This window comes from Perna viridis, chromosome 1, assembly GCF_037379345.1.
Source record: "Perna viridis isolate PV_CMFRI_1.1 ecotype Kerala chromosome 1, ASM3737934v1, whole genome shotgun sequence".
NCBI lineage: Eukaryota > Metazoa > Mollusca > Bivalvia > Mytilida > Mytilidae > Perna > Perna viridis.
In genome coordinates this window covers 65,955,050-66,099,228 of record NC_142445.1, presented here as the reverse complement: position 1 = coordinate 66,099,228, position 144,179 = coordinate 65,955,050, and the positions used below count along the sequence as shown (strand labels likewise).

The following is a 144,179-nucleotide window of genomic DNA, read 5'->3' as shown; positions in this document are numbered from 1 at the left end:
TATTTATACCCATATGTTAGCTATTGCCGTCACTTCGAACCCATTATTATTATGTCGAATGTCGTCCGTAAACTAGACGAAATATCTTCTGTTCTGAAAATATTGGGATTTAAACAAAACTTAACATTAATGCGTCTAGTTGAAAAGTTATAATTGGGGATTTGGTTCCTCGATGGAAAACCTGGCTGTTGTCATGGCTGTTGTAACGAAAAATATTCCACATAAAATATTTACTGTTCAAGAAAAATACAATATCTTTAAAAACAAAATGATTGAAAAGAAACTTCCAACTGATCCCAATGAAAAGGTCTACTGTGGTCATCAGTGGTTCAAACTATGGTCGTGATCATGAACCCGTGGTTCGTTATGGTGTATCTATCTACACATGAGAACCAATTTGTTCACCGTGTTATAGTTTAATTTTTCTCTTTCGTATACTTTTGACGGGGCATTTTATTAGCAACTCGGTGGGCGTTTTTAGGAAAGCAGAGGGCCTAAACACTACGGGGGCACCTGGTCCATGTCCCCAGTTTTTAGTTGGGTCCGGATTACTCATTGACTTTTGTTTCTTTGCACGTGTTATTTTAGTTATTCCATGTTCTTTGTTGTCAAATTTCTAGGCAATTGAAGAAATTGATTTTTCTGATATTAGAAAATCCGTCCTCTTTTTTGTTTGATATTAAATCAATAATTGAATTATAAATACAGGATAATAATTTTTTGATATCAAAATGTCCAGTTTAGCTTGCCATATCTGTATTGTAGGTCATTTGAATCATCCTAGTTTGTTGTTTTGCCACAAGTAATTGTTCTTTAAATATACACCAATGAAACGATGTCAAGGTCGTAGTAATTTCACTTTCGGCCCAAGCGATTGTAAAAATATGGAGTTGGGATGTACAAATCCTTGTATTGATTTGTTTAGAAATATTTGACGGTGATACTTGTGTTTATTTATTAGATTCATTAATTGTCAAGTGATTGCTGAGCAGTAAATAGTAATATATTCGATTTTATTGAAAAACAAGTACTATCTTTCAATTATTTAATTGAACCAATAAGTAAGCTATTTCCAATTACCTATATAAAAAAAGGTTATTCATAATCTGGACACCAATGTCCGAGCCTTGAACTTCATAGTTGTATCACTTTTGTCCAATGAAATGCGAGGTTATAAGCTCTACCGTTGACATGGTTAAGCATCATAAGTGTCAGCGATGTAAAGCAAACTCAATACCGACCGTGTAGGAAAAAAATTATTTTATTACATGTATATGGATACATGGAGTCACAGTACACATTTGTAGTTTACTTCTAAAACTTTTAGATCTTTGCACTTCTCCACGACATTGTTCAGTCTTTTATATGTGATTCCATCAGCCCTTCCGTACAGTCATGTCCTTGAATGCGATGTCGGTGACATTTGATGCTCGTAGGTCAATTAAAACTTTTATTTTTTCTAAAAGATACTTGACATGTTTATCTGACTGCACAAACACATGCACAAACTGTAGATTTGACAAAGTAGCTAAGCGATCAATGATAGGTTTTGAAATGTCATATTTGATATCAACTTCTTCTAATTTTTCCCAGTCATATTTGACGAATTCGTCTTCTCCATAAATCGAAATGTTTAGAGTAAACAGACACATTCAACAAAGAACATAAAATAACCAAAATATTACATACGAAGTAACAAAAGTAAATGAGCAACTCGAAATTCACTAAAACTTAGGAGCATGGACCAGGTGCGTGCACCTCTGCTTTTCTAGAAACACCCGCCGAATTGCTCATAAAAAGTCCAGGATAGATTAGAGAGGAAAGGAAAATTACGACAGGTTGAACAAATCAGTTCGTATCCACGAGTTCATGATGACGATCATAAAACTTCTGTGATGACTTCATTCTTGTAGCAACATATTATCCCTGTTCCAGAAGTTTAATTGTAAGAAGTCTAGCTCGATACTAGTTACGGCAAGCCCTGGCATAACATATGAGTTATGATATGAACACTCCATACGCAGGTGCTGAAGGGATGTTGCCACAGATGAAAGGAAAGTTGACAATACGGAATGAAAAGTAATCATGGTGTCGTATAGTTTGGTCAGTAGTTTTCCTTTACCGTCGATCTCTAAGTGTTGGTCAATATATGAGGCTGACTTCACAATGTCTGTAGTATCCTTTATCTCAAGTTTTTTTGGTTGGAAGCGATGTATAAAATCCCCGAAACTAGATTGTTTAACGAAAATACGTCATTTGTATAGCGGAAACTGATATTAAAGGATGTAGCTAAACAATGTTTCTTCTTGTGGATCATGTCAGCTATTAAGACTTGACGTTACAAATCGATCTGCCCATGCGCAACTCACTGACATTTGTACGCAGTTCGTACTACACAATGCCACACAAAACAGGTAATAATGTTTTAAATAAACTTCCATGTTGATTTTTTATTTGTGTTTCAATAGCCTAGTCAACATTTCTTTAACATAAATCATGACTGCACTTTTGTAAGCGACCTTACCAATAAAAGAAGAAAACAAGTACTATTTAAAAAAAAAAGATACCGACGCATTTTCTCCCTTTATCAGTCTAAAGTACACAATCCGATTAAGATTTTACTTGGTGAATTGTGCGATCAATGTGCTATGTTACGTTTTTGTCAAGGAAGGCTGTTTATAGCCTGAACTTGACTTACAGATCGTCGGCAAGTGGGATTCAACCGGAAGTGGGATATTGCCACATGGAACCGCCTAAATATTCCGCGGTCTGTTCTCTTTACCCTCCCCCTTTTCCACCTTGCAAATTTACGTTAGTATATCGCTCCGCCCTCGATCAATATGTGATGCTTTATTTTTTGTAAGTGATGGAAGTATTATGACATCAAAGCCTATGTAATATTTGTTGAATTGCAATATTTCTATGATTATGTGCTTATTTTAAACTACTTGAATTTTGTCTTAGCGAGAAGGACTATTTTTTTCTAATTGACCTGACGCAGGTCAAACACGGTACCTCCAATAACCGAAAACAATATGGCGTCGGAAGGACAATTGACTAATTTCAAAGTACTGACGCCATATTGATTATTGCAGACTTTTGTTATGTATCTAGAAAGTGCTGGAATACTAATGAATAAACTTATTTGCAACACCGATGTTTTTGGTTATTCGAGCAGCCCGGTCAAACATTCACAAGAAGATGTCGGAAGTTTTTAATGACGGATTTTTTGGACCTGCAATGTACACTCTTTGAGTTGGTAGAATATTGTTAATGTCTACCATTACAAGATGGGTCCTGTAGATTTGAAAGTGTTATTTTTTATCAATCTTACCAAGGAGTTAAATATAGACTACTATCATGACTATAAAAATCTATTGAGAATGTCAGGAGCTTCTAATAACGGATTTTCAGAGCTGCAATGTACGCTATTTGTGATGTACAAAAACGTAAGTATAGTTCTAATGTTTATGATTACAGTGAGGGTGCGAGGGGGAGTTGGCATCTCTCCTTTTTTATGGGAAAATTATCATGTGTAAAATGACAAAAATGGCAAATAATGTCACAGCACCCCTTCTTCTGAGGAACCCAAGCTGCCACCCCTCATTTTCAAAGTGTGTGGATCCGCCTGTGCCAGATCCTGGCGGGTTGAAAGTGTTCTATGTATAGTGTTTGTAAATTACAGGTATTTTTGTGAACAATTTTGATAAAAAATACTTTTACATATGCTAAGAGTTTTCAAGTTGTTCTATATTTTATACACATTGTACTGTTAAATTCATGTAAATCCTATATCTATCATGTGTGTTTGGTTTGATCCCTGGAATTTAAAATGCAAGCAATGTGTACATGTACATGAATAAAACATACAAATGTACATGTAGCAAACAATATGAAGTATTTAAACTAGAAAATAAACATTCGAATCATGGAATTGTTAAATTAATATGAGTTCAAAGCAGAAACATAAACAATGTCTGTTTCAAAGGTGAGAACGAAAGGCAATGTAATTAATATTAGATCTGAATTGCTCCCTCTTTTTTCTATGTCACATGAAGTCATGCGACAAAGAAAAAAGGGGGAGCAATTAAAATCTAATCTGAATTAGATTGGGATGAAAGAGTAATCAAGGGAACCAAGTTAATAGCGGTAATCAAAAGAATGTAATCCAGGGACAAAGACCAGACATGGAAAACAGACATACACAACAAAGAACATAAAGTAACTAAAATCATACATACAAAGTAACAAAAGTAAATAAGCAACTCGGACTCCACTAAAAACTGGGAGCATGGACCAGGTGCACCGGTAGGGTAAGCGTCCTCTGCTTTTCTAGAAACATCCGCCGAGTTGCTCATAAAAAGTCAAGTCCGGGTAGACAAACGAGGAAAGGAAAACTATGACCCGTTGAATAAATCAGTTTTCATGGTGCTGATGGATACACCATAACGATCCACGAGTTCATGATGACGACCATAAAACTTCTGTAGTGATGACTTCAATCTTGTAGCAACATAACCCTGTTCCAGAAGCCTATTTGTTAGAGTTCTAGCGCGATACCAAAAGTCTGCGTAGTTTCGGCAAGCTCTGACATAACGTATGAGTTGTGATATGAACACTCCATACACAGGAGCCGAAGGGATGTTGCCACAGAAATGAGGCCATGTGGCATATTTTTCACATTCAGTAGTTGATCTTGATCTATCAAAAAGAGGGATATCTAGTAAAAATTGGGTATTTATATGTAGCCAAACAAACTTTTAGAGCATACACTACTGTCAATCAAAATTTTAATTTCTCCACTCTTCACAGTGGAGTCACTCCATCAAAGTAAAAACCGGGATAAAATTGCTCCATTTCAATACTTTTCAATATTTATTTCTGTCAATTACTTAGATGTTATTAAACTGCTAGAACCATTAAATATACTTTGGTATAAAGACAGGAGAAGTTAATTACAATTTCTGAAATGGTGACTACTGTGGAGAGTGGAGAAATTAAAATTTGTGTTAACAGTAGTGTAAAGAGTCCCTGTTTATTACATTCCTGTTGAAAATTTTCCTAAATATGTTAAAAATGATTAGATTACATTTTGGTTGTATTAGAAATTGCTCCATTCTCAAATTTTCAATCATTATAATTGTGGCTGACCTGTGATTTAAATACCCTATATCACACCCCTAGGCCTAGACCTATATCGCATACTGTATATCACACCCCTAGACCTATATCGCATACCCTAAATCACAAGCCTAGCACTATTTTACCTACCCCTAGACCTATATTGCATACTGTACAAATGTATATCACACCACTAGACCTATATGGCATACTGCATATCACACCCTTAGACCTATATGTATATCGCATACCCTATTTCACACTGCCGCACCGTTAGTCATACTTAATGATATCCACATCATATACTGCATATAACTCCCCTAGACCAACATATATATATGGCATTTCCTATATCACACCCCTAGGCCTATATGGCATACCATGTATCACATCCTTAGACCTACCAGGTATATGGCATACCATATATCACACCCCTAGACCTGTATTACATACCCTATATCACATCTCTGGACATACATTGCATATCCTATTTCACACCCCTAGACCTATATTGCATACTTTATATCACACCCTACACAGAACACCCTTGAAGTATAATTAAAATATATCTTTTGATGAACATGACATGCCAAATCTGTATCTGATGCGGTACCAATCCTTGACCTATATCACCCCGCGACCAATAGCCCTAAGTTGGTTGACATAAGAGTCTTGTGTTGATACCGCATGTGATACAGATTTTGGCATGTAATAGTCAGTATGGAATGTACATGTGTATTATATCCATATACAATTAAGTCATAATTGATTATCAATATGGTTCTTTTTTAGTGCATTGTCAAGATGTACATTTAGAATGCAGATACAGGATTTTCATGACACATGAAAGACGCAGTCAATTAGGTTAGAAATTCTATGTCCATGAAAGTGGATTGAAAATATGATAGATATAAAGGCACCCAAAAGTAGACATTTCCTAAGAGCTGATTTTCAGGGACATTTATGCATGTACAATGTATTAGGTAAGTTTTTTCATGTACTTCCAATGTACACAATCATTTAAAATTTTCAGAACTGATGATAGGTCTACTGTAAACATTGCTAGTGTAGACTAGTTGTCGTATGTCTTAGCAACATTTGCAGTTTACATTTGTATGTCAATGAACAGGAATTTTATACTGAAAACTACAAAAATATATGTGCATGTACTCTAACTATGGTCACTGGCATATGCAGTACAGTATTAATTAAAGATTTCATACAGGAAATTATGATATTTGTAATATAAAAATACATGTATCAAATTTGTTATATACTTTACAGTGTGACATTAATTGCTCATAAATAAATCAACATACAGGGATGGATCCAGATATTTTGAAATGGGGAAGGGGGTCCAGACCATGGATCCGGAAACGGTCAAAAATGCCGATGACAATTTTCCAATATCGGACATAAAAAAAATTGTCAATCCTTATAAATTAGACTGCATGGTTTTATTAGTGTATAAACATCCTGTCTACCAGTTTCCTAATTGCTTATTGGAAATTAATTGACAGGCATGTGTCAATTTTTGCCGATGTGCAGCCACCTGTGACTGTGATTTACCTGTCACTGATTAGTTGATTGCATAATTGAATTAACCGTACACGTGCAGCCCATTGCATATACGAATTAATTTTAGTAACTCGGAGAATATTCATACATTTATTAATTAAGAAAAAAGATTGATAAGTCCACCATTTTCCTGCCGATCTTTCAGACGTAACGAAAGCACATGGAACTGAAACTACGAGTCAGTCGTATATGTAGTTTGTAATTATTAATTCGTGGATTGAATCGTTTCAACACAGAAGTCAACAGACCATTTAAATCAATATACAAAATGTGTTCGCGATTTTCTTTTATAAATAATCAACATTTTTTTTCATCACACGGAAGTTTTCGGCTGTTTGCCTATGTGATGAAAAAGTCCGAGAGATACGAAGTTTTGTTTACATGGTGGAACGTCCACGTGTGGTCGGAACTCAAACTCGTTCACTCGCTCTATTTTGTAAAAGACAGAGTATGTGATGGAATAACTCACCATCCAATATTTATCTTAAAATAACTACATACAAGCGTTTTTTTTAAAGTTTATTTTCGATATGAGCATGTAAAAGACTGACAAAAACTTCAGCTGAAGTTTGATAAAATGTCCGGCATGGGCAGTCAAAATTTCCGGTCCCTTGGTCCAGACATCATTATAAATCAGGTAACAAGAAATCATACAAGCCCTAAAGCAATATCATTAGTAAACTTTCCAGTTTCTATATTTAGAAGTTTTGTCTAGTACATGAAATGACTTTAATTTATTGTTTTAAACTCACCACTTCAAACCACTTTAATTATCTTCAGTTCCTGAGTATGAGGGGATGTTGTTTTAACAGTGACCACCTGTCAGTCAGGTGAAAAGTAACCTATTCTACTCTTACTTATGTTACCTATTATTAACAGTTATTGAAACAAAGATGTGCTCATGAAGCACACTGTACTACATTTTGTAAAGTTTGTTATGTTTTATTTAAGATAAATTTGAATTATTTTAGAGAAAGAAGTGTATATTTTTTCTTAATTAAGACAGCTGATAGAGATATTTTAAGAATAACATTTCAGAACACTAAAATATAATATATATTTATTGTATTAACTTTTTATAATGTTCGACAGAAATTATAATGTTACAGAAATACTGTTTGCAAAATTTCAATCAAACAATACTGACTAGGTGGCTTAAAAACCAGTAAAAACCTGGGACAATGATAACCACCCAAGTTGCAACCTCTATTTTTGCCTGATTTTGCACACAACTATATGTACATGTAAGAATATTTCTCATCAAGAGGAGGTTTCTGTACTTCCATATGATGTGGCTAAAATACATGTATATTTTCATGCATTTACATATTGTAACATAATGCAATTATCAAAAGCACTGTTATCATTTTTTCCTTGATTTCTTTTCAGTGGTAATCCCTTTTAAAGTTTCACTAGATGTAGCCAGAAGAAAGCAAAAGCAAATGGATTATTTTTGTGCTGGGACACTATTTAGGCATGAAACAAAGTTCATGATTCTCAAGTGCTGGTACATGTCAATATCTCTTAATAAAAACTACAAATATGAAGTCTAATTTCGTAGCACTTATTTGTTGGCAAAACATAAGAGTTACTTGTATTTTAATATAATACATATTGGTGAAACAATCATGCAAAAAATGAAAGAAATGCACATACATTATTGAAGGCAGACAGGTAAAAAACACTGCTTAAGCGCTATAATGATTCATCATAATAAGTGGTACTCATGGGGTATACATGTAGGTTTACTAGTAACCTTTTTGTTTTGGAAAGTAGAAAAGATGGATTTATATTTAAAGCGCATTTGTTATAAAGAAAGACATAATAATATTCCTGTATTAACTACATCTCTTTATCCTTGACTTTCCATCTTGATTGGAATCTTAAATTGCTAAAATATATGAGGTACAAACGAAGCTTTATAGTTCAAAGATCTTTAAACTGCATAGTAGTTTTGATAACAAGAGTTTGTATCCTTGTTTAAATTGAAAAATTCCTAGAGAAAGGTAATTATTTATTGTGGAAAAGTGTATAGTTTAGACATTTTCAACTCATGGCCCAATCTAGACAACAATGACAAGGACAAGCTTTAGTAAATTATGTTTGAAAATTAACAATATTGACATATTTGTTCATTTAATCTATTACAAATCACTGTCAAAGAGAGCACCAACAAGGAGAAGTTTTTTGCTCATTTCTCCTTTTAGATTAAGTCCTTGCTCAACCTAGCTCCTCTAATCCACAGGATTCATTTCTACTTCATGCATCTCCAAACCGAAATTTCAAAGTGTGGATTTTTTCTTACTTTGAAAATCCATCTAATATTGATAGCCAATGATTCACAGTGGAGATAATATTTTTGAAGAAATGCTGGTTTAGGTGTAAAATGTCAAGAAATTTGAGTACATAAACTACACAGCCAGAAATACCAAAAGCAATAAAAGAAAAGAAGATCCATAAATGCATTTATAAACAAGCAGTATTGATATGCATTTCATTAAAACAGAGGTTCTCTTTGAAATGACCAAGTCTTTGATCGATTTATTTAGCCTGCGATTTGGTTTCATGGATATTTATGAGGTCTTCCTTGACTCAGTGTCTCAGCACTTTGATTTTATAAAATATCCAAATGTTCAACAAGTATGTCAATATATAAACACTGTTTGTATGTTTGTTTGTTTGTTTGTTTGTTTGTTTGTTTGTTTGTATGTTTGTTTGTTTGTTTGTTTGTTTGTTTGTTTGTATGTTTGTATGTTTGTATGTTTGTTTTGTTTTGTTTTGTTTTTTTTTATTGAAAATCCTCGAATTTCACTGTTTTCATCACTTTTGACCAATTCATACGATGTCATAGTTGAGTATCATGGGTGTCACAAGATGACAAAGCGAACTCAATATCAACTGAAAATATGAAAGAAATGCCAATACCCCTTCGGTATCCTTTCTGTATGTCAATAGGAAGAGCTGCATGCAAGTAAAGGGAGGTATAAATGTGGGTTATAAGCTCTATATCATAGTTTTTTATTTGGGTTTACATACCTTATTTGACATTGTTTTAATCCCGGGTAATTTGTCTATTAAATCAGTGGGAGAGTTGTATTGTTATGTATCTATGCAACATATGAACCTTTATCTACATTTATTTTTTCTATCAAATGAAAGGTACGTACCCCGCGGTACCACCGTCATTAAAACTGTTCGCAAGTTTACACTCAGTGTAAAGTTGAGTGGGTGTAGTAACAAGAACTGCTGAGTAGTTCCGAGGCGAGTGTAACTATATATTCTTGGATTAATTGCCTTATTAATGCTTACAGTATCTTGAATTTGATTGAATACTACAATGGCGGATCCAGACCTTGGTCAGCTGGAGTTGCTGTATGAGTTTTTTATGAACTTGTTAATTATACACAAAAAGATACAACGAATGAGACTTAGAGTGAGACTCTACAGAATGTCCAATCCTTTTTGGAAATCCCCCCTTTCAGTTTATTATTTTAAATTATAATTTCCCCCATCATCCTTTCTCAAGCAAATGTTATTACTTTCCAGACCATCCGAGAAAGTTCCCTTAACGGCCAAAGGTCATATTTGTTTCCTATTCTGAAAAAGCATGCAAACATTTACCAGAATATTTCATTTATGAGAAACTGAAGCTATATTTGATATTAATATTTACAAATAGATTTAACTTATCTCAAATTATTTAACAGAATAAACAGCTTCAGCAGATTTAAGTTGCAAGTTTGGAGACCAGCTCTGTCTGCTAAAAAAAGATTTCTTCAGAAAATAAAGAAAACTTTATCCTTTTTGTCTCTTTTGTGTTAAAATATAATCAAAACCAAAAGTAGTTCAAAAAATAAAGTGCCAAGGTTATGCCGAAAATACCCTAAACTGGAAAACAAAATTCAACTAGTTAGGCTGAGTGCAGAATTAGAACTGATTCTAGAGGGTGAACAAAACGGATGCCGTAAAATCTGGGGGAGCTTTTGTTGGAATGGGATGGGCAGGGTTTACTACATGATTTTTTTATGATAAATCCTACAGCAACGTAAACAAGAGGCTCCCAGAAGCCTGAATCGCTCACCTGGTTGAATTTTGCCTTTCAAGGGCAATAAATTAAACAAGAAGTTGTCCAACAATTTTGACTCAAGAAAACTTTGATAGGACTTATCATAAAGATCATTTCAGTAAATGAAAGTCTAAATCTATCATAGTTTTCAAGACATTGGCTGAAAACTAAAAAAGAAAAACCCTGTCATTTTCCCCTGTCAAGGGCAATAACTCTTATAAGAAGGCGTCTGGCAAATTTTATGCCTGAATACTTTTGTAGTCCTAAAAATAAGGATCATTTCAGCTATTGAAAGAATTTGGCTAAATCTAACGGTCTTGGAGATATATGCGAAAAACTACTGTCTGACCCCTGAGATCTATCTGCGGTCAAATTTTCATTTTAATCTATTAAGCCATGTTGGAGTTATTTTTCAAAGTTTTTTGGCTATTTTTAATGTTATTTCTTTCAAGAATCTTCGGGTAAAAAAAGAAATTTAAGAATGGGCATTGATAATTAATCTCTTGATGTATTAGAAGTTTTGCTAATTAATATCCGAGTGAAGAGTGAAAAAAGATGTATGGCCTTCATTTGCAGTCATTATTCTCATTGTTCCTGTACTTTTCTATCCCCAGTAAAATGCGCCCAGGCCGCCAATGGAACCCTGTCGCCTTGAACGACATGCTTTATTCGACCTTTTTTTTTCTTGCGTTGGTTTAGCTTCCAATAAAGATATTCGTAGTTGTATGTTTGTCTAACTAAAAGGGGGACAATTTCAAGAAATTTAGCGAGCACGCTCACAATACCCAACACGCAAACATTTACACATTTTATAAAACTCAATCCTGTACATGTATGTACCCAAATAAAATATTGCCTAATGACCGACGTATGTGAAAAACGTCATAGATATCATTGCTATTAATCATTCACTTGAGTTTGAAGTAAATCGGTAAAAAAAAGTGAGGCGTTACCTAGGCCACAAGACGTTATGACGGACGCACGAACAACGGACGGACACGGGTACGGACGTACGGACAGATACTTGAACGGAGCAAAACATCAAAGATCCGTAACTTTTCGTTGGATATAAAAAAAAAAACAAGTGTCGTCGTTTGTAATACTTAGAAGTTAATCTTTTCCCGCGGTTAAAAAAGGGCGTATCAAGCACGATCCTAGGTTACAAAAATAGAGAAATATGTTCTTGTGACGAAAACATAAGTTTTTTTTATGTTTATAAGGCAAGAAAAAATGCCGTCGTTTAACATGGAAACCCTCAAAAATTAAGATTTTTACAAAATTATGCGCTATTTCTTAAATTCTAAAGAACTCCTAGAAGGTAAATTTGAAAATGAATAAAGCTAAGATTTAAATTAAAAAACACTTTTGATATAATTTTAAAATATGTTTTTAGACGTTTTTAATTAAATGTTATTTGATTTTGAAATTCTAAGTTTTTGCCGTTTTTGCAGGGTTAAAAAAGTGTGATCACTTCCCATTTTTACGACTAAGCAATTCTGAAAGTATGATTCCAAAGATATACAATGAAGCCGTGTGTTAGGTAGGTGCATTAAAAATCTCGAAATCCCTTGTTGGGTACTCGCTTAATTCCTTTATGACGTTGTTTTCCAAATACATAAAGTCCATAGGCTGGGAGGGCCCACCTTTCACCCTACCCCCACCCATTAACTTCATGGGGATTTGTAGGTACCTTTATACCTCCCATTATCGAATTAATTTGTCGCCGAAGAATATTTTCGGAGTTTTTCTCAATATAAGCCAATATTTGTACCCCACTGGGTAAAAAAGCCTAGATTTTTGTGACTCGATTGTTTGAGAGTCTAAGCCTTCCTGGGATAGCATGTGGAAAATCTAAACACATTTAGGGGTTTCATCATGTAGCCTAATGTCTCAGCTTTACAATGATACATAGAAAAGTGCGGTAACTTTTAGGGTTCTGAGTTAAAATGACAAAAAATATACCCCTACCCTGCCGAAAAATCGCCTAAATTGACATATTTTTCAATGTCAAAACCCCTAGAATATTAATGTTTCAGTAAAAAATGACTTATTTGGTATTTTCTGTTTAGTATTACCACAATTTATACTCCTGGAGTTCTTTTGATGAATTTTGTCAATTTTCGTAGTCAGAATTTATCAAAAATGCGAAAAATAGGATTTTCGATTTTTCGGTCAAAAGTCACATGAATTCGACTCTACAAGTTATTACTTAACTAAAACGTCTCAAATTTGGTATCATTCGATAGATATTTTAATTGTTTCTACATAAATAAGCCTCGAAAACCTAATTTTCAAGAAAGGATTAAAAAAAAAGTCAACAATATTACCCCGACCCCTAGAAAACTTGTCTCAGTATCAAACAGAATTCTCATTCACAGCATACTGACATTGTCGAACTCATATTTTTGGCATTCATAATTAAGATAATGATGTCCCTAACATATCTGATCACTTAAGGCGCTTAGATTTTCTTTTTGGGGTAACAATTACTATAAAATCGTAAAAATGGGAATTTTCAGAATTTCAGATCTTCTTCTATATCACCCGTTATTTCCCTTTTTTCTTGAATATCGTACATTTAAGTTCATGTAGAGGTATTTTTTTCAAGGGGAGGGGTAGCAAGTTTTCACCTAATTTAACTTAAAAAAGTTCAAATATTTATTACTTTTGCTCATTTTGAAGCTAAGATACTGTATCATTGAACTGTATCACACAAAAGCTGATTAAAGTACGATATTAAAGAAAAAAAGGAAATAACGGGTGATATAGAAGAAATTCTGAAATTCTGAAAATTCCCATTTTTACGATTTTATAGTAATTAATAAAAAAGAATATCTAAGCGCCTTAATTGATGAGATATATTGGTGACATCATTATCTTAATAATGAATGCCTAAAATATATGTTTTATGGTATTGGTATGCTGTGAATGAGAATTCTGTTTGATACTGAGACAAGTTTTCTAGGGGTAGGGGTAATATTTTTAACATTTTTTGAAAATCCTTCCTTGTAAATTAGGTTTTCGTGCTTTAATTATGTAGAAAATTAAATTATCTATTGAGTGATACCAAATTTGAGACGTTGTAGTTGCGCAATAACTTGTAGAGTCGTATTTATGTGACTTTTGACCGAAAAATTGAAAATCCCATTCTCCGCATTTTTTTGATAAATTCTGACTACGAAAATCCCCAAAAAGGAACCCCAGAAGTATAAATTGTGATAATACTAAACAGAAAATACCAAATAAGCCATTTTTCACTGAAGCATTAAAACTCTAGTGGTTTTGACTTTGAAAAATATGTCAATTTAAACGGCGGGGTAGGGTACATTTTTTTTATTTTACCGCAAAACTCCAAGCGTTACCGCACTTTTCTAGGTATCATTGTAAAGCTGAGACATTGGGCTACATGATGAAGTATACATATGTCCGTTTACTTTATTCTGTAGAAAGAAGAAGTTCGTAGAATAAAAAGAAAACTTAAAAAAAAAAAGATTTTTGCCTCAACGAGGTATAAAAAGTAGCCAAAAAATACAAAAATGCTTCAATTTATTTTTGGCAATAAAAAAATCGTAAATGGGAGGTATAAGGGTACCTAGAAATCATATTTTGGTTGATGAGGTGGGGTGCACGGGGGTTATCTCAGCTCACGTACTAATATACTTCTCTGCGCCGCTCACCATCGTGTCCTTCAGGAATGATAAATTGAGTAAAAATATACAATACTGCGTGTAGTGTTTGTTTATAGTAATAAAATTTGAAGAGTTACCAAACCTTTCACCGGTATAAGTAGTATTCTATTAGGTAACAAATTAGCTATCAATAAACGCAAAAATATGACAAGCCTTTCTTAGTGACAAATTTGGACGGTATCAGCTTTGTTACTTAGGGATAAATAATTGATAAGCTAAACACTCCTTACGGAAGTTCCATCTGTATACATAATCCTCCAGGGTATTTCATATATTAGTGTGACACAATGGCAATATGTTGATTTCTTTCAAGAAAATCAAATCAAGTACAACAAATGTATTTATTAATTTGATTTTAATATACATTCAAAATCACAGTCAAAAGTTTTCAAATATCTGCATTTCTCAATCATATAGCTTAAACCTTCGTCTGTAATGCCATAATTGTGGCCATACATGTAAATTTTAATCTCAGTTAAATTTACAGCATGATTTGCAATGGAATACAGACTTAAATCGCTGACGTTAGATAATGAAAGAGTTAATTTGTGCAATGATGGAATGTTGGGTAGATCTACAAATGCATCGTCGGTCAAATAGGACGCTCGAAGATCTATGGAAACATGAACATTTCGGAGAAGGTATTTCACTGTGTCGTTACTCTGTGCAGTTACGTGTAATGTTCGTAAATTTGGTAAAGTAGCTATGCGGTCAATAATTGGAACCGAAATGTCAAATTTAATGTCCAATTCTATTAATCTAAGCCATTCATGTTCCGCAAATTCGTCTTTTCCAAATAGAGAAATGTTCAAAAATCTCAACCTTTGGAGATTAGGACATTTCTTGTTGATTTTAGCGAACATGTCGCTTTTTGTAATATAGCCGTAGCAACATAAAGATCGAAGCTCAGTAAATTCTGCGTTTTCCATCAAATGTAATAATCCAGGCACATATTTTGAGGAAATCTCTAGTTTTCCAAGTTCATTTGTTTTTGAAAGTACCTCCGTAGCATGAAAGCCTGGATTTGAATACTCACCTTTCCAATTAAGAAAGAATGGCATTACACAACAACGCCTTGGAAATTCATAACTCACCAGTTTAGAAAGTTTTCCCTGAAGTTTACCATGTCTAGCAATTTCGTTCCAATGTTTACAAACAAGAGTAACAGCCTCAATGTCGATTGTGTTAGTTATGTAGGAAAATATATTAACCAAAATTTCGGGTGGTAAATCATTTATTTTAAAACGGTCCATTTCGTTCGTTCAGTATTCAACCTTCAACCTTCCATAGCCTCTTCTGTTTTGTTTGTATTCTGAATAGTACTATCGTCCAATTTTAGTATGGATCGATCCCATTCTACTTTTCCTCCTTCTGTAATCTAAGAAAAGATATATATAAACTAAGTATAAACTGTAAGTATTAATGTAGAACTTGTTAAGTATTAATGTAGAACTTGTTGTTAAAAATTAATGTAGAACTTGTTGTTAAGAATTAATGTAGAACTTGTTGTTAAGTAAACATCAAATTAAATGACAAACATCATTCAACTTGTTTTATTATTCGCATTAACAACTGCAAACTAAAGCTAACAATTTGAAGACTAATACTGGCCGTTTATTATGCGCAAGTCTAAGAAAATTAAGCCGTATGTCTTTGTATCTCAACATTAGACGACAAAGTACTGATTACAAAACTATGAATCGCTGAGAGCCTTATTTTAGCTCGGTAACGAATAAAGTTTTGCTCGATAATATTGAAACGGACCCTTTTGAACAGGAGGCAGCTCTGAAACAGGGATGCGTTCTTTTTCCAACGTTGTTCTCTGTACTTATGAATGATCTTTTCTAAAATGCTACAAGCACAAGACTTTGGTGTTGAAATAGCGGGTGATTTTATAAAAAAAAAGTATGTTATTTGCTGACGATGTAGTTTTAATTTCAAAATCTGATGAACTTCAAGCTATACTTGATATTGCCGATCAATTTGCTAAAATGTGGAATTTGTGTTTTAATCATAAAAAATCTAAGGTATTAGTCGTTGGTAATAGGATTGACAGGAATACATTATGGCGTCTGGGATCAAATGGGTTAGAAGAAACTAATGAGTATAAATATCTCGGTGTATATATTTCGCGCACACTTGAATTCAGATTTCATATCAATGATTACCTAAGAGAATAAGTTTAATTACAGTGTTAGGCTGTTAGGCGAACACGCCCATTTTAATCGAATACGGTTTGAGGTGCGATATGGAACTCTATTTTACGCCCGTCGCTAACGTATGGATGCTCAATATGGTTTACGAACTCAAAATCGCTTCTTGAGACTTTAGAATCGTTTCAGTATAAAACAGCCAAAATGATTTTCAATGTTAAAATGAACATTCCTAAGTCGGCCTTACTCCAAGAGCTTGGATAGGAATCGATCAATGATTTTATGAATAGACAGAGAGTGTCATTCTTTCAAAGACTGTATGAGTGGACCAAATTATAAAAATCAAAAGTAACCTTTTTACAAGAAACCCATTTTAATAAGAAACTAGTAGAAAATGTATTTAAAGAAACAAAAGAGGATTTTTTCGTAAGTAACAGATCGGGCGCTAGTCGAGGAGTTGTAATACTAACAATAGAATAGACTACAAATTAATTGATCAGTTCGGAGACGAAGAAGGAAGAATTATTTTAGTCAATGTCGAAATCGAAAATATGATCTACAAATTAGTAAATATTTATGCACCAAATAAAGAGGGGGAACGTAATACTTTTTTAGGAAAGCAAACAATTTTATTAGCGAAACGCAAAAGGAAATTTGATACTGGCGGGAGATATGAACGATGCACTTGACCCAAACTTAGATCCTAAAGTATCAATTCATAAAAATAGGAAAACAAAACCAGTTAATAGTCTTAAAACCCTGATAAAATCAAATAATTTATTTGACATATGGCGTTATCTAAATTAAAAAAAGTTACAATTCATCTGGAGACGGAAAACCCCACCGCAAACTAGTTGAATTGACATAATTTTGTTAAAAAAAGATTTTCTACAAACCGTTGAATCTTGCGACATTAGACCAAAATGATCAAGTAAATAGATCATCAAGCAGTGTCTCTAAAAATACAATCTTTAAAAGAAAAATATAAGGGGCCAGGTTATTGGAAAATGAATAACTCAATATTGGACAATGATAACTACGTCAGAGGACGTTTCCCCTATTGGTGCACCTGGCCGATGCTCCCAGTTTTTAGTGGAGTCCCAGTTGCTCATTCATGCTTTTGTTACTTTGTATGTATGATCTTAGTGTTTTTTGTATGTCTGTTTTCCATGTCTGGTCTTTGTACCCTGGATTACATTCTTTTGATTACCGCTATAACCTTGGTTCCCTTGATTATTCTTTCAGTTAAAAAACATTTTAATTACAAACCTTGAAACGGATTTACAGTCAAGCAGATTTGATCCACGCTTGTTATGGGCCATGTTTAAAATAAAAGTTAAAAACTTAAGCATAGATTATTGTAAGGTTAAAGTGAAGAAAAGAAATAACGAAATCATTTTTTTTGGGGGGGGGTGGAAGGGGGGGCTTAAATAACTTATCACTAATAAAAGATGAAAGTGTGGCTGAACAAACTGCCAAATCAGACAATAAACTAGAAAAAACATTACGAATGTAAAGCTAGCTAAGGGTGTACAATTAAGATCAAGAACAGATTAGCTAGAAAAATCTTAAAATTGAAAACACCAAAAAGAACAAACAACTGATCATCAAGAAATTCTAAATTTAGAACGTGAATTTTATAAAAAAAATCTTTATACTTCTAATCAAATAGATGATCAAGTTTGCACATATATCAATGCAACTAAATCGACATGTAAGATAGACAAGAAAAAAAGTAAAACATGTGATGGTTATATTACAAAGGCAGAATCAAACGAAGCCATTGAGAATTTAAAATCGGACAAAAGCCCAGGGTTAGACGGAGTAAGTATCAAATTTTATTTAAGAATTCGCTATGATAAAAAATTTGTCTATTGAAAAATAACATAAATATTCCATGTGCATATTGCGCGAAATGCAATAAACAAAATATGCACATGGAAAATTTGTTATTTTTCAATAGACAAAATTTTTATTATAGCCACTTCTTATAAATTAATTTTAAAACATATTTTTATCTTTAAACAAGAGAAAAGTAGCTCTGAATTTAACTGAATAAGGGTGTGTCAATAGTTTTATCCATTGAGATATAACAAAATTATTTTAACCAATCAGATTACAGTATTTATCTCAAATTAATTTATAGGAAATTTTTGTTGGTGAGAAATGTCAATTATTCTTACAATGAAAGACAACTCGCCTTTTCACAAAGACAAAGCCTACTAAATCTAATCTTTAAGAAAAATGACCCAACTGACTTATTTCACTTTTAAATGCTGATTACAAAATATTATCATATATACTAGCCTCAAGAATCAAGCCACTACTAAACAAAATTATAAACTCAGATCAAACAGGTAATGTTCAAGAGTAATCGAGGGAAGCAAGGTTTTTAGGATTTAATTTATGACAAATACAAGATCTGATAGATTACGCCGATAATTTGCAGAGGGGGCTGTATTGTTCATAGACTTTTCAAAAGCGTTCGACATGCTAGAATGGAGTTTTATATACCGTACCCAGACTCACTTTGGTTTCAATGAAGGATATATCAATTGGACACGAACCTTATATTCAAATATTAAAAATACTGTATTTAAAAATGGGTGGCTATTCAGACCTCTAACTAGAGGGATCCGCCATGGATGTCCAAGTTCATCCCTTATACTTGTAATGGCGGTAGAAATCAGATAAACCTTAAATGAACAATGCTATACGTAGGAAGATGAGACAGAGGAATAGAATTCACTGCAAAGCTAAATCCTCTGAATTGGAAAAAAATATTGGGAATTGAGAAAGGTTGTTCTTGATGGTTTTGCCTCTAGTACACAAGGTATCTCGGCAGGTGTACCACAAGGTTCAGCACTTGGGCCCTTCTTATTCTTAATATACATAAACAGTATTGTTGATGGTATAAGCAATCACATTCGACTTTTCGCTGATGATACCTCACTATTTGCAATAATTGATAATAATGTTAATTATGTTACTGAATCTTTGACAAATGATCTTGGGCATATGAATACATGGGCAAATAACTGGGCTGTGAATTTTAACCCGTCTAAAACTGATAGCATGACTTTTTCACGAAGAAATATAAATTACCCTGTTATTTACTTTGGTCAAGGTGGAGAAGAAATTGGGCAAGTTGACCATCTTTGTCATCTTGGCTTAAATTTCCAAAACCATGCAAATTGGAAGTTGCATATTAATACTATTTATAAAAAGGCCTGCTCTAGACTTAGTTTATTGTGACAGCTGAAACACTCACTTGATAGAAAACCCCTTATTACTATTCTTTAGCATCTATACGACCAGTTGTAGAATACGCAGATTCTGTCTGGGACAATTGTACTCAACAGGAGTCAAATTTATTAGAGAGTGTTCAAACTGAAGCTGCTCGGATTATAACTGGTTTAAGGAGAACATCATCTCTTAAGTTATATGCTGAACTTGACCTTGAGAAACTTTGCAACAGGCGAGAAAAAAAACATAAACTTATAACATTTTACAAGATAATAAATGGTCTTACACCTGACTACATGTAATAAATGGTCTTACACCTGACTACATGCAATAAATGGTCTTACACCTGTCTACATGCGAGAAATGGTCGCTCCATATTATCCAAGGCAACATAATTATGCCTTGCGACAGAAAGGTCAAAACTTTATCTTATTATAATAGGTTTTTACCTGCTACTATTAGATTATGGAATTAACTTGATCATGAAACTAAGAATTCACTAACTATAACCTCATTCAAAGTGAAACTTGATAAAAAATATAAACCAAATACTCCGCCAAAGCAGTTTGACTAAGGAATAAGGAAATTCAATATCATGCTTTGTCAGTTGAGAAATGAAGCCAGTGATTTAAAATTGCACTTGTTTCATTATTTCTTAGTAGATTGTCCCTGTTGTCCATGCTGCTCTAGTCCATTTGAGGATAATTTTCATTACTTCTTTGACTGCCAAGCATATATTGATATTAGAAACATTCTTTTTTGAAAATCTGTCACATATGTGTGTGATTATTGATCTTGATCTCCTGTTATTTGGTGACCCAAACTTGAATTATGAGAACATGTTTATTATTAAACAAGTTCATCAGTATATTAGAGATTCAAATAGATTTGTTTGACACTCTTTTATCTAGTTAAATGATATTGTGACTTTGTAAACCTTTTTCTCAAAACATCAACTATGCCTACTATTTGTATATACTTTGCATCTTTGTTCTTTTTATTTTCATTTACAACTTACATCAAAATGAAAATTTCCTGCTATAAATAGTTTATTATTTACATTTCTAGTGTCAGTAATATCTGTATTTTTTTTGCTTTCTTGTATTTGATTCTTTTCATTTCATTTGAAAATTCCTTTCTTCTTTCCTTTGTTTTGTTCTCGCTCTCACAATATTTACACTATTAATATACTGATGAAGATAACTGTTGTTGGACTATGTAGCCATCCTATGTACTTTAATTCAGAAATTAAAATTTACAGTTTCTATGTAATAAGAAGCAGTGGCAATAGGTCATTTCATATAGTGACAAATCAGTAATAAATCAAATCATTTATATTCTATTGCACTACTTGTGTTTACACATGTTACTCTAAAATCCATTGTCCAAAATGGCCATGGCCTGCTGCCACATGTCTATTGATTAATAATTCATATATCAAATATTGTGTTATATTAATAATTGTAATTTTGTACCTTGTACCATGGAGAGTGCTTATATAGGCTTAGCCTGTGGCCCAATCCATTTCAGCTTTATACTGAATAAAATACTGTTTAAACTAGAAATCATGGCGCGTGAACTTCGGCAAAATAATGATATTACGGGAATAGAAATAAACTTAAATAATAGCACTCGTTGTATAAAAATGACTCAAGTAGCAGACGATACAACTCTATTTTTAAGCTCTAAACCTAATAGAAGTTTTCGGTAACTTTTCTGGTCGCAAGATTAATAAAGAAAAAACTGAAGGAATATGGATTGGTAAGCTAAAACACAGCAAAGACAAGATTGATGAAATTAAATTCATCAAACAACCCATGAAGGTTCTAGTTATCAATTTCGGAAATGGTAAATATGAATGCGATAGACTTAATTGAAAAAACAAATATGAAAAAGCCAACCATTCTCAAATCATGGAAAAAAGAAATATGTCAATAATAGGTAAAATAATGATAGTCAAAACGTTCGTTTTATCACAATTTTCCTATTTAGCAAACATAAGTATAATTGTCAGATAATTTACTAAACAATTTAGGAAGGGAAATTGTCAAATTCATTTGGAATAGTAAAATTGAACCAATTAAAAGACGAACTATTATATCCAGTTATAGTGAAGGAGGGTTAAACATGACGGACATCAAAAATTACTTTGCTGCGTTGAAACTAAAATGGATTTCAAGAATCATAGAATCAAAGGAAGACAACTGGGCCGTATTACCCAGAATGTATTTGAATCAATTCGGATATAACAAAAAAGAAAATTCCAGATTTCTACACTGATATAATTAAAAACTGATTGACAATAACAGAATGCAACCAAATTTTAGGGAAGTGGAAAAACAAGTAATTTGGGGTAACAAACATACGAAATTTATAAATAAAATACTTATTTTTCAAAATTGGATTGACTGTAGTATTTTTTTATGTAAATGATATTATAGACGAAAACGGAGAAATTTGCGACAATAAAATATTAGGTAAATTGAAAGATAAACGAAACCAGATCTCTGAAATTTCAACTGTTAACGAATGTATACCAATTGCGACAATAAAATATTAGGTCAATTGAAATATAAACGAAACTGGATCTGAAATTTCAACTGTTAAAGAATGTCTACCAAAGTCATGGTTACGGTCTTTAAAGACCGAAGAGTCAAGCAATTAATAATAGCGTCAGAACGGAATGGAAGAAAATATTGAAAAGATTCGAGCACCCTAGCATTTTATAAATACCGTACAAAAACAACATAGCTAAAAATATAGGTATCGAAAATTTGAACAAGATAAAAGTCTTACTTTTATATACAGACTAAAGTGCAATAAGCTTAGAATGTTTAGGGGGAAATTAATCAGCTATATATTACCAACAACGGAAAATCTGCATAAATGACGAATAAAACCCTCAACGAACTGTATAATTTGTAAAACTGTTGATAATTACCAACACTTTTTTATGAATTGCTTAGCAGTAAAAGAATTTTGGACCAAAGTAAGAGAACTTTTAATCAAAATTAATTATGATAAAAAAATCATGTTGAAACATCTAGTCACAGGATATAAAATACATGATCAAAATTATTAGGCCATCAATATTATATTCACCGTTATTGATTTCACTATTTATAAGTATTATTACATGTCAAAGCTAAGAACAAAGCAAATTGATATTCTTAGTCTTTTTAAGAATGAAATTATTCAGTTTGTCACCATCAACAAACTGAATACATTATATCCCAGTTTGGGATACTCACTGAAATATATACTGAAATATATATCTGGCCGAGTGGTCTAGAAGTGGATTCGAAGAGTCCATCGCAGAAAGATCAGTCGCCAAATTTTAGCTATAAAGTGAATCTCACCTAATTTTTCTCTAAGATGACCTTGAATGAACATACTTCAGAATTTTAATGTATAAACATATGTCACTGAACTTGATTTCGAGATAATTGAGCCCTAATATTATGTGAATTCTGTAGGAATTTTTTTCACAATTTCGCGTAGTATTAAAAATTAATAAATAAGAATTCTTGTAAATTTATCGAAAGAACAATTATTGACATTCTTGAGGTCAAAGGGTAAAAAGCGAAACTATACAGTTTGCGTCAGAAAAAACCAAAACTCCCATTACATTTTTATCAAACATTTTCCCGCCAGTTATTTCCCTTTGAAAAGGGCTTTTACAGTTCATGTTTGTAATTTAACCAAACACATTTTTATGTAAAACAATTCTTTTGAAATGTTTTGATCAAATAATTTTTACCTCATTTAAACACTAGAAGTTAATTGAAAATATATATTATATTCGTATTAATTTGCAAAGAGTAATCAAGGGAACCAAGGTTATAGCGATAATCAAAAGAATGTAACCCAGGGACAAAGACCAGACATGGAAAACAGACATACACAACAAAGAACATAAAGTAACTAAAATCATACATACAAAGTAACAAAAAACAAATGAGCAACTCGGACTCCACTGAAAACTGGGAGCATGGATCAGGTGCACCGGTAGGGTAAGCGTCCTCTGCTTTTCTAGAAACACCCGCCGAGTTGCTCTTAAAAAGTCAAGGCCGTGGTAGACAAACGAGGAAAGGAAAACTATGACCCGTTGAATAAATCAGTTTCATGGTGCAGATGGATACACCATAACGATCCACGAGTTCATGATGACGACCATAAAACTTCTGTTGTAATGACTTCAATCTTGTAGCAACATAACCCTGTTCCAGAAGCCTATTTGTTAGAGTTCCGGTGCGATAAAAAAATCTGCGTAGTTTCGGTAAGCTCTGGCATAACGTATGAGTTGTGATATAAACACTCACAAAGATATAGGAGCCATATTGGACAAAGTACACTACAAACATATGGTATACACTAAATTGTCAGATACTAAAGTTCATAGTTCTACATAGATTGACAAAGCCTAAGGTAAAAACACTGGTCCAAAAATTGACATTAACCTCACTAAAATGAAATAATAGATTTCTTAACTGATATGAGGTAAAATCAAGTAATTTATAATATGAATTTCCAAAAATCCACAAATCCAAAGAATTTCAACAAGCGGTAAAAGTTCATCAATTACTATTCCCTACTTCCGGAGCTCGGGATACAGCCATATTTTATCCTGTTTTTGCAGAGTTACGTCCCGTAAGAGCAGGTATAATTTCGAAGTTCCTCTAAGCGATGTTCGGATTAGGGTGCAGAAAAAAGAGGTAACTCGAATGAAAACGGAATCCCCAGCAGACAAACACAACGGTGTTTCTAAAATTCACAGGGTGTTTCATTTTGTTGGTAGGTTACATAAGGATGATTTTCATTTGTATCCCGGGTAAAGAAAATTTATGGCAGGGTCAGTAGAACGAGAAATTACCCTTTGCCTTTCAAGATTTTCTAAAATATCGTCGATATCGGATGGAAAACCTTACGTGTTCCGAATAGATACCTGCTACAAAGGGAGATAAATGTTGACAAAATGTTGGTTCCCAAGTCAGGAATATGTTGAGATAACAAGACGAACCGATTTACAGTTATGACCTATAATAGCATGTCCGTTCAGTAATACTCAAAGGTTAAGTAATAAACTTGACATTTTATTAAAACTTCTCAGCCAGATGATACCAAGCTTTATAAGTAACGATTTTAATTTCTTGAAGTACATACCAGAACAAGTAAGTAGAGAAACAGTTCATGTAATCTTTGATGTAACTACTCTCTACACTAGTTAACATTCTGTACATACTAGGTTTAACGAATTTTAGATTGATGAATTTCAAAAACCAAAACGTTCCACGATTTTCCAAACAGTTTATATTAGTAGGACTGAAACTTGCACCTGAAACTATCTTTCATGGATAACCAATTTTATCTAGAAGTAAAGGCAACAGCCATTGGTACAAAAGTCATACCCACGTATGCCACATAAGTGATGTGATATCTGGATAATTTTTCAGATAAATGCTAACATGAATTGCAAAACACATAATCTGATATACTTGGCATTATGTCCAACTTGTGGAAAACAATACATTGGCAAAACTGGGGATGTCAAATTTTCAGAGAATTTCAGCTAGTCACGCATATAATATATGATTGTAGATACATGTTGTATGTATTGTAAAAGTGTAAAATGGTGATAAATTCTAATATTGAGTCAACGAATTCTTGTAAACGATTTTCCATCACAAAAATGAAAAATTGAATTTCTGGCAATAAATTCATTAAAATGAAGTCATTAAATGTCACGAATCTCCTTGGCAACGACTTAACTTTTACCCCACTTTTACGTTCACACAACTAACCCGGGTTCACCTCAAATTAACTACACCCAAATAAGAGGGGTGATTTCAACTCGGGTTCGCTTCAAATTAATCATAAGGCGTTCAAATTACCTAAAAAATATTTTTACATTATATTTAGGTAGCTGTCTTTATATAAATCAGACAGGTGATTCATGCATGTCAAAAACCACCAAATTCATTTTCATTTCTTATTCAGTATCAGTTACAGACCACTTAACCAGTGATAGTTTTTCATTTGGGTGTTGCGCTTTTGAGATAAAATTTATATAGATTGTACATGAAATTAGCACTTTGTAAGAGTTATCGTTCTTGACGTTGTTCGATTTGGTTGATTTTAGTTGGAGATAAATGTACGATTTTCTCAAAAAAGTAGAGATCTGAATATAGAAAGGACAACTGTTACATCAAAATATAGCTTATGTAGTCGAAGAGCTTTATTTGTTCGGTGGGTTTTTCTTCGCCATGAATCACTTCAATTTGGGTAATGCTTGAAGTTTATTTGGACTGTTACTTAAATACATAATATTACGTGCATAGTATACACGTGATATTTGGGAATTTACTTCGATTAATATAGTTAACTTCAGGGAAAAGATTTGGTCTTCTCTATATTTAGATGAACTTCCCTGGGTATTTAACAGGACAACTGACGAGGTAATTTCAATTTTCCAACTAATCAAATTAAAATACCTTTGTAAAGATTAAAAGTATTTGAAAATATCTCGTTAATGGTCCATTGAACTTCTTTAGACATTTGTTTTATTAAGCGTACATTTTATAACATGTTAGCATTTATTATTTAATATTTTAAATCCAAGGTTACCTGGGTGGTTTAGAATTAAAACATTGAACAGTAAATATTGTTTAATGAAATAAGTACAATTCATAATTATCTCCTCGATTTTGGGGGATCCGGCTAGCGCCGACTCTAAAATTGTTTACACCATTGAGTTTTTGACTATAATCCCCACTTCCTTTATAATAATGCCAGTTGCCCATTAATATTTCAGCTTTTGAGAGAACATTCTAAACACAAGGCTTCTTTTGTAAGGATATCTATGCGTTTTTTTTTAAATCGAACAGCTTCTTTGGTAATATACCTATACGTTAGTCTAATTATATTCCGGACAAAAATCAGGAAAAAAAATAGTGAAGACAACTTTATCATTTGGAACTGATTTAAAATAAGCGTAAATGTAGAAGAAAGTCGACGTAATTGACTTTTTGAAAGATAAAAAGTAACAAATGCAGACACACTAGTCTTTGTTGTTTTTGCATAAATTGAATTTTTTTAAAAATCACGTGAGCAACAGAACAGGAAAGAATATCACTGATGTGCTTTTTATAATTGAGGTTTGTTATTATCATATCTCTCGGTTAATATTATAGTGTCGCCAGAGGTCCGAATTTGATAAGTGCTTTTTGGGGACTCCTATCTGAGGTTGTAGACAAGTTGCTTCTGGAAGCGTGTTGAGAATGTTGTCATTAATATTCATAACTGTTTAAAAATATCCACTGTCGGTAATCAGGAAGTTGAATGATTTGATAAGCGCTAAGACATTTACAGATGAAAACCCCAAAAATGCAGTTGCCGAGCAAAACGCGAAAATTTATGTTTTGGACTGAAGAACGCATGAACAGACACAGGTAAAAGAATGAATTAAAAAAATACGAGAAAAACCATTCTATCGTTGGTACAAAATTGCATTTACAGAGTTAATGTAAAATATTATTATATCAAAATTACCGAACTCATGATCACAAATAGCAGGGACATACTAAATACTACATAAACGAGTAAGATTAAAACAAAAATGAAACTTGATAGTAGACGAGAAAACAGATAAGTGTACCGACATTTCATAGTTGTTGTAAACTACATGTACTGACCTTCTGATAAAACCTGATACTTCACTGGACGGAACGTACGTATAACAGACGAATGCTCTATTGTTACTATGTATTATATTTAGAAATTTTATCATGCTTAGTCATTCTTTTCATTTTAAATGTATAGTAAATATTTTAAATGTAGTAAAAATTCAGGTCTATGCATACTCTTTACTTAATGAAAGATCCAACACAAGTATACAATATATGGCATAAACGGCTGCAGAAAGCGGAAAGACGAAATCTGGCAAGATGGTACAAACCGCCGAGAATAGAATTGGCTAAGGTAGGCGTTCCGCTGCTAACAGCGGTAACGAAAGTTCCTCCGTGCATTACTGAGTGAACAGGAAGTCCGATCCTTACATACGCTAAACCATATTTAAATCACGCATCCCGGTAAACGAGGTTTGAAAGATTCCGACTGGTACCATTCGTGATCCGGCCGCACTGGTAACAGACAAAGCCGAAATTTGAACCTACCTTCCCGTGGTACCACTAGAAGGAAATATATAATATGGTCTATCGTAGAATTTTATGACCCTGACCCCTCTCAACTTGCCAGTTTCTGCTCGACATCAACTGCAACAATTCTTAATATTTATTATAAATGAAATAATGATATAAACAAACAAGATAAAAATGGAAAAATGACTACTTCAAATTTCAAAAATAATTATATCAATTTTAAATGCTCAAACAATTATTATAACACTGTAAAACAGGCTCTTGTCTATTTAAAACTTTCAAATTTATGTGTTGAGTAAAAGTCTATAATATATACAGACATTTTAACAACAAGAAAATTGTACAAAGGCTATGTACAATGCTAATCGATATCAGTCAGCAGATACAAACACTTTTCCAACGCTTCACTTTCTTACGTTACGTGTGCGAAAATATTGTGAAGACTTCTTTCTTTCAAGCTAACGGCCATGCTACAGGTTTTTGCTGTGACTGTATCTGGATTCACCATTAAAGAATAATGTCCTTTCAAGGAACCATCCCAAGGCAATGCAGCTGAAAAAATACATTACAAAACAGCAGCAAAAGTATATATGATTTAAGGGTGGTGAAGTGTTTTGAAAAGTTACTCTCCGAATACGAACGCTTAATATGACGTACCTATATTCGTGATGTATGAACATTGAAAGAAGTTACCAAAACCCGGAGGCAATTTCGAGACTACTACTTTGAATTGATTGGACTTTCATTAAATTTGCTTTATCATTTAACCGATAACCAATAATTATTTTTTATTTCGTCCAGCATTTACCTTTTTTGTTTCTAAAATTCAATTTTTATACAGTTTTTTAACCTGTAAATTAGTAAATAACTTAATTGCATTTTTATCCTGCTCGCACTAAGTATTAAAGCAAACTATTGGTCTCAGTATCGTATTAATTTTCCCATAGACTTCTATAGTGAAGTGCATATTTTTAGGATTTTTTAAAAAATATGTAAATTGATTCAATAAAACTTTCACTTATGTAGCATTTCTAAGGACATGTGAAAAAATAATTTCCTGCAAAGAAAATAGGGTGAGTCCACGAAGATTGGACAGAAAAGTAGTCTTGAACTATAAATAGCCATTTTCCCTACTTTCACTTTCGTTTTGCACTCACCTAACCAACCTTTTCAGTGGAACATTTTTGTGTGATGTTTGCTCTATTTTTTAAGTCATTGTTCATGTCTTTTGACAAAACATTAGTTTGTAGAGAGGCAAAAAGAAAATGCACTATATTTTTATGGCATCCATGTTTTGACGTACACCCGCTCAGGGATATGCAATACGATACTGGTACCTATTAAGTTTACGAAACAATATATCTGAGAGTTAATGCTAATACCATCGCTTCTGTTACCTGGGCTAGGTGTCATGAAAAAATCTCAAACTGAGGTTTTCCTCAATTTTCAAATTAAAAGATATTTAATTTGTCAAAGTTTGAGTGGCGAAAGGATTTGAGGAAAATCTAAATTTGATTACATTTATGAAACCGGGTCCTTATGACTTAAAGAATGAGTAAACAGTACTTTCAGTTGCATACCAAATATCAAATGACTGCATATATAATTTAAATACCATGAACAAGGAATAAATAGATACACATGTATTTATAAAAATTAGAACTGGAATTATTACTGATGTTGTTAATGCAGACCAAAGCGGTGTATATTGTAGTTTCTGAGACAAGTGTGACGAAAAATGTTGCCGTTTAAAAGAATTCACCTTGTCATTAAACATAAAGTGGAAGAGATAGGATCTTTATTTGATGTTGCATATTAATGCCCGAACACATCCAGACACCCAAGTCATTTATAGTTATCTTTCTTTGTAGGTAATTTTGACATACATTTCAGAATACATTCATTATGGTTTGTATTTGTGATTACTGTTTTGCCTCTAACTTTAAATTACATTTCAGATTACGTTCATTTTGTGTTTTGAAGATTGATTTGTCAATTTGCTAATTGTTCTCTGATATGTAATTTAATTTGAAGGTGACCATCTAGAATTATTACTTTTTACGGGTAATTGTTATATGTGTATGGCATGTCACTGACTTTGCTATACAAAAAAAACAATGTATTTAGTTATTCCTATTATTCATTTGCACATCTTTGGGTTATTCTTAGGTATTCTGTCTCATTTCTCCTTTATTTATTTGGAAGTGGCCAGTTTTTGGTTATTTTTAAGTTCTTACAACACTAGTTGTTATGGTTTATAAAGGGTAGTATGTTTGGTAACGTGTTATATTGTAGAAGTGCCCCGTGCGTGTCCGGGTGTCAAAAGAATTGGTCCGCAGCAGCGCTAAGCTTGTCGTAAAAGACGACTAAATAATGCTCAGAACCCTAGCCGGGGGTCTAGGGCCCTCTGCTCACAGAGCAACTGGGTTGTGTGCCCCAGGTGGTGGAAGGGGTAACCCTGGCATGTTACATACTGGGGTCGTCGTTCATTAATACGGAAAACCTTACCGCAATCCATAGTGGTGCACCGTGTTGGGAAAGATGCCACGTTCCTCGCATGTTAAAGAACCCTGCTGTGGTATTCGACAGGAGTAGGAACCTTTGCGCTCCACCACAGGAGGCTAAATTGTCCGACCCTACCCATCCTCGCTATTTCTAGTGACAATCAAAATTTGTTGACCCTATTGTCCTTGTGTCACATCCCATTTTTCATTTCATCATCATCATTCCATGTTCATTATATCATCCATTTCATGTTCATCGCCTGAATATAGCTGAAATATTGCTGTTCGGGCGTTAAACCCCAACAATCAATCATATTGTAGAAGTAGAGTTATATTTATCTAGACATTTATATTTCCTTTTACTGTACTTACTATTTTTTTCTTTTGTTACTTTCTGATAAATCTTTTGATTTTTTAAAATTTATTTTAAATATTTTCTTGTAGATTTTCTATTTCATTTATTCCCAGAGATTCAATACAATCTTATACTGTAGCGGAGACAAAACGTCGAAATGGTCTTAAACCTAGTCTTGTCATACTTATGGTGTTTTATACTGTTTTCATTAGTATTTTAACTCATATGCGTGAAAAGTGGATTTGATATCAAGTTATCTAACATTTAATAGAAATAATGTGAGAGTTAATTTCGTATAATACATCTATACACATATACGAGTATATGCGTAAAATCTGAAGCCAGTTTTGGGATTTAGATCTTCCTATATGATAGATTCTTATGTTACTCTACGAAACATGTGTACAGCATATCGAAATTTGAAATATATATGATTGGTATTTTTGTATTGAATTTATTAGTCATAGTAGGACGTTTTGCCTATTGATGTGATGACAGTTTGGCTTAAAGCTGTTAATCGCTATTCCATGGACAGTTTAATTTAGTAAAGAATATATTACACCAGCTAGATTTACATGTACAGCTATATCACGAACCCAAATTCATGAGAAACAAATCTAATGCCATAAGTTTTATTACAGTTGTATTTTATTCGGTTCTCTACATTATGTATGTAGATCGTCTCTGTTTCATATCTTCACGTTTAGGCCAAGTGTTTTGGGCTTTTGACATATTTGAATCATCCCATTAATGACGCTTCGGTATTTTTATGCCGATTTTTTAGAAAAAAAAATGCTGATCTAAATGAGTCAAGAAATCTTTCATTAATTTCAGACTTGAACAATATTCTGTTCTGAAAACCATTTAGTTTATAATGACTTGTTTTAGAAGTTGTCTGCCATCAGGTGAAAGAACAAACTACATATGCTTATATATATAGATACATGTAAAAATCCAAAACGGTTTTGATGAAACTAATCTCATTTAGTGTTAATAAAATTGTATTGAACTTGATAATAGGCAGTTGTTGTCATTGTTATAATGATTGTCTCCTATGAAAAATAAAGAGTTGAGAGAATAAAGAGAAAATAAAGAATACAAAATTTAAAAAATGAATTAAATTGTTGTTAATCTCAAGAACACAAAATACGAACACTTAATAGAGTTCGAATCGAGCTAATAATCATGGACAAAAGGATCATAGAATAATTAAAAAAACAAAACAATATGCTTGCATCGTTTATCAACAGTTTGTCAAAAATGTCAAAGCGGCACAAGATTTTCGGATACAAAATGTGAAACACCATTAGAGATGTCATTATTCTAATGGAGTTTTCATATCACAACTCATACGTTATACCAGAGTTTGCCGTAACTACACAAACTTTTTGTATCACACTAGACTTCTTACAATTAGACTTCTAGAACAGGGTAATGTTGCTATAAGATTGAAATCATCACTACAGAAGTTTTGTCGCCATGGATCGTTGCAGTATCCATCTGCATTAAGAAAACTGAATTGTTCATAGCGTCATGGTCTTCCTTTCCTCTTTCGTCCCCCATCCCGTGCAGGTCCGGGTGTCAAAAGAATAGACCCGCAACAGCGATAAGCTTGTCGTAAAAGGCGACTAAATAGTGCTCAGAACCCTGGCCAGGGGCTAGGACGCTTTGCCCACAGAGTAACTGGGTTGTGTGCCCCAAGTGGTGGAATGGGGTACCCTTGGCGTGTTACATGCTGGGGTTGTCAGGCTATAATACGGAAAACCTGACCGCAAACCATAGTGGTGCACCGTGTTGGGAAAGATGCCACGTTCTTCGCACGTTAAAGAACCCTTATGTTGTATTCTCCCGGAGTAGGTACCATAGGGCTCCGCCATATAAGGCTAAATTGCCCGATCCTACCAACTTCTCCCTATTTCCAGTGGCAATAAAAATTTGTCGACCCCATTTTCCTTGTGTCCCACCCCATTTTTCATTTCATCATCATTTCATGTTCATTTAATCATTCATTTCATGTTCATCGCCTGAATATAGCTGAAATATTGCTGCTTTGGCGTTTGCGGTCAGGTTTTCCGTATTATAGCCTGACAACACCAGCATGTAACACGCCAAGGGTACCCCATTCCACCACTTGGGGCACACAACCCAGTTGCTCTGTGGGCAAAGCGTCCTAGCCCCTGGCGTTGAATCCCAGCAATCAATCAATCAATCAATCTTTCGTCACCCGGGACTTGCCATTTTTAGCAACTCAGCGGGTGTTTCTAGAAAAGCAAAGGACGCTTACCGTACCGGTGCACCTGGTCCATGCTTCCAGCTTTTAGTTGAGTCAGCATTGCTGGTTTGCTTTTGTTACTTTGTATGTATTATTTCAGTTACTTAATGTTCTTTGTTGTGTGTGTCTGTTTTCGGGGTAGACAAACGAGGAAAGGAAAACTATGACTCGTTGAATAAATAAGTTTTCATGGTGAACCAAGATTCTAGCGGAAAACAAAATAATGTAGTCCAGGAACAAAGAGACATAGAAAATAGACACACGCAACAAAACATTAAATAACCAAAATAATACATACAAAGTAACAAATGTAAATGAGCAACTCGGACTCCACTAAAACTGGGAACATGGACCAGGTGCACCGGTAGGGTAAGTGTCTCTAGCTAAATTCCCTTTCATCGAGTTATCTTCTGCTGTTTTGCTGATATTTTGTAAAATACCATCATCAAGTTTTGTTTCTGTACTATTAGATCCCATTTTGTCTGTTCTGTTGTATATTTTCTGAAGAAAGAAAAGAACAAAACAGAAGTTATAATTGTGTACACTTACTTATTTAATCCTTCAATTTAAAAAAAAAAACCAAAAAATAACATATGAAAACGATGATATTTTAATTGTTCAGTTTAAAAAAAATAAATGACCCGAAAAAAATTACAATAAGGATACAATGTCTACTTACACTGCTGTCGTTGGTAAACAAATTATTGAAAATGTGCTACTATTTTGAAAAAAAAATCTAATGATAAACTTTAATCTTCAGACGTCAACAGTTTTTTTTTTATCAAGGACATTCCACTTAGAAACAGAATGTAAATTACATTTTTTGCTTCCTCATGCGCTGAGCGTACATAAAATAAAATCGATTAAAATCATTGAGCAAAGCCAGTAATTGTTATGTTATTTTAGATATATATACCTAACTTTTATCCATTCCTAAACGTTGGAAAAAGTTAACTGTTAATTTTCGTTATTCTTCGTGATTCTGTATTAATTTCTATTCACGTAAAATTATTTTGATAATGATGTTATAACTTTAAAAATCCATATGGGTTATTTAATTGAATACAAATAAAGTTTTTGTTTTAAGCTTTTACAGGAAACCATGAAAGAATACGTACGTTACTTTCATTGTTTATTATCCATTTATCGAATTCTTCTCGGAAGACTTATTCGCCATATGTTTGCATCGTGTTTGGTGGCAATAGAAAGACATGTTATATCTTTTGCATGTATTCATATCTTAAACGACCAAGTTCTCCACTTTTCTCATATGCAGACACAAATACATACAAAGGGAGAAAGACAAAGCAAACTATGCAGACCTTTTACTGTAGAAAATTAGCCATATAAAAGATAGGAAAACGTTTGTAGGAAATTATAGAAAAACCAAAGACAGACAGAAAGTGTAAAATAGTGTTAGTCGTTTGTGTTTGATGATACGAACATAGTTTTATGGAGGTAAATATATATATATAGATACAAAACACTGTATATTTCTAAGTACTTACCGCATATTTCATTTACTTAAATAACCATTACCTCAAATACGCTTCCTAACAGGATGCATTTTTTAGTTTGTTTAGGTGTACGCTTCCTTTCCTTAACGACATCAAAATTGTACTTGTTAAACAAGCTTCAGTGATTTGTGCTACCAAAGCAGTCCAAGATTTGGAGTTATAATTGTGATCGCCTTTTCTGTTTTACTTAAACTGTCGGGATTGATACAATAAATGTGTACATTTTACACATAGTACGTTAAATCTGTTTGGCTTAACACATATAAGAAAATTAAAAACTATAAAAGGAACTCACAAACAGAACGATATTTAAAAATTTCAGAAAATTGACAGATTCAAGAATGGTATGTTATATACGAACAATACGTCCATCAAGCTGAATATTTCTATCTAAGACAATGTCCTTGAAAAGTTTTTCCTTATGACATTTTCAAAAAATAATTGATGATAAGTTTTTCATATAAGGTAAATATTTAAGGATTTTTTTTAATTTCGGGTTTTAAGAGTATGTAAAACGCGAAATGACATATCCTACCAAGTTTCTGTAGGGTGTAAGCCGGCTAAAGGTTTCAAAAGATTGACAAAGTAGACAAAAGGTGAAGCAATCGTCCTCATGTGGAGAAGCTCAAAATATGAGGATACATAATTTGGGAACTGACAGTCGTATTGTTGTCTGTACATGTAAGACGACAGAGGTAATACAATCTGAAACAGCAATATCGCTTCAAAGCCAAATTCAGGGGTACAACAGACAGGGCACAATTTATGTAAATACAAGGAAAATTCTATGTTATACTTACCTGAGATATTTAAAGGATAAAATCTAGGACTTGACCGAGGCCATCTCAAAGCCACATTCAGACATATTTAATAAACTGTAAAACGTCATCGTTTTTGTTCTTGAAAAGACACTTAAATTGAACAATTCAATATTTCTAGTTTCTTACAACGAACATACCCATTATGCATGTCTTTCAATATATATAACTTGAAGAGCATAAAATTAATAATATTTGTCTCTATACAATTAAGCTTTTGTCAATAAAGAAGCAGGAGTAATACTTGATGTCTGGATATCTGATTGTGAAAGAAGAGTCCTGACCATCTACGAATTTTGGTAAGGTTGTTGTCTTTATGACGTATTCCCCGTTTTTCACTTTCCCTCTATTAAGTATGCATATTAATGGAGTCATGTGTCTGTATAGTTACAATCACGCTATTTTGAGCTGCATAAAAAAAACGCCGATAATGTAAAACGACATAAATTAGAAAAATAAAATTATTTATCTTAACAGGATGCAACGACCCATATATGTATAAATCGAGATTTAAAAACAAATTTTTACACATTTTGTGTTTTCTCTTAAACATGGCCTTGACATCCAAGCAATTAATCTGCCAAAACGTGAGCCTGTGATGTAATTTGAACGAACACATACTACATTATATACGCATGTCATGTAATAAATTCAGCATAAAAATACAAGAAGTGTTAATGTTACACTTTAAACAATTTCATTAATTCATTAGCTGTACATCTATGAAAAGTGTGATTAAAGGATCGACATATTGTCATTTTTTATGCGTTTTTGGAACGCTTCAGAGTATGAAATAAAAGGTTTGTTTCAAACTTTTTTGTTGCAAAGAAAAAAATCAATAGAATGCAAAGAGAGAAAATCTACCAACACATTTTTCATACTTTACACCTTAAATTTCTTAACCTGAAGACTTTATATGAAAAGTCATCACCAATTTAATAAAAAAAAAATTCCTTAACTACATTACATTAAAATGAAAATATATTTTATAGAGTGAATCACGTCACTCCAATTTTGCCTAATTTTTAGAATTCTTAACATTAGATATAGCAAACCTTATTTTATTCTTCAAAAGGTGGGAGTTTTTGTAAATAAAAACACCCAACTCTCTTTACAGAACATGTCTTGACAATCCAGTTTTCTGAACTTACCTCATTATACTTGTGTATTCATTTTTGGATATTAGTTTCCGCAGACACTTTAAATCAGTTTGTGTAAAAGGTCGAGATAAGGGAAATCGTCATTTCTTCCGCTATGGACCTTCTTGTAAGCGAAGGTCCTCCATAATAAAACCGGCATTAACAAAATCCCGCCGTGTTTCATAGACGAATTTATACTGATCATTTCACACTCTTAAACTTCACCTATTGCATCCAAAATTGTCAACTATTAAAGGGTTTTGCAAGACCTCGAAATTAATTACTTCTAGGCTATCTGACTGTTATAGCAAAAAAACTCTCAATTTAAATGGTATCTTAATACGGTGTATTTAAATATCATAGAAAACGAAACTCTCCGTAAGGTCATTGCAAAATGTCACAAATCTCGTGAACCACGCTCCATAAATTATAATTACATTTAACAAGAAGACATTGATTCGCTGCCAGAGTGAGTGAAAGCTGTGAGGTCTTTAATTTTGAAACGCATATTGGTAGGTAAATGAGTGTCAATGCTACATCAGTTTTCAAAAATCTTGATGTAGCCCAAAACAACATTTTTTGGCACACTCTTAACATCCCATGCTTATCATTGGAAGTAGGCCTAGAAAGTAATCGCACTCTAGAAAATATACTGCTACCACATTCCAATGAAACAAATTGTGCTCCACTACACCCTGACATATTCCTTCACTCTTAGGTGGCTACCTTTATAGCTGACCTGATCTAATCTAAAAGAATGAGCATTGTTTAACCAGATACTTTGATCTCAGTTTTTGCTATATAGATTACATATTATCCTAAAATAATCCTAGTTGTTTAAAAGTGAGCTTCTACATAAAAATACATGTTTATTGTATCGAAATTGGCAAAAGGGGACGACGCACTCTACACGTGAAAGTATGAACTCATGAACGATAAAAATAACAAAAGTGTTTTTTTATGTCGATATACTTTGTATGTATGATTTTAGTTACTTTATGTTCTTTGTTGTGTATGCCTGTTTTCCATGTCTGGTCTTTGTCCCTGGGTTACATACTTTTGATTACCGATATAGCCTTGGTTCCCTTGATTACTCTTTCAAACGAATAACAAAGAATAAGAACGACAGCAAAAGGTATGTTAGACAACCCCGAACAAACTTGAGGCTTCTTTTTGCATGACGTTTCCTTCAAGCGTTTAGAACAATGCACTTTGTTCCTAGTTCGTTTGTCAATTTGATATTGAGCCCTTTTAGACAATAAATAGTTTTTATTTTTTTTTATGTACTTTCATTTTTTATTTTATGGAAAACAAAATTGTGTATTGATTACCACCATTTTGATATACATACAATTTAAGTGTAATCAAGGGAACCATGATTCTAGCGGAAATCAAAATGCTATACAGGGACGAAGACCAGACATGAAAAACAGACTTACACAACATAAGAACATAAAATAACTGAAATAATGCACTCTGACTCCACTAAAACTGGGAGCATGGACCAGGTGCACTGGTAGGGTAAGCGTCCTTTGCTTTTATATAAACACCCGCCGAGTCTCTCGTAAAAGTCAAGTCCGAAGTGTAAACGAACTATGACACGCAGAACAAATCAGTGTTTATGGTGCAGATGGATACACTGTAACGATCCACGAGTTAATGATGACGACCATAAAATTTCTGTAGTGATGACTTCACTTAATCTATGTCCATTAAAGTTGTTTATTCACGAGGTTTTTTTTTAATTTCTTTGATGCTGAAAACCGAAAGAGTCTATGTCTTCTTCACTTTGATTTAATGTCGTTTAGAATGTATTGCCTTATATAAAAAATGTATCGTAAGGGTAATTTTTCACAAAAGTTTCCAATTAGATTCTATCAACGTTTAAAAGCATAGAGAAGTTGAAAATATCTGTATTTTAAGTTTTAAACCTGCACCACCTTTATATTTATGTGTGTTTTTAAATTCATGCACATTATTACGTGAACATCAGGAAAGAAAACAGATTTTACTGCACATATTATACTTATTATCTTATAGTTATTTTTAATGGTTTTCTCAATTTCAATCTTTCGGTCATTTCACGTGCTATCCCAAAGGTTAACAAAGCTTAAATGATCTGTTTTCTATAAGCACTGTTAATAAAATATTGTATCGTACGTTCTGATTACAATAATGCATCAAAAATGTAGAGTGGTTATAAACATTAGCTAGTTATTACGTGGAAATTGGAGCCAGAATGCCAGCAAGTTTATGTTTATTCCTATGAACCAGGATCTACTAAATTACAGATATTTAAATGTGATTAAGATGTTTATTTGTTTTCAATTCAAGCAAAGCCCATTTAGTTAAGTTAGTTCATTGATTTTGAAACGTTGTACTTTTCCAATTCACAAATCTCAGAAACATTTTTTATCTCGCATTTTATCTAGACGCGATATCCACAGTTTTTTTTTTTACATTTGTCCACTAATTTTGCAAAGGTTTCCAATATTATATAACCTACTGTAGACTCCTTTACAAAATTATAGCTGAACTGGTTGAATTTTCACTCTTTGCACCTAAATTCTTGGAAGATTACTATTCTTTATTTCAAGTAATATCTTTCTAAACGTTTTAGCACCACCTGGTGGATGGAACTACTTTGATCCGCGTATTACTTTAATTCCGGAAATGATCAAAGACAATTTTGCTTTCTGCATCTGAAGTTATTTTTGAGTCTATCGGAAATGACCGAGTAGTTCTGATTGATTTATTTGACTCACCATGCTTTTACAACTTATCATTAGGTTTGATGGAATGCATTTCAGCAGTAAAAACTTCATGCCTCAATTTGTGTTTCCCCCTACCAGATTCTTACTTGGTAGATACCTAGAGATACAAATATTGGACGTTTCTGTGCTAAAAAGTCTTAACTAAGTATGAATAAAGGTATTGTAATAAGGCGAGAATAAACTTTTCGAAAACATGTTATTTTAATATTTTAATTCTAAATTAAAAAGCGGTATATTAAGGCCAAAAGGAAACTTTCTATCTAAATAGGAAATTTTCCATTCAATGATGGCTGCTGCAACAATCTGGAATTTTCCCAATACATTTAAATAACCAAGTGTACCTAGCTCACAATTTATTGTTATACCCGGTTAGGCATGAAATGAAATTGTAAAGTGTTATAAAGCATTGGTAATATCTCAGTTCATATTCGGTGAATGAATGGTTTTCTATTGCTTAATTACAGAAACTGCACCTGATAAGACTTTTAAATGTCCTTAACGGACTATAAAATGATGCTTTAAAATAGTCTTAATTTTGGATTTAAAGTAATCCTGTTATTGGTGGATATTCAACGAGTAAGTTCACTTTCTATGTATTGGAGATATAAATACTAATGTTACTAATGTAGTAACTTTAACATATCAGAAAGATTAAAGTTTTGATATTAATACATTTTTATGTATATAATTTGATAATTGTAGTAATTATGCAAAACTTAAAGATATGAAGTAACTTTTTGCAACTTCGAGGTGAATTAGTTCGTCAATACAAACTCAAATTAACTCACAAGACTATATTTTTTATATATATATTTCTAAAACAGTTCAATACAAGATCGTTACGTTACAGTTCTTGTCGTACTCATAAGAGTTTGAAGTTTTCCATTAACCTCAACCTCAGATTTTTTTTTTATCATACATCAAAATATTAATGCTCCCAGCTTACAAAGGGATTTTTTAACTTAAACATTTATACAAGAGAAATGACAACATATGTTTTATATGTATGAAATCGTATGAAAATGGATATTTTGAATCTCAAGAAGAGATTTTATATAAAATTTAAATGTACATTAAACTTACCACATTAACAATAAAATAAATACAGAATATGTTTGCGTTATTAGTGTCTCCATCGCAATCTTTGAGATGATCTAATTTAAACATCACGTGATCTCAATGATACGTACTAGAATCATGTGACCATACTGCCTGTAATACGTAATCAATAAACCTGTAGCAAACTCGCGCCAGTCTAAAAGTTTGGCACAAGGAATTACGATTCCTTCATTCTCAGCAATAGGAATTTAGGAAGGGGTGGTGACGGCCTGTGGTAAGTATAATGTACATTTAAATTAATATAAAATCCCTTTTTGAGAATCAAAAATATCCATTTTATATTAATTTTGTACATTATACTTACCACATTAACAATAAAATAAATATAGAATACCTACTGATTTGTATTATCCAGGAGGGTGGATAAATTTCTTTCTCCAAGAAAACAAAAACATCCACTATCTTTAAAATACTGTACAATTAAAAAAGTTCCACCATGTTAAAAACAATTACGCCTTACACTGAAAAATATGTTAATGATCATTTATTTAACATATTTATGAGAATCCAAATCTCTTAAATAAAATTTAACAAACGTGGATTCAGATGCCCAATCAGCTGCTTCAATAATTGTTTTTATTGAAGCCCTTTTGTATAAAGCCCAACTTTGTGCTATTACCCTAGTTGAATATGCAATGACTTTCATAATCTCATCTGAATAGGCAGTCTGAACAGTTTTCACTAACCAACTAGAAATTGTTGTTGATGCAACTGGTTTATGGGGTTCCAAAAATAATTTTCCCTTGTTCAGAGAACCTAATTTTTGTCTATAATCTTGAGTTCTCTCAAGATACATGTTTAAAGCACGCTTAGGATCTAACAAAAACTTCTCAGTAAAACATGGAACTCCAAAATGACTCTGACGATTTTGTTTAGACAAACCATGTCTATAAAAGTAAGACATTTTTTTCTGAATTTTCATTGATTCTTGACCATATCTCAAACTAAAAAAAGGTCAAACGGCTCTTTTTTTGTAATTCTTCTAAAACCACTTGTAAGTCCCATTCAGGAAGAAGTTTGGTTCTGGAAATGTAGGGATGTTGACCTACAGGACAGTTCAGAATAGGTGGTAAAATAGCAGAAAGCATTGATCTATACCCGGATACAGTTCTGTATTGTACATCTGACTGAAACAGATACGCCAAAAAATCAGCTACAAAAGTTGCTGAATATGGATCAGTTTTCCTACCACAACACCAGCTACTAAATTTCTCGAATTTCTTAACATAGTCTCTTTGAGTAACCTTTCGCCATGATGATGTGAGCAACTTTCGAGCTGACTCAGAAAACCCTTTTGTTTCAAAGTTTCTGTCGAGAGGAGCATACTGTCAGATTTAACATTTAAGGATTGGGATGATATATCCTAATCCTCGGCTGATTCAGTAGATTTTCTTGAATTGGTAACTGAATTGGAGGATCTATCAGTAACTCCAGTAACTGTGGATACTAATGTCTCCTCGGCCATAGCTATCAGTATGATCCGGCAATTGAACTCCTGCATATATTTTAATACTTTCGGAATCAGACAAATTGGAGGAAATGCATAAGCAAACATGTTCTTCCATGAAATTGTCAATGCATCCAGAGCTAATGCATTGTTATATGGAATCCATGAACAAAATACTTCTGTCTGTCTGTTCTCCGATGAAGCAAAGAGATCTATCATTGGAACCCCCACCCCACCCCACCCCATAAATGAAAAATATGACTGACAATTGACCTGTTCAATGTCCATTCTGTTGGACGAATCTTCACTCGACTCAGCTGGTCGGCTAACAAATTTTTCTTTCCTACTATATGTCCTGCCTTTAAAACTATTCCATTTTAAATGGCCAACTGCCAAAGTTCTCATGTCAAATAACACAGACTTGGTGACTTTGTCCCCCCCTTGATGTTTGATGTATTGTACAACACTGGTGTTGTCGCTTCGTATCAATACACACCTGTCTTTTACTAGACTCAGAAAATGTTTCAATGTCAAAAACACTGCCTTCATTTCTAAACAGTTTATGTGCCATTTTTTCTGAACTGAATTCCATTCCTCTTGGAAAATCTGAGTCCCAATATAACCCCCAAAACCTTTTTTTGGAAGGATCTGTTGTGCCTGTAACATTGTTGCTGGGAGATACTAAAGATCGGCCTTTCTGCGTGTTGGCTGAACTTAACCACCACATCAGGTGCCAAGTAAATGGAACAAATTGTGTCATATCCCTGGATATGGGTTTCCAAAAACTCAACAGATGAAGTTGAATAGGTCATATGTGAAGACGAGCATTGGGAATCAGATCTAAGCAAGATGCCGTTATCCCTAGAATTCTAAAAAAATCTATAGCTTTGGGACGAATAACACTCAAATTCTGAAGTAATGCCTCCAGTTTTTTAACCCTTTCCAGTGTCGGAAGCACTAAACCCTTGTCTAGCAGAAATAACCCCCCTAGATAAGTTACTCACTGATATGGCACTAGAAAAGATTTTTCTTCGTTTATGACAAAACCTAGTGAAACAATTAGATTCACACATTTCTGTCGATCTTGAATTAAATGCTTCTTGTTTTGATTTACAATCAGCCAATCGTCCAGATACACTACCAAACTTCCATTTTATGTTCTGAGATAAGCTGCCACTACTGTAACCAACTTTGTAAACACTCGGGGATAAAAGGTTCCCCCGAAACACATTACTTTTCACTGATAACAATGATTGTTCATACATGAAGGTAAGCATCTGATAGATCGAGAGAAATTTCCCAATCTGCTGATTGTACTAGATTTATCACTTCTGCATTGTGTCCGTTTTGAAATGATTTTTTTAACTGAGTGTTCAGAGGTCTTAAATTTGTCACCATTCTCAACTTGCCATTTTTTTTTGGAATTAGGAATAGGGTACTGTAAAAACCTGTTATTGCTTGAGGAAATCTAACTTTCTCTATTACATCCTTTTCTAATAAAATATTTATTTCCCCCATGAAAATATCTAAATTTTCTTTGGCAACATACGTTGGTTTGATTCCTGTCCAAAAAGTCTTTTTTCAGAAACTCCAATTTGTATCCCTCTTTCAAAATTGACAGTACCCATTTGTCCTCTGTTATTTTCTCCCAACTCTGAAGAAAATTTGACAAGCGACCCCCTACTGATAATTGTGAACACATCATTATACTCACTTCTGACTCAGCTACTGTGCTTCTTGGGAATCCGAAAAGATCCCCATTAGCCTTTGCCAACTGATTTGTTGTCATTCTTCTTGAAATCATTTCTTCCACCTGAAGAATTGTTACCAGCTTTAAAATCATTCTGGCCGTTCTGAAACCTACATGTACTGTTGTTATCTTTCTCAAACTGTCTAAATTAGAACCAAATACACCATCTCCTGTGAGAGACAAGTTCTGCCACTTAAATCTGATATCCTTTAAAGACGATAAACCAGAATCTTCAGCAGCTGCTTTTCGGCGAATTATATGCATAAAAAGCACCATTTCGACCAGCCAAATCCAAAGATTTGGTTGACATGGCAAAAATATCTCTAATAGTCTGACATGCCTCGTCTTTACCAACTTCATCCTCTTCCAAACCTTTTAGCAAAGATGCCAAAGCTTGCTGTATATATAGAACAGAAATGATGTTCATTCTAGCCGATACCTGACCTTGATAGCCAAGTTTCTCTATTTGTTTCAACGGTTGAAAATACAAAGTCCTATGACTCTCCCAATTCTTAACAGCCTTGTCCCCATGAGTTCTTGATAACATAGTTTCCAACAAGTCATCTAGCAAAGGAACATTTAAATATTCCACAGAACTATCATTTATAGATTTATAGTCTTCCTTGAAAGCAGTTAACCTATCTGGATTAGCAGAACGCCATGAGTTGACCAAAATATCAACCTGCGTTTGATCTAAAACTAAGCCAACGCTAGCTTTTGGTTTCTTAACTTCATCCTTAAAAACTTTTTATAGCATGTCACACCTTCTAATCTGCCCCTCTGCAGATTTGCCCTTGTCTACATGTATGTTTTCCTGATTCTCCATATGAGAATCCTTATTATCAGTTACTACATGTTTGATAAATCTTGAACCTTTGTTCTTATCAATATTCACCGTGTGACTGACCATTGAACCAACTCCAGCATTACTTACTGAGTCATTCTCAGACACCTCAAAATCATTCCTCTCAGCAGAGAAAACATGAATAGACATTTCAGACCTTACGTCAAAGTCCGTATTTTTACTAATTTTTAGAGAACCTAAGTCTTCGTCCAGATTAGGCTCAAGATGTATCAACGGCTTACGCTCCCTAGATAGGACGTTACCCGATGTATCGGAAAAAAGGCTTGAACACCCTCTTCTTCTTACCAATCTTGACACCCTTTGTACGAGCACTAGACGCCTTTATATCTGCCGCCCTAACATTATCAGCTGTTTCGTTGGTCAAAATGGCTGACGATAATACCGAAGACGCGTATTCCTTGTCAGATTCAAATAAATTATCCATAGTGGTAAACTAAGTTTTGTAGATGAAAAAAGGATCGACTTCAGGAGACACCTTTTCAGTTCAACGCAAAATTTTAGACGGGCGCGAGTTTACTACAGGTATATTGATTACGTATTACAGGTTATATAGTCACATGATTGTAGTACGTATCATTGAGATGATGACATCACGTGATGTTTAAATTTAGATCATCTCAAAGATTGCGATGGAGACACTAATAACGCGAACATATTCTATATTTATTTCATTGTTAATGTGGTAAGTATAATGTACAAAATCAATATAAAACATATGTTTAGAATCAATATGGAAATATTCGTCTCTTTTAATATTAACTCTGATAATTCCATGATTTTTTTTAAATCAAACGAAAACCATACTTATATATGGAGAGTATAAAATTACAATATGATTTTTATTTACTTTTATTCATGAATTAATTTCTAAGTCCTATACATTTGTTTAAGTGACAATGTGAATAGTTCTGAACTAATTACTTAAACGTTCTGCAATGGAAATGAAAAAAAAACAACTAAAATCTGGTGTGAACTTTAACGTTTTGGAATGATAAACAGTTCCTTGACATCAATGTGTCCCTCACTGATGGTCATGTCGTTGAAGAGGATCAGTATATTATTCATTTATTTCCCCAAGTTTTTCTTTCCAGACACAAAATATTACATACTTGCGTTTACTTACGATTACCTACGCAGGAGCTGCTGCTGCTCCTCTATAACCATTCATCTCTGATGTCTCTTTTGTGAAATAGCTTTGTCACTTCCAGTTAAGAGTCCGTACTCTGTGCAATTGCATTTCAGTGGATGGTTCTTCCAGCAACTGTCGAGTCTATTTTTTTAGGTTTAGATTTGATGGTTGAAATTTCATGATCAGGTAGGTTATTCCATGTGTCGGACATCAGGTTTGCATCTCTGTTTTACAATGTTCATACTGTGGCCTCTGGTGGTATTCTTATTCTGTGTAAATTCTGGTTAGTATTTTCAGTCACGTCTCCTAGTAAGCGTTTGAATTTTAGTGTTGGCAGTTCCAGTTTTCTTGATAACTTATGGTCATTTCTTTCATGTGATAGCATCTTGGTTGCTCTTCGTTGTACGGTTTTAATTGAGTCAATGTCTTTTTTCCTTTTTAAAGGTTCCAAAAACTGTTTGCGTACTCTAAATAGGTCTTATTAATAACTTGATTGATAAGCTTAACGATTTGTAATTTAACAATCAGAATGTCCGACTAATAATACCTACTTTTTTTATATGTCTTGTGGACTTGGATTTGATTATGCTTGTCGAATAATAAATTGCTATCGATGTTCACCTCAATGTCTTTTTCCATGACTAGAGTTATTCTGGTGCCATCATAATTCTTCATTACATATGTACATTCATCACATTCTTGCTACTTGTTAAGCACTTTGCACATGCCTTTGTTGACACGTAATATCTAATCAACGCTCCGGACTAAAAGGTTGTTTAAGTCATGTTGTGTAAGTTCAACGTCATCTTCAGTTTTGATGTCTAAATACAATTTGGTGTCATCATCAAACAGAAATACGACTGGTAATACGCAATTCTTGTAAATCCTTGATAAAGATGACAAAAAGTATAGACCCAAGAACAAATCCTTGAGGAATGCCGCTTGTTACTTCATGCCGTTTTTAGACACATTGCTTTCTATCACATCACTCAGGAAATCATGGCTCCAATGACAGGTTCTGTCTTAAATACCATACTGCTTTAGCTTAAATTGAAAGCGCTTGTTGAGGGCATTATCAAGCGCCCTCATTAAGTCCATGCAGATGAAGTGTACTAACCTCCAATAAATACAGTGAAGTAGATCTACCACCGATAAATCCAAACTGTTCGATACTGAACAAAGCTGACATCTGACCAATTTTCCGTTGTTGTGGCACGACGCCGCTGTTGAAACTTGCGTTAAATATCATGCAAAGTGGAGTATCGATCATATCTGCCAACTAGAGTTAAACATTTGGGTGTATTTGGTCTGGTCCTATTTGTTCGATTGTGATTTCCTTCAATATCTTGGTAATTTAATAGATAATGAATCGGAAGATGGTTCGACACAATAATTCCTTTATCAACGAGGTTTTCAGTCTCTGATGTAATACGTTACTAAAGAATTCAGCCAGAACTTCTATTTCGTCAGAGTCTGTTGCAGCAACAAATGGAGTTCCTTGAACATCAGTGTCTGATTCTAATATACCAGAAAGGAATTGCTTTTTGAGTTATCATATTTTCAAAAATTCATTCTTGCAATTGTTTTTTGCAGATTCAGCTATCGCTTACTCACTCCCTTTTCTTTCATTTCTTGTTACTGACTTTGCTTTATTTCTTGCTTTGCAACAATCAATCTTGGTAATGTTCACTATCTCTTGCTTGGATATAGCGGGCCCATAATTTATATATCCGATAAATGCACTTGACTGCGTCTTTCTACAGTGGTAATTAAAGTTCAGAACACAGTGATCACTTGATTCAAGTAGGTTTCATACAAGATTTTCGGAACGCGGTTATTGTAATTTACTAGTATATATCAAGATATATACTTATATACAAGATATATAGGTTTATACTATATCTCGTAAGTTTATCAACCAGCTGGTCAAAATAGCTGGTCAATGTATCAGGGATACATTCATTAAATTTCAAGTTCATGTCATCCTTTTCACTTCATTCTGACCAATCAATTTTAAGAAAAATTAAGTCTCCAGTTATAAGGATGTGGCATTAAGTCTCCAGTTATAAGGATGTGGCATTAAGTCTCCAGTTATAAGGATGAATTTATGTTCAAGTTTACTAATTTTATGATATATTACATATGTCTTATAAATATCTTTAATTCTCCAAAAACCGATATCTTTTGTACAGGGGTACACAACAAATAAAGAACAATATTAATGATGATAAAACACAAGAAGTAAAACATATCTTGCTATTATTAGGATGTGCAATTTAAACTTTCAATTAACGTTATCACCCCGGGGATTTTTTTGTTAATGATACAGATAAATTTTCACAAATTATCGATATCAGAAAGGTGATTAATGCTTATTAAATTACAAAATTTTATGATATGTGGTCTTTTTTCACTTGGTACCGAAGAACAAATTCTTTCATCTACAAAAACATATAAATAAATGGTAATATTCATTCGCTAAATTGTTATCTACATATAAAAGACACTTTCTATCTTCCTTGGGCATGTTTTGCCATCTTCCAGTCTCTACGGGCAGTTCATGATTCATGGTTAGAAATCTGAAGAAAGTGTTTTTTTTTTTTTCATATTTCTATCATCTAACACATTGAAATAATGTTTTACTTCACTTTATAGATACTGTTATTTAGAGATCTTTGAAAAGCTTGTACATTAGAATGCCAATTATGTTGAGATTGGTCAATGAGTTTCTCTTTGAATTGATTGTATATCCAATCAATACTATTAGTATTCTGAGTAAGATAACATAATCACATCCATAAAGAATGTTTTGACCGCTGATTTACCGATTATGATAATATCATGCAAATGTTTTTAATCACCACTGGTATAGTCAGCACGTTTATCCACGTAGTGTTACCATTGTGTTTTATTAAAGCTAAAGCAAGGTTGTACAAAACTGCACGTCTGACTTTTGAATCAAATCTATGAAATAAAATATGATAATTTTGTTTACACTTTTAATGAAAAAAAAAACAAAAAAAAAACTACTCAAATAATCATAACAGGTCACTCGAATGTCATTACTACTTTATTACACTCATATTTTGACTTGGATAAAAATACTACTACTTGAAATGAAATGAACATTTCCGGTATTATGGACAATACGTAACAAAGAGTAATCAAGGGAACCAAGGTTATAGCGGTAATCAAAAGAATGTAATCCAGGGACAAAGTCCAGACGTGGAAAACAGACATACACAACAAAGAACATAAAGTAACTAAAATCCTACATACAAAGTAACAAAAGTAAATGAGCAACTCGTACTCCACTAAAAACTGGGAGCATGGACCAGGTGCACCGGTAGGGTAAGCGTCCTCTGTTTTTATAGAAACACCTCATTTAACGAATAATAATAAAACATATGTTGTATTAAAGTGCAGCGACATGTTTTACTATTTTATTATTGCTTTCAGAAAATGTAGAATCCCTTTGAAATTCGAATTATTTAGAATTTGTTTGTAGAAATGTGTTATCTTTATCCTGTTCAAAACCTACATACAATATTACTGACTAAGCAGATTTAAACACGAAAAATCGATACGATACAAAAATGAAAGTTCATTATTTAAAACAAGGTTTAAAACAAACAATTTCTAAATATATAGACTGGTTTACTGAAATATTGTCATTGCAAGTGATAAGTCTTTTTTTCTCTGTATTTAATATATGCTGACTAATAATATATTTATCTTTATTCGTGTTTGTCAACATTAAAATGCAAAACGTCTTATATTTTGAAATAAGTAAAGTAAGGTTCTATATTTCGTCCTAATTCTTATAAGTAATTAAATATTAAAGAGTTTTGCTATAAATACGACGTTGTTTCTTACTATTCCTTATTCCTTATTCCGAAATAATAGTATAATTCTTTAATTAGCTTATTTATACTCTCTTACAGGACTGTGGTAAAGTTTATCTAAATAACTAAGAACCAATATGACCGAATATTTCCCTGTAAGTACAGGTAAGTAATAATTAAAGATATTATATTTTTCATTGATTTCATCATCGATATTTTATTCGCCTGTTAATAATATAATACACCGTACACTTTCAATTCAAATGTTAAATATGCACGTAAAGTCGTCAAATCGAAAAAAATACCCTCTTTAAACAATTGTTTTATGTATTTGTTATAACCTTGGTTCCCTTGACTACTCTTATGTAACTGGTGCAGTTATATTACAAAATGTCATTTTCTACATGAAAGTATTTCACACATTGAAATATGCTTAAATATTTTCACCTCACAGGCCCCAAATTAAAACTTCAATATAAGGATGTATACGAGTACAATCAAATATCGTCACTTTTTACTATTTGTAATTTATGCTCCTCTGTTCAGACGTTGTATATTATATTTCACGATTATTAAGATTTGCTACAAATGTCTATAATATATAAGTTATGTTAAATTGAAGTATTCATTCTCTATCCACCCGTAGTACAGCTGATGAGTAGTGAAGATATATATAAATTTTGTAAATTAGTGTGCAGTTGATAAACATGAAAGAGCTTCTCAATTTTCAATGAGTAGTGATTATGATCTGTGAAAGTACTCATAAGAATATAGCAGAGCAGAGCATAATGCAGGAAGTGGTTATTCATTTGAGGAAGACATGTACCATTTATCTCCGTTATGTTTGCGGAAAAGTTGGCATACTTTTTTGCAATATATTTGAAATAGATACTGTACATACTTAATATGCAGAATAACAATTGGATCCATGATAACATATTATTATGATCAAAGAGAGACAACTAGAATTTTACTTTGCAAATAGGTTAAACGGCTTATTTAGGTCTCAGTATCGTATTAATTTTCCCATAGACTTCTATAGTGAAGTGCATATTTTTTAGGATTTTTTAAAAAATATGTAAATTGATTCAATAAAACTTTCACTTATGTAGCATTTCTAAGGACATGTGAAAAAATAATTTCCCGCAAAGAAAATAGAGTCCACGACGATTGGACAGAACAGTAGTCTTGAACTATAAATAGCCATTTTCCCTACTTTCACTTTCGTTTTGCACTCACCAAACCAATCTTTTCAGTGGAACATTTTTATGATATTATGTTAGATTTTCTTTTAAAAAAGTTCTTCATCTTACAGTGTGATGTTTGCTCTATTTTTTAAGTCATTGTTCATGTCTTTTGACAAAGCATTAGTTTGTAGAGAGGCAAAAAGAAAATGCACTATATTTTTATAGCATCCATGTTTTGACGTACACCCGCTCAGGGATATGCAATACGATACTGGTACCTTTACATCATTTCTTGACAGCTGAAATTCTAATTATTTATGTAAACGATATCATTAGAATTCCAAAGTTGCACTTTATTTCAAAGATAGCCAATCATTTAAATCAATGGTTCCCTCAATCTCCTGTTGTTGAATCATATCAATGTTATGAAGCCGTATTGGCCCTTGTTTGATCCATATTGACCCCGTATAGATGCCCGGTTTGAATTCATATCAATTGGTCAGTTTTTGACATATTGTGACGTATTTTGGGTAGTTGGTTAATAAGTATCTGATATAAACATACCTTGGTCTGAATGCAGAGATGGAAAGGCACAAAAATGCAGTTTGTTACAATTAGTTATTGTTTTAGTTGTTTATATGTGTATTATTTATGTCCTTTTTTTGCAATAGAAATTGAAGTGTGCCATATGATGGCAAGTTGAATTCAGGATTTCTATCAAATTTGTTTTCCTTATATAGTATAATTCGACCTAAGAATTATTTTGGTTTCAAGAAAATAAGTAAAAAAATATCCTAAAATTAATTCCCTTAATTTGTCATTTGTGTCTGATTCATTCAACAAATGATATCCTACTGCGGACGCTTCGGTATTTTTTGCTCATATTTCCTTATTCCAAGGCAGTCGGTATAGCTTCGCTTTTTACCCTTTGACCTTAAAGACACTCTTCTTTGGAAACACAAGCGACATGATTGCAGTTCCTTTTCCCGATTGGCCAAATGCTGATAACTTAGTGGCGTTCGAAAAATCTGTATCGAAAATTGGAATTGCGTTCGAAAAAAAAAACTTTATCGGAACCTTGAAAATTGCGTGCCATGTGTTATTTTCTTGAAACTTAGAAGTAAAAAAGAACAAATTTTTTCTCCGTCGGCTATTTTTTTTAAGATAGTACTTGTTTTTATCTTTATATCTATGTGTATTTTATTCGGTTGGCAGGTTTGTGTATGTAGATCGTCTATGTCTCTGTTTTCACATTAAGGCCATGCACTCAAATCTTAAGTTGCCTGAATTGTCTAGTTTTAGACGCTTCGTCATTTTCTTCGATATTATGTCATCGCCAATAAGATAATTAGCCTTTGTTTTTCAATTTCAGTCTCCGTTTTCGTAATATAGATGATGTATTTTCTCAGAATAATCCTAATTTCAAGAATTACTTACATGTAATCTACCGAAATGAACTTGAAATTAAAGAGACGACTGATTCATCTTCGTCTGCCGCGTAACTTAATTCATACAAAGATAAAACAGGACGTTTCAAAATCGGAAGTTTCAGACGAATGTGATGATTTTGACTACCCAATACTTAACTTCCCCTTTCTAAGAAGTAATATACCAACATCTCCAGCCTATGGAGTATACATTTCACACTTGATCCATTACTGTCGAGTCTGTGATCTGTACAAGATTTGACGTCACAATTTGATCGACAGACATCTAGTTTCATTCTTCCAGATGAGACAAAATATCTTCAATTACCAGATTGACTACCCTCCGAACTTGACACCTGCTAGCTGAAACAAACTAGCCCCTTTGACACAAGTCAAAGTGGCTAATTCATAGAAATAATTGCAGTTCGCTATTACAATTAATTATCACACTGCTAACCTGACAGTGCATTGAAATTACATGAGTTTTTATTTAAGTTTACATGTCCATGATTTATTTTATCGGAAGCGTTTTTTTTTTCTAATTATAGCACAATACAATATGTTGATAAATTTGCTCTTGTATCAATGTCATGGCTTCGTATTTTCGTACTTTCATTTTGAGTTTTAGTTATGTATCTAATTAGAAAATCTAACATTCGGCTTATTTTTAATTAAAGATAAATTCGAGGAACAATAATATTCATATCTTTGTCCGGCTAAAATGTATGTTAATATTTTCGATTAAAGTCATTTTATCTATTTTTTGGAAACGTCGTCGCTTCAAGTCACTTTTTTTCGGCCATAAGTTTTTAATAATATCCATCGTATGTTTCATTGATTTATAATATAAAGTTCAAAATCAAATTCTTTAACTTAAAAAATGATTGACACTATCGCATGTTTTGTAGTTATTTTTTCTTTACCTTAATTTTGTAAATTTTGAATATTTGTCCAATATTTTATCTACTTTGAATACAACATGATACTTAGTTAAAAATTAATGATTTCGCTTTAATGCCAAAAGTGTTTGACACGTGTCGCAGAACTGCATAATTGTTGCTAGATTATTATATGATTACTTGATTACACTCACTTGCAATATGAGGATTGCCGTTCGTTGGGGTAGCAGGATATGCTTATCTTTTCTGACAACTAATGTCAGTCCCAGTTTTTTTGTTTTTTTTTTGTTTGTTTGATTGTTTGTTTGTTTTTTTTTTGTTTTTTTGGGGTTTTTTTGTTGTTTTTTTTGTTTTTTGTTTTTTGTTTTTGTTTTTTTTACGTCTTCTTTCCCTTAGTGTCATATTTTATATTCAGTTCGCTATATTGTTTATATTTAAACGTCTCTGTTTCATGTATTCACATTAAGGCACCTCTGTATTTTTTTAATTTTTTTTATTGCAGTTTTGTTTTGTTTTGCCGATATTAAATTGCCTTGATTGAGCCATTAGCGATACTGGCATGACTTTTGTTTACAGTCTAAACTCCTTAATAATGTCATATCCTAATAATAGCTTCTTTCAAAATAAAAAAAAATGCATCATAGAATAAAGAATTTAATTTTAGGTCAGAACTTCGTGCAAAAAATTCACAATGGATTAAAGATGCAGGTACTAAGGGGTTTTAAATCTATCAATTTAGCCACGTAATCAATTATGCTAATTTGACATATCATAAATTGATACTATCATGATAGATATTTACTGCTAGCCCGTTAAATATCATAACCCATGAGGTAAAGGTTCGTCTAGGCTTCACAATAGAAATAATTATCAATAAATCTATATATGTAAATATTTAATGGAATGCATTTGTTTTGATTAAAATACTGCATCAGTTCACTGCTCAGTTCAGTAACAAGTCGTTATGCATGCCGATATCATTTGATGTATGAGGGAAATGTCAAGGTGATATCAACTCTGTTTGGGTCCTCAGTAGAATGAATAACCAAAACATGATAGCAAGTTCAAAAGATTTAATGAGTGTGTTATAATATTTATCATATTTATTGTATAGAATTTCTCCATAATTTCTATTTTCAACATTAATTCTTAAATTTTTGATCGGCGGATTTATATTCAAATTATGACGTTTAGGCGGGAGAAAACTTATTTCACCGTATGAATTGTGCCCGGGGAATTATCGAAGAACATTCGATAAAGCACTGTTATTTAAAAAATAAGTTCACTATAAGTACTTATAAAAATTGAATTGTAATAAAAAAAATAGTGTCGAGTGTTACTTACCAGAACGCATGATACAGACTTGGTATATTTCAAAACCACGACTTAAAATATTATACATCGTTGTTACTAAAAAGGAGGTACACCTAGATACAGATATGTAGAACGTGGTAGAGATTCCTCATACTTTATAAAAAGAAACTATTCAAAATACCGAAGACGATGTTTTCAAAATGCCGGACTTTTTTCTCGACAACATATTTGCCCAGTGTGGAGTACGCATTTTTCAACAAACGGTCGGCATTCCGATGGGAGCAAATTGTGCTTCTCTACCCGCTGACCTTTTCCTTCACTCTTATAGACAGACTTTATAGCTTATCTAATCCAAAGGAAGGAGCATCGTTTAGCTAGATCATTTGATCTCAGTTTCCGCTATATCGATGACGTATTATCGTTAAACAATCCTAGTTCCGGGGATTTTATAAGAACTCGTGGATCGTTGCGGTGCATCCATTTGCACCATTAAAACTGATTTGTGTCATAGTTTTCCTTTCCTCTTTCGTCTACCCCGGACTTAACTTTTTTTATGGGAAGCACGGCGGATGTTTTTAGAAAAAGCAGATGGCGCTTACTCTACCAGTGCACTTGGTCCATACTCCCAGTTTTTAGTGGAGTCCGAATTGCTCATTTTCTTTTGCTGGTTTGTGCGTATTTTTTGTGGTTATTTAACGTTCTTTGTTGAATGTCTCTATCTTCCATGTCTAGTCTTAGTCACTTGATTACATTCTTTTTTTTTTTATTTCAGCTAGAATCTTGCTTCCCTTGATTACTCTTTTAAATGATAAAATTTATGACAAATCAGTGGATAAGTTTCAGTACTGTACCCACTAACAAATGATAGTTTTTTTAATTGCGTTCGTATTAAGGTTACTTTGTTAATTTAACCCCCAAAAATAGACGATCTTAACCATTCAGTTGGTTGAATTACTACATTTTCAAATCAGGTCTTACCAGACCTTCCTTTAAACTTTTTAATAAAATGCTGAATAGTGTTTCAGGGTTTTCCAATGATCTATTTAGCTAATTTTTTATAAAAGTATGAGATCTTGTAACGTGTTTAATCATCTTTTTCAATTACAAGGAAATAAGATGAATAAGTTATAATTATTGAAGATTAATTTATCAGGAAGATAGTCGCTATTCAGTGTCAATATTTTGATCATGTAATAATACACTATTACACTTCCTTCACGTTTAACAGGTCATGTGATTTTTGGTACCAATATATATATATATATATATCAATCATCTAGAAAATATAATAACTTATATTTTAACACCGTGAGTGTGATTAATTTAGAAGCAATGGATTTTATTTCGAACTTCAAAATTGAATGTTGTCAAAAGATCTGGTTTTCTCCTGTGGAAACAGGTTTGTTTTTAACCTTTTTTTTAACAACAAAAAATGTCTTTTGGGAAAGATATTCGTGCTCGACAAGAATGTTTGAAATAATAGAAAATAGGAAAAATAAAGAAAATAGAAATATTGCACTAAATCCAAAAATGTTTTGTATACTCAAGAAGTACTCAAAACGAAAAACTATCGAAATAAAAAGCCGAATCCGTCATACCATGCGCAATACAAGGAATAATTCCCCCGTGGTTTAATAGGTATATTAAAATTTGTTATACTGCAAATTTTGATAAATACGATTACCAACATATGATATAATTCTAGATCAGAAAAGTATGTCAACTGGATTAGTGAATACCCTCGGGATTCACCGACATTTATATATTGAAAATTTCAATATGTGGTTCACGGATTTCAAGGAGTAACTTTTCATCAGCAGCATTAGAATCAAATGTATAGGAAGACCTATACCCAAACATGAATTTGTACCGTGAACCCAAGTACCGTGAACCACGCTCCATAAATTGGAATTATAACTTAAAAGTTCTTATGGTTGCCGTCGAGGACTATGCAAGAAAATGGATAAAACAAGAAGACATTGATTCTCTGTCAGAGTGGTTAAAGGCCGTGAGGTCTTTAATTTTGAAACGAATGAAAGTTTTAAGCAGGTCAATGAGTGCCAAGGCTACATCAGTTTTTAAAGACCCCGATGTAGCAAAAACAATGTCTACTCTACATGACAAATATGTTGTCGTACCAGCAGACAAAGCCCAAAACAACATTGTGTTTGTCTGCAAAACGTTTTACATCCAATGTTTAATATCATAGGTAGACGTAGAAAATAATAGCAGTGATAAGACCTATACTGCTACTACACTCTCCAAAGAAGAGATTGTGGAAAACCATAAATCTGTGCTATGCTCTTTTGGTCTCTCTTCGATGATTGTGATTTACCATCTATGTACTGGATTCCCAAACTCCACAAGAATCCATACAAACAACGTTTCATAGCTAGATCTGCAAAATGTACCACCAAACCTCTTTCAAAACTTTTAACTTCTATACTCACAACTGTCAAAGAGGGTCTGCAGTCCTACCACAACACTTGTTACTCCCGTAGTGGTATAAATTCAATGTGGATCCTGAAAAATTCGAAAGATCTTTTGGAAACAATTAGTTCAAGACTATTATCTGAATATAATAGCATTAAAACCTATGATTTTTCAACACTGTATACTTCTATTCCCCATACTCAGTTAAAATCCCGACTTAAAACATTATACATCGTTGTTTTTCCAAAAAAGATGATACACCTAGATACAAATATATAGTTCTTGGTAGAGATTCCTCATATTTTGTAAGAAATAATTCAAAATCATCTTCCAAATATACAGAGGAAGATGTTTACAAAATGCTGGAATTTTTTATCGACAACATATTTGTCCATATTTGTGGACGTGTTTTTCAACAAACGGTCGGCATGGGAACAAATTGTGCTCCTTTACCTGCTGACCTATTCCTTCACTCTTATGAGGCTGACTTTATAGCTGATCTGATCAGAAAGAAAGAATATCGTTTGGCTAGATCCTTCTATCTCAGTTTCCGCTATATAGATGTCGTATTATCTTTAAACAATCCTAATTTCGCATCTACCCCAAAGAACTTGAGATAAAGGATACTACAGACACTGTGAAGTCAGCCTCATATCTTGACCTACACTTAGAAATCGATGGTAAAGGAAAACTATTGACCAAACTTTACGACAAACGTGATGACTTTTCATTCAGAATTGTCAACTTTCCTTTCATCTGTGGCAACATCCCTTCAGCATCTGCGTATGGAGTGTTCATATCACAACTCATACGTTATGCCAGAGCTTGCGGAAACTACGCAGACTTTTTGTATCGCACTAGAACTCTAACAAATATGCTTCTGGAATAGGGTTATGTTGCTACAAGATTAAAGTCATCACTACAGAAGTTTTATGGTTGTCATCATGAACTCGTGGATCGTTATGGTGTATCCATCTGCACCATGAAAACTGATTTATTCAACGGGTCATAGTTTTCCTTTTCTCGTTTGTCTGCCCCAGACTTGACTTTTTATGAGCAACTCGGCGGGTGTTTCTAGAAAAGCAGATGACGCTTACCCTACCGGTGCACCTGGTCCATGCTCCCAGTTTTTAGTGGAGTCCGAGTTGGTCATTTGCTTTTGTTACTTTGTATGTATGATTTTAGTTACTTTATGTTCTTTGTTCTATGTGTATGTCTCTTTTCCGTGTCTGGTCTTTGTCCCTGGATTACATTCTTTTGATTACCGCTATAACCTTGGTTTCCTTGATTACTCTTTGTACAAGAAGTAACTATCGGAATAATGGCCAGATCTAAGTGGTGAATAAAAAGAACTTCATAGATGGGTGGATCTAAGTTGTCGGTTAGTCTGCATGGTGTATTAAATACGAAACCATTAAAGGGTTTTGTCTCAATTTAACAAGCAACTGTAGCGAATCTGTTTAATATTGAGGTAGTTGACAACTGTAAGTGTAGAAATTTAATAAATAAGCCAGTCATTGTCAATATATGATAAATTATAATAAACAGAGTAACTTAATTTGTAATTTCAATAATGACAATAAAAATTAATAAGTTTCAAAAATCGTGTTTATCCCGTATCGGGCGCTGTTGAATATTAATGGAAAAAGAAACATAGGGGACGGGTCAGTGAGGTATAGGGGCAATTGGCAGTGGGCAATAAGGTATGGGGACAATGAGGAATGGGCAATGAGGATGAGCAAATGGAGAATACGGCATTGTGGTATTGGGGAATGGGGCTATGGGGTATTGGGGAAGGAGCAATAAGGAATGGAGAGTGTAGGACATTTATCCTTTAGAAGAGTTGTACCAGACTTCTTTATATACATCATCATATATAGAAACGTGTGTATTTTGCTGCTTTTAAAACTTAACTCTTCACAAAGTTTTAGCAATTGGATTAGACAAAAAAGATACACGTGTTGTCAACGATTAATTGTTTCGTGTAACATGTGCTCCTTCAGTAACTATACCAAAGAGAAATCAGTAATCCATATTCCTTTAGGAATAAAAATTATATTTATAACTTTAAAAACAAATATTATATCATAAAAACTATTTCATTAGGAGAATCTGTACTTTATTGATAAAGGTACTTCATTGTTCTGCATTTAAGGAATAAATGTTTCGTTTTTGATGAATGGAAGATTTCTAATATTGATATTGAATATAGAACGTGGGTGTATAAATATGTTAATTTTGAATTAAGAACGTTCGTGATTACAATTACTTGCACGAATACATTTTAATTTTTTTTATTTTCAAACTGCTGTTTCTTCAGAACAAAAGCAATATTTTTTTTCAAAATATGCAAGTTTATATGATATATACATGGCAAAATCTGTATCACATGCTGAATTTCATCCCCAGATATCTATATTAGTAGGAGAGCCTATGGTCCGAGGGGTTATATTGATTAGCAATGATTAGTCTGTGAAACATTGCAATATATGTTTTTCATATGTTTTGAAAATACCTGAAAACATGTTTTTGTATGTTTAGGACCACCACAAAAACATATGTTTCTGAATAATAAATATATTCATGAAAAACAAGTTAAAACAATCATATAGTAACTTCGTGTTTTCAATAGGATTTTGTATATGAAAAAAATATGGTTTTCATATGATTTTCGAAAACAAATTATTTTAACTATTTTCAAATGCATGAAAACATAGATTTACCATACTGTTTTAAAACATATGAAAACATTTGTTGTAATTTTACCTGTGAAATATACACTTTCTCATTCATTCTATACTATGCTGAGTAGGTTGTGACAAATGGTGGGCATGTTACAGGGATATGATAAAGGATGTGACGTCAAAATGTACGATACTGCAGGTTCAAATATTTTAGACATCGTCCGATTTTCAAAACTGCTGTATTCACTACTTAATACATAAAAAAATATTCAACTTCGATTCACCAACAATTTACGACATCGTAGATAGACGGTTTCATTATGGTCTGTCTGTTTTCATTTCCAGAAGCCTCTTTTAGTCTATTGAATGTTGTATCCAAGACATTAAAGAAAGATTGTAAATTGTCAAATTGGTGAAACACTTGAAGTCGACATTGGATTGCAAAACTTGTCCTTGTCAAGCTATGTTTAAATCATTAAATAGGGAGAATTGGTAATGTTTGTTCAGTAAGAAGTGACAACCGAATGTTAGGTAAACGACTTAAGTTGGTGGACACGTTTTGATCATTCAGATGTAAATTTTAAAGGCCTTTACGGGTGACCTACCAGTCAAATTTTGAACACCGGCTACTTTTTGTATGTGCTTCTTATTTGGATAAGGTTTTGTTTTAAAAAAAATTGGTAAGTCAAAGAAAGTTTTCAACGAAAATGTCGAATGCATAACAATCTATAAATTAGTATTTTACTTCATTTTCATTTCAATTGTTGTATACTGCTACGTTTTATACTGAATACCAGATTATTTAAATAGCTTTTAAAACCATAACAGTGTAAGTTTATTGTGTATTACTGATATATTTTTATTTTAGACGATAGTTTATTCATTTAAAAAAACAGTACTTTATTAAAATTAATGACATTAAAATTAATACTTGATCAGTTAATAAAAACAAACTTACTGGAAGAGAAATCCGAATGTGATTTTAATTAAAAAAAGTGTCTTCTCAGACTCAGAAAATTAATCAATTGAAATACATCGGCTTTACCTGTATAACCTTTTTTGCGATTTTTTTTTTTTTTTTTTTTTTTGATTGTTTTTGTTTTTGTTTTATTTTGTTTTGTTTTTGTTCTTTTTGTTTTTGTTTTTGTTTTTGTTTGTTTTTGTTTTTGTTTTCTATTTACTTGTTTCCATACATTTTAAAATAAAATAATTTTTACTACTGTAATATGATATTGCCTTAGGGTTTGCCGCTTTTTATTACATTTGTTAACAAATATTTATAGTTTATATGTATATATATTTACATTAATTTTTACTAGAGCTTTAATTGACATCGATGTAAAATAGATCATAATATAAATCTTTGAAATAATTTTATAAGTTTATATGACCATTTGTGTAATCTCATAATCGTTAAATCCTTTTAATCACATAATCAGACCTTCTTATGAAACATTTACGACTATTTGTACAACGATATGTAAATTGTGGTTTTGATATAAAGTAACTATTCATATCCGCATACGGCAATGTAAACAAATGACTAGCGGTACTTTTACCTTTCCCTCAATGAAAAAGATAATGTCACTCTTCAGGTGCGGAGGGTATTTCGAAAGTAATTCATAAAAACGGATAAGGACTGTTGTATATAGATAGTACATTATATATGATATAAATATAATCTATCTATGGTCATTCTGTAACTAGAAATAGTGAATAAATACGTACTAGAAATCGAGGTATGTACATTTGTTATTTGTTAGATTTATTACTTTTGATATGACATCTTTTAGACGATATGCATTTTCCTTTCTTTCAACTACATTGTACTTTCGTACAGTCTGTTTTACTAGTACATTCGTCAGTTGTAATTACCTTTGAATCATTTCTATTCTGTCATTGATTATTTATTACTTACAAAAACGTAGCCCAATGTCTCCAGAGGTTATTTTTAGAGAGAAGCTTATATAGCCTTTTAACTGTTGTATGTATGAACATACTGAATTAGTATGTACAATCATCCATTGTTTTTGTACATTGACAATTCTAAATAAAGACTGATGGACAGGTTATTGGTTGCAAGGAGATGGGAAGTGGTGGGGTCGGGAAGATTACATTGGGAACCAGGAGTGAATACAAGTATCAATATTTTGTTTTGCTTTACTTTTCATTTATTATTAGTATTAAATTGTTATGACCAACAAAGGGACAGAAGAAGGAATCGTTACATTAGTTTACCTTTAGTACATTGCATATTAGTTGATTTTCAAATTTTATCATTGTACACGAAATTAAAGTCAAAAACAAAAGAGATAGAATATCAAAACAATGCATACTTGCATTTATAAAAAAAAATACTATTATACAATCGATCTGAAATGAATTCCGTAGTCGTCACGAAGGGACTTAATTTTGGTCTTATGAAGTAGTCGATTATGGCACAACAGGTCGTACATAACTTTTACTCTTTTGTGAAGAAATATAAAGTAAACAAGATGGTCAGTGTGGTTCTGTTTTAATGAACTTTTGACCTGCTCGATTCATTTTTCTTTGTTGTGTCAAAAGATGGTAATCTTTATATCATTAAACATTTTAGTGACTGTAAATGCCAATATTTATCACTGTATTTGGTTCGTAGACGTCCTTTTAAATTGTATCAAGGTTTCATTTAAATAATTGACCGTTTTCTTTACTTTAGAACCCATATCAATGGTACAAATGTATGTGGGGTCATGATTTGTTTAATGTGTTTAAACTTCTGTTATTTTCTAAGTTATTTTCTTATAAATTTTCAAATGCTTCACTGGGTTTGCTTACCATGGTAGTTTTAGGGCGTCACAAACCAGCATTGTTTTACTTCTCGTATCTTAGTTCTGTAAAAGGAAAACTGTGATTTTTATACCCATGCAAACAATGTTAAGGATAGGTAGTAATCACTCTGTCTGTCCGTCTGCCCACGTTCCTTGTAAGCGTAACTCTTCCTTAACCGCTCTAGGGATTATGATGAAATCTGATAGGAAAGTTGGGTCTTATATGTAGATGTGCATGAATGAATAAAATTATTGTCGGAGGACTCCTTAGGGATATCATCCAAATTTGGTTTTACATGTTAAACCATGTAAATGCAACTCCTCAGAAACCGCTCAGGGAATTCTAATGTAATTTAATAAGAAGGTTGTGTATCATATGTAGATGTGCATGAAGGAATATAATAATTGTCGGAGGATTCCAAAGGTAGATAATCCAACAAGTGTTTTACATTTAAGTACATTTGAAGCGGGTGTATTCTCTTTGTTAGCTTGCTCGCAGTATTTCTGTTTTTTTTTCTTAAACTACTTGACTAGTTTGTGCTGTCCCGGGTACATTTACAAAAATGAACAAAATGGGCCACCATTTTCTGATGTTTGAATATATATACGATCTACAAAAGCATTAAAACATTTTAGTTTAAATGTACACGTAGATGATGTTCCTATTAATAATCGTGGTAGAGGTTGCCTGAGTTATTGAAATGTTTTGTTATTTTTTTTGTCACAGTTCTAAAGAACGATCATTTTCCGCAGCGTATAAAAATATCAAATAATTGTTCATTCGGTACATACCATCAGCTAAGCAATTTCTTCCGCATGTGCCCACTCTAGCATTTAAAAATCAATGTTTTCTTGGGGTGCATTTGCGTGACATCTCATACTCAATCAACTTTTGCCTCTACATTATTTCGTTTATCTTTGTCCGTTTGTCTACCCCGGACTTGACTTTTTATGAGCAACTCGGTGGGTGTTTTTAGAAAAGCAGATGACGCTTACCCTACCGGTACACCTGGTCCATGCTCCCAGTTTTTAGTGGAGTCCGAGTTGCTCATTTACTTTTGTTATTTTGTATGTATGATTTTAGTTACTTTGTGTTCTTTGTTGTGTATGTCCGTTTTCCTAGTCTGGTCTTTGTCCCTGGATTACATTCTTTTGATTACCGCTATAACCTTGGTTCCCTTGATTACTCTTATATTACTCTTTGTAATTCCTCTATTTTGTGTACTAAATAACACTTAAATCGTACAATTTAAAGCGAAGTTAATAAGAAATTCGAGGCACGTATACGCTTTCTTACATTTTACTGTTAGTTATTCCTCTATTTTGTGTCCATTACTATATATAACTGTTATCCACTGACACAACACACATTCGCTTTGCAATGCAATCCCAAACTTTTATTGGAGGTCGTGTAATACTTTAAAAATTATCTCTATTTCTCGCATCGATATGTATTTGACGTTGACGTCAGTGAACGATTTATTATTCGTCCATATATTTTATATTTTTTAACGAGATATTTTTGTCATTGCACTAACCAGTGATATTGCGTTATGTTCATCGCAAAACAATACTTTGTAACATTAAAATCGTGTTGAGAAGAATTTTTGTACCGTTAAAACAATCTCTCGTATGCCCGACAGATTCTTCAAACGACAAAATATTGGACTTAAGCGTATGAGACATTGTTTTCTTTAATTTGAAATACTGTTGTTCTATTATAAAATACAGCCATGATATTAGCTTTTTATGAGCAACTCGGTGGGTGTTTCTAGAAAAAAAACAGAGGACGCTTACCCTACTGGTGCACCTGGTCCATGCTCCCAGTTTTTAGTGGAGTCCGAGTTGCTCATTTGCTTTTGTTACTTTGTATGTATGATTTAGTTAATTTATGTTCTTTGTTGTGTATGTCTGTTTTCCATGTCTGGTCTTACATTCTTTTGATTACCGCTATAACCTTGGTTCACTTGATTACTCCTAGCAAAATGCTACTTTGTATATCATGCTATTATGCAGTTAATTATTCTGAGGTTTGAAATTAACATAGATGTGTTTACTACAACTATCTAATTGATGAATAACCTTTTCTCATATCAACCTACCAATTTACGTTATCCAATTCTAAAAGCAAAATATTCATGAACGTTCCGAGTCCAATGAGGGTAAAATCACCAGTTTCCCAGCATTTCTCGTGTGTCCTATTGGGATATAGAATGTCATACAGAGAACCGCTTAATTTATGCGAAGTCTTAAATTTACAATAAAAATGAATTTTACAGTGTAAACGTTGTATCTCGTGTTTAAGGTTTAACAATAAAACGAACTCTGGTAGATAATGTTTGAAATATTACTTACTAGGACCTTAAGTAGCACAATATAAGCATTTAAATATAAACTAATGGTTTTCTAATTGTTATGTACCAGTCGGTCAGTCGTCCTTTTGAGTACAGGTGAATAAAGAGTTTCTTTAATTTCGCTACCCACGCCTGTATATCTTAATATTTATTCCTCAGTGTCATCGTTCAGACAGAATGTTTTTTTTAAGGTTTTCTATTTCTATGGTAACATTTTACACTGTAATGTATAACAGAAGAATACTTTAACTAAAACAGTCCTTGTTTCATATCATTTACTAAATATGACTGGCAAACTTAAGTACCAGGCCATCTAAAATTCAGACACTGCCTATTGTAGAGGTGATTCATGGTGTAGAAAAACCCACCAAACAAACAAGCGCAACAATAAAATTAAAATCTAACAATGATTATGTGATTAGTAACTGTTTCTGAACGAGAAATTGTGAAATCGGTGGGTTTTTTTTTTGCACGTTCTATACTGAAAGAGAGTATGGGTTTTTTTTTCTTTGAATAAAATTAATCCAAATTGAGGGAAAAAAATTACTCAGCAATGGACAGAAAAATACATGATTCAATATTTCCCCCATAACTAACAATGTGGATTTCAAATAATTTTGTGTAACTCCACCTGCTACTGAAAAAAAAAGAAATTTTTTTCTACATCCAAACTCAACAGAAAATCCCAGCCCCACCTGCAACCACCACCCCCACCCCTTGCAAAGAAAATGGTTTGTGCCTAAAGACTAGAAATTAGAAATATCCTGAAATCAATTTAGTTATCTCTCTTTGTTCATACTTAGTCTGATTTATAAATGATACTGGACAGTACGTTAAATGTAACACTTTTTGTTGATGTTCTAAATTTTTTCAGATCTGATTATGGATGCTGAGGAAACACAACAAAAGAGGAGGTCTCGGAAGGACCGGATGCGGGAGATTTTACTGGAAAATCTTTTAATTATCTTGATGATAATAGCTGTAATAGTTGGAATATGTCTTGGTATAGGAATGAGATCAATCTGGACACCATATGATAAAAGAAAGCTGCATTATCTCCGATTTCCCGGAGATTTGTTGATGAACATGTTAAAGATGCTTATTCTACCTCTTATCATATCAAGTTTGATATCATCACTTGCTTTTTTAGACGCTAAGGCGTCTGGTAGAATGGGTCTCAGGGCTGTTGTGTACTATATGCTAACTACGTTCTTTGCTGTCATTCTTGGAATTATTATGGTCCTAGCAATTTCTCCAGGAACAAAAGGATCGTCCATTTCTAAGTCTGGAAGTGCAAAGGAAAGTGAACCTCTTGATGCCCTGTTCGACTTGATAAGGTATCGACAATACAAACTCATTTCCCGAAAAATAGATTTATACCTCTTGAGGCCAATTTCGTGGTCTTTGTTTTTGTTATGTTTTTTTTTCGGGGGTGGGGTGTTGTTTTTATCAAAGAATGCTTCGAAGTTAATTCAAGGTTGTCTTCAACTGGATATACTAAATGGACCTTGTTTCGAGAAACAATACAAATAAACGAATTTCACGTTTTCAACGTCCACGTGTTTATTCTATATCTCTTGAAAACATTTAAGCCGTTGTCAAGAAATTGGAAACTGTAGAAAAACATTACCTGTAAAACCTCAGATGTAAGTGCCGCATGTCGGCATTTTTCGTTATTGTACATGTATATAAAAGTCTTTACTTTTCTCAGTCTACATAAAGACCGATTTTACACGAGTACGTTCCACCTTGACCTTATTATGAACATACTTTGTTGATAAAGTATTGAGTACTTTTTTTCATTTATTTCATCTTTCTCTTGTTTTTATCTATCTTCCCACGTCACAAATAGTTGTCTGATAATAGCTTTGAATGACTGATAAAAATTCATTTTGACAACTTGTTTTTATTTGTTTTAGGAATTGCTTTCCTGACAACCTTATCGAGGCTTGTTTCAAAAGAGTAAGTTTAATATTTATGTCGGTCTAGATAACTTCACATTTCTTCAATGAATTAAGTACCATTCTGTGTAAGAATCAGGCAATGGGTGCCACATCATATTTCTCAATTTGGTCTTTTTTGCCTCAAATACATTCAACACATCTAGAAAACAACTGAACAGCTATTTAAATTTATCCTGAAGCATCGGTGATGTAGAAAGTTTTTGACTGCTTATATAAGGAAAAGGTTCGGGAAAATTTTCCCGCCATTTTTTCACAGTGCATTTCAACTAAATTTGACCTATCAATATCTTAAAAAGGCAAACTTTTCAAACACTTTGACAGTAATTTCTTGAGGTTATGAGGTATGAATACTTGTATTATGCAATGAAATGTCTGTATTTTTTCTTCATGCGCCACACCTTATACACATTTTGCCTGATTCTTAAGACGGAGAAGTACTTAAAGTGTAAATTCATAGTGATTTGTTGACAATTTATTTGCATTACCCTCTGTTATGACCAACATTTATTAAAGCTTCATTTAAAAAACAGAATACGCAAAAAAGATCGGTGCACTAAGTGACTTCAAATAACATCAGTAGTTTATGTGATGAGTGTGAGATTGACGTACCGAAATATTTAGTTTTTGAACAATGCAAGGGGCTTGTAATGATATGTTTTAGTTCGAAGAAAGACGTCAAGTCAAAAATATGAACTAAAAATATGACATAACAGACGTAGCTTTGTATAAACTAAAGGTGTAAAACCACTACTGAAAGTCCCATTACTTTCTATGTTGAATTAAGCAATTTTCAAGGCCCCAATCTTTTTTGTTTGTTAAAATGAACTTTAACAGGTTTTATAATAGAGGGGACCCTTTAAAGACTCTCTCATAAAATTTGCAGCATACCTTTAATGGCTTCTAAGAAAGAACGGTGAAGTGAAAGTAGACAGGTACTAAAAATACTACTTTCCTTTTGGAAATGGGACAAATCAATGGGCTTAAGATCTAGACTCTGACAAATTATTCTCTACATCAGAGTTCAAAACTGTTGTATTCAGTGTGTACCTGACATGATAAGCTTTCAGATGATACCAAGTTTGCATATACTGGCTTAATCACAAAAATATATACAATGCATCCTAAGAACTACTTTGTTTTTTACGGACTATTTTCTGGTATGTGCATGCGACTGGTTTCCCTTAATAGTGGTATTATACCTAAAGATAAGTGATTGACTTTCCTTTGCTACTTAAAAATTACTTAACTTGAAACCGCCAATGAGATCGGATTTATTGAACGAAACTGAAGTCTGAGGTTAATTCCGTTCAAGAGGGCTTTTAACACTCTCTTTTTATTTACTGGCACGAAAACACTGTCATGAAAAAAATCCTGTCGACAACATTTTTCATTTTAATTTTGCAGAAGATTATTGTATATTAAATGACATTGAGGTTTTATCTTGGTAGTGAAAAGAAAATGTATAATTTTGTCTTAACAGAACGGAACATTCATGACTTAGCACTCCATTTAGACTTTTAAGTATCATATGCAAATAGCTATCATATTTTGACAATATTTATTTTTTTATTATAGTTTTTATTAAAATGTTTTGTTTTTGTTTTTGTTTTTTTTGTGTGTGTTTTTTTTTTTTTTTTTTTTTTTTTTTTTTTTCAAAATGATATTACCCGACTAAACTTAAGTAACTAAAGCTAAGTATTTTTCTTACAGCAACAAACGAATGTGGAGACGTTGAAAGTTAATGAAACTCATGTTAACAGAACATCTATCAACGGTAAGTTGATATCACTACTCGGCGAGTTGCACTCGAAATGTTAACTAAAACTGAAACATAAATTAGGAATATTTTAAGTACATTGTTCGAGTCCACATAAAATTCACACTAACAATTGTAAAGTGATCCATGAAACCCATCAAACAAACAATGTTTTTTCAGTCTACATATGCTATACATTCACATAACAATAATCGTTTTCAGATATGCACTTTTTAGAAAATCATACATTTATCTCCCCCTAAAATCAACCAAATGAAACCAAATCAAGAGCAATAACTCTCGCAAAGTGCTCATTTTATATGCATTTTATATAAATTTTATCTCAAAAGCGCACCCCCAAATGGAAAAGTAAGAGTGATCACGTGATCTGTAACATTTTCTGAACAAGAAATAAAACTGAACTCGGTGGGGTTTTGACATGACATCACCTCCTGTCTGACTACTACTTATGAGGACGCTTACCGGTGTATCTGTTCTTAGACTACGCTCCCAGGTTTTAATGGAGTCCAATTTGCTTTTTGCGTATTATTTTGGTCATTTTACGTTCTTTGTTGAGTGTATCTTTTTGCTGTCTTTTTTATTTTGTCCCTGGATTACATTCTTTTCATTCAGCTAGAATCTTGGTTACCTTGATTACTATTTCTAGAGAATAAATGTATATCTGCAAGTTCTTTTTAGAGAGATAGATTAAGGTGGTAGTCGATCGTGTTACTTGTCGTTGACTTGAATATAACTCAGATTTAATGTTGCATCTTATCTTCAGTGCTAGTTTCAGCGAGACTTCACATTAATGCATTATTGTATTTGGTTTTAGAAACCGAGTATTATGTGATTAGAGATGTTCCGAATCCCAAGGTACAAAAAGCTGATGGGATGAACATCTTAGGCCTAGTAGTGTTCTCTATCTTCTTTGGCTGCACTTTGTCAAAGATGGGCAAGTCAGGGAAGCCGTTAGCTGATTTCTTCGAGTGCATGCACCTTGCTACTATGAGACTCGTAACTCTTGTTATTTGGTAAGACTTAATATCGATGTAGTTTGTCTGTTTCATAGAAAATCATAGACCACTATAGACTCGTTGAGTAGAACCGGTAGTTTATAACTTTTTACCTTGATATTGTTTGTTATACGGACTTTTCTTTTTGGCTATTCCTTTTGAATGTTGCGTTTATCAGTACATTAATTTTGTTATTACTGTTTTTTCACAATAAAAACAAAAAAAAAGACTTAAAATTGTACCCAAAGGGCATTCCAAGTTACTACAATTCCACATAAATCACGAAGTGTTGTAACTTTTTTTTACTCTACACTTAAACACAAACACGATTTTACACTTATACTTCCAAATAATGAGCACTAAATATTGTATCAAGATTACCGCCTTTTTATGTCTGTGAGTTAGGCTGTTTTCAATTTAATGTTTTAAGGTATTCACCTGTTGGTATAGTTTTCCTGATTGCCGTGAAGCTGATAGAAATGGAAAATATCGGGACTGTCTTCACACAGCTGGGATATTACATGGCCACAGTTCTTGCCGGATTAGCGATCCACGCAATCGTCTCTTTACCATTGATATATTTTGTTGGAGTGAGAAAAAACCCGTTCACTTACATGTTTAATATGCTGAAAGCTTTATTGACAGCTTGGGGTACTGCGTCGAGGTAAGCGTATCATAGCTACAGAACAATTTTACATTCACTGTTTACCAAAAATAAGCGATTTTGAGACCACAAAAAATACGTGGAAAGACTTCTCCGGACATGAACGACATCTCAAGTTATTTTTAATCACTTTGACCCCTTTGCAATTTCTTAAATCTTCAATGTATGAGAAACAAAATTTTCCGGAAAGGGCGTAAATGGAAAACAATAACGAAAAATCTTATATTATACCTATCTAGAGGAAGCTTTCGACCGTGTAGCAATGTTTTGTATACCTATCTAAAGGAAGCGTTCGACCGTGTAGCAATGTTTGTACACCTATCTAGAGGAAGCTTTCGACCGTGTAGCAATGTTTGTATAGTATACCTATCTAGAGGAAGCTTTCGACCGTGTAGCAATGTTTGTACACCTATCTAGAGAAAGCTTTCAACCGTGTAGCAATGTTTGTATAGTATACCTATCTATAGGAAGCTTTCGACCGTGTAGCAATGTTTTGTATACCTATCTAAAGGAAGCGTTCGACCGTGTAGCAATGTTTTGTATACCTATCTAAAGGAAGCGTTCGACCGTGTAGCAATGTTTGTACACCTATCTAGAGAAAGCTTTCGACCGTGTAGCAATGTTTGTACACCTATCTAGAGAAAGCTTTCAACCGTGTAGCAATGTTTGTATAGTATACCTATCTATAGGAAGCTTTCGACCGTGTAGCAATGTTTTGTATACCTATCTAAAGGAAGCGTTCGACCGTGTAGCAATGTTTTGTATACCTATCTAAAGGAAGCGTTCGACCGTGTAGCAATGTTTGTACACCTATCTAGAGAAAGCTTTCGACCGTGTAGCAATGTTTGTACACCTATCTAGAGGAAGCTTTCGACCGTGTAGCAATGTTTGTATAGTATACCTATCTATAGGAAGCTTTCGACCGTGTAGCAATGTTTTGTATACCTATCTAAAGGAAGCGTTCGACCGTGTAGCAATGTTTTGTATACCTATCTAAAGGAAGCGTTCGACCGTGTAGCAATGTTTGTACACCTATCTAGAGAAAGCTTTCGACCGTGTAGCAATGTTTGTATAGTATACCTATCTAGAGGAAGCTTTCGACCGTGTAGCAATGTTTGTATAGTATACCTATCTAGAGGAAGCTTTCGACCGTGTAGCAATGTTTGTACACCTATCTAGAGAAAGCTTTCAACCGTGTAGCAATGTTTGTATAGTATACCTATCTATAGGAAGCTTTCGACCGTGTAGCAATGTTTGTTCACCTATCTAGAGAAAGCTTTCAACCGTGTAGCAATGTTTGTATACCTATCTAGAGGAAGCTTTCGACCGTGTAGCAATGTTTGTATAGTATACCTATCTAGAGGAAGCTTTCGACCGTGTAGCAATGTTTGTATAGTATACCTGTTTAGAGGAAGCTTTCGACCAATTAGCAATACTTGTATACCTATCTAGAGGAAGCTTGACTTTCGACCGTGTAGCAATGTTTGTAGGATAGGCTTAAGTTTTGTTTTCCTATTAATGTTTTGACCTACCCCACTGTGAAACCTCGGCTGTCCTGGCCAAAAGCTAAATGTATCTTAAGTTGTCATCATGAACCAATGTTGAGATGTACAGATTGTGTACATGTACACGTCAGAGTACGATAAACTATTGGTTTAGGTGATAAGATATTGAACGACGTATAATTAAAAGAGTCTGCTTTTGATCCGTAATCGAAGTTTTTGTGGACTCACAATGTCTGAAGCCACAAATCAAACAATTTACTCCTTCTTTTTTTCAGTTCCGCGACTTTGCCAGTAACAATGGAATGTTTAGAGGTTAACAATAACATTGATGAACGTGTAATAAAATTTGTCACACCAATAGGAGCAACCATTAACATGGACGGGACAGCTTTGTATGAAGCCGTGGCAGCTATTTTTATTGCTCAACATTTAGGAATTTCTTTAAGTATAGGGGAAGTTATCGTTGTGAGGTAAGTTAATGGATACTTCAGTAATTAAATGATGGGAGTGTTAACATTAGACGAAAACGTTAACAATAAAATAATTATATAAAACATTCAAGGCGTGATAATTTATTCTCGTATAACAATCAAGCAACATGTTGGTTAACACTGCTTAACTCGAACTCAAACCACCAAACAATCAAGCTTATACATGTTGGTTAACACTGCTTAACTCAAACTGAAAACACCAAACTGTTGTCAATGAAGTATATAATTATATACCTATACGAAAAAAACTATAAAACATGCAAGCCATTTGTATGCTGGTAAAAATCAGGCAACTAGACCAAAAAGATTCCTTCTTATTTGCAAGAATTCTCATAATATTTAAACAAAGACAAAGGAAATCCTTATAAACAATAGAACAAACAATATTAAACGCTGTACATTATAAACGATAATATTGTTAGAATTTTCTGATCTTTTTCAGTTTAACAGCAACAGCTGCTGCCATTGGAGCTGCAGGTATACCTCAAGCTGGATTGGTTACCATGGCTATAGTTTTGACTGCAGTAGGACTTCCGGTTGACGAAATCACATTGATTCTTCCAATCGATTGGTTTTTGTAAGTTTTGTCATGATAATTTGGAAATATATCGAGTATACACGAGGTCAAGTTACAGACGATGGAAAAATGTAAGCGTAAGAAAATGAAAAAATGTCCCCCTTCTCCCGAAAAAAAAACAACCCAACAAACAAATACACCACAATTTCACGAAGAATAAACAATGTTTCAACGTATTAAGTTACCTGAAACTTTATGAAATAATTTTTTTGAACGATATTTAGATCGTTTTTTACTGATGGATTAATTTTGTATACCAATAACTATTTTCTTCTACAGGGACAGATTTAGAACTGCCATTAACGTACTGGGGGATGCCTATGGTGCTGGTCTCGTTGCTCATATGTCAAAAGCAGATTTGGAAGAAATGGACAAAAAAGAGGGAAAAGTTAACGGCGTTGTTCCAAATGGTGAACTGGTTGATCATGATGATTCGCAAGTATTAACGAAACTCTGAAAGACATTTGGAAATAATAAAGTTGCTGTATTACATAATATTTTGAGACATTTTTGACTGACTGAAAAAAGTACTATAAAGTCCATATCATAATGGCAGCGGAAAACAGTCGAAAGAGTTTGGGACTTTTTTTCGCATAGTTCTCTACCTTTATTCGGATATTGAATTATCGCATTGCAAGCATAAAGGAAGCTTTCAACAGGCATTATGTTTATTTAACATCGGTTACTGTCAGCGTATATTTTTCAAGATAATAATATGTAACGAGAGTCTTCAGTATGTGCAAGTTTCTCAGTGAAAATGACCAGTTAACACTTTAAAATCTAAGATTACAACAATACCAATCTAACTGTTTAAGTAGTGTGATCTTCTATCAATAAATTATGGTGTTTGAATGTTCGCTGAATAATTTGCTTTTCTAGATTTACATGTCAATAACTACTACCTATGACCAAACCTCATACAGTACACCCCGCGTGGATTGTTGGTGCACTGGGCTCTGTCATTAAACACTGTGAATAAGAACTACATGTGGAAACACACAGTTTATTTAACAAAGTATAAAGTCATGTAAAACAATGGTGCATAACGCTTATAAATGCGTAACGCCTATGAGTAAATTAACCGGTTTAGCTAGTTAACTGGAGGTGACTGGCTTAAACTTGAATACCTAAACATCGTTCACGGGAAAGCGCGGGATTTAAAATCCTACCTGTTGACCAATTAAATTAGTTATTATAATATTAGTTAATTACTAATTTACATTTCAACACGGGCTTACAAGTATTCTCCGGAATGTTACATTCCTTTGAGAAAAACGGTAAAACCGTAAATAGGCCAGAAACAAAGAACGTACCGGTGTGAAACATATCTGAACTGGCTATCTAGAAGAAGTGATAAATCGCACCGCGCACTCGCTTAAATACTCAGTTAAAATGAATCAACCAATCAGAGCAAGGATATGAACTCAGATGTGATGAACTCGATTTGGGTAAACTCGTTTTGAAATAAACTGAACTTATGTAAAATACTGAGACTCGAACATTTAACGTAAAACACCGAGGTAAGCTCAAAATGAAAGTAACGACTATCTACAACGGTAACAATGTCACATGACCAAAGCCAAATCACGTAAACAGTTTGATAAGTAAACAATAATATAAAAATATCAACAAGCTACAGTCACCTCCGTTACAAATATATCTTTACCAACAATTTCGAGCAACTCCCACAAGTATCTACGTCAGTCCGTTTAATATTGAATTATTGAGGCAACTCTCCATTCAAGCAACATCCTATACCAGTATAATGTAGCAGGCATGTTATCATACACAAAGTTCAATCTTGTTTCTTTTAGTTAGTACATATTTTTAATTGTTACTTATGGAAAGAACTAAACTTCATCTACTAAAGAGATTAACATGTTGGGAAAAATATTGTAAGAAATATTCAATTGTTACATAATGGTAGTTTTATATATTTATTTACATGTATTGTTATTTCATTCCGCACACTATTGGTGTTATGTGCTCATGATCTACAATCAGAGATTATTTATGTATCATTTTAATAGAATGAAGAAAATATGTTTTCTTCTTCATTAAGAATTTTATGCACATCTAACACTTAACGTGTTATCCAAAGGTTGATTCAGAAATGTATAAAAATAATGGATCGATCCAGAAACTTATCAAAATAGGTTTCGGATCCAAAAAATTATTAAAGTGGAGATTTCAGGCTACAACGTGCTCTGTTATGCCAAGTTTAACAATCTTTTCCAACAAAATGGGGCTCAATACCCGGAACCCACCACAAGGTTTCGCCGCTAGATTTGCAGTGTTGGTAATGATTTGCGCATTGATCTACCATGCTTAGTGACTGGCTTTAATTTGTAACAAGGAGATAAGGAAAAATAATTATACAATACCTTCCATCGGAAAGAAATAAAAATATGACACGTTTTGTTTTGTTTTGTTTTTGGTTTTTTATTGATCATTGACAACGTAATAAATATATGACACATTGTTTTATCCTTAATTGAATTTTTTATATAGGAACAAAATAAAGCTGGTAAAGACACCATAAGTTTGTACACATTACATTGACAGCGTTACCAAAGCCTTTGCTAAGACATAGAGAGCATGTTCTTTTGTATCTGTTTTTAAATTCGTGACTTGTTTCCTTTCTTTTAAAAAAAATATATGTAATCTAAGTGTATCCTTGTAAATATCTAAAAGGTCAAGATGATAATAAAAATGTACATGGTAACACACAGATGACATATGTATATATGTTCCTATTTTGTGTTCAACTTATAATGGACGTTAAGTACAAGTAATAACATTCAGTTCAAATTACGATGGATTCAAATTTGCATCGTCGGCACAAGATACCATACCGCAGTGACGATAGTTTGTGTGTGTGTGTGTGTGTGTGTGTGTGTGTGTTTGGAGGTTATGCGCAAGCGCGGATTCATAGGGACGGACCAGGCCTGCACCCGCCCCTCTAAAATTGGTAAAAAAATTTCATGGCATCCTGATCTTTTACAAATTCTACCACCAAAAATGTTTTCAACTCGCTTCAATCGATTTTTCATTATATTTACTACTCCTGATATCTGGGACCTGCCCTTGATCTGTTTTATTTTAGATACTCTCACAGCACAGATGTATTTTTTCTGAAGTTTGACGATACAAACAAACAAATAATGGGGTCAAATTAATTGATTTTACTGATTATGTATTTTACAATGACTAAATTTTGCTAATGCCCGAACGAATTCATACCTATCTAATCAATATTTTACGTATGGAAACACACCTTTAGAAACGATCTTTTAAAACCTTGACTGTATTTTTTGATCACCAAAACAAAAAAAATCTTTCCTCCATCAAACCTAAGTACGTCTTACTTCACATTCGATTTAATCCATTCGCATAGTTTGTTTTTCTTTGAATATTCAAAACGTAAGTCCGTGTTATTGCATTACAAAATCATTATTGTTTTTAAAGTAAGGAAAACTTCAGATTTACAAAACAAAAATTGGCTGAGGGAAATGAATCAAAAGAAATCATAAAATAAAAGTAAACAGTCATATTTAGGAGTAAATGGTGTGGTTATTTATACTGGTTGAAAATCAACAGTAACAAATTAAGCGTTGATGTTAGGAATTGGGGACATATTGCCACAAACTACTAATATAACAAGCAACCCCATCATTGATCCCGGACTACCTCCACCATCACATTCCCAGACAGAGAACTACAACAATATTTAAACTCTAATCTAAATTTAGTTCAGACGAACAGACTGAAAATATCCCGCATGCAGCATTACCATTGGTTCCTAGGCCACATGAGCTTTGAAAAATCGAATACGACATTTCTGTTTATTTGAATACCTTAAGATACTAGTAGGAGTACCGTTATCTACAAACAGTTTGATTGGATATGTAATATTTGTTTTCCCTAGATGATAGTGAACCCAGGAAGTTCATTATTTTGAACGTTGCACAGATAAAGAAAACATCAAATAAACGGTAAGCGTCAGCCTTTAGATGCACTATAGCCTTTTGGAGAATGAAGTCAATTGCATATGGGTTGAGAAAAATTTTAAAAATGAAATAGAAATTAAAACAATGTTAATCATCAGTGCTGCATTCAGAACTTTGGTGGTTAGATTTTTTTAAAATTTACTGTGACATATCATTTTAGCCGTGCTTTGTCGCTGATAACGAAAATACAAAACAAAAAACAGTTAATTTCTTTATTTTATGCAGTTGGCATGATCAAAGATAACTTATATATTGTAAACATAAGTAACAAACAAAAATAATCGAATATCGAAAATTGCATTCCATATTGTTAAACATCTTTGAAATTACTAGTATGTTTAAAAATGACAATCTTTATAAAACAGTAAATAATAATTAGTCTTTTCTCAGCGACATAGTAAAGAATGGATAATGAAGATAACCCTATAAAGAAGGACAAGTCCAAAATTAAGAAAGTTTTAATTGACAATTTGCTCATAATTTTAATGATTGTGGCTGTTATTGCTGGTCTCGGTCTTGGAATCGGTCTGAGAGATGTTTGGAGTCCGAATGAGAAGAGGAAACTACACTATCTTCGATTCCCGGGAGATCTATTGATGAATATGTTGAGGATGATGATTATTCCTTTGATAGTATCGAGTTTGATATCATCGTTGGCTTTCCTCGACGCTAAGTCGTCGGGTAAGATGGGCGGAAGGGCTATTGTTTACTACGTTACGACAACACTTTGTGCTGTTATCATTGGTATCGTATTAACGGTGACGATCAGACCGGGCGATAGAGGTGTACAACATATAGATAAAAGCGGTAGCTCGAAAAATGCTGAACCTCTAGATGCTCTGTTTGACCTCATTAGGTATTTATATATTGCTTATGAACAGTTATGCTGAAATCGAAATATTAAGATCATTTAAGTATAACTCGGTATATTTACTCATTAAAATGTAATGTCTGAAGCTTTCCAAATTAAAATATATTAAAAAGAAAGCGTAGTTTAAAACCAAATTATGTTATTTTATATTCCTTTTATGAAGTTTTTTAACTGTGCACAAATTATCAATCCTTCGATTGTTTTTTTTTTTTTTTTTTTTTTTGTAGAAACTGTTTTCCAGACAATCTAATAGATGCTTGCTTTCGGAAGGTGATTATATAATATAGAAATAATAGGACAGTTCCTTTAGTGGTATAACGTTAAAAGGTATGGTGAATATGCCGGAAAAGTGTATTATAGAAGGTTATTGTTCAATTATTGCACCAAACATTAACAAAAAATAAAACAAAACGGGTCCTGCCGGAGCCCTCCCCCTTTTGGATTGTCGACCAAGTAAGTAAAATCAATACTGAATGGAACAAATTTACTGTTTTTGACAACAGAAAGCGATTTATATTGTGTAATTCAAGGTTACAGACCACCAATTCAACCAATGAGCATTTGGAACGTACGCAAAAATAGTCCTACGCAGAAATTACCCCTGTTCCTCATAGTGCTGTGAAAAAAGTTCTCATCTTATTTTAAAAATTTAAACAGTTTCTGAAAGGAAAAACATTTCTGTACATTTTATAGGTGCAGTTTGCTTCTTGTGATGTGAAGCCTAATCTCCATAATGATTTTTAAATATACCCCTATCTTGTGAAAACACTGGGATTTCCCATGCTATTTATAGACCCTACACTTCCGGTGACCAGTACTGCACTGCAAGTCTGCTAACCCCACATGCCATTCTGAGGATTGTGAGCTGACATATGTAGAATCATGCTGATATATAGTCATCTGCAGGTTAAAGTTAAGGTAAAGTCCAGAGAAGCCATTGAATATTGTGAAATTAGCATAGAAGCCTATGGGAAGTGGAATTAGTGGTTTTTAGCCTTAAGCTGAAGCCATGGCAAAATGAAAAGTTTCTTCAAATAGCTTTAAACTACTTGAAGATCTTGTTAACTTTGCCATGAGAGGAATACACTACAAAAATCCTTCAAAATATGCATTTTTTTAAGTTATAGGTCCAAATTATGGAAAATTGGTCTTTTTGGCTGATTTTTATGTCCTATCTTGTAAAAAGTGTAGAAAATTTAGTAAAAATATCAAATATTAAACTTTGAGGGCTATATTTACCTAAATATGGTAGTAATAAGCACTTGAAATCAAGTTTTGTGTAGATTTGAGCAAAAATTAGGTTAGAAATGAGGAAAAACTCACTTTCATTACTGCGGTTAAGGCCATATAAGCATTCCCCTATGGCAACATGGAAAATCCATTATTGAGCACTTTTTTTGCTTTAGGTGCCCTTTACTGGTCATGTTTTAATGTGAAAACACTGTATTTACAAATTTAAAGCCAAATATATCACCTTTTGTGAAAATTTAAAGATTTAGGATTTTTGACATGTGATCAAGAAAAAGGGGGAGGCATGTCAGAAATAAATTTTTAAAAATAGACCAATTTCTCAGAAAATGAATACTTTTAAAACTATTTCTTCATTAATATTGTTAAAAAACAAGTTGTGATTGATATTTTTTATTTGAAAAGTCAGAAAAAGTTCTTTGCAAATATTTAATGCATTTCAGTATGGTAGAATATTTTCACTTTTTTGCTCGCACAACTTGGTTACCCTATATTTAAAAATCAAATATTTAAAAAAGTGCTTGTCACATTTCACTGAAACTTTGCAAATGCATTCAGTATGTGTGTAGGAAGATACCTGTATAGTTATTTATTTTTTCTAAGACAAAAAGTGACTGTTTAGGTTACAGACCACCAATTCAACCAATGAGCATTTGGAACGTACGCAAAAATAGTCCTACGCAGAAATTACCCCTGTTCCTCATAGTGCTGTGAAAAAAGTTCTCATCTTATTTTAAAAATTTAAACAGTTTCTGAAAGGAAAAACATTTCTGTACATTTTATAGGTGCAGTTTGCTTCTTGTGATGTGAAGCCTAATCTCCATAATGATTTTTAAATATACCCCTATCTTGTGAAAACACTGGGATTTCCCATGCTATTTATAGACCCTACACTTCCGGTGACCAGTACTGCACTGCAAGTCTGCTAACCCCACATGCCATTCTGAGGATTGTGAGCTGACATATGTAGAATCATGCTGATATATAGTCATCTGCAGGTTAAAGTTAAGGTAAAGTCCAGAGAAGCCATTGAATATTGTGAAATTAGCATAGAAGCCTATGGGAAGTGGAATTAGTGGTTTTTAGCCTTAAGCTGAAGCCATGGCAAAATGAAAAGTTTCTTCAAATAGCTTTAAACTACTTGAAGATCTTGTTAACTTTGCCATGAGAGGAATACACTACAAAAATCCTTCAAAATATGCATTTTTTTAAGTTATAGGTCCAAATTATGGAAAATTGGTCTTTTTGGCTGATTTTTATGTCCTATCTTGTAAAAAGTGTAGAAAATTTAGTAAAAATATCAAATATTAAACTTTGAGGGCTATATTTACCTAAATATGGTAGTAATAAGCACTTGAAATCAAGTTTTGTGTAGATTTGAGCAAAAATTAGGTTAGAAATGAGGAAAAACTCACTTTCATTACTGCGGTTAAGGCCATATAAGCATTCCCCTATGGCAACATGGAAAATCCATTATTGAGCACTTTTTTTGCTTTAGGTGCCCTTTACTGGTCATGTTTTAATGTGAAAACACTGTATTTACAAATTTAAAGCCAAATATATCACCTTTTGTGAAAATTTAAAGATTTAGGATTTTTGACATGTGATCAAGAAAAAGGGGGAGGCATGTCAGAAATAAATTTTTAAAAATAGACCAATTTCTCAGAAAATGAATACTTTTAAAACTATTTCTTCATTAATATTGTTAAAAAACAAGTTGTGATTGATATTTTTTATTTGAAAAGTCAGAAAAAGTTCTTTGCAAATATTTAATGCATTTCAGTATGGTAGAATATTTTCACTTTTTTGCTCGCACAACTTGGTTACCCTATATTTAAAAATCAAATATTTAAAAAAGTGCTTGTCACATTTCACTGAAACTTTGCAAATGCATTCAGTATGTGTGTAGGAAGATACCTGTATAGTTATTTATTTTTTCTAAGACAAAAAGTGACTGTTTAGGTTACAGACCACCAATTCAACCAATGAGCATTTGGAACGTACGCAAAAATAGTCCTACGCAGAAATTACCCCTGTTCCTCATAGTGCTGTGAAAAAAGTTCTCATCTTATTTTAAAAATTTAAACAGTTTCTGAAAGGAAAAACATTTCTGTACATTTTATAGGTGCAGTTTGCTTCTTGTGATGTGAAGCCTAATCTCCATAATGATTTTTAAATATACCCCTATCTTGTGAAAACACTGGGATTTCCCATGCTATTTATAGACCCTACACTTCCGGTGACCAGTACTGCACTGCAAGTCTGCTAACCCCACATGCCATTCTGAGGATTGTGAGCTGACATATGTAGAATCATGCTGATATATAGTCATCTGCAGGTTAAAGTTAAGGTAAAGTCCAGAGAAGCCATTGAATATTGTGAAATTAGCATAGAAGCCTATGGGAAGTGGAATTAGTGGTTTTTAGCCTTAAGCTGAAGCCATGGCAAAATGAAAAGTTTCTTCAAATAGCTTTAAACTACTTGAAGATCTTGTTAACTTTGCCATGAGAGGAATACACTACAAAAATCCTTCAAAATATGCATTTTTTTAAGTTATAGGTCCAAATTATGGAAAATTGGTCTTTTTGGCTGATTTTTATGTCCTATCTTGTAAAAAGTGTAGAAAATTTAGTAAAAATATCAAATATTAAACTTTGAGGGCTATATTTACCTAAATATGGTAGTAATAAGCACTTGAAATCAAGTTTTGTGTAGATTTGAGCAAAAATTAGGTTAGAAATGAGGAAAAACTCACTTTCATTACTGCGGTTAAGGCCATATAAGCATTCCCCTATGGCAACATGGAAAATCCATTATTGAGCACTTTTTTTGCTTTAGGTGCCCTTTACTGGTCATGTTTTAATGTGAAAACACTGTATTTACAAATTTAAAGCCAAATATATCACCTTTTGTGAAAATTTAAAGATTTAGGATTTTTGACATGTGATCAAGAAAAAGGGGGAGGCATGTCAGAAATAAATTTTTAAAAATAGACCAATTTCTCAGAAAATGAATACTTTTAAAACTATTTCTTCATTAATATTGTTAAAAAACAAGTTGTGATTGATATTTTTTATTTGAAAAGTCAGAAAAAGTTCTTTGCAAATATTTAATGCATTTCAGTATGGTAGAATATTTTCACTTTTTTGCTCGCACAACTTGGTTACCCTATATTTAAAAATCAAATATTTAAAAAAGTGCTTGTCACATTTCACTGAAACTTTGCAAATGCATTCAGTATGTGTGTAGGAAGATACCTGTATAGTTATTTATTTTTTCTAAGACAAAAAGTGACTGTTTAGGTTACAGACCACCAATTCAACCAATGAGCATTTGGAACGTACGCAAAAATAGTCCTACGCAGAAATTACCCCTGTTCCTCATAGTGCTGTGAAAAAAGTTCTCATCTTATTTTAAAAATTTAAACAGTTTCTGAAAGGAAAAACATTTCTGTACATTTTATAGGTGCAGTTTGCTTCTTGTGATGTGAAGCCTAATCTCCATAATGATTTTTAAATATACCCCTATCTTGTGAAAACACTGGGATTTCCCATGCTATTTATAGACCCTACACTTCCGGTGACCAGTACTGCACTGCAAGTCTGCTAACCCCACATGCCATTCTGAGGATTGTGAGCTGACATATGTAGAATCATGCTGATATATAGTCATCTGCAGGTTAAAGTTAAGGTAAAGTCCAGAGAAGCCATTGAATATTGTGAAATTAGCATAGAAGCCTATGGGAAGTGGAATTAGTGGTTTTTAGCCTTAAGCTGAAGCCATGGCAAAATGAAAAGTTTCTTCAAATAGCTTTAAACTACTTGAAGATCTTGTTAACTTTGCCATGAGAGGAATACACTACAAAAATCCTTCAAAATATGCATTTTTTTAAGTTATAGGTCCAAATTATGGAAAATTGGTCTTTTTGGCTGATTTTTATGTCCTATCTTGTAAAAAGTGTAGAAAATTTAGTAAAAATATCAAATATTAAACTTTGAGGGCTATATTTACCTAAATATGGTAGTAATAAGCACTTGAAATCAAGTTTTGTGTAGATTTGAGCAAAAATTAGGTTAGAAATGAGGAAAAACTCACTTTCATTACTGCGGTTAAGGCCATATAAGCATTCCCCTATGGCAACATGGAAAATCCATTATTGAGCACTTTTTTTGCTTTAGGTGCCCTTTACTGGTCATGTTTTAATGTGAAAACACTGTATTTACAAATTTAAAGCCAAATATATCACCTTTTGTGAAAATTTAAAGATTTAGGATTTTTGACATGTGATCAAGAAAAAGGGGGAGGCATGTCAGAAATAAATTTTTAAAAATAGACCAATTTCTCAGAAAATGAATACTTTTAAAACTATTTCTTCATTAATATTGTTAAAAAACAAGTTGTGATTGATATTTTTTATTTGAAAAGTCAGAAAAAGTTCTTTGCAAATATTTAATGCATTTCAGTATGGTAGAATATTTTCACTTTTTTGCTCGCACAACTTGGTTACCCTATATTTAAAAATCAAATATTTAAAAAAGTGCTTGTCACATTTCACTGAAACTTTGCAAATGCATTCAGTATGTGTGTAGGAAGATACCTGTATAGTTATTTATTTTTTCTAAGACAAAAAGTGACTGTTTAGGTTACAGACCACCAATTCAACCAATGAGCATTTGGAACGTACGCAAAAATAGTCCTACGCAGAAATTACCCCTGTTCCTCATAGTGCTGTGAAAAAAGTTCTCATCTTATTTTAAAAATTTAAACAGTTTCTGAAAGGAAAAACATTTCTGTACATTTTATAGGTGCAGTTTGCTTCTTGTGATGTGAAGCCTAATCTCCATAATGATTTTTAAATATACCCCTATCTTGTGAAAACACTGGGATTTCCCATGCTATTTATAGACCCTACACTTCCGGTGACCAGTACTGCACTGCAAGTCTGCTAACCCCACATGCCATTCTGAGGATTGTGAGCTGACATATGTAGAATCATGCTGATATATAGTCATCTGCAGGTTAAAGTTAAGGTAAAGTCCAGAGAAGCCATTGAATATTGTGAAATTAGCATAGAAGCCTATGGGAAGTGGAATTAGTGGTTTTTAGCCTTAAGCTGAAGCCATGGCAAAATGAAAAGTTTCTTCAAATAGCTTTAAACTACTTGAAGATCTTGTTAACTTTGCCATGAGAGGAATACACTACAAAAATCCTTCAAAATATGCATTTTTTTAAGTTATAGGTCCAAATTATGGAAAATTGGTCTTTTTGGCTGATTTTTATGTCCTATCTTGTAAAAAGTGTAGAAAATTTAGTAAAAATATCAAATATTAAACTTTGAGGGCTATATTTACCTAAATATGGTAGTAATAAGCACTTGAAATCAAGTTTTGTGTAGATTTGAGCAAAAATTAGGTTAGAAATGAGGAAAAACTCACTTTCATTACTGCGGTTAAGGCCATATAAGCATTCCCCTATGGCAACATGGAAAATCCATTATTGAGCACTTTTTTTGCTTTAGGTGCCCTTTACTGGTCATGTTTTAATGTGAAAACACTGTATTTACAAATTTAAAGCCAAATATATCACCTTTTGTGAAAATTTAAAGATTTAGGATTTTTGACATGTGATCAAGAAAAAGGGGGAGGCATGTCAGAAATAAATTTTTAAAAATAGACCAATTTCTCAGAAAATGAATACTTTTAAAACTATTTCTTCATTAATATTGTTAAAAAACAAGTTGTGATTGATATTTTTTATTTGAAAAGTCAGAAAAAGTTCTTTGCAAATATTTAATGCATTTCAGTATGGTAGAATATTTTCACTTTTTTGCTCGCACAACTTGGTTACCCTATATTTAAAAATCAAATATTTAAAAAAGTGCTTGTCACATTTCACTGAAACTTTGCAAATGCATTCAGTATGTGTGTAGGAAGATACCTGTATAGTTATTTATTTTTTCTAAGACAAAAAGTGACTGTTTAGGTTACAGACCACCAATTCAACCAATGAGCATTTGGAACGTACGCAAAAATAGTCCTACGCAGAAATTACCCCTGTTCCTCATAGTGCTGTGAAAAAAGTTCTCATCTTATTTTAAAAATTTAAACAGTTTCTGAAAGGAAAAACATTTCTGTACATTTTATAGGTGCAGTTTGCTTCTTGTGATGTGAAGCCTAATCTCCATAATGATTTTTAAATATACCCCTATCTTGTGAAAACACTGGGATTTCCCATGCTATTTATAGACCCTACACTTCCGGTGACCAGTACTGCACTGCAAGTCTGCTAACCCCACATGCCATTCTGAGGATTGTGAGCTGACATATGTAGAATCATGCTGATATATAGTCATCTGCAGGTTAAAGTTAAGGTAAAGTCCAGAGAAGCCATTGAATATTGTGAAATTAGCATAGAAGCCTATGGGAAGTGGAATTAGTGGTTTTTAGCCTTAAGCTGAAGCCATGGCAAAATGAAAAGTTTCTTCAAATAGCTTTAAACTACTTGAAGATCTTGTTAACTTTGCCATGAGAGGAATACACTACAAAAATCCTTCAAAATATGCATTTTTTTAAGTTATAGGTCCAAATTATGGAAAATTGGTCTTTTTGGCTGATTTTTATGTCCTATCTTGTAAAAAGTGTAGAAAATTTAGTAAAAATATCAAATATTAAACTTTGAGGGCTATATTTACCTAAATATGGTAGTAATAAGCACTTGAAATCAAGTTTTGTGTAGATTTGAGCAAAAATTAGGTTAGAAATGAGGAAAAACTCACTTTCATTACTGCGGTTAAGGCCATATAAGCATTCCCCTATGGCAACATGGAAAATCCATTATTGAGCACTTTTTTTGCTTTAGGTGCCCTTTACTGGTCATGTTTTAATGTGAAAACACTGTATTTACAAATTTAAAGCCAAATATATCACCTTTTGTGAAAATTTAAAGATTTAGGATTTTTGACATGTGATCAAGAAAAAGGGGGAGGCATGTCAGAAATAAATTTTTAAAAATAGACCAATTTCTCAGAAAATGAATACTTTTAAAACTATTTCTTCATTAATATTGTTAAAAAACAAGTTGTGATTGATATTTTTTATTTGAAAAGTCAGAAAAAGTTCTTTGCAAATATTTAATGCATTTCAGTATGGTAGAATATTTTCACTTTTTTGCTCGCACAACTTGGTTACCCTATATTTAAAAATCAAATATTTAAAAAAGTGCTTGTCACATTTCACTGAAACTTTGCAAATGCATTCAGTATGTGTGTAGGAAGATACCTGTATAGTTATTTATTTTTTCTAAGACAAAAAGTGACTGTTTAGGTTACAGACCACCAATTCAACCAATGAGCATTTGGAACGTACGCAAAAATAGTCCTACGCAGAAATTACCCCTGTTCCTCATAGTGCTGTGAAAAAAGTTCTCATCTTATTTTAAAAATTTAAACAGTTTCTGAAAGGAAAAACATTTCTGTACATTTTATAGGTGCAGTTTGCTTCTTGTGATGTGAAGCCTAATCTCCATAATGATTTTTAAATATACCCCTATCTTGTGAAAACACTGGGATTTCCCATGCTATTTATAGACCCTACACTTCCGGTGACCAGTACTGCACTGCAAGTCTGCTAACCCCACATGCCATTCTGAGGATTGTGAGCTGACATATGTAGAATCATGCTGATATATAGTCATCTGCAGGTTAAAGTTAAGGTAAAGTCCAGAGAAGCCATTGAATATTGTGAAATTAGCATAGAAGCCTATGGGAAGTGGAATTAGTGGTTTTTAGCCTTAAGCTGAAGCCATGGCAAAATGAAAAGTTTCTTCAAATAGCTTTAAACTACTTGAAGATCTTGTTAACTTTGCCATGAGAGGAATACACTACAAAAATCCTTCAAAATATGCATTTTTTTAAGTTATAGGTCCAAATTATGGAAAATTGGTCTTTTTGGCTGATTTTTATGTCCTATCTTGTAAAAAGTGTAGAAAATTTAGTAAAAATATCAAATATTAAACTTTGAGGGCTATATTTACCTAAATATGGTAGTAATAAGCACTTGAAATCAAGTTTTGTGTAGATTTGAGCAAAAATTAGGTTAGAAATGAGGAAAAACTCACTTTCATTACTGCGGTTAAGGCCATATAAGCATTCCCCTATGGCAACATGGAAAATCCATTATTGAGCACTTTTTTTGCTTTAGGTGCCCTTTACTGGTCATGTTTTAATGTGAAAACACTGTATTTACAAATTTAAAGCCAAATATATCACCTTTTGTGAAAATTTAAAGATTTAGGATTTTTGACATGTGATCAAGAAAAAGGGGGAGGCATGTCAGAAATAAATTTTTAAAAATAGACCAATTTCTCAGAAAATGAATACTTTTAAAACTATTTCTTCATTAATATTGTTAAAAAACAAGTTGTGATTGATATTTTTTATTTGAAAAGTCAGAAAAAGTTCTTTGCAAATATTTAATGCATTTCAGTATGGTAGAATATTTTCACTTTTTTGCTCGCACAACTTGGTTACCCTATATTTAAAAATCAAATATTTAAAAAAGTGCTTGTCACATTTCACTGAAACTTTGCAAATGCATTCAGTATGTGTGTAGGAAGATACCTGTATAGTTATTTATTTTTTCTAAGACAAAAAGTGACTGTTTAGGTTACAGACCACCAATTCAACCAATGAGCATTTGGAACGTACGCAAAAATAGTCCTACGCAGAAATTACCCCTGTTCCTCATAGTGCTGTGAAAAAAGTTCTCATCTTATTTTAAAAATTTAAACAGTTTCTGAAAGGAAAAACATTTCTGTACATTTTATAGGTGCAGTTTGCTTCTTGTGATGTGAAGCCTAATCTCCATAATGATTTTTAAATATACCCCTATCTTGTGAAAACACTGGGATTTCCCATGCTATTTATAGACCCTACACTTCCGGTGACCAGTACTGCACTGCAAGTCTGCTAACCCCACATGCCATTCTGAGGATTGTGAGCTGACATATGTAGAATCATGCTGATATATAGTCATCTGCAGGTTAAAGTTAAGGTAAAGTCCAGAGAAGCCATTGAATATTGTGAAATTAGCATAGAAGCCTATGGGAAGTGGAATTAGTGGTTTTTAGCCTTAAGCTGAAGCCATGGCAAAATGAAAAGTTTCTTCAAATAGCTTTAAACTACTTGAAGATCTTGTTAACTTTGCCATGAGAGGAATACACTACAAAAATCCTTCAAAATATGCATTTTTTTAAGTTATAGGTCCAAATTATGGAAAATTGGTCTTTTTGGCTGATTTTTATGTCCTATCTTGTAAAAAGTGTAGAAAATTTAGTAAAAATATCAAATATTAAACTTTGAGGGCTATATTTACCTAAATATGGTAGTAATAAGCACTTGAAATCAAGTTTTGTGTAGATTTGAGCAAAAATTAGGTTAGAAATGAGGAAAAACTCACTTTCATTACTGCGGTTAAGGCCATATAAGCATTCCCCTATGGCAACATGGAAAATCCATTATTGAGCACTTTTTTTGCTTTAGGTGCCCTTTACTGGTCATGTTTTAATGTGAAAACACTGTATTTACAAATTTAAAGCCAAATATATCACCTTTTGTGAAAATTTAAAGATTTAGGATTTTTGACATGTGATCAAGAAAAAGGGGGAGGCATGTCAGAAATAAATTTTTAAAAATAGACCAATTTCTCAGAAAATGAATACTTTTAAAACTATTTCTTCATTAATATTGTTAAAAAACAAGTTGTGATTGATATTTTTTATTTGAAAAGTCAGAAAAAGTTCTTTGCAAATATTTAATGCATTTCAGTATGGTAGAATATTTTCACTTTTTTGCTCGCACAACTTGGTTACCCTATATTTAAAAATCAAATATTTAAAAAAGTGCTTGTCACATTTCACTGAAACTTTGCAAATGCATTCAGTATGTGTGTAGGAAGATACCTGTATAGTTATTTATTTTTTCTAAGACAAAAAGTGACTGTTTAGGTTACAGACCACCAATTCAACCAATGAGCATTTGGAACGTACGCAAAAATAGTCCTACGCAGAAATTACCCCTGTTCCTCATAGTGCTGTGAAAAAAGTTCTCATCTTATTTTAAAAATTTAAACAGTTTCTGAAAGGAAAAACATTTCTGTACATTTTATAGGTGCAGTTTGCTTCTTGTGATGTGAAGCCTAATCTCCATAATGATTTTTAAATATACCCCTATCTTGTGAAAACACTGGGATTTCCCATGCTATTTATAGACCCTACACTTCCGGTGACCAGTACTGCACTGCAAGTCTGCTAACCCCACATGCCATTCTGAGGATTGTGAGCTGACATATGTAGAATCATGCTGATATATAGTCATCTGCAGGTTAAAGTTAAGGTAAAGTCCAGAGAAGCCATTGAATATTGTGAAATTAGCATAGAAGCCTATGGGAAGTGGAATTAGTGGTTTTTAGCCTTAAGCTGAAGCCATGGCAAAATGAAAAGTTTCTTCAAATAGCTTTAAACTACTTGAAGATCTTGTTAACTTTGCCATGAGAGGAATACACTACAAAAATCCTTCAAAATATGCATTTTTTTAAGTTATAGGTCCAAATTATGGAAAATTGGTCTTTTTGGCTGATTTTTATGTCCTATCTTGTAAAAAGTGTAGAAAATTTAGTAAAAATATCAAATATTAAACTTTGAGGGCTATATTTACCTAAATATGGTAGTAATAAGCACTTGAAATCAAGTTTTGTGTAGATTTGAGCAAAAATTAGGTTAGAAATGAGGAAAAACTCACTTTCATTACTGCGGTTAAGGCCATATAAGCATTCCCCTATGGCAACATGGAAAATCCATTATTGAGCACTTTTTTTGCTTTAGGTGCCCTTTACTGGTCATGTTTTAATGTGAAAACACTGTATTTACAAATTTAAAGCCAAATATATCACCTTTTGTGAAAATTTAAAGATTTAGGATTTTTGACATGTGATCAAGAAAAAGGGGGAGGCATGTCAGAAATAAATTTTTAAAAATAGACCAATTTCTCAGAAAATGAATACTTTTAAAACTATTTCTTCATTAATATTGTTAAAAAACAAGTTGTGATTGATATTTTTTATTTGAAAAGTCAGAAAAAGTTCTTTGCAAATATTTAATGCATTTCAGTATGGTAGAATATTTTCACTTTTTTGCTCGCACAACTTGGTTACCCTATATTTAAAAATCAAATATTTAAAAAAGTGCTTGTCACATTTCACTGAAACTTTGCAAATGCATTCAGTATGTGTGTAGGAAGATACCTGTATAGTTATTTATTTTTTCTAAGACAAAAAGTGACTGTTTAGGTTACAGACCACCAATTCAACCAATGAGCATTTGGAACGTACGCAAAAATAGTCCTACGCAGAAATTACCCCTGTTCCTCATAGTGCTGTGAAAAAAGTTCTCATCTTATTTTAAAAATTTAAACAGTTTCTGAAAGGAAAAACATTTCTGTACATTTTATAGGTGCAGTTTGCTTCTTGTGATGTGAAGCCTAATCTCCATAATGATTTTTAAATATACCCCTATCTTGTGAAAACACTGGGATTTCCCATGCTATTTATAGACCCTACACTTCCGGTGACCAGTACTGCACTGCAAGTCTGCTAACCCCACATGCCATTCTGAGGATTGTGAGCTGACATATGTAGAATCATGCTGATATATAGTCATCTGCAGGTTAAAGTTAAGGTAAAGTCCAGAGAAGCCATTGAATATTGTGAAATTAGCATAGAAGCCTATGGGAAGTGGAATTAGTGGTTTTTAGCCTTAAGCTGAAGCCATGGCAAAATGAAAAGTTTCTTCAAATAGCTTTAAACTACTTGAAGATCTTGTTAACTTTGCCATGAGAGGAATACACTACAAAAATCCTTCAAAATATGCATTTTTTTAAGTTATAGGTCCAAATTATGGAAAATTGGTCTTTTTGGCTGATTTTTATGTCCTATCTTGTAAAAAGTGTAGAAAATTTAGTAAAAATATCAAATATTAAACTTTGAGGGCTATATTTACCTAAATATGGTAGTAATAAGCACTTGAAATCAAGTTTTGTGTAGATTTGAGCAAAAATTAGGTTAGAAATGAGGAAAAACTCACTTTCATTACTGCGGTTAAGGCCATATAAGCATTCCCCTATGGCAACATGGAAAATCCATTATTGAGCACTTTTTTTGCTTTAGGTGCCCTTTACTGGTCATGTTTTAATGTGAAAACACTGTATTTACAAATTTAAAGCCAAATATATCACCTTTTGTGAAAATTTAAAGATTTAGGATTTTTGACATGTGATCAAGAAAAAGGGGGAGGCATGTCAGAAATAAATTTTTAAAAATAGACCAATTTCTCAGAAAATGAATACTTTTAAAACTATTTCTTCATTAATATTGTTAAAAAACAAGTTGTGATTGATATTTTTTATTTGAAAAGTCAGAAAAAGTTCTTTGCAAATATTTAATGCATTTCAGTATGGTAGAATATTTTCACTTTTTTGCTCGCACAACTTGGTTACCCTATATTTAAAAATCAAATATTTAAAAAAGTGCTTGTCACATTTCACTGAAACTTTGCAAATGCATTCAGTATGTGTGTAGGAAGATACCTGTATAGTTATTTATTTTTTCTAAGACAAAAAGTGACTGTTTAGGTTACAGACCACCAATTCAACCAATGAGCATTTGGAACGTACGCAAAAATAGTCCTACGCAGAAATTACCCCTGTTCCTCATAGTGCTGTGAAAAAAGTTCTCATCTTATTTTAAAAATTTAAACAGTTTCTGAAAGGAAAAACATTTCTGTACATTTTATAGGTGCAGTTTGCTTCTTGTGATGTGAAGCCTAATCTCCATAATGATTTTTAAATATACCCCTATCTTGTGAAAACACTGGGATTTCCCATGCTATTTATAGACCCTACACTTCCGGTGACCAGTACTGCACTGCAAGTCTGCTAACCCCACATGCCATTCTGAGGATTGTGAGCTGACATATGTAGAATCATGCTGATATATAGTCATCTGCAGGTTAAAGTTAAGGTAAAGTCCAGAGAAGCCATTGAATATTGTGAAATTAGCATAGAAGCCTATGGGAAGTGGAATTAGTGGTTTTTAGCCTTAAGCTGAAGCCATGGCAAAATGAAAAGTTTCTTCAAATAGCTTTAAACTACTTGAAGATCTTGTTAACTTTGCCATGAGAGGAATACACTACAAAAATCCTTCAAAATATGCATTTTTTTAAGTTATAGGTCCAAATTATGGAAAATTGGTCTTTTTGGCTGATTTTTATGTCCTATCTTGTAAAAAGTGTAGAAAATTTAGTAAAAATATCAAATATTAAACTTTGAGGGCTATATTTACCTAAATATGGTAGTAATAAGCACTTGAAATCAAGTTTTGTGTAGATTTGAGCAAAAATTAGGTTAGAAATGAGGAAAAACTCACTTTCATTACTGCGGTTAAGGCCATATAAGCATTCCCCTATGGCAACATGGAAAATCCATTATTGAGCACTTTTTTTGCTTTAGGTGCCCTTTACTGGTCATGTTTTAATGTGAAAACACTGTATTTACAAATTTAAAGCCAAATATATCACCTTTTGTGAAAATTTAAAGATTTAGGATTTTTGACATGTGATCAAGAAAAAGGGGGAGGCATGTCAGAAATAAATTTTTAAAAATAGACCAATTTCTCAGAAAATGAATACTTTTAAAACTATTTCTTCATTAATATTGTTAAAAAACAAGTTGTGATTGATATTTTTTATTTGAAAAGTCAGAAAAAGTTCTTTGCAAATATTTAATGCATTTCAGTATGGTAGAATATTTTCACTTTTTTGCTCGCACAACTTGGTTACCCTATATTTAAAAATCAAATATTTAAAAAAGTGCTTGTCACATTTCACTGAAACTTTGCAAATGCATTCAGTATGTGTGTAGGAAGATACCTGTATAGTTATTTATTTTTTCTAAGACAAAAAGTGACTGTTTAGGTTACAGACCACCAATTCAACCAATGAGCATTTGGAACGTACGCAAAAATAGTCCTACGCAGAAATTACCCCTGTTCCTCATAGTGCTGTGAAAAAAGTTCTCATCTTATTTTAAAAATTTAAACAGTTTCTGAAAGGAAAAACATTTCTGTACATTTTATAGGTGCAGTTTGCTTCTTGTGATGTGAAGCCTAATCTCCATAATGATTTTTAAATATACCCCTATCTTGTGAAAACACTGGGATTTCCCATGCTATTTATAGACCCTACACTTCCGGTGACCAGTACTGCACTGCAAGTCTGCTAACCCCACATGCCATTCTGAGGATTGTGAGCTGACATATGTAGAATCATGCTGATATATAGTCATCTGCAGGTTAAAGTTAAGGTAAAGTCCAGAGAAGCCATTGAATATTGTGAAATTAGCATAGAAGCCTATGGGAAGTGGAATTAGTGGTTTTTAGCCTTAAGCTGAAGCCATGGCAAAATGAAAAGTTTCTTCAAATAGCTTTAAACTACTTGAAGATCTTGTTAACTTTGCCATGAGAGGAATACACTACAAAAATCCTTCAAAATATGCATTTTTTTAAGTTATAGGTCCAAATTATGGAAAATTGGTCTTTTTGGCTGATTTTTATGTCCTATCTTGTAAAAAGTGTAGAAAATTTAGTAAAAATATCAAATATTAAACTTTGAGGGCTATATTTACCTAAATATGGTAGTAATAAGCACTTGAAATCAAGTTTTGTGTAGATTTGAGCAAAAATTAGGTTAGAAATGAGGAAAAACTCACTTTCATTACTGCGGTTAAGGCCATATAAGCATTCCCCTATGGCAACATGGAAAATCCATTATTGAGCACTTTTTTTGCTTTAGGTGCCCTTTACTGGTCATGTTTTAATGTGAAAACACTGTATTTACAAATTTAAAGCCAAATATATCACCTTTTGTGAAAATTTAAAGATTTAGGATTTTTGACATGTGATCAAGAAAAAGGGGGAGGCATGTCAGAAATAAATTTTTAAAAATAGACCAATTTCTCAGAAAATGAATACTTTTAAAACTATTTCTTCATTAATATTGTTAAAAAACAAGTTGTGATTGATATTTTTTATTTGAAAAGTCAGAAAAAGTTCTTTGCAAATATTTAATGCATTTCAGTATGGTAGAATATTTTCACTTTTTTGCTCGCACAACTTGGTTACCCTATATTTAAAAATCAAATATTTAAAAAAGTGCTTGTCACATTTCACTGAAACTTTGCAAATGCATTCAGTATGTGTGTAGGAAGATACCTGTATAGTTATTTATTTTTTCTAAGACAAAAAGTGACTGTTTAGCTGAAGCCATGGCAAAATGAAAAGTTTCTTCAAATAGCTTTAAACTACTTGAAGATCTTGTTAACTTTGCCATGAGAGGAATACACTACAAAAATCCTTCAAAATATGCATTTTTTTAAGTTATAGGTCCAAATTATGGAAAATTGGTCTTTTTGGCTGATTTTTATGTCCTATCTTGTAAAAAGTGTAGAAAATTTAGTAAAAATATCAAATATTAAACTTTGAGGGCTATATTTACCTAAATATGGTAGTAATAAGCACTTGAAATCAAGTTTTGTGTAGATTTGAGCAAAAATTAGGTTAGAAATGAGGAAAAACTCACTTTCATTACTGCGGTTAAGGCCATATAAGCATTCCCCTATGGCAACATGGAAAATCCATTATTGAGCACTTTTTTTGCTTTAGGTGCCCTTTACTGGTCATGTTTTAATGTGAAAACACTGTATTTACAAATTTAAAGCCAAATATATCACCTTTTGTGAAAATTTAAAGATTTAGGATTTTTGACATGTGATCAAGAAAAAGGGGGAGGCATGTCAGAAATAAATTTTTAAAAATAGACCAATTTCTCAGAAAATGAATACTTTTAAAACTATTTCTTCATTAATATTGTTAAAAAACAAGTTGTGATTGATATTTTTTATTTGAAAAGTCAGAAAAAGTTCTTTGCAAATATTTAATGCATTTCAGTATGGTAGAATATTTTCACTTTTTTGCTCGCACAACTTGGTTACCCTATATTTAAAAATCAAATATTTAAAAAAGTGCTTGTCACATTTCACTGAAACTTTGCAAATGCATTCAGTATGTGTGTAGGAAGATACCTGTATAGTTATTTATTTTTTCTAAGACAAAAAGTGACTGTTTAGGTTACAGACCACCAATTCAACCAATGAGCATTTGGAACGTACGCAAAAATAGTCCTACGCAGAAATTACCCCTGTTCCTCATAGTGCTGTGAAAAAAGTTCTCATCTTATTTTAAAAATTTAAACAGTTTCTGAAAGGAAAAACATTTCTGTACATTTTATAGGTGCAGTTTGCTTCTTGTGATGTGAAGCCTAATCTCCATAATGATTTTTAAATATACCCCTATCTTGTGAAAACACTGGGATTTCCCATGCTATTTATAGACCCTACACTTCCGGTGACCAGTACTGCACTGCAAGTCTGCTAACCCCACATGCCATTCTGAGGATTGTGAGCTGACATATGTAGAATCATGCTGATATATAGTCATCTGCAGGTTAAAGTTAAGGTAAAGTCCAGAGAAGCCATTGAATATTGTGAAATTAGCATAGAAGCCTATGGGAAGTGGAATTAGTGGTTTTTAGCCTTAAGCTGAAGCCATGGCAAAATGAAAAGTTTCTTCAAATAGCTTTAAACTACTTGAAGATCTTGTTAACTTTGCCATGAGAGGAATACACTACAAAAATCCTTCAAAATATGCATTTTTTTAAGTTATAGGTCCAAATTATGGAAAATTGGTCTTTTTGGCTGATTTTTATGTCCTATCTTGTAAAAAGTGTAGAAAATTTAGTAAAAATATCAAATATTAAACTTTGAGGGCTATATTTACCTAAATATGGTAGTAATAAGCACTTGAAATCAAGTTTTGTGTAGATTTGAGCAAAAATTAGGTTAGAAATGAGGAAAAACTCACTTTCATTACTGCGGTTAAGGCCATATAAGCATTCCCCTATGGCAACATGGAAAATCCATTATTGAGCACTTTTTTTGCTTTAGGTGCCCTTTACTGGTCATGTTTTAATGTGAAAACACTGTATTTACAAATTTAAAGCCAAATATATCACCTTTTGTGAAAATTTAAAGATTTAGGATTTTTGACATGTGATCAAGAAAAAGGGGGAGGCATGTCAGAAATAAATTTTTAAAAATAGACCAATTTCTCAGAAAATGAATACTTTTAAAACTATTTCTTCATTAATATTGTTAAAAAACAAGTTGTGATTGATATTTTTTATTTGAAAAGTCAGAAAAAGTTCTTTGCAAATATTTAATGCATTTCAGTATGGTAGAATATTTTCACTTTTTTGCTCGCACAACTTGGTTACCCTATATTTAAAAATCAAATATTTAAAAAAGTGCTTGTCACATTTCACTGAAACTTTGCAAATGCATTCAGTATGTGTGTAGGAAGATACCTGTATAGTTATTTATTTTTTCTAAGACAAAAAGTGACTGTTTAGGTTACAGACCACCAATTCAACCAATGAGCATTTGGAACGTACGCAAAAATAGTCCTACGCAGAAATTACCCCTGTTCCTCATAGTGCTGTGAAAAAAGTTCTCATCTTATTTTAAAAATTTAAACAGTTTCTGAAAGGAAAAACATTTCTGTACATTTTATAGGTGCAGTTTGCTTCTTGTTATGTGAAGCCTAATCTCCATAATGATTTTTAAATATACCCCTATCTTGTGAAAACACTGGGATTTCCCATGCTATTTATAGACCCTACACTTCCGGTGACCAGTACTGCACTGCAAGTCTGCTAACCCCACATGCCATTCTGAGGATTGTGAGCTGACATATGTAGAATCATGCTGATATATAGTCATCTGCAGGTTAAAGTTAAGGTAAAGTCCAGAGAAGCCATTGAATATTGTGAAATTAGCATAGAAGCCTATGGGAAGTGGAATTAGTGGTTTTTAGCCTTAATCAAGCAACTAGGAAAGGTAATTTATTCCTGAAATATGTGGAGGTTTTTTTTTTCAGCAAACCACAGAAATTGGTGAACATAGAATAGAAACAAAACACACTTACACCTATAATGTATCTGGAACAAACATGACTACACAGTCTCCAGACACATATATTGGTATGTTTTCCTTAAATCCCACTTATCTGAAAAGTTTCGAAAACTATATAAATATGATACAAATTTCAAATACACTACAGGATTTTAAGAGGAGAGTAAACAAAAAGCGGCTAAGATAGATCATAAATTCGAAACTTAACATTGAAATAATTAAATTCAATTTCAGGGGGAAAAAATAAATTTAATAAAATGATAAAGAAATGAAATTGTAGACGTTTACATTTTCCCGATTGATAATTTTCGAGAATTCTGTCAATTATTTTAAAGGGTTTCATAGTATTTAAACCATATTTGGTGGTACTATTTTTTTGCACTGATTTGTCCGTAGCAAAAATATCGAAGAAAAATAAACCGTAAAAATTAATACGTTTCAAGTATACAAAAATCTAGATTAACTCCAATAATTTGAAGTATAGGAGAGATGTGAATTAATCAGTGTTTACAAAAGAATAATATCAATAACCATTATCTTTTATTTTAGTAAATCTGGTGAACTACACAACAGTAGAAGTTGTTGGCGATCCAAAAGTGAAAAAGGCTGAAGGAATGAATATACTTGGCCTTGTTGTCTTTTCAATCTTTTTTGGTTGTACCTTGTCTAGAATGGGACCACAAGGCAAACCTCTGTCTGACTTCTTTGAATGTCTACATCTGGCAACCATGAAATTGGTTACATTGATAATATGGTAGGTTTTTGTCAATTTTAACATGCATGGTTTGAAGTACCAGGGGTCTGTTGTTCAACTTGTCATTAAAATTATCGAGTAATTAATTTTAATGAGTCATTAAAACTTAATTGCGTGATTAGTAAATCAAATGATTAAATTTTGTTGTTCAACTTAATTTAATCATTGCATTTGTTAATCATTGTATTAAATTTTAATTGCATGATTAAAATACAAATGCATCCCATAATGCACTTTAAATATCAACTTCTGGCACTTCCTGTATAACCAAGTATTGATAATGTAGCATATCCTTCTTAAATATTACATTTCTATGTAACAAAAATAAGTTATAAAGTAAAATGATGTACCAAGACTCATTTCTGAATGAGTTTGTACAAACTTACACTTTTTTTCACAGTTCTGCATTCAAGACAATAGCATTTCATATTGTGGTGGCTAAGTACATGTAATTGAGATTACATTCACTTTAACTTACTAAAAGTAAAACTTATAACTTTTCAACTTTGTTTACATTGTTTCAAGGTCAATAGGAGATATATCTTTACCAGGTCCTACTAAAAACATGATTCATTATCGCAAACTGTGTAAATGGTGTTTTAATTATGTGATTAAAGTTCTAATTCAGGTCCAATGGGTGAATTAAATTTAATGACACGATCAGCATTTTTAATGATTCATTAAATTTAATGACAAGTTGAACAACAAGTTAATTACATAATTAATTTTAATCAATTGATTAAGGTATTTTAATTACTAATTAAGATATATGACAAGTTGAACAACAGACCCCTGGTCTCTAGAAAGGCTTTGATCAATATATATTATTCATTTATTAGGCCAGTACTAGAATATGGGGACATTGTTTGGTATAACTGTAGAGTATATGAATCGAATTTTTTTGAGCGTGTGCAAGTGGAGACCGGTAGAATTATAACTGGTCTACGAATAAATTCCTCAAAAACGAAGATGTGTGAGGAACTCGGATGACAACCTTTAAACAAGCGCAGTGAGAAGCACTGGCTAATTCTGATGTATAAGACGGTTAATGGCATTAGTCCAGAATATTTATCGAATATTATAAACCTTATGCTATGAACATAAACGACTATAATCTTAGGCAGACAGTCAATAGTTACAACATGCGTTTGACTGTCTGTAACACTATGGCTTATTCTCAGAGCTTCATACCTTCAACAATTCGACTTTGGAACCTCCTGCATCAACAAAATAAGTCTCACTGTTAATGTTTTCAAAAAGAGGCTAAATTCAGTCAGCCCTAAAGCACCAGAATGCTTCAACATAGGCAACAGAAAGGAATATATATATGGCTCTTTCAACTGAGGCGTGAAGCTAGAAACCTGAACTTTCACCTGCAACTTCACCAATTAACTGATAATCCAAACTGTCCTCGCTGTGGAGACACCATCGAAGATAAATATCATTATTTCATGGTTTGTTCATAAACTATCAACTTTAAAAGTGGTCACTGCAGGATGTCTGCATGAAACTACAGATTGACTTTAATTTACAAAACATACTGAACTCCTGAAATATGATAGTAACTAGAAGATGCCCGCGAAATCGCGGTCAATTGAGCAAAGTGTGGACACAGTACTAATTTGACGAAACAAAATTAGAAATCGTTGTAAAGGATCTACGATCAGCTACAATACATCAATGGTGTACAGTTTTGTTCAAATTGCTTTAGTGGCTTAAGAGGGGTTGACCATTAACCTTTCAGGGAGGGGGGACTTGGTTTTCTTTTGACTCCGAATTTTTTTTTGCGCACACAGCGCATGTAAGCGATTTTTTCTTTCTTATTCACATTACTTATTTTGTAACTATTCCTTTCCAAATTATCATTTCTCCAAAGTCAGGATCGAAATATTTTTAACAACCAAAGAAAAAAACCAAGCCCACCCCCGGATATTAAATGGTGCGTCCCTAAGCAAAGTTTTATATCCTCATGCCAATGCACTTTCCTAGATAAATTGCTTTTATCTGGGACTAAGAAGCTGTTTTATTGGTCCCAGGTTTAATTTGACCCAGACGCAGAATAGGTATTAAAGCCCTGTTCCTTGATATCGGTTATTTTATCGTGTGAGTTTTTCAGACACATTCACTCCGTAGCCACCTTTTATATGTATATACAAATATGTGATCACCCCCTCCCCCAAACTGGGACGGTTGATTTGGCAAGAAAAGTCGAAAGGGGACTGTCTAGCATTTTGTTCTATTATTCTCCGAAATGTCATGTTAGTTATCAAAGAATTACGCCCAATAATGCTTTAAAGTAGGTTATCGAAGTGGTCTCTTGTTAACTCGAAAAAAAACTTTGTTTTATCTAGAAAAAAACTTGCATGTATTTTTGTGATAACAAATGTACAAAGTTTTGTTTATCAAATGTAAAACGCCGGGAGACGAACGACCAGACAGACGGACACTCTTCTGAATTTTTATGCATAATAAAATTTAAAGTTTAGGCTTCATTCACACTTTATCCGAACTGTGCATTTTGCTCGAACAGAACTTTTTACCTTACAATATTATGAAAGAAAGACAACTACAAGTACACTTTAAACTTTTCAGACTTCGTACTACATTTTTTAAAGTCATTCTAAATGTGTGATAATGTCATTTCCTGTTTGTCTGTGATTGATGATCCAGTATTTTCTTAGGGGGGTGGAGTGGGAGGAAGGGAAGGGGAGCTGGGTTGAACACCCTTTAAATTTCTTAAAGTTGTGCTCCAACCACTTAAAAGGTGCATAATAAATTCTTAAATTTTAAATAATTCAATATTTTACTCAAAACAATGGGTAGGGCGTTTACCAGTCATGCCAGTTTACATATTAAAACGGGGAGGGGTGCAGGCTTCGGGCGCAGATGTTTACACATAGAAGAGGGAAGATTTATTTCGACACGTTCTACACCTTTCCATGTCCAGACAGTTTTGTACCTCAGGAAAATGGTGGGTGTTGTTTAATTAAACAAAATAATGAACGTACAATACTTGTGTAACACACACGTGCACGTACACTTGGTCCGGACAGTGCGTCGATTGGGCATGCATGAAAGCTTATTATAACGCACGGACCAATGACGGTCTCCGAATTGGAATAATTTCCCAAAAATTCGCGTTTTCCATAGAAAAAAAGATTGTTTCAAAGACAAATTTAGGAAGTACACAACACTACATTTATACCTCATATCACAAACATATTCGACCTTGTATGGTTTCAGAGGAGTTGCGGCTCAAAGAAATCGGTCTCTTCCTTTAGTAGTATAGATGTTAGATGATGTTGGCTGTGTAAACTTATATCAAGAACACTAACTGATTTTGGTAGAAAATAATTATATGGTGCAGATGGTAGTTTTGTTGACAGACTAATGTATATGTATTTACTTTCTACTTTGTTAAATAAAAAAAATTATAAATAAATAAATAAATAAATAAATAAATAAATAAATAAATTTTAAATCGAGAAGAAATCTGGATGCACAAAAATTGTGGTTTAATTTGATGAATGAACATCAAAATTTACTAATTCTTTCTTTCAAATTTTTGATAAGGGATTAAGTGTAAATATAAAAAAAATGATGATAAATCATTTTGGCTAACATATTTTTACTAAATGTTTACACATTTCATTTTCGAATATACAATTTTACTTTATTTTTCAAAGATAAGCATTGGAATACAAAAAGAAAAACAAAAATAAGTCGGCTAGGAGAGAATCACAATTAATGCCCATTGTAATGGCAACTTGTTGATGTAAAAAGCTCCTCCAAATGTGACAAATATGTTATCAATGAGGTAATCAAGCATGCTACAAACCTCCATTTCTGTATTCCACTCTTTAATGTCACAACGAGAGTATGTGGCATTGCAACTAACTTGCTGTCCATCTTTCACTGCGAGTAATATCTTTGTAAGATGAATTGACATCTCCTTCGTAGAGCAAGATGGAGATCCAGCTATATATTCCTTCCTTTGTATGGATTCCTGTGAAGTTAAAATTGTAAAAGCGTTTAAATAACGTTTTTTATCATCATTTTAGAAGTGACTTAATATCACTATAACAACAGGCACTTTATTTGTTTTCTGACAGAAGAGTTAAATGTAATAACATTGTGTGTTGTGTATATTTCTTCACCTTATGTTTATATCTTTTCTTTTTTTCATTAGTAAATGATATTCCAAGTGACATCAGGTTATTTTTTCTTCAAGGTACTCACCAATAGGTATCATATTCCTGATAGCAGTCAAACTTATAGAGATCGAACATTTAAGTACAATATTCACTCAACTTGGATACTACATCTTGACAGTTTTACTTGGTTTGTCTATACATGGATTTATAGTTCTACCGTTGGTGTATTTTGTTACTACCAGAAAAAACCCGTACATTTTCCTTTACAACATGATTAGGGCATTATTAACAGCATGGGGTACATCATCAAGGTTTGTATTTACCTAAACAATGAAAATATAATAAGGTTCTGACAAGAGCTTAAAATGTAGGCAAGGAAATCTTAGAGACGTGTTTTCAATGTTCACGTCTTTTCTAAAATGATTGCGACATAACGAGTTTGTAGGTGTCACATTTAAAATAAAACAGCGAGGAATTTTCCAGCTTATTGATTTTTATAACTGCAAGGGCGAGGATACTTCACATCTCACTTGTTCTAAATGTATCTATAAAAAAGAACGAACAGACTTACCAATGATTCGGGCGTTAGTTTATTTACGTTCCAATTAAATGTTGTGTTTGTATGTTAAATTTATTTCGATAATTCATCACTTTCTTTTTTACCATTTTTGACACTGGACATGCTTGACATACATCCACTGTTCTTCAATTGAACAAATGAAATTGAATGATATAATTATAGCTCCGCCACGCTACCTGTGACGATGGAATGTCTAGCAGAGAAAAACAAAATAGATATTCGGGTGGCCAAGTTTGTAACTCCTATCGGCGCCACAATCAATATGGACGGTACAGCTCTTTATGAGGCGGTTGCTTCAATATTTATTGCTCAACACTTAGGGATAGGACTGAGTGTTGGCGAGGTCATAGTTGTTAGGTAACTAATACTTCCTATTATAATTCCTGTAAGTGCTAAAGAAAAAAACAAGTTGTTTTGTACTTCTGTGTTTGTTATTATCTATGTTTGCAATAGTAAAAGTGTTTGTCTGAGTTTCTTACTAAGACTACATGATCTTGTACAAACGTCTCAGAATGTGACGACTCTATTCGCTACACTGCTCCATCGGATTAAATTGATACAGGAAAGATATGTAAACGTATAGAAAGGTCTGAAAAATTCCCAACGATGTTAGAACTGTCAAATTTGCGATGTAATGTTTTGGTTGTTCCCTTCGCGGAACTCGAACTCGTACCGCTGTGACATCTATGGCAACACCGCCTGCACAAAGTCCAGCGTCCTAGACCACTCGGCCAGCTAGCCGTACCGCTGTGACATCTATGGCAACACCGCCTGTACAAAGTCCAGCGCCCTAGACCACTCGACCAGATAGGCTATATAAAAATATAGCTTTCGCTGGCTGGGTCATTACTCCTCGTAGGATTAGTCTAGGGCTGTAAATCTGTAACTTAGTACATGATGTATGGTAGTATGGGACAGTTCATCTAGGTGTTATTATGTTGACAGTTCTAGCATCGTTGGGAATTTTTCAGACCCTTCTGTAGGATTAATCTCGGGCAATAACTTAGTACACGGTGTATGGTAGTACGGGGCAGCTCATCTAGGTGTTGTTATGTAAGATGGAGGTTCAAATTAACGATAAATGTCACAACAATGTATCGATATTGCTGGAAGCTATTGTCTCCATTATTATATGTTTCATTTACATATAAAACATATTAAGCAGCAGCGATCTTTCTGACTCAATATATGGTAAAAAAAAGACCAAGTGATAACTTCAATACTTTACTTATTGACTTCATTTTAAACTTCTTGTGCACCAATTATTGTAACGAGAATATATATAGTGAATATGTCAAAGAGACAAATGAAAGTGGAAACTAAACAACACATACATAGGCCAAATATGACTTGGTATAGACGCAAAAAAATGCAGCAGGTTAATATACTTTGGTGTGATCACAACCCTCCCTCTTTTTAATCTAGACATTGTGGGAAAGTGTTACACGATTAAACACATCTAAAACCAATTCAAAACTGTCTGATTCCCTTGATTAAACAGAAATAAAGAAACTTAGTATACGTTACTCAAATATACACACAAATGACTACTAGCAGTTAACCGACATGCAGGCTGGCTCTTGGCAACTTAAAACCTACAAAACGTTATGTCATATCAATCCCAATTCTTCCTTTGCGGGGTTGAAAACCATGGTACATCATAAGTAATACAATGAGGACACAACTCGGGTCATGCCGAAAACTGCTTTTAAATATAGAGAGCATTCCGGTTATTCTCCATAATATACAAATTCTAATTTAAAACAACAATAAACGAACAGCACATTTATTTGATAATGTTTTGTCTAGCTTGACCTCTACCGCTGCAGCCATTGGTGCCGCCGGTATTCCTTCTGCAGGTCTGGTAACCATGGCAATCGTTCTAACGGCAGTCGGACTTCCAATAGAGGAAGTGACGCTCATAATACCAATCGATTGGTTCTTGTAAGTCTGTTTAGAACAGTGCATTATTTTGTTTTTCAACTACATTTGTTATCGTGTTTAATTGTATCTATTTTTACAAATAAGATATTTGATATCATAATATTAGATTAGATAAAGTAACTAATTTAAGATTCTTCAATCAGTTCATCTTCAACTTTACAATTTAATTTAGCATGCATGCACGTCGATACATCGATTCATTGTTTTGGTGTGCGAACAACTACTTCAAAACATTTGTTTTCGTTTTATAGGGATCGATGCCGAACTGCAATTAATGTACTCGGTGACGCATATGGAGCTGGTCTCGTTGATCACTTATCAAGAGAAGATCTTGTGTCCTTAGACAAGACGGATATCAAGAAACAAAACAGCATAGAACTTAATGAAGGTTTTGTCAATGGCAGCTTACCAGAACTTGTCGGTTCGGAAAACAAATCATTCACTCAGTTATGAGAATATTAAGTCTAACGATTTTTCTAAACTTAACCATGATACAAGGGTTTACATAGAAATTAGTTGTTAGTTAGTAGTATATTTACGTCATAATTATCCAAGTACAAAAGTAGGTCTTTTTTTATTCAGATTCATGTGATTTATATTTCGGTGAGTCAAAGACCTGATCAATACAGAAAACTGATATTCGTGAGGTACTTATTTCAGATTTTTTAGCAGTTGAGTGTGATTTCTAATCTAAAAGGAAAATATACATTTCCTTTTTAAAGCTTTGATGCAAATGTGTGCAATCTTTGGTTACGGTAAATACTTGATAGTTATGATACGAAAAAAAAATTCCATACGCAGGTGCTAAAGGGATATTGCCAAAGATGAAATAAATAAATAAAAAAAACGTTACCAAACGTGAATTCATTAAATTTGTCAAAATTTAAGTGATGGGTTTTCCCGTATATACGATCACTAAGAATAGGACAAGACATGAAAGTATTTGTGGTGTCCTTTATAACCAGTTCCTTGGAGTAGATGATCTAGCTGAATGATGTGCCTTCTTTTGGATAGGATCAGCTATAAAGTCAACCCCATCAGAATCAGCGTGTAGCATTTGCCTTAAATGTTGAATAAAATATAATTACATTATACACATTCATAGCATGTATACATTTTTTAAATATAGACTGAAATTAAAACTGTCAAGAAAGTTTTCAAGGTAGTTATTATAGCACAGTATTCCTATCCAGTTTCAGTCTTAAGTCTACTCGGCCGTACTTGTAATTTACTGCGAAAATGGTAATTTGTCTTTTTACAAGTCTACCAACTTGAGCTCGAGTGATATATCCACCAATTATTGAGTACGTTTTTCCTATCTCTTTCAGTTTATTATTTGTCTCAGGGATTTCGTCTGACAATTGAGTTTCATTTTGATTGTTCCATTTGTGATCACAAGCATACGTCTCGTTAGTCTGAGAGCACTGTTCCTGTAGTTGCATTTTCCGCTGTAATCGCCTGATTCTCCGCCTCATCTTGACTCGAATTTTGTCAAAGGACGGCAGGTCAGATAATGTTTTAACGAGTTTAGAAGCTTCTTTCATTACTTTCTTATTTCGTGTTATTTTGAATACTTTCATCTTTTTCAAACCTTGATAAACAGTGTTTGTAATGTTCTGGTGATCAATTGGTTTTTTAGCAGCAAATCTTTCATTAATTTCCTTATCAACAATTTTACCGAAATCTGTTAAATAACACCACTCATAAGATATTAGATGTATGATGTTATAAAATTGACGTGGGCGATTGGTTTGTATGTATTGTCCCCCAGTTATGTAAGCCAATGCAGAGAAAAAATCCTTGTATGGTTTCACTGATTTTCCTATCCCAATCGTATATAAAGAAATGCCACAATGTGCCATAAATCGGACTCTTTCGACTGGGTCGTAACCTTTTGGACATCCATTAGGTAAGGACAAGTCACTATCGGGATCTAATCCATGGGGAGGGTTGCCAGTAATTAAAATTGCAATTTTGGTAGATTCTTTGCCCCAAGTCAAATTTTTTACTTCCTCCAAAGCATCAGACAAAGCATTTGGTGCATTTTTTCGATCAGTGATTATGACCTGAGCATTGTCTATCCATGACCGAAGTTCTTTGGTTGACTCTGTAAAATCATGAAATTTTGTAACAAAGGTATCATTTTCGTCCTGATGATCCATGTATTCTATGTAGGCCAACCGCAACAATAGGTGATGATTTTGAATGGACCACTCAGAAAAAACCTCACGAAACTTATCCATGGCACCATCGATATAACGCTTGTATTCTTCAGTTCCAGACATTCCCATAATAACAGCTATATCGAGAGGCCGTACCGGGATTATGTATGCATGACCAATTCTTAATGACAAAATGATAAAAAGTAAAGTCCATACATTAAGTGTCAACATTTTTTTAAAATAGTCCATTTGTTTTATAGTTAAGGTTCATGGAGAAACAATCTACGCTCTACATGAACTGAAGATGTAATGGAAGAAAAAGTCCTTTAAAGACAGCTACTACTTAAGTTTAAAGTTTATACTATTCCTATTTCATTAACGTTTATCTGAAAGTTCAAAAGTGAAGTTCAAAGTGGTGTTAAGTATGGTTTATTTTTACAAATGAAAACTAATGAGAATACCATATTTTCGAGCATTTCAAAGCCTTTTAATATTCCACTTGAAAACGTTGGAATATTAATGTTGCTAGTCCTGGTTTTAATTATTAATCAAATTTTTTGTCGATTCAGAAGCATATTTTTCAAAACAGCGAAAGTCTTTTTTTAATAAAAATGGTTATGTAGAGTACACTTGATAAGTCTGTACTTATATACCTCATAATAATATGACGTTAACACAAATATTGTTGAGGTTCTCATTAGAACGATGTCATTCAAATAATTATCTTGTAAATGTCTACTATTACGGATGTGATACAATAAAGTCATTATCTGTTAAAACTTGATCATTGTTTTTAAACTGCAAATATTATGGTAATTTTGTAATCAAATGTATTGAAGGAAATAAATCTACCAAGTGATTCAGTGCAAATTCGAATTCAAAATTTTCCTGCAATTCAGAAGCACAACGATACGCATTTCTTCATCTAGTTTAATGTTTGTGATATTTGTTGCTCGGTCATACCGTGAATTTATTAAACGTTCTCTTGAAACTTAATGCTCGGGTGGACCCCAAAAATTATTTTATTGGTCACCGTTCCAGATCAATGGGCAGTATTGAACATGCAATGGTTCCCTGGCGGATAATTAAACTTGTTTATTCCACAACTAACTATACAATAATTGATTTATAAACTGTAATTTCAAAGTGGTAATTTCGAGCGGTTTTTGCGTTTTCGGGTAAATTGGGTAAACTTCGAAGACGTTACTTTCTGGTTAAAGTACTTTTACGCAATACACGCACAAATTAAGAATAAGAAAAATGGGAATAATTTATTCCTATAAAGGGGCCATGAACGGCAGTACAACCAAATACAATGATCATCAGGAAATATAATAAAGATAAATTTCAATTTCAGAAGCAAGAAAATATCAAAGCAAACACTCTTAGTGACAAAACTAACATTTACTTACAAAAATCATGTAATTTTCTTGATGTAAAAACAAGTTTGAGTTGTTACATGTATTCTTTATTGCTTATATGACGGCAAGAAAAAAAACATGCATTGCTTATCAGTAGAGTGCATAGCTGTGAACCCGTTGTATCCTACATCCTCCCTTCCCATCCTGAAAAAAATGAAAAAAAAATTTTTGGGCAGGAAGTCTATCTTGCTCAAAACAATTGTCTTGTCCTTCTTCATTCAGCCTTCAACTGTATATACACCCTGAAACCTGAAATCCTGTATTACCTCCTGTTTGTAAATGCCCATTCATGGTAAATTTTATCATTTTATTTATTTCTACAACCATATTCACTCATCTATGTCGTTCAATTTCCTCTAACTTGCAAACGATTTTTTATCATTTGTAAATATAATTGTTTATGATACGATTCGAAGTGTATATTCGATTTCTGACTCTGTTATTCACTGACAATTTTAGCTTACTCACATAAAAAACTTTTTTAACATTGTGATACGTTTGTATTACAACGATGACTTAATGTAGTAGACCTGGGGTAAGGGCGGCAATCCCAATTGAAAGGGTTTTAGTCACTAGAACGTATAAGCAAGCTTCCGTGTGATGCTGGTGTTAAAGGGAAATAATTCCAAGCAAGGGTTCAACTTCTAGAACAAATATGTCTGTCTCCAGCAACTCTACTTTATGTAAACTAGGAAATTGAAATTTTGATTAAATGTTTCAAATGGGTACATATATCTTGCATTAGGTGGAAAAATGTTTGAAATGACCCCTTCTTTTGCTAATCAAGATTCCTTTATATGAAAATATTTTAATTGAATTATGAGATATTCTCTGTCATGAGACAGTACAGATACCCAATAACCTTGCCAGTTTTATAAATCCTTAACCTTTTATAGTTGAGAAATTTTCTGTAACTTTGTTTATAGATTTGTATATATATAGTCCTCATAACACTAGTTTTGTACGCAGAATGAATTATGGATTTTTTGCACCTTAGAGGTTTTTATATAGGCAAATAGCTGAAAATTGCCTTCTTTTTTGTTATTTTGCAACATAAATAGAACAAAATGTCAAGTTGAATCTAATTTACCAATCCTTTTGATGTTAATTTGACTTAGTATTCAGATGTTTATTCAAATAATTTGTAAACATGACCCTAAAATACCAGATATGTTTCAGTTTGGCCAACGATTCAGATTTCTAAAAATAGCAGTTTTTTAAGCAAAATCAGCAGGTGAATTTTCCTAAAAATTTGTCAGAAGATGTACTGCAGTTAGTGTAATATCATGTACAAACTTAAAGACAATTGAATGATGGGCAAATTTGGGGTGTACCTTAGGTCTACTACCTAAACTCAAACAAATGAATTTACGTGTCAAAAAGAAAGTTCACAAAGTATCCTTTCTACGCAAGGAAATGAGGGAAATTTACAGGTATTTTTTATCAGGACATATGGGTCACACATTTCATCAAACTTATTTTTACAAAAATGTTTAGATATAATAGGTTCTCATAGTTAACAAATTTATAATCGAAGGAAAACTTATCTAATGTACTAACGGTACTTGATTTTTTATTGTATTACTATGACACAATAATGAATTGAGGGGTGGATAGAGCTATAAATCGTGGTTTAATACGCTATTTTCATCGGAAATTTCTGTATTAAGTCAGGACCATGGCATAGGTTTCCAACTTCCGGTTTTTACTTTGATAGTACTATTTGTTGTATGGACTTTCCTTTTGACTAATTTTGATGGTTTATCGGTTCGATGATTTTGTAATGATCCTTTATATAATATCATTATCATCAATGCCATACAAATTTTGATATCAGATGTCATACATACTTAAGTATGCATCATCGTATTAAACCAATTTGATCAATTGATCAAGATTCTGTTTTTTAATTGTTTGTTTTCTTTTTTTATTTTAATTTATTTATTTATTTATTTTTTTTTTTTTTGTTATGCATCTTTCTCTGTAATCAATCAATTAAAATGTAAATACTCATTTCTGTGACAATGACCTACTTCTTTGTTACGGTATCACTGGTAAGTTGTAAAACATAATTGTTTATTGCAATATGGTGAATGTGTCAAAGAGACAACAAACTCGCTCCGATGACAAGTGTCAGCACAACTTCACCCATGGATCTTAGAAAAAAACCTAACATGGCAGTGCAGGCTGTCGCTGGCCCTCAAAACAACATTATACACAGGTACAGCGAAATAGTTGTCCCTATATCCTCCAGCAACATAAAATAAGTAAAAACAAAACAATACATACAGAGGCCAGAAATTCCTGACTTGGGACAGGCGTAGTTAAAGCTCTGGCGTGCTCCTCCCTCCTACACTTAGAGGTCGATGTTAAACGAACATTTTCAACCAAACGTTTATCGTGATAAATTTTCATTCAGAAATGTCAATTTCCTTCCACCTGTAGCAACATCTATTTAGCACCTGCGTATGGAGTTTTCATATCAAAACTGATACGTTATGCCAGAGCTTGCCGTAACTACGCAGGTTTTTTGTATCGCGCTAGTCTTCTTACAATTAGGCTTCTGTAACAGGGTTGCTACAAGACTGAAGTCATCACTTCAGAAGTTTTAGGGTCGTCATCATTAAATCGAGGATCATTATGGTGTATCCATCTGCACCATAAAAATTGGTTTTATCAACGTGTCATAGTTTTCTTTTCCTCTTTGGTCTACCCCGGTATTGACTTTTTATAAGCAACTCGGCGGGTGTTTCTAGAAAAGCAGAGGACGCTTACCCTACCAGTGCACCTGGTCCATGCTCCCAGTTTTAGTGGAGTACTAGTTGCTCATTAATTTTAGTTACTTTATGTTTTTTGTTGTGTTTGTCTGTTTGCCATGTATGATCTTTGTCCCTGGTTACTTTCTTTGGATTTCTGCTAGATCTTGGTTTCCTTGATTACTCTTTAAAATATATAATTTAATAAACTAAATGACCAAAATGAAGATAACTTCAATACTTTACTTATTGACTTCATTTTAAACTTCTTGTGCACCAATTATTGTAACGAGAATATATATAGTGAATATGTCAAAGAGACAACAACCTCGTAGGGATGCAAAATGTCAGCTCAAGGTCACCCATGGATCTTCATTGAACGACGAGGAAACACTCACATACTGGTAGCCCAGACTATATTTTTTTTTAATTCATTCTATATGTTCAACTAAATTTTACCAAAAAGTTTGGTAGCCCAGCACAAAATCTAGTACTGCTAATTTGTGTCCCCAATTATACACAGGACAGCGGAAGAGTCGCCCCTACATTTCCTTCAGCAACATAAAACTAAAATGAAAGTGGAAACTAAACAACACATACATAGGCCAAATATGACTTGGTATAGGCGCAAAAAATGCAGCAGGTTAATATACTTTGGTGTGATCACAACCCTCCCTCTTTTTAATCTGGCCACTGTGGGAAAGTGTTACACGATTAAACACATCTAAAACCAATTCAAAACTGTCTGATTCCCTTGATTAAACAGAAATAAAGAAACTTAGTATACGTTACTCAAATATACACACAAATGACTACTAGCAGTTAACCGACATGCAGACTGGCTCTTGGCAACTTAAAACCTACAAAACGTTATGTCATATCAATCCCAATTCTTCCTTTGCGGGGTTGAAAACCATGGTACATCATAAGTAATACAATGAGGACACAACTCGGGTCATGCCGAAAACTGCTTTTAAATATAGAGAGCATTCCGGTTATTCTCCATAATATACAAATTCTAATTTAAAACAACCGCTGCAGCCATTGGTGCCGCCGGTATTCCTTCTGCAGGTCTGGTAACCATGGCAATCGTTCTAACGGCAGTCGGACTTCCAATAGAGGAAGTGACGCTCATAATACCAATCGATTGGTTCTTGTAAATCTGTTTAGAACAGTGCATTATTTTGTTTTTCAACTACATTTGTTATCGTGTTTAATTGTATCTATTTTTACAAATAAGATATTTGATATCATAATATTAGATTAGAAAAAGTAACTAATTTAAGATTCTTCAATCAGTTCATCTTCAACTTTACAATTTAATTTAGCATGCATGCACGTCGATGCATCGATTCATTGTTTTGGTGTGCGAACAACTACTTCAAAACATTTGTTTTCGTTTTATAGGGATCGATGCCGAACTGCAATTAATGTACTCGGTGACGCATATGGAGCTGGTCTCGTTGATCACTTATCAAGAAAAGATCTTGTGGCCTTAGACAAGACGGATATCAAGAAACAAAACAGCATAGAACTTAATGAAGGTTTTGTCAATGGCAGCTTACCAGAACTTGTCGGTTCGGAAAACAAATCATTCACTCAGTTATGAGAATATCAAGTCTAACGATTTTTTTTAACTTTAACCATGATACAAGGGTTTACATAGAAATTAGTTGTTAGTAGTAGTATATTTACGTCATAATTATCCAAGTACAAAAGTAGTTCTTTTTTTATTCAGATTCATGTGATTTATATTTCGGTGAATCAAAGACTTGATCAATACAGAAAACTGATATTCGTGAGGTACTTGTTTCAGATTTTTTAGCAGTTGAGTGTGATTTCTAATCTAAAAGGAAAAGATACATTTCCTTTTTAAAGCTTTGATGCAAATGTGTGCAATCTTTGGTTACGGAAAAGTTGTAAATACGTGATATGAAATTGTCTTCGGAACTGTATGTCACGTTATTTTTTTTATATTAAATAAAAAAATAAAACCTATTCGTCTTTGTAATAATTATAAGGATCTCAAATATTGTTGCAACATACCCTTTTTGTAGAACGTCTAGAACGGTATAAAAAGTCCATGTAAATTCGGTAAGCTTAACTTAAAAGTTATGATACGAAAAAAAAATTCCATACGCAGGTGCTAAAGGGATATTGCGAAAGATGAAATAAATAAAACAAAAAAGTTACCAAACGTGAATTCATTAAATTTGTCAAAATTTAAGTGATGGGTTTTCCCGTATATACGATCACTAAGAATAGGACAAGACATGAAAGTATTTGTGGTGTCCAGTTCCTTGGAGTAGATGATCTAGCTGAATGATGTGCCTTCTTTTGGATAGGATCAGCTATAAAGTCAACCCCATAAGAATCAGCGTGTAGCAAAACACAATTTGTTATACTAGTGAGTGGAATATCGTCAATTTGGGTAAAATGGCCCACATTTGCCTTAAATGTTGAATAAAATATAATTACATTATACACATTCATAGCATGTATACATTTTTTAAATATAGACTGAAATTAAAACTGTCAAGGAAGTTTTCAAGGTAGTATTATAACACAGTATTTCTATCCAGTTTCAGTCTTAAGTCTACTCGGCCGTACTTGTAATTTATTGCAAAAACGGTAATTTGTCTTTTTACAAGTCTACCAACTTGAGCTCGAGTGATATTTCCACCAATTATTGAGTACGTTTTTCCTATCTCTTTCAGTTTATTACTTGTCTCAGGGATTTCGTCTGACAATTGAGTTTCATTTTGATTGTTCCATTTGTGATCACAAGCATACGTCTCGTTAGTCTGAGAGCACTGTTCCTGTAGTTGCATTTTCCGCTGTAATCGCCTGATTCTCCGCCTCATCTTGACTCGAATTTTGTCAAAGGACGGCAGGTCAGATAATGTTTTAACGAGTTTAGAAGCTTCTTTCATTACTTTCTTATTTCGTGTTATTTTGAATACTTTCATCTTTTTCAAACCTTGATAAACAGTGTTTGTAATGTTCTGATGATCAATTGGTTTTTTAGCAGCAAATTTTTCATTAATTTCCTTATCAACAATTTTACCGAAATCTGTTAAATAACACCACTCATAAGATATTAGATGTATGATGTTATAAAGTTGACGTGGGCGATTGGTTTGTATGTATTGTCCCCCAGTTATGTAAGCCAATGCAGAGAAAAAATCCTTGTATGGTTTCACTGATTTTCCTATCCCAATCGTATATAAAGAAATGCCACAATGTGCCATAAATCGGACTCTTTCGACTGGGTCGTAACCTTTTGGACATCCATTAGGTAAGGACAAGTCACTATCGGGATCTAATCCATGGGGAGGGTTGCCAGTAATTAAAATTGCAATTTTGGTAGATTCTTTGCCCCAAGTCAAATTTTTTACTTCCTCCAAAGCATCAGACAAAGCATTTGGTGCATTTTTTCGATCAGTGATTATGACCTGAGCATTGTCTATCCATGACCGAAGTTCTTTGGTTGACTCTGTAAAATCATGAAATTTTGTAACAAAGGTATCATTTTCGTCCTGATGATCCATGTATTCTATGTAGGCCAACCGCAACAATAGGTGATGATTTTGAATGGACCACTCAGAAAAAACCTCACGAAACTTATCCATGGCACCATCGATATAACGCTTGTATTCTTCAGTTCCAGACATTCCCATAATAACAGCTATATCGAGAGGCCGTACCGGGATTATGTATGCATGACCAATTCTTAATGACAAAATGATAAAAAGTAAAGTCCATACATTAAGTGTCAACATTTTGTTAAAACAGTCCATTTGTTTTATAGTTAAGATTCATGGAGAAACAATCTACGCTCTACATGAACTGATGATGTAATGGAAGAAAAAGTCCTTTATAGACAGCTACTACTTAAGTTTGAAGTGGATAATATTCTTATTTCATTAACGTTTATCTGAAAGTTCAAAAGTGAAGTTCAAAGTGGTGTTAAGTATGGTTCATTAAAACAAATGAGAATACCATGTTTTTTCAGCATTTTAAAGCCTTTTGATATTCCGCTTGATAACAATGGAATATTAATGTTGATAGGCTAGGTTTTAATTATCAATCTTTCTTGTCGATTCAATAGTATGTTCCTCAAAATATCGAAAGTTCTTTTTTTAATTGTAAATGGTACTGTAGAGTACACTTGTCTGAAGTAATAAGTCTATTCTTATATATTTCATAATATAATCATAATAACCTTAATGTTCTCATTATAACGATGTCATTCTGACTAATTATCTTGTAAATGTCTACTATTACGGATGTGATACAATAAAGTCATTATATGTTACAACTTGACCTTTATTTGTGAAATGCAAATATTAATGGGTAATTTTGTAATCTAAATGTGTCGAAGGGAACGAATCTTTCAAATGATTCAGTGCAAATTGTAATTCAACATTCTCCTACAGTTCAAAACCACAACGCAATGCATTACTTAACCTCGTTAAATATTGATGATATTTGTTAAACGGTCATACCAGGAATTTATTAAAAGTTCTCTCGAAACTTTAATGCTCCACATCAATGGGCATCATTGAACATGCACTGGTTTCCTGACGGATAATTATACTCGTTTATTCCACACCTTACTATACAAGAACTGGTTTATAAACTGAAATTTCAAAGTAGTAATTCCGAACGTTTTTCATGTTTCTGGGTAAATCGAGTAAAATTCGAAGACATTACTTTCTGTTTAAAATACCTTTACACCATACATACAATTAAAAATAAAAGAAATGGGAATGATTTATTCCAAATAGGAGCGAAGAAGGGCAATATAACCAAATACAACGATCACCAGAAAATAATAAGGATAAACATCAATGTCAAAACAGCTCAGAAGCAAGAAAAAATCAAAATAAACATTCTTAGTGACAAAACTAACAGTTACTTACAAAAACTTTCTTGATGTAAAAACAAGGGTGAGTTCTAACATGTATTCTTTATTCCTTATATGAAGGCGAGAAAAAATATTTCCCATATATTCATCACTTATCACTTTTGAGAACTGTCAAATTTGCGATGTAAATTTTTGGTCGTTCCCTCCGAGGGACTCGAACTCGTATCGCTGTGACATCTATGGCAATACCGCCTGCACCGAATCCAGCGCCATAGACCACTCCGCTAGCTAGGCTATATAAAAACATAGCTTTTCGCTGGCCGGGTCATTCCTCCTCGTAGGATTAAACTAGAGCTGTAACTTAGCACATCATGTATGTTAGTACGGGACAGTTCATCTAGGTGTTATTATGTAGGATAGAGGATCAACTTAATAATGCATGTCACAAATCAATATTACACAAACGAGGAGGAATGACCCGGCCAGCGAAAGCTATATTTTATATAGCCTAGATGACCGAGTGGTCTAGGGCGCTGGACTTTGTGCAGGCGGTATTGCCATAGATGTCACAGCGATACGAGTTCGAGTCCCTCGGATGGAACGACCAAAAATTTGCATCGCAAATTTGACAGTTCTCACATCGTTTGGGAATTTTTCAGACCCTTCTATAAGTTAACATTATCTTCCCTGTATCAATTTGATCCGATGGAGCAGTGTAGCGAATAGATTCGTCACATTCTGAGACGATATATATATGTATATATATATATAATATATATGCATTTTTCTCTCTAATCAATTAATGTAGATTATCGTTTCTGTGTCAATGGCCTTCTTGTTTATAAACCTATCACTGGTAAGTAGTAAATTGCAACTGTTTGCATTTGTTTATTGCAATATCCATGTGTTGTAATGGCTTGTATGGTTTTAATTGTCGGTATATTATTTGTAAGTTACAGTTGATATACTGTTAAAAGAATAGTTATCCCAACTAACAAATTATAGTTATGTATTACACAGGCATAGAAAGCGTCGCAGTGGTTCATGTACACTAAGTTCATTGCTACAACCATGAGGTAAACCGGCCTAACACATCTGATAAGTACATGCATGAACAATTTCCTAGTCAATAGGAGATTGGTCATAAAACCAGCTTAAATTGTGAAAGTCAAATTAACTGTCCAACAATGGAAAGATGATTTCAAGAAATATCTTTCGAATTGTGAATATTAGTACTATAAAATCCTTTAATAGTTAAATATAACAATAATGGATATGATGAATATGTCAGAGACACCAAACCCACCATGATGGAAAATGACAACTCAAGGCCACCAATGGGTCTTAAACAAATTACGAGAAAACCCTCACATCACAGGGCAGGCTGCCATTGGCCCAGAAAAAACATTATACACAGGTACAGCGTAATAGTTGCCCCTTTATTCTCCTGCAACATAAACGTAAACTGAAAGTGAAAACGAAACAAACATACAAAATGTGCGGCGTAGTTAAAGCTCTTTGGCCTGATCACAATCCTCCTTCTTTTAAAAATATATAATTTAATAAACTAAAACACCAAACGCTCACAGAAAATTAAAAAAAACAACATATCCTTCTCAACAAAAATAGGAATATAAACAATGAGCAAGCCTTTTCCGAAAACTTATACTTGCGTACAAAAAATACTTAATCTCCTGTTATTTTTACATTTTAATATTCGTCCTCGATCGCCCCACTTTTGTCCAATACCTCTTCTGCAAAGACAAGTTGTCAACAACGCACTCAGCACATTGGCGATTAAAGCAAGACATATGCTTGTGCGTATTGACGAATGGGACGCATAGTGTTGCTGAACAAGTTCATGCAAGGAACAATAAACAGATTACGCACAATTTTCTTTTCCGAAGCATGTAAACGACAGTAACATTTTAATTTATTTTAGTGAGTTGCCGAAAGAACAATTATGTTGTGTTCAATATATCCCAGTGCATGGCAAATAGCTTTTTTCTAACTTCCTTACTATACTTTATCAAAGTTAAAAATAATTTTATTTATTTTTACAGAAAAGAAAAGATTTATTAGATTTGCGCTTTGTATGCACTTATACTCGAAATTAGGAAGGCAGTGGCGGATCCAGGATTTCATGTTTTCATAGAATTAAATGCCAAGCAAAGCGAGTCATGCAAGGTATTAAGTTTTGATACCTCCACACAACAAGCTGTCAGCGTCCATCACTGAGTCATAGTATGTTGTTGTCTGAATTGTGCTTCGATTTCTTTATTCAACGGATCATAGTTTTCCTTTCCTCGTTTTTCTACCCCGGACTTGACTTTTTATGAGCAACTCGGCGGGTGTTTCTAGAAAAGCAGAGGACGCTTACCCTACCGGTGCACCTGGTCCATGCTCCCAGTTTTTAGTGGAGTCAGAGTTGCTAATTTACTTTTGTTACTTTGTATGTATGATTTTAGTTACTTTATGTTCTTTGTTGTGTATGTCTGTTTATCGTGTCTGGTCTTTGTCCCTGGATTACATTCTTTTGATTACCGCTATAACCTTGGTTCCCTTGATTACTTTTTATCATTTATTTATTTTATTTTATTTTATTTCTTTTTTTTGTTTGTTTAACCGATTTCGTTCAAGTTTTGAATTTGAAAATTGTTGATAGATATACTAGGATGGTTTTGATAGAAAGCACCTAAGGGAATGTACTTTTGTGAGAGAAATAAGGGGTTTCGATGAAAATTATTACGATAAGCTCATTACCTGGATAGCACCTCAGTTTTTTTTACAGCTTTTTCTTCAACTGTGTTTGATGGATTGATCTTCACAAAAAATGGTCAAGGGTGCTTTATTCTGGTATAGGGACTTGAAATTTTCTAAAGAGTGCATATATGACCGCGTATATTCTTTTTCAGTTGGTTTATTTATATTGATTAGATATTCCTTTTTTATCTTTTCTTTTCCGCAAATTCTTTGTTCAGTTGAATTATTTCCACTGATGACAGTTCCAGAATGGCCTGTTGAAAATCTAATTATGAATTGCGACATAAGTTCCATACATGATGTCCGTATTTTCTACAAAAACAAATTCTTTTTGTACTACAGAATCGTATAAGGTATCCACATTTTCTGAATGAAAATAGATATACATGTATGCTGAAAGCTTTGAAACGGAAAAAATGAGCGACCGATTCGTGAAACTTACTCGGAAAGTTGCTTTGAAAATGTTATTTCTTAAATTTGTAACATAATAACTGGACTTATAAAAGTTAACGGTATTCAGTCTGAATCATCGAATCAACAACATTTAGCAGAGTTTTAAAAAAATATTGTAACGCACATTTAGAATGTATAAGTTATTTTGGGATCGTCAATAGCGATAATACATATTTTCTTACCGATTCTACCATTTTGCAATGTTGATCCTCCAAATATCTACTTTTTACGCGTGTCGTATAATATTTCGATCACTTCTTCCGTGGCTTTTTAAATTTTTTTGGGATGGATTATAATAGCTCCATAGTCCGAATGCACGAAATTCTATTATACAAAAATGGGAGCAGTCTGATGAGCTTTGAAAAAAAAGTGATATGTACAAAATATTTTTATCGTTACCTAGCGTTACACGGTGTTTTACAGCTTTCTGGTATTTTCATATTATATGGATATTAATGATAATAACATTATGAGTTGTGAAATAAAACGATTAATGCTCTTTTATCATGAAAGTAATGTTCTGTTTCAAAAGTACTTCTAACACAGGTGTATCAAACTACTTGGAATAGCGCAATTTACAGTTTTCGTCAACTTTTTATATTGAATAAAACAATGAAACCTATTCGTGTTTGTAAAAATTATAAGGATCTTTGATATTGTTGCAACATACCTTGTTCCAAAACATCTAGCACAGACAGTATAAAAAGTTATTAAAGGAACCAAAATTCTAGCGAAAATCAAAAGAATGTAATCCAGGGACAAAGACCAGACATGGAAAACAGACATACACAACAAAGAACATAGAATAACCAAATAAAATACATATAAAGCAACACAAACTGACAATACAGAATGAAAAGTCCATGTAAATTTGGTAAGCATCTGTTTCGAGAAAAAAATCCATACGCAGTTGCTGTAGGGATATTGTCATAGATGAAAGTCAATGTAGATTTGATAAGCATCCGTTACGACAAAAATTGATATTACCAAACGTGAATTCATCCAATTTGTCAAAGTTTAAGTGATGAGTTTTCCCGTAATCTCTAAGAATATCTCAATTCAAGAAAGTATTTGTGGTGTGCTTTATATCAAGTTGCATGGAGTAGATGATCTAGCTGAGTGATGTGCCTTCTTTTGGATAGGGTCAGCTATAAAATCAACTCCATAAGAATCAGCGTGTAGCAAATCACAATTTGTTATACTAGTGAGTGGAATATCGTCAATTTGGGTAAAATGACCCACATTTGTCTGTAATACATATTCAAAGTTAAATAAAATATAATTCCATTATACACATTCATAGCATGCATACATCTTTAAAATACAGAGTGAAATTAAAACTGTCAAGGAAGTTTTCAAGGTAGAATTATAACATAGTATTCCTATCCAGTTTCATCACTTAAGTCTACTCGGCCGTACTTGCAATTCATTGCAAAGATGGTAATTTGTCTTTTTACAAGTCTACCAGCTTGAGCTTGAGTTATATATCCATCATCTAATGAGTACCTATTTCCTACCACTTTCAGTTTATTATTTGTCTCAGGGATTTCGTCTGACAATTGAGTTTCATTTTGATTGTTCCATTTGTGATCACAAGCATACGTCTCGTTAGTCTGAGAGCACTGTTCTTGTAGTTGCATTTTCCGCTGTAATCGCCTGATTCTCCGCCTCATCTTGACTCGAATTTTGTCAAAGGACGGCAGGTCAGATAATGTTTTAACGAGTTTAGAAGGTTCCTTCATTACTTTTTTATTTCGTGCAATTTGAAATACCAATATTTTCATCTTTTTTAAACTTTGATAAACACTGTTTGTAATATTCTGGTGATCCATTGGTTTTTCAGCTGCAATTCTTTCTTTAATTTCACTATCAGCTAGTTTACCGATATCTGTTATAAAACACCACTCATAACCTATTAGATGTATGATGTTATAAAGTCGACGAGGGTGATCGGTTTACATGTATTGTCCTCCAGTTATGTAAGCCAATGCAGAGAAAAAATCCTTGTATGGTTTCACTGATTTTCCTATCCCAATTGTATATAAAGAAATGCCACAATGTGCCATTAATCGGACTGTTTCAACAGGGTCGTATCCTTTTGGACATCCATTAGGTAAGGACAAGTCACTATCGGGATCTAATCCATGGGGAGGGTTGCCAGTAATTAAAATTGCAATTTTGGTTGATTCTTTCCGCCAAGTTAAATTTTTTACTTCCTCCAATGCGTCAGACAAAGCATTTGGTGCATTTTTTCGATCAGTGATCATGACCTGAGCATTGTCTATCCATGACCGAAGTTCTTTGGTTGACTCTGTAAAATCATGTAGTTTTGTTACAAAGGTATCATTTTCGTCCTGATGATCCATGTATTCTATGTAGGCCAACCGCATCAATGGGTGATGACTTTGAATAGACCGCCTCGGAAAAACCTCACGAAACCTATCAATGGAACCATCGATATAACGCTTGTATTCTTCAGTTCCTGTCATTCCCATAATAACAGCTATATCGAGGGGCCATTCTGCGCTTACGAATGTATGACCAATTCTTAGTGACAAAATGATAAAAAGTAAAGTCAATATCTTAAGTGTCAACATCTTTTTAAAATAGTCACTTTGTTATATAGTTAAGATTCATGGAGAAACAATCTACGCATTACATGAACTGAAGACATAATGGAAGAAAAAGACTTTTATAAATAGCTTCTACTTAAGTTTAAAGTTGATACTATTCTTATTTCATTAACGTTTATGTGAAAGTTCAAAATTGAAGTTCAAAGTGGTGTTAAGTATGGTTTATTTTTACAAATGAAAACTAAATGAGAATACCATTTTTTCGAGCATTTCAAAGCCTTTTAATATTCCACTTGAAAACATTGGAATATTAATGTTGCTAGTCCTGGTTTTAATTATTAATCAAATTTTTTTGTCGATTCAGTAGCATATTTTTCAAAACAGCGAAAGTTTTTTTTTAAAATAAAAATGGTTATGCAGAGTACACTTGATAATAAGTATGTAATTATATACCTCATAATAGTATGACATTAACTCAAATATTGTTGAGATTCTCATTAGAACTAATTATTTTGTAAATGTCTACTATTAGGGATGTGATACAATAAAGTCATTATCTGTTAAAACTTGATCTTTGTTTGTAAACTTCAAATATTATGGTAATTTTGTAATCAAATGTGTTGAAGGAAATAAATCTACCAAGTGATTCAGTGCAAATTCGAATTCAAAATTTTCCTGCAATTCAGAAGCACAACGATACGCATTTCTTCATCTAGTTTAATGTTTGTGATATTTGTTGCTCGGTCATACCAAGAATTTATTAAAAGTTCTCTTGAAACTTAATGCTCGGGTGAAACCCACAAATTGAAAAAAAATATATTTTATTGGTCACCGTTCTAGATCAATGGGCAGTATTGAACATGCAATGGTTCCCTGGCGGATAATTAAACTTGTTTATTCCACAACTAACTATACAATAACTGATTTATAAACTGTAATTTCAAAGTGGTAATTTCGAGCGGTTTTTGCGTTTTCGGCTAAATCGGGTAAACTTCGAAGACGTTACTTTCTGGTTAAAGTACTTTTACGCAATACACGCACAAATTAAGAATTAGAAAAATGGGAATAATTTATTCCTATAAAGGGGCCATGAACGGCAGTACAACCAAATACAATGATCATCAGGAAATATAATAAAGATAAATTTCAATTTCAGAAGCAAGAAAATATCAAAGCAAACACTCTTAGTGACAAAACTAACATTTACTTACAAAAATCATGTAATTTTCTTGATGTAAAAACAAGTTTGAGTTGTTACATGTATTCTTTATTGCTTATATGACGGCAAGAAAAAAAACATGCATTGCTTATCAGTAGAGTGCATAGCTGTGAACCCGTTGTATCCTACATCCTCCCTTCCCATCCTGAAAAAAAATGAAAAAAAAAATTTGTTTGGGCAGGAAGTCTATCTTGCTCATGACAATTGTCTTATCCTTCTTCATTCAGCCTTCAACTGTATATACACCCTGAAACCTGAAATCCTGTATTACCTCCTGTTTGTAAATGCCCATTCATGGTAAATTTTATTATTTTACTTATTTCTACAACCATATTCACTCATCTATGTCGTTCAATTTCCTCTAACTTGCAAACGATTTTTTATCATTTGTAAATATAATTGTTTATGATACGATTCGAAGTGTATATTCGATTTCTGACTCTGTTATTCACTGACAATTTTAGCTTACTCACATAAAAACTTTTTTAACATTGTGATACGTTTGTATTACAACGATGACTTAATGTAGTAGACCTGGGGTAAGGGCGGCAATCCCAATTGAAAGGGTTTTAGTCACTAGAACGTATAGGCAAGCTTCCGTGTGATGCTGGTGTTAAAGGGAAATAATTGCAAGCAAGGGTTCAACTTCTAGAACAAATATGTCTGTCTCCAGCAACTCTGCTTTATGTAAACTAGGAAATTGAAATTTTGATTAAATGTTTCAAATGGGTTCATATATCTTGCATTAGGTGGAAAAATGTTTGAAATGACCCCTTCTTTTGCTAATCAAGATTCCTTTATATGAAAATATTTTAATTGAATTATGAGATATTCTCTGTTATGAGACAGTACAGATACCCAATAACCTTGCCAGTTTTATAAATCCTTAACCTTTTATAGTTGAGAAATTTTCTGTAACTTTGTTTATAGATTTGTATATATATAGTCCTCATAACACTAGTTTTGTACGCAGAATGAATTATGGATTTTTTGCACCTTAGAGGTTTTTATATAGGCAAATAGCTGCAAATTGCCTTCTTTTTTGTTACTTTGGTAAAAGAAAAGCCCATAAGCTCTTCTACAACATAAATAGAACAAAATGTCAAGTTGAATCTAATTTACAAATCCTTTTGAAGTGAATTTGACTTAGTATTCAGATGTTTATTCAAATAATTTGTAAACATGACCCTAAAATACCAGATATGTTTCAGTTTGGCCAACGATTCAGATTTCTAAAAATAGCAGTTTTTTTAAGCAAAATCAGCAGGTGAATTTTCCTAAAAATTTGTCAGAAGATGTACTGCAGTTAGTGTAATATCATGTACAAACTTAAAGACAATTGAATGATGGGAAAATTTGGGATGTACCTTAGGTCTACTACCTAAACTCAAATAAATGAATTAACGTGTCAAAAAGAAAGTTCACAAAGTATCCTTTCTACGCAAGGAAATGAGGGAAATTTGCAGATATTTTTTATCAGGACATATGGGTCACACATTTCATCAAACTCATGTTACAAAAATGTTTAGATACAATAGGTTCTCATAGTTCACAAATTTACAATCGAAGGAAAACTTATCTAATGTACTAACGTACTTGATTTTTTATTGTATCACTATGACACAATAATGAATTGAGGGGTGGATAGAGCTATAAAACGTGGTTTAATACGCTATTTTCATCGGAATTTTTTTGTATTAAGTCAGGACCATGGCATAGGTTTCCAACTTCCGGTTTTTACTTTGATAGTACTATTTGTTGTATGGACTTTCCTTTTGACTAATTTTGATGGTTTATCGATTCGATGATTTTGTAATTATCCTTTATATAATATCATTATCATCAATGCCAAACAAATTTTGATATCAGATGTCATACATACTTAAGTATGCATCATCGTATTAAACCAATTTGATCAATTGATCAAGATTCTGTTTTTTAATTGTTTGTTTTCTTTTTTTATTTTAATTTATTTATTTTTTTTTTTTTTGTTATGCATCTTTCTCTGTAATCAATCAATTAAAATGTAAATACTCATTTCTGTGACAATGACCTACTTCTTTGTTACGGTATCACTGGTAAGTTGTAAAACATAATTGTTTATTGCAATATGGTGAATGTGTCAAAGAGACAACAAACTCACTCCGATGACAAGTGTCAGCTCAACTTCACCCATGGATCTTAGAAAAAAACCTAACATGGCAGTGCAGGCTGTCGCTGGCCCTCAAAACAACATTATACACAGGTACAGCGAAATAGTTGTTCCTATATCCTCCAGCAACATAAAATAAGTAAAAACAAAACAATACATACAGAGGCCAGAAATTCCTGACTTGGGACAGGCGTAGTTAAAGCTCTGGCGTGCTCCTCCCTCCTACACTTAGAGGTCGATGTTAAACGAACATTTTCAACCAAACGTTTATCGTGATAAATTTTCATTCAGAAATGTCAATTTCCTTCCACCTGTGGCAACATCTATTTAGCACCTGCGTATGGAGTTTTCATATAAAAACTGATACGTTACGCCAGAGCTTGCCGTAACTACGCAGGTTTTTTGTATCGCGCTAGTCTTCTTACAATTAGGCTTCTGTAACAGGGTTGCTACAAGACTGAAGTCATCACTTCAGAAGTTTTAGGGTCGTCATCATTAAATCGAGGATCATTATGGTGTATCCATCTGCACCATAAAAATTGGTTTAATCAACGTGTCATAGTTTTCTTTTCCTCTTTGGTCTACCCCGGTATTGACTTTTTATAAGCAACTCGGCGGGTGTTTCTAGAAAAGCAGAGGACGCTTACCCTACCAGTGCACCTGGTCCATGCTCCCAGTTTTAGTGGAGTCCTAGTTGCTCATTCATTTTAGTTACTTTATGTTTTTTGTTGTGTTTGTCTGTTTTCCATGTCTGACCTTTGTCCCTGGTTACTTTCTTTGGATTTGTGCTAGATCTTGGTTTCCTTGATTACTCTTTAAAATATATAATTTAATAAACTAAATGACCAAAATGAAGATAACTTCAATACTTTACTTATTGACTTCATTTTAAACTTCTTGTGCACCAATTATTGTAACGAGAATATATATAGTGAATATGTCAAAGAGACAACAACCTCATAGGGATGCAAAATGTCAGCTCAAGGTCACCCATGGATCTTCATTGAACGACGAGGAAACACTCACATACTGGTAGCCCAGACTATATTTTTTTTAATTCATTCTATATGTTCAACTAAATTTTACCAAAAAGTTTGGTAGCCCAGCTCAAAATCTAGTACTGCTAATTTGTATCCCCAATTATACACAGGACAGCGGAAGAGTCGCCCCTACATTTGCTTCAGCAACATAAAACTAAAATGAAAGTGGAAACTAAACAACACATACATAGGCCAAATATGACTTGGTATAGGCGCAAAAAATGCAGCAGGTTAATATACTTTGGTGTGATCACAACCCTCCCTCTTTTTAATCTGGCCACTGTGGGAAAGTGTTACACGATTAAACACATCTAAAACCAATTCAAAACTGTCTGATTCCCTTGATTAAACAGAAATAAAGAAACTTAGTATACGTTACTCAAATATACACACAAAGGACTACTAGTAGTTAACCGACATGCAGGCTGGCTCTTGGCAACTTAAAACCTACAAAACGTTATGTCATATCAATCCCAATTCTTCCTTTGCGGGGTTGAAAACCATGGTACATCATAAGTAATACAATGAGGACACAACTCGGGTCATGCCGAAAACTGCTTTTAAATGTAGAGAGCATTCCGGTTATTCTCCATAATATACAAATTCTAATTTAAAACAACAATAAACGAACAGCACATTTATTTGATAATGTTTTGTCTAGCTTGACCTCTACCGCTGCAGCCATTGGTGCCACCGGTATTCCTTCTGCAGGTCTGGTAACCATGGCAATCGTTCTAACGGCAGTCGGACTTCCAATAGAGGAAGTGACGCTCATAATACCAATCAATTGCTTCTTGTAAGTCTGTTTAGAACAGTGCATTATTTTGTTTTTCAACTTCATTTGTTATCGTGTTTAATTGTATCTATTTTTACAAATAAGATATTTGATATCATAATATTAGATTAGAAAAAGTAACTAATTTAAGATTCTTCAATCAGTTCATCTTCAACTTTACAATTTAATTTAGCATGCATGCACGTCGATGCATCGATTCATTGTTTTGGTGTGCGAACAACTACTTCAAAACATTTGTTTTCGTTTTATAGGGATCGATGCCGAACTACAATTAATGTACTCAGTGACGCATATGGAGCTGGTCTCGTTGATCACTTATCAAGAGAAGATCTCGTGGCCTTAGACAAGACGGATATCAAGAAACAAAACAGCATAGAACTTAATGAAGGTTTTGTCAATGGCAGCTTACCAGAACTTGTCGGTTCGGAAAACAAATCATTCACTCAGTTATGAGAATATCAAGTCTAACGATTTTTTTTTAACCTTAACCATGATACAAGGGTTTACATAGAAATTAGTTGTTAGTAGTAGTATATTTACGTCATAATTATCCAAGTACAAAAGTAGTTCTTTTTTTCAGATTCATGTGATTTATATTTCGGTGTATCAAAGACTTGATCAATACAGAAAACTGATATTCGTGAGGTACTTGTTTCAGATTTTGTAGCAGTTGAGTGTGATTTCTAATCTAAAAGGAAAAGATACATTTCCTTTTTAAAGCTTTGATGCAAATGTGTGCAATCTTTGGTTACGGAAAAGTTGTAAATACGTGATATGAAATTGTCTTCGGAACTGTATGTCATGTTATTTTTTTTTATATTAAATAAAAAAATAAAACCAATTCGTCTTTGTAATAATTATAAGGATCTCAAATATTGTTGCAACATACCCTTGTTGCAGAACGTCTAGAACGGTATAAAAAGTCCATGTAAATTGGGTAAGCTTAACTTAAAAGTTATGATACGAAAAAAAAATTCCATACGCAGGTGCTAAAGGGATATTGCGAAAGATGAAATATATATAAAAAAAAAGTTACCAAACGTGAATTCATTAAATTTGTCAAAATTTAAGTGATGGGTTTTCCCGTATATACGATCACTAAGAATAGGACAAGACATGAAAGTATTTGTGGTGTCCTTTATATCCAGTTCCTTGTAGTAGATGATCTAGCTGAGTGATGTGCCTTCTTTTGGATAGGATCAGCTATAAAGTCAACCCCATAAGAATCAGCGTGTAGCAAAACACAATTTGTTATACTAGTGAGTGGAATATCGTCAATTTGGGTAAAATGGCCCACATTTGCCTTAAATGTTGAATAAAATATAATTACATTATACACATTCATAGCATGTATACATTTTTTAAATATAGACTGAAATTAAAACTGTCAAGGAAGTTTTCAAGGTAGTATTATCACACAGTATTCCTATCCAGTTTCAGTCTTAAGTCTACTCGGCCGTACTTGTAATTCATTGCAAAAATGGTAATTTGTCTTTTTACAAGTCTACCAACTTGAGCTCGAGTGATATTTCCACGAATTATTGAGTACGTTTTTCCTATCTTTTTCAGTTTATTATTTGTCTCAGGGATTTCGTCTGACAATTGAGTTTCATTTCGATTGTTCCATTTGTGATCACAAGCATACGTCTCGTTAGTCTGAGAGCACTGTTCCTGTAGTTGCATTTTCCGCTGTAATCGCCTGATTCTCCGCCTCATCTTGACTCGAATTTTGTCAAAGGACGGCAGGTCAGATAATGTTTTAACGAGTTTAGAAGCTTCTTTCATTACTTTCTTATTTCGTGTTATTTTAAATACTTTCATCTTTTTCAAACCTTGATAAACAGTGTTTGTAATGTTCTGGTGATCAATTGGTTTTTTAGCAGCAAATCTTTCATTAATTTCCTTATCAACAATTTTACCGAAATCTGTTAAATAACACCACTCATAAGATATTAGATGTATGATGTTATAAAGTTGACGTGGGCGATTGGTTAGTATGTATTGTCCCCCAGTTATGTAAGCCAATGCAGAGAAAAAATCCTTGTATGGTTTCACTGATTTTCCTATCCCAATCGTATATAAAGAAATGCCACAATGTGCCATAAATCGGACTCTTTCGACTGGGTCGTAACCTTTTGGACATCCATTAGGTAAGGACAAGTCACTATCGGGATCTAATCCATGGGGAGGGTTGCCAGTAATTAAAATTGCAATTTTGGTAGATTCTTTCCGCCAAGTTAAATTTTTTACTTCCTCCAACGCGTCAGACAAAGCATTTGGTGCATTTTTTCGATCAGTGATTATGACCTGAGCATTGTCTATCCATGACCGAAGTTCTTTGGTTGACTCTGTAAAATCATGTAGTTTTGTAACAAAGGTATCATTTATGTCCTGATGATCCATGTATTCTATGTAGGCCAACCGCAACAATAGGTGATGATTTTGAATGGACCACTCAGAAAAAACCTCACGAAACTTATCCATGGCACCATCGATATAACGTTTGTATTCTTCAGTTCCAGACATTCCCATAATAACAGCTATATCGAGAGGCCGTACCGGGATTATGTATGCATGACCAATTCTTAATGACAAAATGATAAAAAGTAAAGTCCATACATTAAGTGTCAACATTTTGTTAAAACAGTCCATTTGTTTTATAGTTAAGATTCATGGAGAAACAATCTACGCTCTACATGAACTGATGATGTAATGGAAGAAAAAGTCCTTTATAGACAGCTACTACTTAAGTTTGAAGTGGATAATATTCTTATTTCATTAACGTTTATCTGAAAGTTCAAAAGTGAAGTTCAAAGTGGTGTTAAGTATGGTTCATTAAAACAAATGAGAATACCATGTTTTTTTCAGCATTTTAAAGCCTAATGATATTCCGCTTGATAACAATGGAATATTAATGTTGATAGGCTAGGTTTTAATTATCAGTCTTTCTTGTCGATTCAATAGTATGTTCCTCAAAATATCGAAAGTTCTTTTTTTAATTGTAAATGGTACTGTAGAGTACACTTGTCCTAAGTAATAAGTCTATACTTATATATTTCATAATATAATCATAATAACCTTAATGTTCTCATTATAACGATGTCATTCTGACTAATTATCTTGTAAATGTCTACTATTACGGATGTGATACAATAAAGCCATTATCTGTTACAACTTGACCTTTATTTGTGAAATGCAAATATTAATGGGTAATTTTGTAATCTAAATGTGTCGAAGGGAACGAATCTTTGAAATGATTCAGTGCAAATCATAATTCAACATTCTCCTACAGTTCAAAACCACAACGCAATGCATTACTTAACCTCGTTAAATATTGATGATATTTGTTGAACGGTCATATCAGGAATTTATTAAAAGTTTTCTCGAAACGTTAATGCTCCATATCAATGGGCATCATTGAACATGCACTGGTTTCCTGACGGATAATTATACTCGTTTATTCCACACCTTACTATACAAGAACTGGTTTATAAACTAAAATTTCAAAGTAGTAATTTCGAGCGTTTTTCACGTTTTTGGGTAAATCGAGTAATATTCGAAGACATTACTTTCTGTTTAAAATACCTATACATCATACATACAATTAAAAATAAAGGAAATGGGAATGATTTATTCCAAATAGGAGAGAAGAAGGGCAATATAACCAAATACAACGATCACCAGAAAATAATAAAGATAAACATCAATGTCAAGACAGCTCAGAAGCAAGAAAAAATCAAAATAAACATTCTTAGTGACAAAACTAACAGTTACTTACAAAAACTTTCCTGATGTAAAAACAAGGGTGAGTTAACATGTATTCTTTATTCCTTATATGAAGGCCAGAAAAAATATTTCCCATATATTCATCACTTATCACTTACACCGCCTGCACCGAATCCAGCGCCATAGACCACTCCGCCAGCTAGGCTATGTAAAAACATAGCTTTTCGCTGGCCGGGTCATTCCTCCTCGTAGGATTAATCTAGAGCTGTAACTTAGTACATCATGTATGTTAGTACGGGACAGTTCATCTAGGTGTTATTATGTAGGATAGAGGATCAAATTAATAATGTATGTCACAAATCAATATTACACAAACGAGGAGGAATGACCCGGCCAGCGAAAGCTATATTTTATATAGCCTAGATGACCGAGTGGTCTAGGGCGCTGGACTTTGTGCAGGCGGTATTGCCATAGATGTCACAGCGATACGAGTTCGAGTCCCTCGGAAGGAACGGCCAAAAATTTGCATCGCAAATTTGACAGTTCTCACATCGTTGGGAATTTTTCAGACCCTTCTATAAGTTAACATTATCTTCCCTGTATCAATTTGATCCGATGGAGCAGTGTAGCGAATAGATTCGTCACATTCTGAGACGATATATATATGTATATATATATATAATATATATGCATTTTTCTCTCTAATCAATTAATGTAGATTATCGTTTCTGTGTCAATGGCCTTCTTGTTTATAAACCTATCACTGGTAAGTAGTAAATCGCAACTGTTTGCATTTGTTTATTGCAATATCCATGTGTTGTAATGGCTTGTATGGTTTTAATTGTCGGTATATTATTTGTAAGTTACAGTTGATATACTGTTAAAAGAATAGTTATCCCAACTAACAAATTATAGTTATGTATTACACAGGCATAGAAAGCGTCGCAGTGGTTCATGTACACTAAGTTCATTGCTACAACCATGAGGTAAACCGGCCTAACACATCTGATAAGTATATGCATGAACAATTTCCTAGTCAATAGGAGATTGGTCATAACCCAGCTTAAATTGTGAAAGTCAAATTAACTGTCCAAAAATAGAAAGATGATTTCAAGAAATATCTTTCGAATTGCGAATATTAGTACTATGAAATCCTTTAATAGTTAAATATAACAATAATGGATATGATGAATATGTCAGAGACACCAAACCCACCATGATGGAAAATGACAACTCAAGGCCACCAATAGGTCTTAAATAAATTACGAGAAAACCCTTACATCGTAGGGCAGGCTGCCATTGTGAAAGTCAAATTAACTGTCCAACAATGGAAAGATGATTTCAAGAAATATATTTCGAATTGCGAATATTAGTACTATAAAATCCTTTAATAGTTAAATATAACAATAATGGATATGATGAATATGTCAGAGACACCAAACCCACCATGATGGAAAATGACAACTCAAGGCCACCAATGGGTCTTAAACAAATTACGAGAAAACCCTCACATCACAGGGCAGGCTGCCATTGGCCCAGAAAAAAAACATTATACACAGGTACAGCGTAATAGTTGCCCCTTTATTCTCCAGCAACATAAACGTAAACTGAAAGTGAAAACGAAACAAACATACAAAATGTGCGGCGTAGTTAAAGCTCTTTGGCCTGATCACAATCCTCCTTCTTTTAAAAATATATAATTTAATAAACTAAATCACCAAACGCTCACAGAAAATTTAAAAAAAAAACAACATATCCTTCTCAACAGAAATAGGAATATAAACAATGAGCAAGCTTTTTCCGAAAACTTATACTTGCGTACAAAAAATACTTAATCTCCTTTTATTTTTACATTTTAATATTCGTCCTCGATCGCCCCGCTTTTGTCCAATACCACTTCTGCAAAGACAAGTTTATCAACAACGCACTCAGCACATTGGCGATTAAAGCAAGACATATGCTTGTGCGTATTGACGAATGGTACGCATAGTGTTGCTGAACAAGTTCATGCAAGGAACAATTAACAGATTACGCAGATTTTCTTTTCCGAAGCATGTAAACGACAGTAGCATTTTAATTTATTTTAGTGAGTTGCCGAAAGAACAACTATGTTGTGTTCAATATATCCCAGTGCATGGCAAATAACTTTTTTCTAACTTCCTTACTATACTTTATCAAAGTTAAAAATAATTTTATTTATTTTTACAGAAAAGAAAAGATTTATTAGATTTGCGCTTTGTATGCACTTATACTCGAAATTAGGAAGGCAGTGGCGGATCCAGGATTTCATGTTTTCATAGAATTAAATGCCAAGCAAAGCGAGTCATGCAAGGTATCAAGTTTTGATACCTCCACACAACAAGCTGTCAGCGTCCATCACTGAGTCATAGTATGTTGTTGCCTGAATTGTGCTTCGATTTCTTTATTCAACGGGTCATAGTTTTCCTTTCCTCGTTTGTCTACCCCGGACTTGACTTTTTATGAGCAACTCGGCGGGTGTTTCTAGAAAAGCAGAGGACGCTTACCCTACCGGTGCACCTGGTCCATGCTCCCAGTTTTTAGTGGAGTCAGAGTTGCTAATTTACTTTTGTTACTTTGTATGTATGATTTTAGTTACTTTATGTTCTTTGTTGTGTATGTCTGTTTATCATGTCTGGTCTTTGTCCCTGGATTACATTCTTTTGATTACCGCTATAACCTTGGTTCCCTTGATTACTTTTTATCATTTATTTATTTTGTATTTATTTTATTTCTTTTTTTGTTTGTTTAACCGATTTCGTTCAAGTTTTGAATTTGAGAATTGTAAATAGATATACTAGGGTGGTTTTGATAGAAAGCACCTAAGGGAATGTACTTTTGTGAGAGAAATAAGGGGTTTCGATGAAAATTATTACGATAAGCTCATTACCTGGATAGCACCTCAATTTTTTTACAGCTTTTTCTTCAACTGTGTTTGATGGATTGATCTTCACAAAAATGGTCATGGGTGCTTTATTCTTGTATAGGGACTTGAAATTTTCTAAAGAGTGCATATATGACCGCGTATATTCTTTTTCAGTTGGTTTATTTATATTGATTAGATCTTCCTTTTTGATCTTTTCTTTTCCGCAAATTTTTTCAGTTGAATTTTTTCCACTGATGACAATTTCAGAATGGTCTGTTGAAAATCTAGTTATGAATTGCGACATAAGTTCCATACATGATGTCCGTATTTTCTACAAAAACCAATTATTTTTGTACTACAGAATAGTATAAGGTATCCACATTTTCTGAATGAAAATAAATATACATGTATGCTGAAAGCTTTGAAACCGAAAAAATAAGCGACCGATTCGTAAAACTTACTCGGAAAGTTGCTTTGAAAATGTTATTTCTTAAATTTGTAACATAATAACTGGACTTATAAAAGTTAACGGTATTCAATCTGAATCATCGAATCAACAACATTTAGCAGCGTTTTAAAAAAATATTGTAACGCACATTTAGAATGTATAAGTTATTTTGGGATCGTCAATAGCGATAATACATATTTTCTTACCGATTCTACCATTTTGCAATGTTGATCCTCCAAATATCTACTTTTTACGCGTGTCGTATAATATTTCGATCACTTCTTCCGTGGCTTTTTAAAATTTTTTGGGATGGATTATAATAGCTCCATAGTCCGAATGCACGAAATTCTATTATACAAAAATGGGAGCAGTCTGATGAGCTTTGAAAAAAAAAGTGATATGTACAAAATATTTTTATCGTTACCTAGCGTTACACGGTGTTTTACAGCTTTCTGGTATTTTCATATTATATGGATATTAATGATAATAACATTATGAGTTGTGAAAACGATTAATGCTCTTTTATCATGAAAGTAATGTTCTGTTTCAAAAGTACTTCTAACATAGGTGTATCAAACTACTTGGAATAGCGCAATTTACAGTTGTCGTCAACTTTTTATATTGAATAAAACAATGAAACCTATTCGTGTTTGTAAAAATTATAAGGATCTTTAATATTGTTGCAACATACCTTGTTCCAAAACATCTAGCACAGACAGCATAAAATGTTATTAAAGGAACCAAAATTCTAGCGAAAATCAAAAAAATGTAATCCAGGGACAAAGACCAGACATGGAAAACAGACATACACAACAAAGAACATAGAATAACCAAATAAAATACATATAAAGCAACACAAACTGACAATACAGAATGAAAAGTCCATGTAAATTTGGTAAGCATCTGTTTCGAGAAAAAAATCCATACGCAGTTGCTGTAGGGATATTGTCATAGATGAAAGTCAATGTAGATTTGATAAGCATCCGTTACGACAAAAATTGATATTACCAAACGTGAATTCATCCAATTTGTCAAAGTTTAAGTGATGAGTTTTCCCGTAATCTCTAAGAATATCTCAATTCAAGAAAGTATTTGTGGTGTGCTTTATATCAAGTTGCATGGAGTAGAAGATCCAGGTGAGTGATGTGCCTTCTTTTGGATAGGGTCAGCTATAAAATCAACCCCATAAGAATCAGCGTGTAGCAAATCACAATTTGTTATACTAGTGAGTGGAATATCGTCAATTTGGGTAAAATGACCCACATTTGTCTGTAATACATATTCAAAGTTAAATAAAATATAATTCCATTATACACATTCATAGCATGCATACATCTTTAAAATACAGAGTGAAATTAAAACTGTCAAGGAAGTTTTCAAGGTAGAATTATAACATAGTATTCCTATCCAGTTTCATCACTTAAGTCTACTCGGCCGTACTTGCAATTCATTGCAAAAATGGTAATTTGTCTTTTTACAAGTCTACCAGCTTGAGCTCGAGTTATATATCCATCATCTAATGAGTACCTATTTCCTACCACTTTCAGTTTATTATTTGTCTCAGGGATTTCGTCTGACAATTGAGTTTCATTTTGATTGTTCCATTTGTGATCACAAGCGTACGTCTCGTTAGTCTGAGAGCACTGTTCCTGTAGTTGCATTTTCCGCTGTAATCGCCTGATTCTCCGCCTCATCTTGACTCGAATTTTGTCAAAGGACGGCAGGTCAGATAATGTTTTAACGAGTTTAGAAGGTTCCTTCATTACTTTTTTATTTCGTGCAATTTGAAATACCAATATTTTCATCTTTTTCAAACTTTGATAAACACTGTTTGTAATATTCTGGTGATCCATTGGTTTTTCAGCTGCAATTCTTTCTTTAATTTCACTATCAGCTAGTTTACCGATATCTGTTATAAAACACCACTCATAACCTATTAGATGTATGATGTCATAAAGTCGACGAGGGTGATCGGTTTGCATGTATTGTCCTCCAGTTATGTAAGCCAATGCAGAGAAAAAATCCTTGTATGGTTTCACTGATTTTCCTATCCCAATTGTATATAAAGAAATGCCACAATGTGCCATAAATCGGACTGTTTCAACAGGGTCGTATCCTTTTGGACATCCATTAGGTAAGGACAAGTCACTATCGGGATCTAATCCATGGGGAGGGTTGCCAGTAATTAAAATTGCAATTTTGGTAGATTCTTTCCGCCAAGTTAAATTTTTTACTTCCTCCAACGCGTCAGACAAAGCATTTGGTGCATTTTTTCGATCAGTGATCATGACCTGAGCATTGTCTATCCATGACCGAAGTTCTTTGGTTGACTCTGTAAAATCATGTAGTTTTGTTACAAAGGTATCATTTTCGTCCTGGTGATCCATGTATTCTATGTAGGCCAACCGCATCAATGGGTGATGACTTTGAATAGACCGCCTCGGAAAAACCTCACGAAACCTATCAATGGCACCATCGATATAACGCTTGTATTCTTCAGTTCCTGTCATTCCCATAATAACAGCTATATCGAGGGGCCATTCTGCGCTTACGAATGTATGACCAATTCTTAGTGACAAAATGATAAAAAGTAAAGTCAATATCTTAAGTGTCAACATCTTTTTTAAATAGTCACTTTGTTATATAGTTAAGATTCATGGAGAAACAATCTACGCATTACATGAACTGAAGACATAATGGAAGAAAAAGTCTTTTATAAATAGCTTCTACTTAAGTTTAAAGTTGATACTATTCTTATTTCATTAACGTTTATCTGAAAGTTCAAAAGTGAAGTTCAAAGTGGTGTTAAGTATGGTTTTATTTTACAAATGAAAACTAAATGAGAATACCATTTTTTCGAGCATTTCAAAGCCTTTTAATATTCCACTTGAAAACATTGGAATATTAATGTTGCTAGTCCTGGTTTTAATTATTAATCAAATTTTTTTGTCGATTCAGTAGCATATTTTTCAAAACAGCGAAAGTTTTTTTTTTTTTTAATTAAAAATGGTTATGCAGAGTACACTTGATAATAAGTCTGTAATTATATACCTCATAATAGTATGACATTAACTCAAATATTGTTGAGATTCTCATTAGAACGATGTCATTCAACTAATTATTTTGTAAATGTCTACTATTAGGGATGTGATACAATAAAGTCATTATCTGTTAAAACTTGATCTTTGTTTGTAAACTGCAAATATTATGGTAATTTTGTAATCAAATGTGTTGAAGGAAATAAATCTACCAAGTGATTCAGTGCAAATTCGAATTCAAAATTTTCCTGCAATTCAGAAGCACGATACGCATTTCCTCATCTAGTTTAATGTTTGTGATATTTGTTGCTCGGTCATACCATGAATTTATTAAAAGTTCTCTTGAAACTTAATGCTCGGGTGAAACCCACAAATTGAAAAAAAATATATTTTATTGGTCACCGTCCCAGATCAATGGGCAGTATTGAACATGCACTGGTTCCCTGGCGGATAATTAAACTTGTTTATTCCACAACTAACTATACAATAACTGATTTATAAACTGTAATTTCAAAGTGGTAATTTCGAGCGGTTTTTGCGTTTTCGGCTAAATCGGGTAAACTTCGAAGACGTTACTTTCTGGTTAAAGTACTTTTACGCAATACACGCACAAATTAAGAATTAGAAAAATGGGAATAATTTATTCCTATAAAGGGGCCATGAACGGCAGTACAACCAAATACAATGATCATCAGGAAATATAATAAAGATAAATTTCAATTTCAGAAGCAAGAAAATATCAAAGCAAACACTCTTAGTGACAAAACTAACAGTTACTTACAAAAATCATGTAATTTTCTTGATGTAAAAACAAGTTTGAGTTGTTACATGTATTCTTTATTGCTTATATGACGGCAAGAAAAAAAAACATATGCATTGCTTATCAGTAGAGTGCATAGCTGTGAACCCGTTGTATCCTACATCCTCCCTTCCCATCCTGAAAAAAATGGGAAAAAAAATTTGTTTGGGCAGGAAGTCTATCTTGCTCAAAACAATTGTCTTGTCCTTCTTCATTCAGCCTTCAACTGTATATACACCCTGAAACCTGAAATCCTGTATTACCTCCTGTTTGTAAATGCCCATTCATGGTAAATTTTATCATTTTACTTATTTCTACAACCATATTCACTCATCTATGTCGTTCAATTTCCTCTAACTTGCAAACGATTTTTTATCATTTGTAAATATAATTGTTTATGATACGATTCGAAGTGTATATTCGATTTCTGACTCTGTTATTCACTGACAATTTTAGCTTACTCACATAAAAACTTTTTTAACATTGTGATACGTTTGTATTACAACGATGACTTAATGTAGTAGACCTGTGGTAAGGGCGGCAATCCCAATTGAAAGAGTTTTAGTCACTAGAACGTATAGGCAAGCTTCCGTGTGATGCTGGTGTTAAAGGGAGATAATTCCAAGCAAGGGTTCAACTTCTAGAACAAATATGTCTGTCTCCAGCAACTCTACTTTATGTAAACTAGGAAATTGAAATTTTGATTAAATGTTTCAAATGGGTACATATATCTTGCATTAGGTGGAAAAATGTTTGAAATGACCCCTTCTTTTGCTAATCAAGATTCCTTTATATGAAAATATTTTAATTGAATTATGAGATATTCTCTGTTATGAGACAGTACAGATACCCAATAACCTTGCCAGTTTTATAAATCCTTAACCTTTTATAGTTGAGAAATTTTCTGTAACTTTGTGTATAGATTTGTATATATATAGTCCTCATAACACTAGTTTTGTACGCAGAATGAATTATGGATTTTTTGCACCTTAGAGGTTTTTATATAGGCAATTAGCTGAAAATTGCCTTCTTTTTTGTTATTTTGGTAAAAGAAAAGCCCATAAGCTCTTCCACAACATAAATAGAACAAAATGTCAAGTTGAATCTAATTTACAAATCCTTTTGAAGTGAATTTGACTTAGTATTCAGATGTTTATTCAAATAATTTGTAAACATGACCCTGAAATACCAGATATGTTTCAGTTTGGCCAACGATTCAAATTTCTAAAAATAGCAGTTTTTTAAGCAAAATCAGCAGGGGAATTTTCCTAAAAATTTGTCAGAAGATGTACTGCAGTTAGTGTAATATCATGTACAAACTTAAAGACAATTGAATGATGGGAAAATTTGGGATGTACCTTAGGTCTACTACCTAAACTCAAATAAATGAATTAACGTGTCAAAAAGAAAGTTCACAAAGTATCCTTTCTACGCAAGGAAATAAGGGAAATTTGCAGATATTTTTTATCAGGACATATGGGTAACACATTTCATCAAACTCATGTTACAAAAATGTTTAGATACAATAGGTTCTCATAGTTAACAAATTTACAATCGAAGGAAAACTTATCTAATGTACTAACGGTACTTGATTTTTTATTGTATCACTATGACACAATAATGAATTGAGGGGTGGATAGAGCTATAAATCGTGGTTTAATACGCTATTTTCATCGGAAATTTCTGTATTAAGTCAGGACCATGGCATAGGTTTCCAACTTCCGGTTTTTACTTTGATAGTACTATTTGTTGTATGGACTTTCCTTTTGACTAATTTTGATGGTTTATCGGTTCGATGATTTTGTAATGATCCTTTATATAATATCATTATCATCAATGCCATACAAATTTTGATATCAGATGTCATACATACTTAAGTATGCATCATCGTATTAAACCAATTTGATCAATTGATCAAGATTCTGTTTTTTAATTGTTTGTTTTCTTTTTTTATTTTATTTTAATTTATTTATTTATTTATTGTTATGCATCAATCAATTAAAATGTAAACACTCATTTCTGATACAATGACCTACTTCTTTGTTACGGTATCACTGGTAAGTTGTAAAACATAATTGTTTGTATTTGTTTATTGCAATATGGTGAATACGTCAAAGAAACAACAACCTCACTCCGATGACAAGTGTAAGCTCAAATTCACCCATGGATCTTAATGAAAGACGAGGAAAAAAACCTAACATCGCAGTGCAGGCTGTCGCTGGCCCTCAAAACAACATTATACACAGGTACAGCGAAATAGTTGTTCCTATATCCTCCAGCAACATAAAATAAGTAAAAACAAAACAATACATACAGAGGCCAGAAATTCCTGACTTGGGACAGGCATAGTTAAAGCTCTGGCGTGATCCTCCCTCCTACACTTAGAGGTCGATGTTAAACGAACATTTTCAACCAAACGTTTATCGTGATAAATTTTCATACAGAAATGTCAATTTGCTTCCATCTGTGGCAACATCTATTTAGCACCTGCGTATGGAGTTTTCATATCAAAACTTATACGTTATGCCAGAGCTTGCCGTAACTACGCAGGTTTTTTGTATCGCGCTAGTCTTCTTACAATTAGGCTTCTGTAACAGGGTTGCTACAAGACTGAAGTCATCACTTCAGAAGTTTTAGGGTCGTCATCATTAAATCGAGGATCATTATGGTGTATCCATCTGCACCATAAAAATTGGTTTAATCAACGTGTCATAGTTTTCTTTTCCTCTTTGGTCTACCCCGGTATTGACTTTTTATAAGCAACTCGGCGGGTGTTTCTAGAAAAGCAGAGGACGCTTATCCTACTAGTGCACCTGGTCTATGCTCCCAGTTTTAGTGGAGTCTGAGTTGCTCATTCATTTTAGTTACTTTATGTTTTTTGTTGTGTTTGTCTGTTTTCCATGTCCGATCTTTGTCCCTGGTTACTTTCTTTGGATTTCTGCTAGATCTTGGTTTCCTTGATTACTCTTTAAAATATATAATTTAATAAACTAAATGACCAAACGCTCATATGATATACTTTCACAATAACTATTGTTATGCAGCTTTGATAATGATGCTTATTAATTTATTGATACAAGTTGTCAGATGCTGATTTAGTCGTTCATTCTTAAGTCATTGGACATCAATAAAATTCTTACTACATCACGTGACGTTACTTTAAATCCAGCTCCTCTGGCAAGCGGAAGACCAATAAGTCATCATATGAATTAGAGTTATTTAAAGCAGTGTTTGCGATGCGCTGCGTTGTCATTTAGGGGTAGGGGTTTGTCATACAAGAAATACCTTGATTTTCCTATCGTACGATTTGTCATTTTTGGAACAAAAAATTGTTATCAACACCAGATATACCAAATTTGACATACGTGCCACATATGGCCCTGCAAACAACATGTGCATCGAAGATTTCAAAATTAACAAAATAAGTTTGCCTATGATCAATAAAGATAAAATGGCGCATATGTATCTCTGTAATTGCTTATATGAAGTTACAATAAAAATTATTTCATTATACACATTCATAAACGTGCACACATCTTTTTTAAAGTACAGAATAAAATGAAATTTGTTCTATGAATACTACTCGTTTAATGTTCCTCTAAATATCGTTATTCAAGTCTACTCCACCACACTTGCAGTTTGTGGGGAAGATGGTAATCTGTCTTTTTACAAGTCTATCAACAAGAGCTCGATTTATTACTCCACGATCAAAATAATACATATTCCTTTTATATTTCAGTTTATTATTTGTCACGGTGCTTTCATCTGACAATCGAGTTTCATTTTGATTGTTTCTTCTGTGATCACACACATGCGCCTCGTTAGTTTCTCTTGCGTTCTTTGCTGTAATCACCTGATTCTCCGCCTCATTTTGACTCGAATTTTGTCTAAGGACAGTAGTCCAGAAAACTTTTTAACGAGTTTAGAAGGTTCCTTCATTACTTTCTTATTTCTTTTGATTCCTACAACCTATACATTTTCCTCAGATAAAGTCACTATCAAAAACAAAATGCCACTTATTCCTGAAGGTGTAATACCACTAGTCAAAAAGCTATTCGTCTCTTAGCGTTAAAATAGAATACGTGAATGTCCTTAAATGTTATATTTTTCTTATTTAAAAATCATAAAAAATATATACGGTAAATAATTTTCGGTAAAAAATAAAACTTTTAAGGCCTGTAATGTTTCAAAACAATTTGGATTTTGATGTAATTTTGCAGGTGGGTAGACTTTTCAATGCTATACATTATGGCTCCTTATATTGATTATCTATCTTGTATAGTTTAAGAGCTGCAGCTCTATCAAACTTTATGAATTTTGATGAAATTTTGCAGGAAGGTAGAGCTTTGAATGTTCTACATTAATGCTTCTTACATTGATTATTTATCTTGATGCTGACAGACTCCCAAAGATATATTTCCACAACTCATTACATCATCCTAGGGTACATAGTTTCTTAGAAATTGACTTTGACATTAAACGTAACCAAAGTCAATCATGCATGATTAAACTTTCTTCTATGTTTACGACAAAATCATTCATGCGCGAAAAGCCCGCGAAAATAAAACGGGAATGCACGATAGGTAATGTAGTGAATTTAAATAACATTGATAGTATCAAAACTTTCTTGAAATTATTGTTACATATCAATACCATATTGAATGTATATCGTAACTCTTTTTTTTCCAATTTGATCGTTGCAACTATTTATGAAGTTTACCGATTCTTCTGATTTAAGACTGGTTTCCGTTCAGCCAGTATTAGTCTAAAGAAGATGCTACAATAATGATAATATACCGTAAGCGCATACGGTTCTACGTATTGATTTTAGAGTGTGTTATGTTGTCAGCCAATCATAAATAATCGGCGCTTCACTTCCGCGTTATTTGAGATTTTTATCCAATGAGAAGATGGTTTTCAATTTCTTCGTGCATGTTATCTGCTCTCAATTCTTTATAATCATAATCGTCTCCACGGAGACGATTAACTATAAAAAGTCCAATTACTTTCTATGTTAAATTAAGCAATTTTCAAGGTCACAATCTTATTTTAAGGTTGTTAAAATAAACTTGGACTTAAGATCTAGACTCTAAAATTATTCCCTACATGAAAGGTAAAAACGGTTGTACTCAGTGTGCACCTGACATGGTAAGCTTTCAGATGATACCAAGTTATACTGGCTAAATCACAAATATAGGACGCATCCTAGGAACTACTTCATTTTAAACGGACTACTTTCTGGTATGTACAGGCAACTGGTTCTCCTTACTATAATAGTAGTATTATACCTATACTAAACTTGTCTCAATTAGTAAGTCTACATTTATATACATTATAATATTAACACGAACATTAACATTAGCATGGACTTTTTGACTAATTATCGAAAGATTTATTAGCCATCGAAAAAAACAAATTTAGGTGGAAGATACAACCACAGTGAAAAGTAATTGCATTGACAGGATATTGCAAGATGACAAATGTTAGACCGCCTATATAGTAATGGGGCAAGCCTAACCTTGCTTTACTGGTACCAGTAAAAGCTACAATCCTCCTGGACTCATGATAACAGACTTATCCGTTGGCTTGGTCATACCGTGCATTAAAGTTCCCTTGAAACTCTTATGCTCCAGTGAAACCCTACCACTTCAAAAATCCCTGAACTCAAGCAATTTTGTTTGCTGGAAAATAGTTATTCACAACTGACATTTCGAAGTTTGTTTATTGCAATATTATGATTGTATTAGTCCATTATTTGTGGGTTACATTTGAAATATTCCCTAAAGAATAGTAACCCCAACTAAAGAATAGTAACCTCAACTAAAGAATAGTAACCCCAACTACCAAATAATTGTTATATAGTATACAGCCATATCTTTTTCATCACTTGTACGAACAAGTTCATATACACGAAAATTTTCACAGGAACTACCTTTATGCAGCTTTTATCATAATGAATATAAAGTTATTCATACATGTTAAAAGAGTAACTGCATTCTAAAGTTATCAACGTAGTTGAAATTGTCATCCTGATTTTTTTTCGGCCGAGATAAACCAGAAGGTAAGTTTATTCATCACACTGGGTTGCCTGACTGAATTAAATTTTGTGATTATCTTTTCATAAACATTTATTCTAATTCAAATACATTAACACTTTAACTTAATGCATACACTTAGCTACTGACGAAAGAAAGAAATCATGTGTTACAATGAAGTTAACGAACAGTGTACAAGTTACAAATGTGCTGTTCATATTATATTGTATATATTCCTGTTGCGAAGAGCGAGTAAAACAGACTTTGAGAATTACTTATTGTCATCAGAGGTTAATGTTTAAATCTATTCAAATATCAGAAATTTACAAATTTCAGTCAGAATAAAGTACGTAATCCGAAACCGCTTACTTTTCTAAAGGTATTACCTAACTTTTTTTCAAACCAGTCAAACATTTAAACCCATAGAAAGAAAATGTACCCTATATATAAAAGTATATTGATGATATTCGGTAGACCAAAGCATTACAAATATTAAAACCACTTTGAAATTTTAAGAAGGAAGGACATAGTTTTGAGGTAAGCGACCAAAACTTCACTATTTAAAGAAAAGATGGGTTAAAAAGTATAACAAGTTATCGAAAAAAAGTTGTCTTTAGTTGTACCCGTATCGAGATGAACATTTAATGCTACAATTATTTCATAGTTGTAAAATCACATATAAATTTTGACAGGTTTCGTATTCATTTAACTTGTTTCGTCAAATGT

The 144,179-nt window shown here is 33.0% G+C and overlaps 6 protein-coding genes across 12 annotated transcripts in view; 4 read left to right on the top strand and 2 right to left on the bottom strand.

Annotated features, from left to right (window-relative positions):
* Positions 1–14,781: 14,781 nt before the first annotated feature.
* Positions 14,782–27,945, bottom strand: LOC148629913 (uncharacterized). 3 transcript variants are annotated; one of them, XM_088559687.1, is made up of 2 exons: positions 27,808–27,945; positions 14,782–15,832 (listed from the first exon to the last, which is right to left on the bottom strand). In XM_088559687.1, exon 2 carries the CDS (start codon positions 15,705–15,707, stop codon positions 14,799–14,801), a length of 909 nt encoding a protein of 302 aa, XP_088415813.1. In that variant the 5' UTR covers positions 15,708–15,832; positions 27,808–27,945; the 3' UTR covers positions 14,782–14,798. The 3 variants fall into 3 exon arrangements, with proteins under 3 accessions (XP_088415813.1, XP_088415824.1, XP_088415804.1); XM_088559698.1 differs by having other exon boundaries at positions 27,713–27,892; XM_088559678.1 differs by lacking the exon at positions 27,808–27,945 and adding an exon at positions 27,545–27,681.
* Positions 27,946–39,827: 11,882 nt separating this feature from the next.
* Positions 39,828–73,476, top strand: LOC148629912 (excitatory amino acid transporter 1-like). 4 transcript variants are annotated; one of them, XM_088559613.1, is made up of 10 exons: positions 39,828–39,964; positions 49,643–49,708; positions 65,526–65,988; positions 66,571–66,613; positions 68,326–68,389; positions 69,207–69,405; positions 69,818–70,051; positions 71,832–72,026; positions 72,490–72,624; positions 72,904–73,476. In XM_088559613.1, exons 2-10 carry the CDS (start codon positions 49,681–49,683, stop codon positions 73,079–73,081), a joined length of 1,539 nt encoding a protein of 512 aa, XP_088415739.1. In that variant the 5' UTR covers positions 39,828–39,964; positions 49,643–49,680; the 3' UTR covers positions 73,082–73,476. The 4 variants fall into 4 exon arrangements, with proteins under 4 accessions (XP_088415739.1, XP_088415750.1, XP_088415730.1 ...); XM_088559624.1 differs by lacking the exon at positions 39,828–39,964 and having other exon boundaries at positions 49,633–49,708; XM_088559604.1 differs by lacking the exons at positions 39,828–39,964; positions 49,643–49,708 and adding an exon at positions 55,638–55,769.
* A 1,721-nt stretch (positions 73,477–75,197) lies between these two features.
* LOC148629911 (excitatory amino acid transporter 1-like) lies at positions 75,198–109,811 on the top strand. 2 transcript variants are annotated; one of them, XM_088559642.1, is made up of 9 exons: positions 75,198–76,619; positions 77,025–77,490; positions 77,733–77,775; positions 96,852–96,954; positions 97,436–97,640; positions 101,872–102,105; positions 102,537–102,731; positions 104,184–104,318; positions 104,570–109,811. In XM_088559642.1, exons 2-9 carry the CDS (start codon positions 77,039–77,041, stop codon positions 104,769–104,771), a joined length of 1,569 nt encoding a protein of 522 aa, XP_088415768.1. In that variant the 5' UTR covers positions 75,198–76,619; positions 77,025–77,038; the 3' UTR covers positions 104,772–109,811. The 2 variants fall into 2 exon arrangements, with proteins under 2 accessions (XP_088415768.1, XP_088415774.1); XM_088559648.1 differs by having other exon boundaries at positions 77,014–77,490.
* A 1,858-nt stretch (positions 109,812–111,669) lies between these two features.
* On the top strand, positions 111,670–112,655 carry LOC148629910 (excitatory amino acid transporter 3-like). Its single transcript, XM_088559664.1, has 2 exons — positions 111,670–111,813; positions 112,065–112,655. Exons 1-2 carry the CDS (start codon positions 111,740–111,742, stop codon positions 112,264–112,266), a joined length of 276 nt encoding a protein of 91 aa, XP_088415790.1. The 5' UTR covers positions 111,670–111,739; the 3' UTR covers positions 112,267–112,655.
* Positions 112,656–120,698: 8,043 nt separating this feature from the next.
* On the bottom strand, positions 120,699–121,232 carry LOC148629909 (uncharacterized). The gene has a single exon (XM_088578082.1). It carries the CDS (start codon positions 121,230–121,232, stop codon positions 120,699–120,701), a length of 534 nt encoding a protein of 177 aa, XP_088434208.1.
* A 22,646-nt stretch (positions 121,233–143,878) lies between these two features.
* Positions 143,879–144,179, top strand: part of LOC148629908 (excitatory amino acid transporter 1-like) — a 15,208-nt gene continuing 14,907 nt past the window's right edge. The window contains exon 1 of the mRNA XM_088559577.1: positions 143,879–143,990. The gene's annotated coding sequence lies outside the window, so the exon portion shown is untranslated. The remainder of the gene's footprint in view (positions 143,991–144,179) is intronic.

Excerpts from the sequence above, each read along its gene's own strand:
- LOC148629909 (XM_088578082.1), bottom strand. The coding sequence starts at position 121,232 with ATGACAGGAACTGAAGAATACAAGCGTTATATCGATGGTTCCATTGAT.
- LOC148629912 (XM_088559604.1), top strand. The coding sequence starts at position 55,703 with ATGGATTTTATTTCGAACTTCAAAATTGAATGTTGTCAAAAGATCTGG. Across the intron at positions 65,989-66,570 it reads GCCCTGTTCGACTTGATAAG|GAATTGCTTTCCTGACAACC; the intron begins GTATCGACAATA and ends TATTTGTTTTAG. Across the intron at positions 69,406-69,817 it reads CTCGTAACTCTTGTTATTTG|GTATTCACCTGTTGGTATAG; the intron begins GTAAGACTTAAT and ends TAATGTTTTAAG.
- LOC148629913 (XM_088559687.1), bottom strand. The coding sequence starts at position 15,707 with ATGGACCGTTTTAAAATAAATGATTTACCACCCGAAATTTTGGTTAAT.
- LOC148629910 (XM_088559664.1), top strand. The coding sequence starts at position 111,740 with ATGGCAATCGTTCTAACGGCAGTCGGACTTCCAATAGAGGAAGTGACG. Across the intron at positions 111,814-112,064 it reads ATACCAATCGATTGGTTCTT|GGATCGATGCCGAACTGCAA; the intron begins GTAAATCTGTTT and ends TTCGTTTTATAG.
- LOC148629911 (XM_088559642.1), top strand. The coding sequence starts at position 77,039 with ATGGATAATGAAGATAACCCTATAAAGAAGGACAAGTCCAAAATTAAG. Across the intron at positions 77,491-77,732 it reads GCTCTGTTTGACCTCATTAG|AAACTGTTTTCCAGACAATC; the intron begins GTATTTATATAT and ends TTTTTTTTGTAG. Across the intron at positions 102,106-102,536 it reads GCATGGGGTACATCATCAAG|CTCCGCCACGCTACCTGTGA; the intron begins GTTTGTATTTAC and ends ATATAATTATAG.